This window comes from Astatotilapia calliptera, chromosome 6, assembly GCF_900246225.1.
Source record: "Astatotilapia calliptera chromosome 6, fAstCal1.2, whole genome shotgun sequence".
Classification (NCBI taxonomy): domain Eukaryota; kingdom Metazoa; phylum Chordata; class Actinopteri; order Cichliformes; family Cichlidae; genus Astatotilapia; species Astatotilapia calliptera.
The window spans coordinates 24,081,079-24,202,974 of NC_039307.1; the positions used below are offsets into that span (position 1 = coordinate 24,081,079).

Here is a 121,896-nt window from a genome sequence, read left to right on the forward strand (position 1 = left end):
GAAACGAGAGCTCACTCCACCAACAGCGGTTGGTCCAGAGTGACCGATTTCGAACTTGATGTACCGTATTACACAAATAAAGCAAATCTTGTTTACATGCCGGCGGGTGTATTGGAATTTGAGTTTGACCAAAGTTAAGATTGAACTTTTCTGTTTTGATCTGCATGAGGAGTATTCAAACCACTGTAAGTGGGGGGAAAAGAGAAGAAGAAAAAACACATATTTTACTTTGAATCGCAGTGAAGTCAGATGTAATATATGTCTTTGCATGAGGAGTTGTCAGACATCAAATAAATGTAGCAACTGGTAAAAAAAAAGACTTTGTTTTCAAATCAGCTTCAGTAGAGCGTTTTAATGTGAACCCCACAGGAGAGGTGGCTGCTTCGGAGAATGAATTGCTCCGACTGTTAAAGAATATTTAATTTCTTGACCAAAATGTGAAATGTGCACGCGCGGAAATCTCTGAGATGTTTGGCGAGATCAGATTTCTGTGCACAAGGAAAGCCAATTACACAGCACCAGTTAAACAGACCACATTTCTTATGGCTGCGTTCTTTCCAAACTCTGATTTGTCAACACACCCAAACTAACACTTGACAGACTGCCTGCATACATGTCTCATGTTTTTCTTCGTCGTGCCCAAGAAGCATTGATTTTATCGATCACAGCAAACTTCTTTCTTTTCTTTTTTTATGGCATTTTTTCCTCTGTGTAACCCAGATTATGCTATATTACAGGACAGAGCGATGCATCTACTTCCACTACTACTCTCCCTGCAACATTAAGGTCTGGCAGATTCCCATCAAATGCAAACACGGATGAAAGACGGAGGTGAAACACCTCGAACACAGGTCCTGTATTTGCCATTACATGCAGCAGAGTTCATTAAGCTGAGTATGTGAGGAGAGATAAAGGCTCCTGCATTGGGGGATTTCCCCAAGCTCGCATACTGTCTGAACATGACTTCCAGGGTCTTTGAATGCTGTACAAATGCATGGCTGAGGGCGTACTCTCATCAGGCCTTAGATCCCAGATCCTGTCGTCTTTCCACACACAGATGGAAGTTAGTTCTCTTTTCTGTCTAGCTTTTTTTTTTACTAGCATGCTAGTTAAATAGTACATACAGAGATTGAAATATGCCTTTGATAGGGATGAAAAATTGATTTATGGCCATACTTTTATCACCGCTCACTCATAGCCGACTGCCCCGAGCACTCTATCCTGTGGAGAGGTTTTTGGGGAGGAAACCACCTGCTTTGATTTATAACCCCCATGGATTGAAAGTTGTAGTCTGGAGTGAAGTGTGTGAAATCCCTGACATCTCTTCTAGGTTCAGTCACACTGCTGGACTCTGAGCAGTGCAGACCTGATGGTCTAAATTAGAGGTTATACTTGAGTATGGACTTGAATATGGAAAAATAATCTACAGCAGAGACACCTGGCAAGAGTTAAATGCAATATGCATGATCGACAGTAACATGGGGAAGATTGGGACCAGTGACATGCAACCAATACCCACAACCTGCATGACAAATTACCTTAAAGTCTACCGAATCACTGCTTTCATGTTTACGCCTGACTGTTGTTGCACTTTCCCCCACCCTGTTCACAAATATAATATGGCAGCAGAAATACAATGGCTCCATGCTTTATGCTTTATTAAGTCAACAGTTTGTAACAGAGAGCTGCACACTTCCTCCAGTTAAGCGCGCTGGCAATATCCCGACTGGCACTTCCGATACTCTGAGATCTGCATTGGAAATGCAGCTCGTCTCCTAGGGCCAGAGGCCCTCCTCCATTGTTTCACGGCTATCTTGACACCCACTCACCAGTATGGAGGCATGCCGCAATGAACCCTGGGATCTGTGATCCTGCCACCGATAGGCACAGCAGTGCCACAGATTCCATTAAGCTCCAAATTAAAGCAGGCACATCAAAGGGCCTGTGAGGAGGCAGCATGGAGATGTGACAGGGAGAGGGGGAACAAAAATGAGTGAGGGGAGAAAAAAGAAAAAGAAGAAGAAGAAGAAGAAGAAGCCTCATTTACGCAATCCCCGAACGTGACAGAGCCTAATCCAAATCAATATCTGTGAGTGGTGGAGTGTTGTTACAATGCTAGTGTGGAACATATTAGCGGAAGATGAAAGCATCGAAGTGGTTAGCTAGATAAAATTATGTCTTTTATATCATGAGAAATAATTGGAAAAATCTGGGAGAGCTGGCATACTTTTTTTTTCTTGCTAACATGCAAATGTTCTTATATGGGGAAGTAGAAGTAGTATCTTTCTTTGTCCCGGGAGTCATTTAACCTGACTGACAGCTATAAGAAGACTGTTTTCCCACTGCGTCCATCAAAATAAATCAACAGCATGTCAAACAGCATCAGTGGAAATCACTTGACTTGGAGACACACCCACGCTGTTTTTGACGGCTGGCAGAAACATTTATGCAACATTTCAAAGCTTTGTTGAGGACCTATAATGTAAATGTGACAGCTTTACTGTACATGTTTCCCATATCAGAAGCCTTTTCTTATTTTTATTCCCAGTCTATATCTGAGAGGCTTTATCTGTGTCCTCATGCAGATGGCAGCATAAGGAAGACCACTGGGATCACACTGTCTCTACAGATAATCTCTATTTATTTTTCTGTCCAGGGTGGAAAATTTGCTACAAATCCCTCGGGTTTCTGTAAGTGTTTTATCACTGAGAGATTCTCCAGGAGATGGTACTGATGATTGGGAAGCGGTAAAAACTCTATGTGATGCCTTCCGCATAATTCCCAAGGCTTCTCCTGAGCCTCGACTGCTCAAACAAGGAGCCTCAGAGCTTGCTGTGAGCATCCCTCTGTAAGGTTCGAAAAGCAGAGGGGTGAAGAGGGGTTTTGGACAGCGGCGGTGGGGGTGGTGTTTGCGGCCCTACAGCAGTCTGCCTGATTACATCGCCACACAAGCGTGCCTTCAAAGCCTTCCCCTCCCCACCGCCCAGTTTGACCAGATAAGGGCCCCCTCACGCTGTGGTTCGGATAGGGGACAGGAAGACACACGAAGGGGTCAACAGTAGTGCCATCTGCTCCTCGTGTGCAGCAAATACTACACATCGACATCTGCACACCGCTGTACTGTCCAGACACGTACCCCACCCCACGATATGGCCTGACTCCTCAGAGTATAGCCTCGGTCACTAAATAGGCTTTATATTGAGGCCTGTACTGAGTAATACAAGTTTCACGAGGACACTGATTGAGACGGCATGTTGCTTCCATCATTTTATGCCTCACTCAAAAAGCAGAAGGCTGGGAGGCCCCGGCAGCAGCCTGGCGCATGCAGTGTTAATGATCTGTGTTAACGGTATGCTGATATGGGTCAGCTCCCATTCCTGTGTCACTAACAACAAGTGCCATGACAGTCACTGACAGCGGGCGCGGCACGCTGAGACGTCTCGTTGGGGTGCAATTTAATCTGCAAGCAACAATCCTAAAAATGGAGGATGGTGTATCATTTGCCTTGTGGCATTCTGGGAGAAGCATGCCAACCGCGACCCCACACAAAAACCGAGCACGCTGCCAGCCATAGCTCCCGACTGGTTCCACAACCTCTGTCTACACATCAAGCAGCATCAGCAGCTGTCACGGAGACCATATCGGGTTGCATGCAGGCAGCCAAGCCACTGCCTCCAGGTCTACTACTCTTTAAGGTGCCTTTTATAACAGCTTTTCATCTTTTTTTGTGTGCGTTTGTGTGTCTTTTCCTTCTATTCACTCTAGCATTCCTTTGTGTCATGAACAGGACGCTCACTCCCGGTGCTAACACATTATCAAGCCAATCAGGAGATAATGACTATCATCTGGATCTATGTTTAATTAAGCACTTTCCAGTGTGTTCTAACAGAAGCCTCCTATTTCTCCTACCCTCATCTTGCCACCACAAAAAAAAAGCAACTGTCTAATGACTTCACCTGAAAAGGTGTTTTCCACTGTTTGGTAGGTAAGACCTGAGGGAGTTAACAGCCAGGGCCCCCCACAATCAGAGATCGTTCTAAAAACTTCAATTACATCTGTGGCTCGAGCCATTTGACAAATGAACGGTTTACTTGCCAAGACAACAAAGGAGGGAGCGCTGGATACAGTCACCACGCTGGGTAATAAAACCGGGGAATATCAAAGTCTTTAGTCAGTTTAAAGACGAGCACGAATCTCTGCAGTGAGTGAAACTGCCATGTAGGGACTTGAAAGGGAGCCAATGAAAACAGAATCAGCTTTGCATAAAGAGAAAAGTTACACAATGGAGCCCGTAATACCTGGTCAAACAATCCTGTGACTGATGCTCTCGAGACAATGGAATAGTTCAAGAGAGAACCATGAGAAACATGGGACTCTGACCGAGCAGTCTATAGATGGAAGAGGGCTGCAGGCAGCGAGTGATTCACTCACTGGTAACCATGTTTTATTTGGAGAAAGGCTGGTTTATATTACAACTAATAGGAAACAAATTGCTTGAACATATAGTTCCCTAAAACTCTGGTATTCCCTACTCAAATACCCTTAGAGCGCATAACCTTTTCTGTTTGTTTTGGCAGGGAGAGATAATGACAAGCAAGATCGAGGGTTACTGGGCCCGTCTTCTCCTGACGTGGGCATGGGAACCTCCCCCCCCCACCACCACCACCACCAAAATAATGAAGAAGTGACATAATAATCCACGAAACCACAAGGACATGAAGATGAAGAAGCACTAAACAGGGCCAGGCATACGGCTGCAAGAGAGAAGCGAGGGGACTGGAGGAGGAAAATCTTAGAGAAAAGACTGAGAGACTACAAACAGGCAGAGCAGAACAATGAGGCTCTTTCACTCTGCCTTAATGACGAAGGGAAGATGAGAGGGAAGAGGACAGATGAGGGTGAAGTGTCAACGTAGCTTCCACGGGCTCAAATTGTGGCGAGATGACTGAATCACAGTCAGACGTACATTTGTACAGGTTGTGTTGCATATCTTTGGATGTGGCTGCACCATGTAATGTGGCCGTGGACTAAAACGTAAGGCTCGACGACAAAGTTATAAGTGTGTATAAACGTACACACATGAGTACGTATGTCTGCGAGGGAGCATGTGTGTGCGTGCATATGGTGTAAGGGTGGGGCATTGAACAGAGGCCCCTCTAGTCCAGACTTGAAAAGGCATTCTTTCATCATTGCTAATCTCCCAAACATAAACATGAGAGCATCCACACAGTCTCTCTCTCAGGGCCAAAAGGGGTGACCCTCCCATGACTGGAGATGAGGGACTGCACGAGCGCAGGGCTGTGCGTGCTTCTGTCTGCCGGACTGTTTGTTTTAGGGGGAGATGCAGCCACTGTATCAATCAACATATCAGATTCATAACGGTTGTTTGTGAGCAGATTCTAAGAGCGTTTCTGCGTACGTGTGCGCTCCTGGGCGAATCAGACTCCAAACCACATGAGACAGTTTCATCAACAAAACCATGTAGAACATAATTGCATGTGATTTCAACAGGAAAATTATGTCCAAAAGCATGTAATTCTCAGATATGGGGACACACAAAAAAAGGGAGAGATCTGATATCAGTGCCCGGCAATCCAGAAACCATATTCCAAGAAGCAGATTTGCCACTGAGCACGGACCAAAGAGGAAGAATCGGAAACTGTGTCATCTGGGAATAGCTGCCAGCCTTTCGATGGCACAGGGTCTCTCTCTATAGGGACACTCACTTTTACAGGCCCTGCACTGCTGGCATGAAATAAGCTCACGCGCATACATCCGAGCTTGCGTGCCGCACCGTTCCCCGTGCACATGCCAAATCTGTTTTTGCCGAGCATTTAAGAGATAAGGCCAGTGAGTTAATGCAGACATACTGCCATAATCCAGTTTGCCCCCCCACTTCTCACTCTCATCCACCCCCCATTCCTTCTCTTCTTTTGCAGCTTCTTTGCACTTCAGCTGCATATCTGTGACAGATTAGGGCAGATCACTGAGGATTACCTCCACCAGACGCAGCCTTCTACACGCTGACCATAGATGCCCCCACAACTGCCCCCCACAGGGAGAGGGTAAGAGTCAGGGAGCCAGAATAAGCTTCAGTGGCAAACGGCTTAATTTATTGATTACATGTTGGTATTTGTAACAAAGAGAGAGTGAGATCTGGTGAACGTTATATTTATTTGAGTCTCACATCCTGTGTGGAGTTAATATATCTGCTAGGAGGGTGCACGATGCCCCGGTACCTGTCATTCCTGTGGGATTCTGCTGTAGAGTGAATATAGGTCAGGCCTCATTTTCTGCTGTTATTTGCCTTTGATTGGTGGATTTTAAAAAAAAAAGGTGTCTGCAGTCCCGTTACTTGCTAATGATCTGCTTTTACTAAAAACACGAGGAGCGCTTAGTACCCAAAGCCAAATATCTGACAGAGGATTCATTACTTTTATTTTCTTTGTTCCATACTCAACAACTTCATTTTTGTGCACCGTATGTCTCAGCAACATCAGGTGGTTCATTTGGGTACTGCACGCTGGGGAGAGGGGGGGGGGGGGGGTGAAGCGGTTTATCGCATGGATTTGATGTGAGCATGAGATAAAATGAAGCTGATATCATAACACTATAAAATGTTGTTTTGGGGGCAATCTTTTTTTAAAACGATCAACTTTTTAAATATGAAAGGCATTTAAAATGAGGGGGGTGGGGGGGGGGGGGGGGGGACTTTCTGCACAACTTTTGCAGTTGATCACTGTTCCAGTCAAGAGAGAATATTTTACCCACTTCCGTTAGAAGAGAGCCTGAGTAAATTAGTATCAGCTTTATCTTTCTCTGCCCGACTACAGCACTTCATGAGATCATCAATCTTGTTTATGATCAATAATATATGGATCTAATCAATATGTATATACATAATTTGTGTATATTATATTAGCTCAGCTTTTTATAATCAGGATTTTAATCATGTTCTTTGTAAAAAAAAAATCTATATTCTCAAAATAACTTCTACTAAATTGGACGAAACAGATCAAAGGGAATATTTCAGTGTTTTAACATTATAGAGGGATAAATTATTTTATGGGTAAAGTCAGATTTGGATTACAAGCACACTCCTCATCAGAGAATGATATTCAATTAGGGAAAAAAAAGAGCTTAAAATGCAAAATAATGAATAAAAAAAACAGTCAATCTCTATTTGCATGCATGAAAAACAAAAAGGTGTGTGTGTGTGTGTGTGTGTGTGTGTGTGTGTGTGTGTGTGTGTGTGTGTGTGTGTGTGTGTGTGTGTGTGTGTGTGTGTTTGGATGATGGAGCAGGTGTGTGCGAGATAGGCAGATAGGGGGGAGGGAGACTATGGTCGGGGTGGGGTGGGGTCGAGGGGGGTACTGAGACTCCACCTGGACTCAGAACAAGCGGGGGACCAACTGGGGACGCGGACACTACACAACACACACACACTACAAAGGGCTGGCGGGGCGAGGTGCACGAACGCCATAACACAGCCAAAGTCCCATTGTTCTATCCCCGTTTCATCTCTCCTCCTTCTCTCCAAATATTTGGAGGAACGCTCTGAATAACATACTGGTGCTGAGAATATTGCACTCTGTATATTGTTGAAAGGAACTCGGGCATTTGGAGTTTTTCGCTCTTCAAAGACGTTTGCTTTGTTTTGTTTGGGTTTTGTTTGCTCCTGTACTTGAATTGTGTACGGCGATTTCGTGGATATCTCATTGTTTCAGGATTTGAGATTGTTGGACAGAGAAGCGCCCACTGGCTCATTTATTTTTATTGCATGATGTGACTCATTGTAATTGCAAGACACTGGGAAGAAGAAGAAGAAGAAGAAGAAAAAAAAGAAGAAGAAAAAAAAGAAAAAGCAGGCAGGAATGATGCAAAAAATAACAACTGGCTCCAGTTTCCCACTGCCACTACTGAGAAGCTGTTTGTGAGAGAAGTTTCATTCTCCTTCATCATTAGAGTTTCAATAAGACCGTTCCTATATAGACTTCCAGGGTGCTCATTTCCATACCCGAGCCAATGGGAAGTCGGTGATTAAAAATACAAGACCGCAGCTTTTGCGTCGAGTTCAAAAACACAGAGTTGAAAAAGTGTGGAGCTGAGCTATTAATCATGTGATCGGCGGGGGATGAGCGCCAATCTTGATGATGCAGGGTTACGGTGCACCGTCTTGTAGGGTTGTTTGATGGCCCTTTCTCGGGGAACCCAACACTGATTGGGCCCTGAGGGTGCCCTATGGCGCTGCCCTGTCGCTGGGGCATGACTGACAGCTCTAATGAAGCCTGCCATCGACGGGCAAGGGACCACTCAAGAGAAGGCTCCGAACTTCAATGGGCCCGTGTGACATCCAAAGAGTTTTGATTTCTCAGCAGTGGTGAGGGGGGTGAAAAAAAGAAGACCCCTTTGGGAGACAGCCAGCCTTGTCCTGCCTTTGAATACTCGTCCGTTTACCGTGTGTCAGTTCTCGGTGCTGGAGACACACAGAAGAGACATGAGGAGTGGGGGGTGGCTGTGGTGAATTTTTCATAAGCAAAGAGAGAGAAAAAATGGAGAAGGGGGCCCACAGTCCCATGAGATCAGATGCTGGATGCTGTCATGTAAATGTCTCTGTGCCAGTTTACAATTACAGAACAAAGTTTTGGTGATGTACTTAAAAAAAGAGAGTCATGTCAGATAGGATAGGAGTTTTTTTACACTTTAGTGAGGACGGATGGAGAAGTTTCGACTATCCGTGCTTCTCCCTCGCACGCAAACACATCCCTACACCCTGGCGATGGAGGGATGAGGAAGAGAAGTGGAACCTCAGAAGACTCATCCTCACTTTGTTCTATTATTCACCATCTCTGGCTTCAGAACTCTCTAGGATCTCCATGGGGTTACACTCTCTATCCTGATGGAAAGACTCCTGTACCGCTGAGAGGCTGTTTACTCTCCGGCCCCCAGCACCACTGCGTGCCGCTGGAGTATACAACCCGGTCCCTTCTCTACCAAGCTCACATCAGAGCCATCAAAAATAAATCAAAAACGGAGTGGCGCGAGCCATTTGTTAATGCGATGTTCGTTGGCGCTTTCTGAAACCACTTGCTGAATCAAGAAGCTTCATTTTAAAGAGTGGCAGCCCACTTTTAATCTCAGAGAGACGATGGCGATGGTGGCGATGATGATGATGATGATGATGATGATGACATCCTGGCAGTCATCGCCGAGACAATTTGCTGTGCTGCACGCTTCCTTTTGTTCCCTTCAATCAGCAGGAATCTTTACATCTTCACTCGCTGTGATACAATGAGATCTCAGAATGCTCATTTGTACCAGCATAAATAGTTATTTGAGAGATAAAAGCAAACATGTTTGTTTTTTTGTTTGTGTTTTCTTTTTTCCCCTCTTTTCAACTCCCCAAAGGCATTTATGAGCACTTTGGTAATAAGGACCAAAGAAGGATTTAGCTGAAGAAGAGGAGCAGAGGATGCTTTGATGTACTCTTAGATTAAGTGAAGTCTACAGCAATGTCTACAGAAATACACGCAGTGTATACACTGTGCTCAGCTAGACAGATTCCTCTCTGCTGGCCCTTCCTCTTTGGTCCCAAACCACCACAGCATGAAAGACAGTCTGTATGCTCAGTGGTAGCGGGAGACTTGTATGGACCTTGTCGACAGCTTCAGATGAACCATTCCCCTAAGAAATGCAAACTGGGGAGATTTTTTTTCTTCCCCCAACAACAACAAAAAAAAAAAACTTTTAAAAGCCTGGGTTCACAGTTGCTTTGATTTTTGATGTATTGCTCAGCTTAAAAGAGATTTAGCAACTAGGCAATGCTCAGAAGGCGAGCAAGCAACTTGACACAGCGCCAGTGTTTGAGTCAGAGGAAGAACGAGAGAGAATGATTTTGTAACCTGTTATGAAACAGTCAGCATCTTCAATTTTAGATACCATCTGCTAATTTAAACATTGGATTCAGTGTGATGAGATAGTCAGCCAGAGGGGCCAAACAGTCCAAATTCTAACCTTTTCATATTTTATATATTCTAATCACTCGCAAACTAGTTAGTAAGCAGAAAGCAAAAAGAACCGGCTGTTGGGGTTTTGGCCAGAGTGTGTGATTCGCAGTAATAATACACAGTAAGCTGGTTTACAAATCAGCAAGCAGACACTTTCTTAAGAAAACATTCCTTGGCACAGTGTGACTGCTATGATTCCCTCTACTGTATGCTGTGCAATTTGTATTTGCTTAGGGTGTTAATGAAAGCTTGCATGAATAATTTAACATAAACAAAGCATGTGATCTCAAATTAACTGCAGCTCTGCAAACAGGAGAAGCAGCAAAGCTGCATGTGGTAATGCTATGGTGATCAGAGGCTGACCTCTACTGGTCGTTTTTGCTGATGAATGCAAGATTATTCAGACAGAGTCAAAAGTAATGTGATGAAGACTGGAATAATGGATGCTGAAGAAAAGTCACACACTGTAAAATTTCGATTGACCGCCTTCGGTTGCAAGCATCATTTTGATAAGTTATGCAACGTCACAACCTGTGTGTAAAATCTTTTGCAGCTCTTCCCAAAGACTCTCAATGGGTTTAAGGTCTGGGTTCTGTGGTGGCCAATCCATAATGTCTCATTGTTCCTGAACCACTGTCACAGTTTGATCTCTGGCATAGTCATCTTACATCCATGCTAAAGGAGAAAAATCCACTGATGGAAAAACGTTATTATTCAGTGTTTTCAGGTAGTCAGCTGACCTCATTTTTTTGGCCATATAATTTTGTTGAACCAACTGACGAAAACCCAGATCACAGCAGTAGCCACTGTAGGCATGATGGACTGATGAAAGCCCTATGACCTGCTCCAGAGTCTAATCTTTAGACTCCTTAGTAAACCAAAGCCCTTTATTCCGTTTAGCCTCCATGAAAGCGCTCTTTTTAAGGCTACGCAGATGTTCCCTTTGTACTATACATGTGGAAAGGTATTTAAATTTACTATTAATGACCCTTCTAAAATGGAGTAATCTATTTTCTGCAACCACGGCATACATCTTCTAGTATAGTTGTTGCTGCTGGTTGTATCCATCCAGCCATCCAGCCATGTTCTTCCTCTTATCCAAGCTGGGATAGCTAGAGCGAGCTAGAGCCAACAGGATCAGAGGCCGGCTACACCCTGAACATGTCCTCACTGCATCAGTTAGTCTTAAATGACCTGTTGTCCGCCCAAACATAGTAATCACTGCAATAATGATCTAGTTAAGCGCTCTTACGTATTTGCTTAGGTGGTGACTTTTTCTTGGTGAGACTACATATATATAAAAACAATAAGTAATGAATGACTGCTGGTTTGAAAGACTGGTAACTTAAATGATTTTGCAGATTATGTTTCAATATATGTGAGACTAAGGTTTTCCAACTTGATAGTGTGTTTATTTTCTGAGCAGGTCAGCTATAAACTCATTGTAATCACTTTTGCTTCGTGTTTTTCTTTTAGTCCACTGATTAACTATGTTTTTAACAATAACATTTTGCATGCAATCTCCATGCATATCTACCATCTCCTTTACTTTCAAACCCCTATGACAGTATTTAAGACTGAAAGGGTATTGTGCCCATTTTTAGTTATGTATTTTAATTTTTAAAATTTCCTAGAACTGACTTACAGGATCCACTGTACAAAATAATCCTTGTTTATCTTATACGGGCATCGTCTGAAACAAGAGATGATGCATATTAAGGATACCTGCTGTTGTTGACGTTTCTGCAGCAGTGCATTTAGATAAGTTTGAAGCCAAAGCTTCTGCCTCATATGATTTATGTGTACATATACTGAACTATTTATTTAAAACTTTAAACTTCAAGTCTTCATGCACAATATTACAGTTAGACTTTATGCTGTTTGTGGTATACCAAAAATTCCCAGCATTTTTTATTTTAAGTAGAATACATGTGCTACTCCCTGGTAGATCATCTATCTGCAGTTCTACATTACTTGTTTCGAAGCAATATATCAATGCAAGTCTGTCAGTAAAAACACTTAGAATCTGCTTCTCACAAATTCTGAGGGCTGTTTAGCTAACAAATTCCTCAGTTTACAACAAAGAGTAATACATGCCTAAAAATGTTTATTTCCTTCCTATTATTTGCAAAGTATGCAAAAGTTGAGAACATTTGCAGCCATCCCTTTTGACAACAAAAAACAAACCTTTTTCCTTTTTTGTTGCCCTACAACTTCAGGAAAACCCGCTTCCCATTGCCTCCCTCCACTGTCACCACGCAGACATTTACACACCCGCCAGCACTGCCACCCCACCCCGCTCAATTAACACTGCGGCTCCAAGGGTGTGAATTATTTAGCGATGAATTATTAATAAATAATAACAAAAGGGCCCGGGGGAGACGCAGCCCAGTCAATTAGGGGAGAAGGGAAAAGTGAAGGCAGGCAGCGGGGGGTTGGAAGCAGGGGATCTGCAGCTGATCTGATCTGCACCTCATCATTATCGCCGCCCGTCAGACGCAATTACCTCACTTCCATGCTCCCCGGCACTTCAAACAACAGCCCGTCCGTCTGACTCTGACAGCCCACCACTTTCTACCGCCTCTGTTCAGCCAACACACACACACACACGCAGATACACACACACAGAGTCCCGAAATGCATCACAAAGTTGAGTATTAGTTATAAGCTGTAACATGGCCACAAAAATGCATGAAAAGCTATAGCTCAACTTTTTAGATCAGTGAGTGTGTAAGGTGAACATTAAACTCACCTAACCCGACTATATTCATTTTTTTTTTGGACACTTTATTTTAACAAGTACAGTTAAACATTTACAGTTAATGAGGTGCACTTGGACTTTATCCTGTATGACAACAATTAATTCCCAACACTATAAGGACTCTGACTAGGAGTTTGGTCCATACATTTTTGGATAGGTTAGGTTTTTTTGTTTGTAATTTTCCTCCGTACAACCCCACAGTAGACTGCAGACTTCCAGCTTTAATTCATAGGGGTTTAAAAAAAGTATTGCATTAGCTGTTTTGGAATTGCAGACATTTTTAGATGCTAACTGAGGTCTAGAATCCACGGACATCACCAAATTCTGTGTTTCTTTCCTTGGGTTAGAGCAGACTGCTGCATTATTGCTGTTTGTAGGTCTCTCTCTGTCTTCAGAAACTGAAAAGCATCCTCTGTTGGGCTGAGATCAAGTGACTGATTTAGCCACTGAACAATTTCTTTGCCTTGAGAAACTCTTGGGACACTTTTGCAGGATGCTCTGAGTCATTATTCATTTTACTGTGAAGCACTGTCCAATCAGGTTTGCAGCATTGTGCTGAATCTGAACAGCATAGCTACAGAATTCACCCGGCTGCTTTTAGGAGCAGTCATATTGTCAATAAACACTAGTGATCCCACTGTGTTTGATGTGGTTAACATTCCTTTCTTTCACCATACTTTTCTCTTCCCAAGGTTCTGGTACAAGTTAATCTTGTTTTTATCTGACCAAAGATTATTTCTTGCAACTGATCGTCCTCTTTTAGATGCTTTCTGGCAAAGTCTAAGCTGACTTTCCTGCCCTTGAGTGTAACTTTGCACCATGTTTTAAACCCTCTATATTTCTATTCATGATTCTTGATTGTTGACTTTGACAATGATATGCCTGTCTGCTCAAAAGTGTTCTTGACTTGGTTAGATGTTTTAAAGTGGTTTTTCAAAACCAAGGAAAGAATTTTTCAATTAGTTGTCTTCAGTGGTCTTTGAGGCCTTTTGTTGTTGCAGAGCTTAAAAAGGTACCAGACTATTAAGCTCCTAATTTCTCTCTGATAGGTTTATTGGGAGTTTCCAGCCTCATTATGGCATCCTTCATTTGCATTGACATATCTTTGGACCTCATATTGAGAGTTCCAGTGAAAAACTACCAAGTTCAACACTTTGAGTCAACTCAAGATCTTTTATCTGCTTAATTTGTCAAGGAATAATTAAAGAACACGCCTCACCTGGACACGAACCCACTGAAAATGAGGGACTGTGCATAAAAATCTCTGTAGTTCCTAGACTGTTCATGCAAAAGCAAAAAAACTGTACACTAATGTGAAGGTTACTTTCTTGTCTCCCATAGCAGTTCCCCTCCACATGTATATATAGTGTGTGCTTACCTGTGCTCGTCGTCAGTCCATCTGTGTTACCTCCCTACGTCACCCTGTGCTTCCTTCGTGTTTTCCTGTGTATTCCAGTTTCAGTTCTGTGCTGTTAGTTTTCCCAGTTTAGGTTTTTGCTTGGTTCCCATCCTCGCCAACTCCGTTGCTGTTTGTTTCACCAACCTTAAATAAAGCTCACTTGCACCTCAGCCGTGCCTGCACCTTGGGTCCTAATTTCCACACACCACACGGCTTGCCCCAGCAAACTGTGACACAGACAATACCAAACTTTACAATAGAAAATAGCAAATTTGTGTGTGGTCTGCGTATGAAGATGATTTATTTGCAGCTGTTGAAGTTATATAACAAGAATTAGTAGTTCTTGCTGTGTTTCCTATTTACATTGGAGATGGAAATGTATACTGATGTGTGATTTCATTTTTCTGCCAGTTTTATTAGTCGTGGTTGTGGGTCTTTGTCCCAGAGGTTTGGGTTTAGAATTTCAGTTTCTATTATTATGTCATTTTTTCTTTGACTCATAGTTTGTTATTGTTTATACACTTTAGTTTTCCTGGTTGGTTTGCTTATGTCTACATTCTCAGGCCTTTTTACTTTAGTTTAGTTATCTGGGTTCTGTTCCTGGTTATAGTTTCCAGCCTCCACTGTTTTCCTTTTTTCTCATTGTTAAGTCTCCGTCTCTGTGTTTGGAGTTTTCATATTTTGGTAGACTTTGGTGTCTTGTGCTTTGTATTTAATTGTACTTCTCTTGTTTCGCCTACCTCAGGTGTATTTAGTTCTCCAGCTGTGTCTCATTTGCATTCTCCCTCAACGTGTGTGAGTGTGTGTATTTAAAACCAACGGCCAGTGCATGTCTTTACCCATCCCAGAGTGTTTCCTGTTTCCGTTCTCCTGTCTTCCCTGGACTTTGTTACCATTTAGGACTTGTTATTTGGACTGTTTCAGCCATTATTCATTAAAGATACTCTTTAAGCTTCAGCTCGCCTGCCGAGGTTTAAGTCTGCGTTTGAGATTTGCATCTATACCTCTAAACAACAACTAAACACTGAACTTAAACAAGCAGGACACATCCACACCAGTAGCTGGTGTTTTGCGCCTTTGGTATTCCTTCCATTTCCTTTCTGTGCCCTACTCATGTATTCAGCCATAGCCCCTTGTCTTGATCAAGTGCTGCTTTCCAGTTGTTAAAACCAGTTAAGGTAAAAACTACATCCCTCCCATTAACAGTGCTGCCATATTTCTGACAGGGGAAACAGAAGCATTAAAATTATCGGGGAACACTCCCTTCAAGGGTAACAAGGAAGTTACCCACTGTTTTGGTTTTGTTCAGGCATGTGCAGAGGGGGGGCTAGAGGGGCTTGAGCACCCGCCCCTTTCCTGATGGGTGCCCAAAGTGCCCTTTTGTTGAGGCAACTTTTTTTTTTAAATTATTATTATTATTTTTAATGTGTGTGTGCGTGCGGAGTCCTGTCTGTGCCCCTCAACAATAATATTTAACTATTAATCACAGTTTTGCTAAATAAAAGGATCTGGCTTGCATCAGTCACATGATCACATTTAACCAATGATCGCCCTTGACGGCAGAACGCGCTGGTTACGAGCAGGGAACGAGCTCACAAAGAGCACGCGCATTTGTTGCGGACCGGAGCTGTAGGAGAAACACAAGTTAACTCAGAGACACAGACTGATGCGACAAAACCAGTAAGTAGGTGTACAGCGTACACTGTAGTGTATATTTGAATCCTGTTTTGTACCTGCAGTTGGTTGTCAGACATTTCTCTTCTTAGAGACTGACTGGAAGTCCTCCTTATTCTATGTGCTAAAATAAATTAATATGTGAGTGAAGAAGAGATTTCAAATGAGAATTTGAAAATGACTGGTCTGTATCAGAGTAGATTGTTGCTCACCTGATCCACCAGCAGACAGTGAGAAGTATTAAAACCAGCAGAGCTGCAGAAACTCCTGCAGCTGCTGGTGTCCATGTTCCTGTGATACTTTGGACAGTGAGAGTCTTTGGAGCAGAGCTGATATCTTTGTTGGTTTTCACAGCACAGGAGTAGCTTCCCGAATTCTCCCTGATAACTCGGTCTAGGATCAGATGTTTGTTCTGGTTCTCTCTCAGGGTCAGAGGTGGACTGTTCAAGTACCAAATGTAGTTTGTGTTGTCAGTCAGAGGACAGCTGGTACTACAATTCAGCGTGACTCTCTGACACTCTGTCACCACTGCAGGACTCATCTTCACTCTCAGCTCTGAAAATTGGTCAAAAAAAATCTTATCTTATGAAAAATCTGCTCTGGCTTGCACATGAAACATGGTTTTTGAAGGAGGATTTAAAACACACTTTAGTCCTCCTGTTCAGTGGGGAAACATATTTACTAAGAACAATTTGTGTAATATTACTCTGCGCTAATGATTACAATAACAATAAAAATATTTTTTCTGTAATTTTAAATATTTCTTACAATTTGAACCAAAAGTGCTGACAATTTTTTTTTCTTTTCCTTTCACTTATTGCAGTAGGAGGACTTTATTCTTAAGTGGTTCGGACCAGCAAAACCCATTCAGTCAGTGTAAAGAAGTTTAACTACACATTTACACTACAATTATGAAATTCAGGTGTTCCAGCAGCAATGTGAAAGGTAGACAGTGCTAAAAATTCACGCTTTAAATCTCATTCTCCCTTGCAGACTCTCTTTCATGCAACCATCTTCTTCTTCATCTCCACCTCATCCAAGTCACCTCGAGTTCCATCTAAGCCTCATCTTCATCATCACCAACATCCAGTGTTGGTCAAGTTACTTGAAAAAAGTAATCAGTAACTAACTACTGATTACTTCCCCAAAAAAGTAATCACGTTACTTTACTGATTACTTATTTTCAAAAGTAATTAATTACTTAGTTACTTAGTTACTTTTTAAAAACACGATTTACAACCTGAAGAGGTGATAAAGCGATAGCTCTTTCAGCCCAATTCTACTTTTTCTACATAATCCATCATACAAAATGTAATCAAATGGAAAAGTCTCTTTTTTTAACTTGTTTTATCAGTTTTAATCTTTTAACTTTATGCATCAAGCAAAAATTTAATTATATGCAACATTCTCTGAGTTGAATAAATGAGTTTAACATTTAAACCTATTTTCTGAACATTCCAGCACATAAAATAAAATATTTTTTTTGTTTACACTCACTCTTTCAAATAGATGCAAGTAAAACACAGCAGAACATAAATAAAGTCAAAGACTCAGCGGTCCTGTTGCTCTATTTTCACCTGTAAAGCAGGACTGCGGTAGGCGGAGGTTTACCCTGGTGCAGGTGTGCAGCGGTCAGTGGAAGGATACGGCAGTGTCTCTGCGAGTTTCCCATTACGTCGTTGCGCTCTCGGTGCTTGCTTGGAAGTTTAGGGGTTTTTTTCGCTGTAAAAAGAAGTTTTCTTCCCACGCACAATGGACGCTAATGTTTTTGTCACTTTTTATGGAATCAAACTCAAAGTAAGGTCAGTACTTCCACGCTGCACGCTCATACTCTCTCCCACAATCGAAATGTGATCCATTGTTGATCTGCACACAGCTGTTGTCACTAACGGCGCACTCGCTTACGTGAGACATTCTCGCAAAAAATCACGGTTTTAGTAACGCAGTAACGCAGCGTTCCTACGGGAAAGTAACGGTAATCTAATTACCGTTTTTGCAATAGTAATCCCTTACGTTACTCGTTACTCGAAAAAAGTAATCAGATTACAAGTAACGCGTTACTGCACATCTCTGCCAACATCTAGACTCTGGGTCCTATCTTAAATCCTGTCACCACTGGCTTTTTGTTCTACCGTGATGGGTCATTGGAGACTAATCGCAGAATAGCTTAATTAATTTCTCAATAAATTATCTTCAGTTCTTCCAAATGATCGCTCCTTATAGAGGATGAATTTGTGGAGTCTGCTATATCTGCAAGACTGAGCTGAATTCTGCTTTGGTGGCAGTTTTCTCATTTGCAGCTTCATTAAAACAGTAAAAATGTTCACAACTCTGTTAGATTATTGATTGTTAATGTGGAATTACACTTGTTAGTTTAAAATGTGCATCTTGGTTTATTACCACCAAATTCTTCAAAAGAACATTTCATTACCAAACACTTAACAGATCTATACTATTTCAATATTCTTTTCTAACAGGATGATCATAGTTTTTTTTTTACTTTAATGAAGTTTAAAACTCTTATCACAACAAAAGAATTGAAAATATACTTTACTAACAGTGCATCTCCTATTAGCGACTTATATAGTAATAACACTAAAGTCGTTGCTTATGAGACAACTATTAGGATAATAAGCATACAATGAAAAGCATTTTCAACAACAAATATTCAATATGGCTTAAAATCACATAATTGAGTTAGATATATTTATTGTGGGGTTTTCGTATGTTGTTAAATAAGGACACAGAAGGTGTGTCCTGCGGTAGAAAAAGAACCTTCAAATGTGTTTTTGTAGTTACACTCACTGCCAGAAGAGAGCTAAAAGTAATAAATGTAGTCTACTTCTACTCTACTAATAAATGTAGACCAGAGAAATAGCAAATAATGTGACAGAGAGAGAGAGTGACACAGTAAGGCTCAGTGAAGCACATGTACACATTCTAACAGCTGTCAACAACTGACCATTTTTCCTCTGATTAGGTTGGTTGAGTTTCTGGTGACCTCTTCAGGTTGTACTCTGCCATGACAACCCTGAACTGGATAAGCAGTTATTGACCATGACACTCTCTCTCAAACGTTCACAGTAGAGTAAGTCTGTAAGTCTGTGTCTGCAGGAGTGACACCAGATGCTCCATCAGAGCTGAATCTGACAGCAGCATAATGAGAACACTCCTGTTGTCTGGGCTGATCTGACTGTACGGTGGAACAAAGATTAACCACATGTTTGTTTCTGAAGTGGACTCTGCTGTAGTGGACTTCATCCTCCTGTTTTGGTTGTGTTGAGACGTTTTCATACACAGGACCAGGACTGAGCTGATAGAGACAAACAGCATTGGATTATCCTGTGTCCAGTCTGCTGCGGGGTGAGAGAAGGAAGACAGGATAGAAGACATGCTGTGGAAGATAGAGATTAATAACAAGTACGATTCTATGCAGAGAGGTCTATTAACACATAGCGAGTGAAAAGGGTGACTGAAAAGGAAAAACTCAATGCATCATGGGACAAACGAGTATGTCTCTGATGAGCTCGTCTTTAAGCTGGCCAAATCCGCAACTGCCTGCCTTATTTTTCACGTCACTCATGTAAGACTATGTTCTTTCATCTGGTCGCTGGTTTCTGGTGTTAAACTTGTGCCTTTCCATAGTTATGTTTGTTTGAGGATTACACAGTTCGTGGAATTTGCGTTTGAGACATTCCGGGTCTTCTCTCAATTTTGCTCGTCATTAATCGTCTGTGTTCCCCTTCCCCCGCGTACACGAAGGCACGCTCCCACTCGATATCTTCAGAGCTGGCCAGATTTACCAGGATGAACGCTCTAGTTCTGGCATCTTTATAGGAATGGGTAGCGGCTGTGAATATGTCGTATTCTTGCTCAAACACACGCCACTTTTCGGCAACTGAACACCAATGGTTCTGGTCTACGGAATCAGTCCGACATGGTCGTTGATGCTTAATAGCTTTCATTAAAAGAATTTCATCAAATTGATCATCGATTTCAGCCCAGAGCTTGTTGGTAAGCCTCGTGTAGATGGCTACAACTTCTTCCTGACTGATGACTGCGACTGATTTTTTTTACCACTCGCTTAACCAGTTCTTCCATACACATTTCCAACAAAAATCTGTAATCTTTTTTCTGTTTTCTTTGTTGTCTATTAGAGTTCCAGGTTCGTCTTTTCGTGTTGTTTTGTGATTTTGTATTAAAATGTTTTTCCTGCCAATACAGCGGTAACAAGTGTGATTATGAATTTCTTCTTCTGTATTCGTCACAGGGCGTCAGGGGCTTTGCATTTTCTTTACGCTGTGAAATAGCAGCTGGCACAGTGATTTGATGCACCCACAAACTGATGCAACTGAATTAAATTCAGCTGTCATTATGATTTTTAAACTTATGGATGTAGGCTGTGTTGGAATTCTGCATGCAGCACAGACTGAGGCAAAACAGTCGGCCTACAGATGAAAAAAACTCACGTATGCAACTTGGTCTCTTGGAGAGAGAAAGAGCACTATATAGTGTATATAGTGTAGTATATAGTGTATATCTGTATAGATTAGCTCACTGTTAGTAAATCACACAAAGAACATCCACGTTTGTTGTTGTTAAAGCAAACGGACCAAAGCACATAGACCCGGGAACATGGTGCGTTGTCTGATGCTTCATCTGTAGTTCTTCAGTTTTAACAGCAGCTGGAGCTGAAAACTCCACTCAGCTGCTGTGTTTAACAAATGGCTCAGTCCTTTTTCCATTTATTCATAGGACTCTTTCCAAAAAATAGTGGAGGCTCAGAGAAGACCCCACTATTTTTATTCAGGAAACCAAACTTTTTATTTTAGGTTTTAAAGGCACAACACATAATGTCACATAATGTGACTACAAACTGCCAGATACTAGTTTAGGCTCTAGTAACTGGAGGGCTAATGTTTGAAACGGTTGTCAAAGGACAACTGTAGCTTATTTTGATAATCTGGTACAAGAGATTGTTGAATATGTTGTTGATATATTACTTTTGAGTCATTATTTTTAATGATCATCAGAACAGATGTTTTATAGTCATATTCACACGACTACCTTGATAATAATAATGATAACATAATTAAGTGTACTACTACTACTAATAATAATGATAATAACATTTTAAGAAAACAGCTTGGAAACATTCACTTCATCTTTTAGAAACAAGCTTTACACCATATCAGTGCTGACTGTGAGGATGGGAAACATACTATTCTTATAGTATGTTATATAATATAGGAGTTACTCTAAGCTAAGAACAATTTCCTTGGTGTTAAATTGCAGCTTCACTAAAGGTTAAGGGGGCAGTGCACAGCACTTTAAAATCCTCGGTGGAAACTTGATCTCAGCAAAGCTGCAAAAAAACTTCAAGAGCGAGAAACACAAAGGAGCACTGACTGTCACACACTTTGCTCCTAAATCATCAGACCACCGCCACACTGTTTATGGGGAGTCACACGTTTCATAAATGTCAAATGTTGCAGGAATTACACGAGTGATGCACACACTTCAGCTAAAGTATAAAAGAGAGGTATGCAAAAGCCTCCCCATCCACATCCTGTACATTTTTTACAGATATTAAAATACTTAAACTGACACAACTGTTTATTTTGGACTCGTTTTGGAGTCATTGTTTAAACTCTGAATCTGTCACAAACTCAGAATGCACACAATGTGTGAAAGTGATGTCAACAGACTATCTTACAGTCACAAAGACAGTCTCATTTTGCAGAAATTATGTTCCTTTTAGCGCCCACAAGATGGTGCCAAGTATCCATAAGATACAAACCTTCTGAGGAGTACACCAGTCCTGATATTCCACCTATCCAGGGCCGTGTTGCGGGGGCACCAGCCCAAGCAGAGAAGCCCAGACCTCCCTCTCCCCAGCCACCCCCTCCAGCTAGTCTGGGGGAACACCAAGGCGTTCCCAGGCCAGCCGAGAGATATAATCTCTCCAGTTTATAGCCTTGCTGTTAAAATATCTTCACTCTTCTTTCATCATTCTTCATAGTGGAAAAATGCTTTAAGGAGACAACAGCTCGTAGTTTAGAAGGGCATTCAAACATTAAATGAAGATAAAATGAAAGTCATAAATTACAATGTGTTAATTCCCGCTCGGTGATCACTTGGACTTTCAACGTTTTGTCATCACAGATATGGAATCACTCCATGCATCACCTCGCTATTAAATAATTAACTACTACATAATTCTCTGTGCAAGCAGATTTTGTTATTAAAGTGAAGCTTCTTTCAACGGCCCGAAGCACATTTGCCAACTCATTAGAAAATGAAACCTGGCTCATTTCCCCTGAATAACTTCATTCAGCGAGAGAGCCCTGCTGCAGTCTTAATCCACCAGCGTGTGGCCAAAACGAGAGCATAAATCTAGCAGCAGGTGACGGGTAACAGATGACCAGAAGACCAACAACAACTAAGCAGAAAACTTCACCGTAAACAGCATTCAATTTCACTGTGTGTGCTAATAAGGCAACAATTCCTTGCAGTTTGTCTGCAAAATCTTGGACAAATGCACATTTAAATCAAAGTAATCTGTCAGTAAAACAGCCTCAGTGGCCACAGGAGCATATCGATTTCATCTAGCCTTTCCGTCATGCATCTTCTCTCTGGGAGTATTGATGCCTCTCACCAGTCTTTAAAGACTCACCACTGTGGACTAAAGCAGATTGCATGAAGAAAGAATCTCTGACAAATGAAGAGTGGCTTTTAGGAATCACCCCCCCTCTTAGTATAGAAGAGGGTCCATTGTGTTACTGTTTGATAAAATGCCACATAAATCTAGTAGAGAAGAAGACGCCACAATGTGCAGAACATAATTTTCAACTGTGCGCTCAAAGAAAGTCACTGTTGTCACGCTTCAAGGCCAGCAGGTTAAAAAGACAGCTTACACTGTGCTGATCAAGTGTTTGCCTTAACTATGGTATACTTAAATATTAATGAACAGGCTAATATAAGTGCATTTTTCCAGACTGGCATTTGGTCCAGTGTGTGGGGTACTTTAGAAAAATGAAATGCATACACAGTGGAGGTAAATATTTTAAACTCAGTGGTGATTAATGACAGTAATGTTCCATTGTTCCATTACCTTCAGCATTTATTACAGCTTTTCCCTAACTTAGTGTATTCCACCCCCGAAAAAAAGTTCAGATTCTTCAAGGCATGGAAAGCGAGACCTACAGGGCTGTGCTGAAGTGTGTAGCACTGGGATGTTGCCAGTTCCTGTGGGCTGCAGTGTGAGGTGTCTGTTGGTGGGGCCTGTTCCAGATCTGAGAGCTCGAAGGCTGTTTCATCCATTGTGTTTCGCCTCAGGGTCTCTGGACCTGTTCTCTAAACAGTCGCGCATTGTGGTGGAATGCTGCAGAATTATCCACCACGAATGCCAGGGCCCAAGGTTTCTCAAAAAAACTTTACATTGCCGCTTCACCTGTCAGTGCTTTTAATATTGTGGCTGACTGGAGTATTATAAATCACCGGATGGGAGTGTTCATGACAGATTTATCTGACCTGTCTGCTTTCAACACCATTTGTCTCGGTTATGCTCGCATTTTCTGTGACACAATACACCAGCCGTAGCACATACTTCGCTCTGGGGATGATACACAGAACGCAGTGTGAACATTTTTCATTGTGTGCACAGCTTCCTACTGCTTGCACTGCAGTAGATTATGGTCTATGAGCCCAACCTCACTGGACAGCAGGATACCTCTCTGCACAACACTCAATCTATTATTTTTATTGATTTATTAACTTTACTGGAGCTTCTTTGCATAAGTTCATATCACATCATACCTAATAGATCCATATCAAACCCTGTCCATATCAGGGATATCTACACTCACAGACACAGACTCAAATTGTTTGCCCAGAGCAATCAATTTGAAGTTATTGTCGCAACATTTTGACTAGTTGATTCTAATTTCTGTACAAGTAAACATTTTGGACTTATTACATGTAAATTAATAAAATAATAAGCATACACTTTGACTTACAGATAGCTTTTCCCCCCACAGTGGCAGAAAGAAGCTCGCATACAGAGCCAAACATTTAAAGAGCTGTCTTTAAATGCTTCAGCAGACTGAGGCCTGAATCTTTGGCTTACATGGATTTTGCACACAAATGCTGACCCCATAGATTGAAACTTCTGACATTATCCATCTTTGTATTTGAAAGAACAAAGAATTGCGCATCATTGACCTTTATGTCAGTGACACATATTTGTAAGTGCTCCCCCTGTTGGCTGACAGCTGAAATGCAGTCCTTGCTCATACGTAACACCGTGATTAGAAAGTTCGCTTTATCTCTAAGGGCCTATTTTAATGTGGGATCAGAGGAAATCGATTTGTGGGTGGAATGCTTAAAGTGGAGCTCTTGGCCTAGTTCACCCTTTGAAGTTATGAAGACTTCAAAGTGTAACGTTACAACGGCTCCAGCCCTAATAAGCCTCATATAAATTTGTTATTTTAGCGATCAGACCAACTCGTGATGATTCGTGAGAGGAGAGGGGGTGATGTTTGGGATGTCGGCTTACAGTCCCGTGAGCCTGGCAGGCGCATATGCTTCCCACTTGCTGTTTCACGCAAAACAGACCCAACAGAAAGAAAGAGGAGGGGTGGGGGACAAAGGAAGCGGAGTCTGGCAGAGAGCGCGCGGGTGTAGTCAGGAGGAAATGGTATGCAGCTCAGCCTGCTCTCTTCCTCCTCCTCCTCCGGGTCCCGTAGCGATCCTCCTGTCTGTTGCTATACGCACAGACAGCAGCCCGTTTTAAAGTGAAACACGGAGCTCTGAGGTACTCGTCCTGGACCTCTCTCCTCCCGGCATGCCCCAGCGAGGCGGCTAAAAACGGTTACCGGCTGACGATGGCTTCGGTGCGGGCGGTGTGCAAAGTTGCGACGGGACTCGTGGGAAGTGTTCAGACCCTACGCTGCGGTCTCAGACCCGCTCGCCCGGTTACATTTCTACACCAGGTAAATAAACGCTGTACTCTGAGTCCCTCGTGGGCGTCACAGTGTAAAGTGTGCCGTGGCTTCCTGTTGAAGCACAAGACGCTGTTTTTGTCTCTATTTTGAGCGCTTCTCAAAAACTTTTTTTCGTTTTCCTGTCGTCTCTATGCCTGCGGAGCCTGTACAGAAGATCTGGGAGGATCGATCCAAATATCGAGGCTATCGATACAAAAGTGTCTGATCGATACTAGTGATAGGATCTATACTGTGCTACTAGCTTCAGATTTATTGATTTATTAAGTGCTTTAAGGAGAGGTAGATTAAAATTTCAGGCTATTAAAAACTGTTTCAAAATATATGAAAAGCTGTTTCGGTATTTATTGTGGAAAGTAAAAATCACATTGATTTAGTGATCATTAAAATGTGTTCATAATTTGCAAATGGACAATGATTCGTCCCACAAGTCACGAGACACTGCTCACCCATACAAAACCTGCCATGATAGAGTAAAAGTATTGGTATCGGTATTGGCAATACTGGCCCTGTATTTACTTGGTATTGGACGTATACTTGGTATTGGACGTATAGCTGCATGCAGTCACCCATCAACAAACGTGTCCAGCCCACAGTCAGGAAATAGTGCAGCAGGGAAATGCTGCAGAAAGTGAAAACCCACGCTCCATCACAGCATCATCTTGAGATTTTATTTATTTATTTATTTATTGTAGTGAAGCTTTTACTCACAGTTTTATTAAGGCACCAGTTCAGCCCACATCTTTTATCGCTCGCTGCATGAAATTGCTTTGGTCAGCTCAGCTGCAGGCAGGCAGATCTCAATTAGGGTGCCTCAAATCTGTGAGTGTGCAGGGAGAACAGTGCACACTGTTTTGTTTTTTTCTGTTTTGCTCGGTGCAATCAGAGCCTCCATAGATGGATGCTGAGATGGAGTTTGTTGGATTGGAAGAAAAAGGAAGCTGTCAGAGGGGCAGGATGCAGTGACTCACTCCTACAAGCCAGAATGACTAAGATGAGTTTTATTTTTAGACTGGACTGTATATAAAAGTGGAGCTTCAGTAAGCGAAATCCTTACAGCAACCCATGTTTCAGCAAAAAGAATACAATTCATATCGGCTGCAAAAAGAACAGAGTTAGTGTGTTTTATAAAGTCGTTTTCAGAATTTCTTTCCACTTTATTTGGCAGTTTAGAAGACAGGAAGTGAAACAATAAAGACTGGGAATGCTCTGCCACAAAGGTTTTGTGGTCTTTAACCTCCTCATTCTGTAGACCGGCCTATATTGAGCGATAGATAGATTTCAGTTAGACTATAAAATGTTCCGTTTCTCTGCTTTTTGTAATTTTCTTTCCCCAGCCAGAAACGTATCAACCTCAGAGGAGAATCTAAATTACATTACCTCCCAAAAACGGGCCATTCAGAGTGAAAGTGTCTTTTGTAAAGGAGCAGCTGGGCCACAGAATGTTTTTAATAGGAATGTAATGCACTTAGAAAAGCAGAGAGCATGGCTGCATGCAAATGTACAGATCTGGCTTTTAGAATCCACACAGCGAGTTGCCAATTTTTAATCAGATTCCTTCCAATGCAGTGTATCAGAGGACTTGATTGAGTGCAGGAGGCAGAGGTCACTCTGAAGATTGTACATGAGACAGCAGAAAGCTAGGTTCACATAAATCCTCAGTTCAAAACCACCGTGTAAGAGTACGTACAGCTACTAAGCACTGTGAGCAGCCTGTGGCCTAAGTTGCTCAGAATTCAGATATGATCTCTTTTGGGTGTCTATAGGGCGATATTCATATTCAGGCCACGTCTTTTATGAATTTGTAACACAAGCCTTTCCCTGTTGAGATTCCACTAGAGACAAAACATTCAATATCACCTTTTTGCAAAAGTTTCACCAGAGACGTGACAGGGAGTTAGGGCTTCTCCGTCACTGCTGTAATGCTATACAGGTAAACATATAACACAAGGATGTTTTAATTCTCAGGAGGCTGAGAGAAACCCGACTGGCCTGCAGGAAACTCAAGTGCTGCTCGCTGTTAGTTGTTTGCAGTTTCACACATTCAGATGAGAGAATCGATATATTAGCGTTGTTTCTGTGCATCCACAAAAGTGCTGAATCAATGGGGCTAAGCAGGATGAAAAAACGCAAAAGCATTAGTTTAGTGTATTGAATATGTGTTGAATGCTAAAATGAGACGTCAGGCTTTTGGGAGCATTTATAATACGGGTCTGTTTGAACAGCCCTTGAGGCGCAATGGCAGGACACATGATAAAGTCATCTGCAAGTGAGTTTGTTTGCAGCCTACTTCTAAAAAATGTTCTCCCGTTCCCGGTGAAATCCGCCGCTGCTCTGGCCGACTAGTTGAACAATCAGCATTTGGCGGATGCACAGTGTCATCCACGCTGAGCATCATGCAGTTGGGAATTTAGTAAAGGACACAACCGGGGTAGGATAAATTAGGCATAACTATTTGCTCATTTTTTTATTGTCTTGGCACTGGGCAGGCAAACACTGTAAAATCTAATTTGAAGAAGCCTGACAACCAAGTGTGGCCATGCCAGGTGCAGATACTTGTATTCATTAGGGCAACAAATAAAGTGACTGTTAATTGTAAGAAGGCTCAGCAGATATCAAGAACTGATCTCGTCATCTGTGGTCCAGCATTGCTTAAAGAGGAAGCCGTTGCTCAATACAATAATGTGTAGAAAGAACAGTACTGTGGTTTGGTGAGAGTGCAGCGAGCTTTAGAACTCGTTTGCATGATGTGATGTCAGACAGCAAGTTTCCTAAGTTTACTTCTTAAGAGGGGGAAAATTACATGTTTATGCAAGGTGTCATCAGAGGTTATGCAACAGCACTTCTTCAGCTTGAAAAGGTGGGGCAGGGTGACCTGAGAGGAGTAAAGAAGTTGAGCTAATAGAAAAGTTTGAATTGGAAAATGATCAGATAATGAATGACAACAGGCCCTAGATAAATGAAGCAACAAAAAAAAAAACGTGTAATTTTCATGTAATTTGTCTTTACGGACATGCCTCTCTTTGCGTAATTCGTGTGTGGAGTGAAACAGTAAACATGTTGTTACCATAAAAGCTTCCTAAACTGTGTTACGTCAAACATGAAAAGAGAGCGTCGTTGTCAGTGTCACTTTGACACTTTGACACTTTTCTGTTAAGTAAAAAAAACTATCACAAATGTACAAAAATAACACATTTGCCATTACACTAATGCCCTTCCTCTGTGTTATGTTGGCTCGCCCATCAGCAACTGGTGGATTGCACATAGAACAACATAGAATTTATTAAGTAGATGAGCCACTGGCATCAATGCAGGCTCTAGTTTTATGGTTGGGGGAATTCTTTGTAACATATTGTACTTTTTGTTGCCTGTAGACCTACATAGTTTTTTATGTTTATATAGTAAACACAGTAAACACATTGACTTTACATATAATCAAATGTTTTAAAGAAATCAAATTGACTGCAGTCATAAAGGTGTGCATATGGTCAGCAACAATACGCAGGAAGGCCGTAGCCTCAAAGTGCGTAAAGAAAATATCACCACACCATAGCACCACCACCTCCATCATCCTGAACCATTGAAAGAGGGCAGGATGGATCCATGCTTTTATCATCTTTATGCCATATTCTGACCCTACCATCCAAATGCTGCAGCAGGCAACGTTATTCCAATCTGCAGCCAGTTTCCTGTTCTTAGCCGGCATGAGTTGCACTCGGCATGGTCTTCTGCTGCAGCAGCTCATCTGCTTCAAGGTTCCACGTTGTATTAATTCAGAGATGCTCTTCTGCATACCATTGTTGTAACGAGGGGTTATTTGAGTTACTGTTGCCTTCCTGTCAGCAATCGGCACTCTGGCCATCAGCAGGGCTTTTTCTCTCAGAGAACTGCAGCTCACTGTATATTTACTCTTTCAGACCATTCTCTGTAAACATTAGAGATGGCTCATCAGCATTTTCAGAACTACTCAGACCAGCCCATCTGGCACCAACAACAATGCCACGTTCAAAGTCACTTAAACCACCTTTCTTCTCTGTTCTGATTCTGGGTTTGAACTTCAGCAGCTCAGCTTGACCACATCTACAGGCGTATCTAAAATTAGATAATAATAGTTCTCAGTTCAATCGATATTTTTACAATAGCATTAATACACATAAAGCTAAAAAAACATATTATTCCTAATCTGTGCCACAACAGTCGCTGATAAACTTAGAACAGATTTAAAGCACATCCAGTCAAAGGAACATTCCAGTAGCTCGCTTAATACCATGGTAATGGTGCCGCTGTCTTTACAGAAGCATGTGCACAGTGGGTGTGACGGTGTTGACCCTGCATTGTTATGGTCTTGTGATAACAGCCCATCAGAGCACTGCACTGTGTGTGATAAGTAGTGAAAGTTGCTCTGGTGTTTATAGTCACAAGTAAACTCCTCTTCAATCCTCGTGTAAATGAGGGCATTTTTCTCACTGAGGGTTTAATAAGTAAACTCATTATAGCTGATACTCATCTATATGGGCTGTTCTTGTCCTGTTGCGACCTTGTGATGAAGCATTGCTAAGCCATGTGTCACTAAAGTGTTAATGTGAATCACTCAGAGGGTTTTTTTGTATCGGCTTTGCGTTTGTTTTTCTGCTCCTTTTTAATCAACTTTTTTAGATCCGTCTGTTCTGGACCTTTGCGAACGCCACATGAATTCCTTAATTTCCTCCTCCTCCATGTTTTTCAGTATTCAGCTCCTTCTCTGTGGCATTCAGGGTTGAAAGTTGTACCACTCTTTGCTGAGATAAGCTTGGGGAATGATGAGTTGCTTATAAATGTGGACGTTTGGACTGAGAGATGACTAACTGTAAGATTAAATGGGCTAAATGTGAGTACGTGCTCCGCCCTTTTTAGTGCAGTTGTACAGTGGTCGCAGATGGGAACCCTCTGCTTGTTGCGCCTTCCTTTTAAAGCTCACTTTGTATTTCCAGAAGCCATTTTTGATTTGGAGAAATTGGTTTTGTGTGTGTGCTGCTATTTGTCTAATAGTGTTACAAAACGTTTTATTCATTGTATTTGCATGAAACACAACCTCAGCCTCGTGTTCGTACAGCACACCAACCCCGCAGTCATCTTCTTCCCGCTTCCCACCTTCTCTTTGTTCTCTTAAGCGATCCGGATCATTAACTGAGTAGGAGAAGATAAATGGTTCAATGCAAATCATTTTCATGCCAGAGTGCTGGCTGTTCTCAATCATAATGGCAACACAGAGTAATTCAATTTCTCCTCCTGGCAGCCGTAGTTTATCACGCTTGCACATTTTTCTTTATGCCTCGGGTCATGCTGGGTAGACACTGTAAGTTATTCTCTTATGATTCCTTATGCGACGGCAAAAATCTCTTTCCCCTTTGCTTGGCAATATCAAATCTGTGGCCAGAGTGGGAGCCGATTCCTTTAGGAGGCCATAGCTCAGTTGTGACAGGATTGATAATGGAGGGAACTGATGGAAGACTGCAGGGAAAATGAGGCTGGCGATAGACGCCGATCATTACTGGAGCAGCAAGCCACAGCCTCTGCGTGAGGAAGGAGAGAGGCTGGCAGATTGTCACCATATTCCCAAGTTTTCACCGCCCGGCTTCTCTCTCCTCCTTCCCTGTTTGCATGACATAAATAAAAAATGCTTAGCTCACGGCGTAAATACACCTTCAGCTGATTGTTCTGTGAAAGAACAGTTGGATGAAACGATTCGGTGATGAGGGGCAGATGTGCAGTGATGTTCCCTGCAGCTCCAGGAATGTGTGAAGGACAATAGACAGACAACGACCACTCTGCGCTCTGAATATTGATGCGCTGCGTATCAGGGAAGTGTGTTTTGTTTTGATAAGAAGACAAATTTAGGCAATGGCAATTTCTGCCAAAGCAGAGAGCCCAATCGTTTCTCCGAGTCAGGCGTGTTTTGTGCCATGAGAGGCATTCGGTTAGCTGTTACTCATGTGTTTGTCATGTGTGGGCTTGTTCAGGCACTACAGTCTTCAACTTGCAGGATGGGATAACCAGTCATGTATGTGTGCTGCATAAGCTATGGGCGGGCCCGGCTGTTTGCACTAGAGTAGCTCAAGTAAAACTTGAGCTCAGTGAAAATGAAGCCAAAGTGGAAGTTTCAATCCTCATATGCCACCATGTTAACATGTCAAACTGTGCAGGAGAAATAAGCATGCTGATTGGGAGGTGGATGCCAGCACAGGCAGCTGTAGCTGATAACTGTTTGCCAATTTTAAACTCCATTAATTTGGGTCAGTGGAACTGAGAAATGTGTATTTGTTGATTGGTTGGCGAGTGTTTGCCGGAATTTGTGAGCAGCCACTGTGAAATTGATCGCTAAAGCCTCAGTCACACAGCCATAGAGACCAGTCACTGATCCCGTGACAGCTACAAATCATCATGGGACCTTCTGCTCAGCCGCTTACAATTTACTTAACAACTTTACGGTCCAGAGATATTTGGATATATATAATAATAATAATATGTTTGAACATAAATGTCTCAAAAACTGTTAAAGATAGCATAAACATGAACCAGGACCTGCAACTGAACACTAATGCAAAATGATATTTTTTTAATTAAATTTTATATACAAAAATAAAGAAAATCTTCATTCAGCTTTCATGCTGGATTGAGCAAATATGTCAAGTTGTTCCACAGAAACAGAATATCAGTAGATAGTCTAACCCAAAGAAAAAAGTTTCCAGATAGAACCGTAATTATAATTAAGAAGTAATTGTATTACACAAGTGCATGTTTTTCATTTCCCAGACAATCTTTGTAGGCATGCACAATGTCCTGGAAGAGCTGGAAAACTCAGGTTAAATTAGAATGACACTAACAGGCACTCTGTCCCAGTTACAGCTCTAATCCATTTTCTTTATGGTAAGAAAGGCCATGTGTTATTTCAGGCTTTTGGTTGTAATAGTTTTTGAGATATTCATGTTCAAACACTGCCTATTTCAAGGTGAAAATTGAAAATGCAAATAAAAACATTTGATTTGGGCCTCAGTTTTCAGTTTCAAACCCTACAATCTACTTTGGAGGTCATCTGTCACACTGTAAATGTTGATCGGTTTGCTAGCATTCCCAAATTGTTCTTTAATGTTTTTTTTTCTTTGTAGCTGCCACAGGAAGGTAAGAGACAAACGAAGGTCAGTATTTATCATGCAGTGTGTTAGAGCCTATAATAACAGAGGGCTGAGAGCATGGCTTTGGAAGTGGACTATTATTCATTACACAGCCCTGAAGCTGTATTATCTGCCATGGTAGCCACATTGTGTTGATTTAAAAATGGGATTGGTAACGTGTGTACACAGAATATAAAATGCCTGTAGGCACTCAGCTGTTGAATTGTCTCCGGTCAGTGATCTCTCACACACACACACACACACACACACACACACACACACACACACACACACCCATTCAGCAAACAGTCTGTCCTCGTCCTTAATGCTTAACTTCAGCTCTGCTGTTTTCACATTAGCAGATCACCGATGCGCAAAGAGTGCAAAAACCTTCGCTGCGCTCACACCGGCCGTTAAACCGCTTCTGGCCTGAACTGTTTGCTAATGCGAGTCTAGTGTTGAATGCATTTTATTTCAAGCACCTATCGTGTGTGTTGGCAGTGAATGCCTGCAACTCTCAGTTTAATGAAGCACAATGACTGTTGGAGCAGAGGTGGCAAGTAAAAGGTTTTCCTAGTCTGTTGTTAAATATGCTGGGAAGGTGTTTGGTGTCAGAGGTTAACTCTGTAGTGACAGAATAACTAGATTATTTCTGGCCACTTTGGATAACGTGGTTATGTTTTCCGGGATTAATGTGACTGGGAGAAAAGTCAAATTTGGCAGCGCCTGAAAACAGCACACAAAGCACTTATCAATATTAAATCTCTCTGGGTGTGTTGGGCCACTTGTTGTCGATCTATTTTCGCTTGTGAGCCCTTAAAACAAAGCTCTGTCCCTCACTGTAGGTTATGGCCTTAATGTGGACATACCCATACAGGCCCAAATGGTTACCTGTGGTTTAATGTGGACTGCCCTACAGCATGCTGTGTGGGTCTACCCGCAGTGTTTTCCGGGCGAGTTGTTAGCAGGGAAGCAAAAGTATGTTTTTAGCCTCTCAAATGTTGTATATTTGAACATTTAAAGGCTAAATAAGTGTGGTATTGTCTGAGGAAAGTCAAGAGTGGCAGAAAGGGTCGTGCGTGACATTTATGAGGACAGTGAGACAGTGCTGAGGTGTGCAGCAGGGGTGGGACTCCTTGTCTGCATTGGTGAAGGACAGGTTTACAGGTAAGGTCAGACAGGAGTCTCTGTGGACTATGATTTTCACAGCCAACATTATGATCTGTAGTGAGAGTAGGGAGCAAGTATACGATGGAGAGAGGAGGAATGAAAGTCAGGTTGTGCAGGGTGGAGACACAGTAAGAGAGGCAAGGATGAGGTGGTTCGGACGTGTGCAGAGGAGGGGTAGTGGATATGTTGTAGATGGTCTCTATAAGGGATGGAGGGGAGGCGCGCTGTAAATGGATATTTAACTTGTTACGGGCAAATTATAGTGAGGGAGTGTCAGGATCTCACGATGTTCCTGTTCATTCTACTAATTCGACGTCTTTTACAGTCCTGATAAGAAAGCTGAGACTTTGACACTACAGCTTATTCAGGTTGCCTTACCCAGTGCACTGCAGCTTTTAGACATTTTTCAGTGTGTGCTATCAGACAGAAGGCACCTTCATATTGGTTTCACCGCAAGTGTGAGCAGCCCTTAATTGCTCTCTATCTCTATCTGGAGCAACTCGAATTTGACTCATGGGACCAATTTGCTTCACTCTTGCTGTCCACATTTTTCTTCATTGTGTGATACATAACCGATACACAAGCCCTTGTATCCTGAGGTTTTAGGTAATTGTCAGTAACTTTTTAAAGCACTTTCACAGTTTGCTTGAACCACTGCGGTACTAAAAGTTTTAGGCTAAGCTTCAGCTTAAAGTGCGTGTTACTTATTGCTCGTTTAAAACGTTTTCCCTCTTAAAGCGCTCACTCCAAAGCTGCGTGAGAAACGGCACATCTGGTCTCTTCGTGTCTATGTTCCTGTGATAGGAGACTTGCCTGCCCCCTTCCTCTCATGAAAACGGACAGCTCCCTTGTTCTTCTTTAATGTAATATTGATTGACCAAACTCCCAGCTTGAAGGCCAAGGGATGGGAGAGTGTCTGCAGCATCACTGGGCATTAGTGGGATGAAGATGTATCCAAGCGGGAACCCTTCTGACTTTCTGAGTGTGCAGATTGTGGTCAGATTTAGTGCGCTTTAGTATTTAGTGTGTTAAATTATGCTTGCAACTTAAATACCTGCACTGTGTAGGCATACAAGCATGCATTAAAAAGACGGCAGAAGGACTACGCCCAGTGAATGCCAAGCGTAGGACAAAGAAGTACTCCTGCTGATTAGAATAATGAACTTCTCAGTGGATGTGTTCTCCATACTCAGGAGTCTGGGAGAAACCTGAGGTCTCACTGTGTGACAGTACGTCTCATATTTACAAATGCACTTGTTTTTCATTTAAGCATTTAATACCATTGTCACAAAAAGAATTAAAGTCATGCATCAGTTTGTTCCTTGTGACATAAAAGCATATTAGGAAGCCACGGTGTAATTAAGCACCACTGTGAACTGGCTTGTGGCAGAAGGTTTCCAAGTGCTTCTTTTTGGTTGTTTGGATGCTTCCTTTTAGTATTCCGTGGATCTGTTTACTCTCCAACATCTGCTGACATGACAGTTTGCCAAGGGCGGGGTTTGTGTGTCTGTGTGTGTGTCTGTGTGTACGTGAGAACACAAAGAAAAAAACTGAGTCATTTCTTTCCTTTCATTCATTCTCCCTTCATATCCTTCTTTACAGGTTCAGCACAGAAGGCCTCCACTTGGAAGTTATCCAGCTCTTTTCTACGCTACAAATGCTCCCTCTAGTGGTAATATGATGTTATTACATCCACACAATATTGAACTTTTATGTCACACGTGTGCACCTGGTTTGTGACTTTACTTGTGGGTGGTTAGACTGGCCTTATCTGTGCACATAATTGGAATAATAAATGCAAAGCTTAACACTTAAACTGTCCATACCCCACCCCCACCCCCTTCACTGTGCAGCAGCTGCATCTTTGAAGTACAAACATGGGCGTTTGGTTCTGGAAGTCCCCTTGCCATCCAGGAATGAGAAGTGTCTGTTTTTTTTAAGGCCCATGTTGATGAGCGTGGGCGACTTGATCGGCGATCTGCAGAAAGAGGACCCAGGAGCTACCGCCTCAGTTCTCTCTAAAGGTAAGACATGCTCAGTATGCAACAGGTGCAGTCGGTCTGGTTCGCCGGGTTGCGCACAAAAAGGATGAACGATAGCCAGTCAAGCAAGATGCCTCCACAATAATCATTTACTCATTTTCACATTTACACTGAGCAGTTATCAGTTAATCACCTTCCACTGCGAGTAACTGTGGCTGTTTGTAGTACAATAGGTCACGGTTCCCTGCCCTTTAAAACAGGGCGGTGTCTGTTTTATGATCTTGTAGCACAGATCATTGCTTTTAAAAGAAATTCATAAACCGTGCGATTTTGGGGAATACTGCAGTGTATTTTACATGCAGATAGTCTTGCAAACCTCTGTGGCTCCTCAGTGAGCAGGAGGGAGTGGCACAAGGTTACACTGGTCTACACGATCTTCACACACCTGTGTCTCTCACCAAAGTTATGTGTTGCCTTGAGCGTGCCATGTTTTGACACAGTGGAGAAAAATAGGGCAATTTTCTGTAACAGTACTCCACGCTTCCTTTTCAAACTTCTAATCATTTTGTAGCCACTCACATCTGAGTTGGTATGGGAACCAGAGCGGTTAGGACGGGTATCTGATGCAGTCCTCCTTAAGTTACCTTAAGGGTAACTTGTGAAAAGTGTATTTTTCCATGAAGGAGACAGGTGAGGCAGGTTGTGGCAAGGATTTTTATCACTTTAGAAGACGGGACATGTTAGACCAGAGCAGCAGAGATTAGCAGATGACCTTTTTTCCCACACAGATCTCGTTCCCATACATGACCTGTAGTTATGCAGTGCTGAACTACATTCTTTAAGGTGTAAATTACTGACTTTGTCCATCACCGTGGGGTTTATTTGATAAACTTTTTGTTTCTTTCATGTTCTATTGAATTTGTTTGGTCCCTCTGCCAGCAAACCTTTTTTTTCACGGTATAAAAGATAAAGTTAATTCAGTTCAGCGCTTGCTTTGACAGATGGGGAGCGCATTGCCAACAGCACGCTGATCGATGCCCTGCTGGACAAGGACTTTCAGCTTGTCATCAACAATGCAGTTTATAATATCTGCGCTCCTGAAAGGGGTACATTTATCTCCATTCATAAATTCTCCATTTGGCAGTTTTCCAATTACACTTGATCCTGGTGATAAAATGTGGTTATTATCTTCCATTCTTCTCATATTTCACTTTTACTTTCTCCTCGTTGTCTGCCCTGTTGCGCCTCCGTTGCAGTGTGTGCATCTGCTGAGCACGCTATGGAGCTGGAGGACATGAAACATGTCGTGCACCTGCTGCACACGGCGCTCCACCAGCCCGAACACCAGCTGCTGAAGGAGAGGGAGCTCCTGGAGAAACTGGACAACCTCAAACAGGAGCTTTCTCCTCTGGAGAAGGTACTCGATGTGTTGCAACAACCACTCACCCATGAAATTACTTTATACCTTGTTATACTTGCTTGAAAGCTTCATTTAAAGGTAATGATGACATGTCAGCCTTAAAGACTTGGTAACCCATTTTTCTCTGCATTTTATTGGTGAAAGATGAAGGCAGACCTGTCCGGTAAAGCAGACTTCCAGACATCCAGGGCTCTGTATGTTGGCCTGGCGCTGCTGTCCGTGCAGGGCGGCGCCCTGGCCTGGCTCACCTGGTGGGTCTATTCGTGGGACGTCATGGAGCCCGTCACGTATTTCATCACCTACTCGACCAGCATGGCAGCTTTCGCCTACTATATCCTCACCAAACAGGTAAGACTCAGAGACACCTGACTGACTTCACCGTTTTCCTCTAGGTGTAGATGACAGGTGCTCCTCAGGCCATTTCACAAGTTGTTCCTTCAGACTTGGGCGTGCGATTTATTGTGGACTGTGAAAACAACATGGAAGCTACAATAAAGATGTCCTGTATTGCTCTGAAGGGGTGAAGGCTGTTTGTAGTGTAAATAAATATGGCTCAACTTGACTTCTTATCAGGGTAACTGACAACTAGCAGTTAGAACCTATTACTCAGCAAGTCACGTACCAGAACTTTCACTGACTTTCAAAATGCTTTTCCTTTTAAATATTCTGATCATTTCAAGATCACATTTTGGGAAATACATCAATTTTCTCTGCCCAGTTAATAGTCTGGAAAAAACCATAAAATCTAGCCTAACTCTCTAGACCCAAGAAATGATAATAACCTCCTTTAGAAGGCTGATCTTACACTTTAGATGTTAAAAAAAAATCTAAAGTGTTACAACAAAACAAATTTTAGTTACACCTAATGCTCATTTGTGTAAAATAGTCATGTGTGCAGATATATTTTTAAATAATTAACCTACTTTGTTCTCTCCTACAGGATTATGTATACCCAGACGCCCAGGACAGGCAGTTCCTGCGTTATTTTTATAAGGGGGCCAGGAAAAAGAGATTCAACGTGGAAAAATACAATGAACTCAAAGACAAGCTGGCCCAGGTTGGCTGACTGTTTTGTTTTACAATAAATGACTAAATAGTCAGAATCTTTGTTACTGAATGTGTTTTTTTTCTTCTTAAACAAATCTACAAGGAACGGTTTTGTTTTTTTTATTATTAAAGGAAATATCAGCCAAAAATAAAAGCTCTGATAAATTGTTTTCAGAGACCTGCAAAAGGTATGAACAACTGCTTTTACAGTCTTTGATTTTCTGTTTTCTGCGTTTCAGGTGGAGGAAGACCTGAGGCGTCTGAGATATCCAACCCAACTCCAGCTACCAATTGAACAAATCCAGCCAAAGCCATAAATGAAGCCAAGCCATGAATGATGGTCCCTCAAACTTTAACAGAGGAAAAACAAAACGAATTTTCCTGCTTTATTTTGATAATAGCATCTTTTTATCTCAAATCCATGAAATTGTTTTCTTTAAGTATTAATAATGATGCCAATTATATATCAAAAGAAAAAAAAATAGAACAAAAATTGACTGCTAATGAAATGAAATGTTTCCCAAACCTCATTTGAATCTGGTGTCTTTCTGGTCTGATTGTGTGATTGTGAAGCGCTTTGATTAAATCTGCATCGTGGCCGTTACAGGATTATTAAATAAAGAATGCAAACGCACTTTCTAACACAAATGCAATGAAGATTTTTATAAAACACCTTTTTATTGAGGGCAAGTAAAGTAACTAAAGTATGACCACAAACATACAGCATTGTTGTTTATTCTGGCGTATTCACCCACCCACGCCACACACACCCACGCCACACACAGTTTTAGGTCCAAAGTACAACTTTAAAGAACACACCCTCCTCCCTGAGGTACTTTTCACACTGGTATTGTCGTCTAGGTGCAAATATGCAGGAGTAAATGTACTATAAATTACTGACACATAAAGAACATGAAATCCCTTTGTAAAGCAGTAAGGCTTAAGGAAACACACTGTTTATGTAGTGCTTGGACAGTTTGTTAAAGTGTTGGCTACTTGAGGCTTATAGTGAGATAATGAAACTGATGAGTAGGAGCATTCCACCGGAAAATTCCAGCTAAGAACTAAGAAATTCCAGTTTTAAGTGGAATGCACTGCATGTCGCCTATTTCTGAAGATGAACTGGAAAATATTTGTCTGGCTGAAAAAAAAAAATCCTCAAAAACCCGTGAAACAGACTCCCTGAGTTTTCAAGCTTCAAGGTGATAAGCTCTGTGTACAAGGCCGCTGTAAACTATGTGCTTTGAACTTGTTATAAAAGAAGGCAAACTGAACGCACTGCCGTGCAGTAAGGCATCGTTCTGTACTACTAAAGTTATTTCAGTAGTTTTACGAAGCAGCCACAAAAGACTGATTCATAACCATCATAATTTGAATACAGATGGGTTGTAATCCACATGGACGGGGATAGAAAAAAATAACAGGAATACCAAATTTAACACAGCTACGCCATCAATGGCAGTATTTAAACGATGACAGTAGTTTTAATGTTGCCTGTTTTGGCAAATTTGTGGCCTTTTACACACCCCTGTCCCCCAGAACAAAACATCTCTGCTAGTTTTCCTCTGGCCTGTAGTGCCTTTTCTTCATTTCCAGCTCCAGGCATGTCTGCCTTCTCTTTTATATCATAAAATTAAATGTCAGTTGTCTCATTATGCTTAAAGGACTAAAACCACAAATCACATTTAAAAACTATTTTCTTTGTATGGAATTAAATCTGATCATCAAAAAAAATGTGTGGCCATCTGTCAGTGAAGCTCAGCCATTAACTTGAACATCCTGGCATTCCCACATGAACTCTTTTTAATACTCAGGAAATAATTCCTGAAAGTGGACATCTGAGAAATATATTTCTGGGTCCTTATGTTTTACGAGATAAGTGCCATTTAGTTGTGTTAAATTCAAGCAGAGTGGTCGTTTCAACAGCTGATATCACCAAACTCTGTAATTAATTCATTACTAACGCAGTCAAGATGGATAGACACAACTACAGGCCTGAGGTATATACAACTGATTTTCAGTTGGATGTTCTCTATAAACTCATTAGATCTTGTTATATTTTGTGTCATAAGCAGCTTAGTCAGACTGGCAACCTGTCCTGGGTGTGCCCTGCCTCTCGACCTATGGCAGCTGGCCCTGACAACCCTGAATTGGATAAACAGGAGAGGATGGATGGATGGATGGATGGATGGATGGATGGATGGATGGATATTCAACTTAGTCAGAAGACAGCCACAGTTGTGCTCGCTAAGTAAAACAGCATCTCTATTTCCAACAACAGTTCAAATATCAGTTACTGTAGGGGTTGTTGGGTTAGACTCCATTATAATCCCAACTATTGGTTTGCATTCAGAGATAACTGGGAAAGTCTGACCAAGATTAAAGAGTTCATTTGTTTGTTTGTTTTAATCTTCTGGAAACCACGTTTTCACTGTTTAGTTATTTAAATTTTTGCCATAAGAACAACACTAATTCTTTGCCAAAGAAACATGTTTTACATATGACCCCCATAGAGCCTAACAGGCGCTGAATGAAGCAATAAACTGCATTAGATGGTCACTTTGCATGTGTTCATATTCAGATGGTGATGCAGAAAATTATATACATTTAGTCATAATCTGGTGCCAAGTGTAAATTCCTGTTTAGAAGCCCTATCTAGTTAAAAAAAAAAAACCCACATAAACCCGCTTATTGAAAGACTGAGGTGTGACAGTGTTACTTTTTTGGTCGGAAGTAAAGTTTCTTGGTGAGCATTGAAGCAAAACAAGGTACTTGCTTCTTCCCGATAGCGTGTAGGTCACGAGCTCTCAGAACACTCCTCATGGACACTTTTCTATTGACCAGCGTGAGTAACTCTGTGAATTCCAGGGTATCACCATGCTTTTGGAGCAATTCACACAGATCTTGGATATACCAGGAGCCATTGATAGTCTCCCGGTGTGAGTAATAACCTAAAAAATATTGAAAAGAAAAGTTAATATGGAAGGTGAAGAAAATGCAAATGGAAGAAGTATGGATTTTTAGAAAGCTATGAAATGTTAAATGCTTTACACCAGGATTTATAGTGGCTCAATTGTACTGTTTTATTAAGAAAAATAAACCTATTTAGGCACTGGTCCAGCTCTTGATCACCGATAAATGAGCTTAGACATATAAATACAAATACACAAACAGTGTATAACACTAGCTGGACAGTTTGTGACACTGTAATCATGTGTCACTGGTAGCCAAGTGGAGACATTTTAGCTTTATATTATTATTAATTATATTAAACAGAAGAAACTATTAGATGTATTTGAGGATACAATTATTCTAACATCACATATCTACCCTATGATTAAAAATACACTCAGTTCAGTGTCTTTGATATTTCCTCTGAGCCCAAATAAAAAGCAAAAGGTTCAGTCAAATCCCAGAAGACTCACCTTCAGCCACAGAATAGCACATGATGAAATCAGCCCCAGCAGGGAGCGTGTGTATGGCACTGGCATCCACAAACACCTCTACTTTGCTATCCACTGCATCAGCAGGGGTAACTGGATCGTCATGTTTTTCTCCTCGACATGCCTGGAGATGGATGGATGGAGCATTAAACTAAGGTGATGCAGCAAGTTAACATGCTCTAGTACAGCGGTCTCCAACCTTTTTTGCGCCATGGACCGGTTTATGCCCGACAATATTTTCACGGACCGGCCTTTAAGGTGTCGCGGATAAATACAACAAAATAAAACTAGTACCGGTACCGAAAAAAAGAAGATTTATTCATAACACACGTGAAAAGACCCAGGAAAACCGAGTTAACGATAAAAACGATAACAAAATAACGCTGAAAACCGATAAAAACCCTGAAAACCATACATTTCACACCTGAGCCTCAACTCTCGCGGCCCTGTACCAAACGACTCACGGACCAGTAACGGTCCGAGGCCCGGGGGTCGGGGACCGCTGCTCTAATAGACTTGACTGATTTCGGCTAGTGTGTACCTGTATTACGAAGATCTTTGGCTTTCCAACAAGGTCCTGGCACTTGTCTCCCTTGAACTTGGACGTGATCTCCTGGATACTGATTTTTCCATCGTAGCAATAAACATGGTTATCCTCTCCGTGGCTCAGGAAGGCGAGGAAAAAGCAATCAGCATCTGAGTGATCTTCCTCCGCAGCTAGTGGGACAAAAAGTACTTGTTATACTTGCAGCTGTATGTTGGATTTGAGACAGATATGTTTGCAGGAGAGCAAAGAGTTATGGGAGAAATCAAACTACGGTGATGATTTTCTTGATGATTTTTATGTCCATCTTGGATGCATGCTGGTCATTTGAGAGTTACAAGTGATTATGTGGGTACCTTTGGCGATTTCATCTAGGACTGCCTCCTGCTTGTAGTTATCATAACACCTCACTTCAAAGTTTAGGTCCTTCAATCTGAACAGAAAGTGAAAATGAGTTGATTATTTTAACAGATCAAGGACCAAAAATAATTTTATTGTTCTTTATTAGCAATATAAATTCCTTAGACAAGGGTTTGTTTGGATCAGGATTGATTGGACCTTTTTCAGAGTCCTATAAATTTCAATGCCTCAATATTTCTGCTTCTGCAGACACTCCAAAGCATCAGCTATTACCACCCCAGGAGAGACGGTCATAGGATTCTTTCTAAAATCCAAAACCATCTCTTCAGTTGTTGATGCAGTGGGAATAACTTGGACCAGTGTGAAATCAACCTCTATAGGGCCACGATCACAGTCTGTAGTGGGGATTGTGATCAGGGTCATCACTATTCAGGAGAGAAACAATCACAGAGTTCTCTGTGAACTTAAAAATATAGCGCACATATTGTCCTTGGCACTCCCTGGTGCACCGCAGTGAAATAACTCAGCCTCAGGGCAATCCAACAGAGAACAGAATAACATTTAATAACCAGGAAAAAAACATTTGAAATTCTTACACGATATTACCACAGAATAGATCTAAACCTGCCATGAAAGCGTGGGCTAATGCAATTTCCTTTTCTTAAGCAGGTAGCTAGAAGTTGTACCTTTTCTCCAAATTGTAACGATCAGCATTGGTTCCATTTCTGTCATTCAAGCCCAGGCGCCAGAAGAAGCGCTCCTGATTAAAGATGAGTGCAAGACCTCGTCGTTTGTTGCCCATCTTGTACTCCTCTGCAGGATCCAGGTAGCTGAATATCGAGTGAAAATTGGGCACATGAATACAGCGCAATAATCTAAGTGAGAATTTCAAGTAACAGCCACAAAACGTGGAAGTAAGAATTTACCTTCTGATGAAGGAGTCGGTCTCTGTTTGGTTTTCCGTGCATACTATTGAAAAGCACATGCATAAATAACCAGTGCAATAACTACAAAATAATAATGCTGTAGCAAGTCTTGCTTTATGCTTATCCAAGTTTTGCAACATGCCAGTGTTAATGATAAACATGATATTGGAAAGAAAGTAGTAACACATGTATGACAATATCCTACATCGTACTGTGCCAGTAACTACCTGCTTAATGCGCCAGTAAGAGTGTTAGAATAAACCGAGCACAGACGACAACCGTGATATTTTAAAATCTCAGTACTGCATCAATAATGCACTTGACAATATCATAGTTGTGTAATTGTTCCTTTTCTTCAGGCTGTCCTCACTAACTCCACACGCAAACGTCTTAAAATAATTAAGATGAATTTGACCATTAACATATTTCTAATATCCTGTTAATACAGGAAATTAGGTTTCTTAATATTGTAATTGAGAAACATTTTGTGTAGTGAAAATCAATTCAAGTCAATTCAATTTATACTTATAAATACTTATAAATATATTTATACATTTATTTATACAGAGCTAAATAACAACAACAGTTGCCTTAATGTGTTTTATACTGTGAGGACCCTACGGTATTCAGGAGAAAGCGTCAACAATCAAATTATCTTTTATGAGGAAGCACTTTTGAGTGGTGGGAAGGAAGAACTCCCTTGTAACAGAAAGAAACCTCCAGCAGAAACAGGCACAGGGAGGAGCCACCCTCAACCTCATCCTCCAACCATGCGGGAAAAGGAAAAAGAAAACACAGCAGAGGACTTATCCATAGCAGGATTTAGCTTTTCAGACTTTTGTTTTTGTTTAAGAGTACAGCTACAAGTGCTGCTAGTGTGGGGGTCAAGCAGCCATTGTTCCATCCGCTCAAAGTCCTGACAGCTGTCAATGGCTGAGTGACGGGTGGAGAAACATAGCAAAGGCTGCTAAAAGAACAAAGCCCAAGAGGAACAGCTCTATTCTCCACCCTACAGATACATAGGGCATAGTATTTGTGCAAATGAGGTAGAATGGGTGTATTTGAAGGTAAAAGGTTATTTGAGGTGACTGTTGTTGGTTCTATGTAAATAAACCTTTGTTAAAGTGAATCCGTGAGGGCGATTTGCTCATTTTTATTTCCATAACCTGGCTCTGAGGCAATCTTTACCATCACTTTAGATGTTTTGCTTTTGTTATTAGTTACTCACATATATAAATAAACTCACAGCTGAATACAAAACAAGCAAGCAACAAAAACTCTGGAAGTGCACCTGGAAGTCCAACACTGATAATTAGGAGAAAAAATGTTGGGTATAAAGCAGCCATAAAGCAGCTTCCTAACCTGGACTGAGGGGTACAGCTATGAAAGCGATAGTAAAAATCTTTGAGCTGATGATTAATCACACGCTGTTTTACATGCCCTGTTTGTTTCACCAGCCACCAAACATTACTTTTATTACATTGTTTGTACAATTTTACAGCTTTTAGTGTTTCACTTTTTGCTTTTGGTATGAGCAAGTACTTTGTCGTTCATGTTTTAAAATTTTTTTTTAGAATTTTTATATACTTCACGGTAGGAAATACTCACCTTGCTTGCTTTCACCTGTTGGTTTGCTGTCTGTGGCAACACTTCCTAAGAAAGTCAGAGAAGGAGGAGCAGTGAAGTCCCGACTTCATTGCTATTACATTAAAAAAAAAACTGATACACTTTGTACTAACGTGGTGACTGACGTAAATAAACGCTTATAGTAAATGTGTGACAGCATTTATAATAGAGCATACCAAACAGTTTAAAATACATTGAGCTCAGGGTAGATCGAAACTTAGTAGCGTTGCACGTATTGTTCGGCTTTCAAATTAACAGGTCACCTGTCTGTTTCTAATTTTTTTTAAAAAATGCAAATTTATTACCTCCGCAGTCGTCTTTTTGCTTGTCAGACATGTTCACGATTCGTCTTTTTTTTCGGACTAACGCCGTGAGAAGAAAACCTCACCGTCGTAGAGCCCACCCTAAAAAGAGTTTAGGGTGTGGTTCCGCCCACCGTAATCTCATTGGCTCGGATTTTCACCTATTGGCTCTCGCATCTGTCATTCAAAGATTTAAAGACTAGTATTTCCGTGTTTGCAACATTGCAACAAGTTCAGGCAACTACCAAATCACGAACAACGACAAGAGCATGAGAAGAAAGTAAAAGATTAAGTGGACTAAAAGCCTAATCCAGATTTATGTTACGAGCCTCATCTCATACATGACTAAAAACATAAAGTACACTTCATTGTTCTTGAGACATTTAAAGGTCCACGTATTTATAAACGAATGACAGGTAACAAATTAAAAAGATGCTTCTACAAGTCACAGCTTTACCATCGCATTCAGTTACATTCAGTTACATTTGGGCGATTGTGGCTCAAGAGTTGGGAGTTCGCCTTGTAATCGGAAGGTTGCCGGTTCGAGCCCCGGCTTGGACAGTCTCGGTCGTTGTGTCCTTGGGCAAGACACTTCACCCGTTGCCTACTGGTGGTGGTCAGAGGGCCCGGTGGCGCCAGTGTCCGGCAGCCTCGCCTCTGTCAGTGCGCCCCAGGGTGGCTGTGGCTACAATGTAGCTTGCTATCGCCAGTGTGTGAATGTGTGTGTGAATGGGTGGATGACTGGATATGTAAAGCGCTTTGGGGTCCTTAGGGACTAGTAAAGCGCTATATAAATACAGGCCATTTACCATTTTACCATTTACATTCTGTGGAAGGGCAGGGGGGGGATGTGCTAACACTGCCAACTCATCATATGTTCCGTTTTTCTCATGGTATAAGGAAGTGGATACTGACCGCCTTATTTTACTGTGTTTTGTAATAATGTCCTGTTTGGCAGTTTTAGGAGATATGGGGAAATTATATTGGAAATATGTTAAATGAAGCTCTGTTTCCCTCTGTTGGAAACGGTATGCATAACAACACATAATCACTTTCACGTCAATACACAAACACACATTATAATTTCCGATATTATCTTTAGACTACAGCAAAGTTATATATCTTTATTCGTACAGTAATCATATGAAGATTGCATCATTTTCTGTGATGTAAGTTTCAGTAACACCTTTAATATTACTAATTACAGTAATTAAAACATTAATTGAAAAAAATATAAACTCAGCTCGAACACTGGGGAAACAAGGAAGAGGAACAATGGGCAAATTACTACACTATGACAAGTACAGGCATTACTAATGGCATGAAATGAATGTTTCCCCAAGTCTGTTTGAATTGGTTGTATTTTGAATGAATTTGTTTGGACAAATAAAGGATGCGCACACACTTTCTGTCACAAAAACAATGGAGATTTTTATTTAAAACAAAATTAACGATGGCAAAGCCATAACTAAAATCTCATTGGTTCACAAAGTATGACCAAAGTCTGTGTGCAATTTGGTGTATTTTCTTTTTTCTTCACAGGGATCATGACTACAAGTGTTTTTGACTAGAGTAGAAAAAACACAGCCTCTTACTTTTCACGCTAGTGTGATCACTAAGGTGCAAATACACATTAGTACATGTACCATAAACTGCTGACAGGTCATTAATTCCATTCCTCAAGTAGTAAGCTTGAGGAAACACTCTGATTGTGAAGTGCTTGGACAAGTTGTAAGTGTTACTGGCACCCTGAGGCTTAGAGTGAGAAAAGTAAGAATGAAACTGATGAGTACAAAAACCAATTTTCTGATTGCTAAGCTATCACGTCATGTGCCTCTCATGATAAGTTGGGAAACAACTGGCTGTTGACACTAAGCAAACCAGATGCTAGTTGATCAGTTTCTCAGACACCATCTGTAGAAATGTGTGCCTCCTCTTTGACATAATGTAACTAAATGCCAGTTTGTGATGCCTAAATAGTAATATGAAGAATTACATTTAAAAACTATTTTAATTCTATGGAATTAAATCGGACAACCAAGAGAAAGATGCAGTTAGTTTCACTACAGCTCAGCTGGCTGGGACACCTTTAACTTGAACATCCCACCATCCTGCCACATGTTGATACATTCTTGCTTCTACAAACAGTTAAAGAGAAAACAGTTCCAAAATTAAACCGTTTCAGTATTTAGAACATCATTTCTGGAAAAAAACATTGCTGCTGGATTTACATTTCATTTAGTTCTGTTAAATTCAAGTAGCGAAACATTTCAACAGCTGATATCACCAAACTGTGTAACTAACAGCAAAGCAATCAAGTGGGGTAAAAAGCAGCCCAAATCTGAATTACATACAACTGTATAAAATCAGTACTTTAAGTGGCTGCTTACTCAGGAGACAGCTATAGTTGTAACCGTTAAGTAAAATAGCATAGATGTACCTCTATAATACATAGATAGTACATCTAGAGGATGTTCCCATGATTTTATAAGAACTCTGTCACTAGAAATATTGAGGATCCTAATTAGCGTTATAAAAGATTTTTGTTTTCTGTGGTGAGATGTTGGTTTTAGTTAAAAAATATAAATCAGCTGATTTAAAGACTGAGGTGAGACATTGTTACTTTTTTGGTCAGAAGTAAAGTTTCTTAGTGAGCATTGAAGCAAAACAAGGCATTTGCTTTTTTTCCCAACAAGCTGTGGGTCACAGGATTTTGGAACGTTCCTCATCGACACTTTTCTGTTGACTAGTGTGAGTAATTCTGTGAATTCAAGGGAGTTGCCATATTTTCGGAGCATCTCACACAGAGCCTGAATGTACCAGGAGCCTTTCTTAGTCTCCCGGAAGGAGTAGTAACCTATCAAATGACAAAAACAGCAAAACATGGCAGGTGGTCTAGTGTGTTTATGATATATCAAATACTTTACACAGGGTTCATAAAGGGTCACTCATATGGTTAAAAAAAATCTGTCCAGCAATTTTTTCACTTCTCCTCTAAGCTGAAGGTTCAGTCTAATCCCAGAAGACTCACCTTCAGCTACAGAAGAGCATATTATAAAATCAGCCCCGGCGGGGAGGGTGCGTATGGCACAGGCATCTGCAAACACCTCCACTATGCCATCCACCGCATCAGCAGGGGTCACTGTAACACCTTCATCAAACAGTTTTCCACGGCATGCCTGGAGATTAAAGATGGACATTGGCATTAACTGGGTGCTGGACTTGATAATAAACATAAGACAGACTGACGACCTCACTTCCTCCGTTACATCCTCACCCATTGTCCTCAACACGGGCTCCCCTCGGGGATGTGTTTTGAGCCTCCTGCTGTACTCTCTACTCCCTTATAACTGCTCAGCCACATTCCCAAGCACCCACGTTGTCAAGTTTGTGGTGGAACTAATTTCCAGCAACTATGAGACAAAGTACAGGTTGCAGGAAGAACATCTGGAGGATTAGTGCCTCTCCATTAATGTTAAGAAAATGAAAGTGGCATTAATGAACTTTTAAAAGAAGCTGCTGAGAGCTCTCTTGCCCCTTATGGCGATCTCCAGCTTCAAGTTCCTGGGTATAAACATCAACAACGGCCTCACCTGAACACCAACTTCAGCAGGCTAATAAAGAAGCCCCACTTGTATCTACTGATGCTCTCCACAGTCCAGTTCAGTGGAGAGCATCCTCACACCTGTGAGTCGTGGAACCTGCTCTGCTGCTGATGGGAAGATTCTACGAGTGTGTGCAGAAACTCAGCAGCACCCTTTCTCTTATCAACTGAAGACATCAACATCAGTTCAGATGTATAAATTCTGCCACACATCAGAGACTTTTCATGTGTGTACCCACACACCACATTACACATTATGGTTTCTATCTTATGTTCATATTTGTACTCACATTTCACTTTCTTGCATTCTTACACTCACTGCTCTTTAAATTGTATTCTTTTTTTCATTGTGTTACTGAGTTTTGCTTGTTTTTGCAGTGCTGTTTCACCAGTACCTCATTACTTAGTGATTCTCATGCATCATCATTTTTTGGGATGACAATAACAGCAGGTTTACATAATCTGATGGACTTGATGACTGTTAACTGCGACCTATTGCATTAACTTTTACTATTCCTTCATTCTTGGTGTTCTCTATCATGCGGCACTGGGTCTGCTATAATCTATGTGCTGCAGTCCATTTTATTGGTGGCTTTCTACTGTGAACATTGTCTGCTGTTCTTATTATATTTGATATTAATGCTCTTAACTGTATTATTTTATTGTTTTTCTGTAAATCACTTTGGTATGCCTAGGCTTTTAATGTGCTCTATAAATAAAGGTTGTTGTTGTTGTTGTTGACTGGGTTGTGTATTTTGCACCTGTATTATAAAGATCTTTGGCTTTCCAACAAGGTCCCGGCAGTTGTCTCCTTTGAACATGGACATCATGTCCTGGATACAAATTTTTCCATCGTAGCAATAAACATGGTTATCCTCTCCGTGACTCAAGAAGGCGAGCAAAAAGCAATCAGCATCTGAGTGATCTTCCTCCGCAGCTGGTGGGACAACAAGTACTTGTTAAACTTGCGGCGAATTGTTGGATTTGACACATATATCTTTGCAGCAGAGCAAAGAGTTATGGGAGAAGTCAAACTTCATGTACATCCTGGATGCATTCCATTTGAGAGTTACAAGTGATTGTGTGGGTACCTTTAGTGATTTCATCTAGGACATCCACCTGCTTGTAGTTATCATAACACCTCACTTCAAACTTTAGATCCTTCAATCTGAACAGAAAGTGAAAATGAGTTGATTAGTTTAACAGATCATCCATCAGTCTATTTAGAATCACCTCTTCACTACAGGACCGACATTATTCTCTACAGTGGGAATTTGTGAAAATATAGCACGTCAAATATTGGTTTTGGCACTAACTGGAGCACAAAGGTGAAATCAGCACCAAGGGGCTTGAGGAGAGACAATAACATTTCATTATCAGGAAAAATCTGTGGAAATTCTCACACATTTTTACCACAGAAAGGAGCTACAGCTGCTAAACAAGTGCTGGCATGTTCTTTAGCACAAAGCTGTGTCAAATACAGTGTTTCCCTTTCTTCAGTAGATAGCTGGGAATTGTACCTTTCCTTCAAGTTGTAACGATCAGCACTGGTTCCAACTCTGTCATTCAAGCCCAGGCGCCCGAAGAACTTCTCCTGATTAAAAATGAGAGCAAGAACTCGTCGTTTGTTACACATCTTGTACTCCTCTGCAGGATCCAAGGAGTTGATTTCAGAAAAAAAAGAGTAATGAATGCAGTGTGTCTGAGTGTTTGGTACCAGATTAAAGCGATAATTTCCAGCTAATAGCCAAAAAAGGTGGAAGTAAGAATTTACCTTCTGATGAAGGAGGTGTTCTCTGTTTGTTTCTCTTTGCATACTATTGAAAAACAAATTCATATTCATAAATAACCAGCGCAATAATTACAAAATAATAATAATACAGAGCCAAGTCCTGCTTTACAACTTATCTAAATATTGATGATTATGATTACCAATGATAACCATTGTATTGAAAAGAACATGGGACGGTATGGACATATTTGTGTATCACCAACCACCTACACACAAACACACACACACATTAAAATAATTGAGCTTGTTGTGACAGTTGTCATTACAGTATTAACAAAAAAAATGGCCAAAAATGCACAGAAATTATTCTACTTCTGTCTCAAATATGGTCATGCAGTTATTGTTCCATCCATTCAGAGTCCTGATAGCTGTTAACAGCTGGGTGATGCATGGTGAAAGATGGCAAAGGCTGCTAAAAGAATAGAGACAGAGAGGGACAGCTTTACTCTACAGATAATATACTGTAGGGTAGACTTAGGGTGGCATGGGTGTATTTGACAGAAGGAATTTCATTTGGTTCAGTTTTTGTTTCTGTTTCTAAAGTTCGTGCCATGGCTGAGCAGCCGGTGTGTTTAAGGAAACGAACCCAAATGCAGACACCGAAGGAGATGGAACTGAGCTGTAAACAAAAAGCGAGCCTTTTATTGTGGCTGATGACATAAATACACAGAATAAGGCAAAAGGCGAATGGGGGCAAAAACTAGACTAAAATCTAAACTGGGCAAACTAAACTGTGATTACTATCATTAAACTATGATAACTACTGACAGGAACATGATCCTGAGCAGGAACATGCAAATAACTATGATGAAAAACCAAGAACATGAACATGACCTGAGCAAACACATGAAAAACGTCTAACCTGATGTGAAGTGAAGGGAAGGAACACAGATGACATTGACTGAATGAAACACAGAGACTAAATACACAACTGGGGAAACAGCTGACACAAATGAACATAACAACATCACAGGGAAAGAGTAAAACTAAACACACTGAACAAAGAAACACAAGAATAAAAAAAATCAGGAAACACGGAGAGACGTAGACATGACAACACAGGCTTGACAACATGAAACACAGACACGAAATACAAGTCATACTGACACAGAAGACAAGAACAGACTCACACAAGGGGACATAGATGAAAACTTAAACTAGAATAACATTCAACTAAATCCTAAATGATAATACTAACACAAGACTTAACATATTTTCAGTATAAGAAATGAAAAATACAAAATGAACATGCTGGGTCACAGGCCCAGCCCCTGACAGCACATTATCATGGTCATAGGCTCTACTTTGAACTGTGTGTTTCATATTTACTCCACACTCATACATATTTTAGTACAAAATGACAGGATGGTGGACAGAATACTGTGGACATCAACATTTGTTGAGATCCACCTTAAAAATCCAGCACAGGTAATTAGATCAATGTCACCCTATTTAATTTGAATTCAGTGTTGACTTTGCCATAATAAAATAATACTTTTTTAAAATTTTGTAACTTTGCACTTTGTTTCACTTGTGCTTTGGTATGAACAAGTATTCTCTCTTCCATATTTCAAAATAAGTTTTCAGTTTATATAAATCACAGTCTGAAATACTCACCTGCCTTATTCTCAGTTTCTACTGTGTCTGTAGCAAAACTTAATGGGAAGGTCATAGAGAACCTGGCACCTGTTGTAGTAACATAGTGATTGCCTTAAGGAAATTAAAAAATTATTAAAGGTGTGACAGCACTTAAACAGGTCAGGTGTCTTTTTTTTAAATAAAGACAAAAATTGTAATTTGTTACCTCCACATTCGTCTTCGTCCCTGTTAGACATGTCCGCAGGTCACCTTGCCTTCGACTGACGCAGAGAGAAAAACACATTTATCTGGTCAAATCATCCTAAAGAGGCATTTTGTAGCCCTGCCCCCAGCTGTCTTTGTTGAATCTGAAGTATTGCCTTCCGTCAAGGATCTGAGTTGTCAGAAATCTCCACCCACGGTCATTCATTCATGTATGCAGATGATGAAAGGTTGCAGTGGTATCACTTTACCACAGATGTCTGTGTTTGGTGATGATTTTGCTACAGAGATGATTGTGAAAGTATAAGTTTATACTGAGCAAACTCAGTTAAGCAGTTTAGTAGCTCAGTGCTTACGATTTCCTACTACTTAAATATTTTTTATTTATTTTCTTCCTATGTTTGATCAACATAGGCTACTGACTGTGAACTACAATAATGGAGAAGTGTTCACAGTTTCAGCTGCTCGAGAGAAGAATGGTGATTGCAGTCCAAAGATTTGTAGATCAACCAGTTGATATACAGAAAGCACAAGATATCGTTGATAACAAATATAGCTGAACGTTAGACCAGCCTTTGTGTGTCCTACAGGAGCTTTCAAGAAATTATTAGGAGTGTAAACCAGACAAGGAGGTGGGAGATGTAGGCTATTTATTTATTTATGATGCTGAGGAGAAGGAAGTAATGTAGATAAGAAAGACTTTTTTGCCACAGTTAAAGATCACCTTTTATCAGTGCATCAGCAACCTTAGACCTGAATAACTAGATCAGGTTGAAAACAACTGTTAAAGTGTAGTGACACAGATTAAATGTAACGTGAATCACATAAGAATGATTATGTTGATTTAATAAACTGCTCTCTCAGTGCCTGCGATCATCCTCTACCAGCAAAGCCTAACTGCTGTTCTTCATCATGGGAGAAATCAAACGTCTGCTTATTGATCAGAAAATAAATATGGTTTTAAATATTAGTTTGATCAAGTTTATTTTGTTATGCATGTTCATGTCATGGATTGTAAACATCTCAGAGAGGAGACGTGCTTGCATCCCAACAAGGATCGCCTAGACAATCTGTAACACTGTGGGTGGACCAGTGTAAATATTAATAGCATCAATACCAACACTGGTACTGGTATGAGATTGATACTAGCACAAAGACTGTTACTTTGATTCTCTCCTCTAAGTTCAGTTTATTGCTCCCGTTCATTTGAAAACAGGTCTGTGCAAACACCCCTCCTCTCACGCTTTGCTCCGCCCCCTCCTCCATGCTCTGCTGTGTTTAGTTGACTGGCAGTCGTGTGACAGTACACAACCCATCTATGGAAAGCAGAATATTTACATCACCCAATGATAGGCAAATTTAGTTCTGTTTCACAGCAGCATTCAGGATGGTAGGTTGTTAGTCTCCCCTGAAAAACTAACCTTTGGAAAAGTCAAGAGGACACTTACCTTTTTACTATCGATCATGAATTCTTACTCAGTGTTTAAATCACAATAAAGACATGAAAAGTGTTTTTGTGGATGATTCAAGTTGTATAGATTTGTGATTAAATCACAAGTTAGATTGTCCGATTATTGTAATCTCAATCTAATGACAGACAGAACGAGCCTGTTGACTTCTTACTCAGTGCAAACACTGGGAAAAGAAGGAAGTAAAACACATAACATACTGGCTACTGGCATTTATCTCATACTGAGTATGACAAGCACGGACTGTTTCCCAGGTCACCTCAGTGGTTTCGACGTGGAAGACACTCATATTTTGAACACTTTGGTGGCATTTTGATTTATTTTGTAGTAATGTCGCCTTCCTGTTTTGCTGTTTGTATTTGATGTGGAGCACCTTGTGATTTTATCTTGCAAGGTGCTGTGAAAAGTAATAAAACTTACTTCTTTGCTGTAAATCAGTTTTGCTTTCATTTAACCTGCTTCTAAACCATTTCAGGACAAATAAGAGAATCCACACACACACACACACACACACACACACACACACACACACAGCAAGAAAACTAATAAAGTAAGAGATTTTATTGAGGGCAAAGCAGTAAGTAAAATCCATAAAATCATTAAAGTAATGCAAAAAAATACACTGTCAATGTGTAAATGCAAATACACATTACAGAACAGAAATTCCCTTTTTTTAAGTACGGTAGTAAGCATCTCCAAATGATGCTGTCCCTCCTCGACTTTTAAAAGAGGTGTTACCTACAGTTGGTCCTTTGGTTCTTGAGCTGGTAAACCATAGTCTGATGTCAGGTGTTGTCCCTAAAGATTTTAAACATGCAGTAGTCAAACCCCTGATTAAAAAACCTGCTCTTAATCCTACGGTTATTGCAAATTACAGGCCTATCTCCAAACTACCTTTTCTTTCCAAAATTCTTGAAAAGGTAGTTTACAGCCAAATAATGGCCTTCCTGGAAAAGCAAAATGTTTTAGAGGTTTTCCAATCTGGTTTTAAACCCTTTCATAGCACTGAATCAGCCCTTTTAAAAGTTTTTAATGACATATTTTTAGCGACTGATGCTGGGGACTGTGTTGTTCTTGTGCTTTTAGATTTGACAGCTGCGTTTGATACCGTGGATCATGCCATTTTATTCTCTCGTTTGGAGCACTGGGTGGGCATTAGGGGCACAGCACTGGAGTGGTTCAGGTCCTACTTGACGGGGCAAACTTTTTGTGTCAGCTTTGGTGACTATGTGTCGTCCTCCGCTCCCCTCTTGTGTGGTGTCCCACAGGGCTCAGTTCTAGGCCCCCTCCTCTTCTCTTTATATCTGCTTCCTCTTGGTTCTGTACTGAGAAAGCACGGCATTGCTTTCCACTTTTATGCTGATGACTGTCAGATCTATGTCCCTCTAAAGAAAAAAGGCAGATATCTTACACAGCCATTACTTCAGTGTCTCGATGACATTAAGGCTTGGATGTCTGTTAACTTTTTAAAATTCAATGATAAAAAGACAGAGGTGATGGTTTTTGGTAGCCCCACTGAGACCCCCAATGTGTATGTAGATTCCCTGGCACAGTATGTTAAGCCAACTGTCACAAACCTGGGGGTCAAAGTGGACTGTGATCTGAAGTTTGATAATCAAATTAAGGCAGTGGTAAAATCTAGCTTCTTTCACCTCAGGCAGCTGGCAAAAATAAAGCCAATTCTTTCACGGCAGCACTTTGAGACAGTGATCCACGCCTTTGTTAGCACTCGGCTGGATTACTGTAATGCACTTTATATTGGGGTCAGCGCATCATATATTAGCCATCTACAGAGGGTGCAAAATGCCGCAGCTCGTCTTTTAACTGGCACTCGAAAGTTTGAGCACATTTCCCCTGTTTTAGTTTCACTTCACTGGCTGCCGATTTCTTTTAGGATTCATTTTAAAATTCTTTTATTTACTTTTAAAGCCCTCCATGGCCTAGCTCCATCTTATCTCTCTGAGCTGCTACAGCCTTATACACCCACTGCTCCTGAAGATACCTAGGACTGGGCGTAAACTTAGAGGAGATCGTGCTTTTGCTGTAGCAGCTCCCAAACTGTGGAACGAGCTTCCTTTAGAGATTAGACAGGCCACTTCTTTATCTGTTTGTAAGTCACTCTTGAAAACCCACCTCTTTACCCTGGCCTTTGACACCACGTGAGATGTTGGTTTTTTATTTTTGTTGTTTTTAGGTGATTCGATGCTGTTTTATCTTGTTTTTGTTTTAACATAGGGCTGTTTTAATTTTATGTTTTATGTGTTTTATTTATTTATTTTGCTGTTTTCTGTTATTCTATTGTTTTAACTTATTTTCTGTACAGCACTTTGTTCCTGTGCTGGGTATTTTAAAGTGCTTTATAAATAAAATTGGACTGGATTGGATAAGCTTGAGGAAACACTGTGATTACGTAATGCTTAGACAGTTTGTTAATGTTACTGGATCCCTGAGGCTTACAGTGAGATATGTATGGATGAAACTAATGTGTACAAAAATCCTGATTTCGTTTCCTGATTGCTAAGCTGTCTCGTCTGAAAAATAACTGGCTCAAAGACAAAGTCGAAACTGACTCAACCGCCAAGACTCCCTGTCTTTTCAGTGGAAGGGTCCACTGTAAACTGTTCTGAACTTGATATAAAATAAGGCAAAATGAATGTATTTCTGTGCACTAAAGCATCATTCTGTTGCTTCTAGAGTCATTTCAGTACAGTAGTTTTACAAAGACTGTGGTTCATAATCAGCATGCAATTTTAAAGCAATTCAAGCACTAAAGCTTAAAAGTAATAAGGACACAGAACAACATAGTTGAACAACAAATATAAACCTGATCATTTTGAGACTGAGGTGTGTCATTGTTACTTTTTTGGTTGGAAGTAAAGTTTCTTGGTGAGCATTGAAGCAAAACAAGGCATTTGCTTCTTCCCGATAAATCTTGGTTGACATGGTGTTGGAATATTCCTCAGTGACACTTTTCTGTTGACCCGTGTGAGTAACTCTGTGAATTCCAGGCTATCACCATACTTTTGAAGCAGCTGACAGAGATCCTGGATATACCACGAACCGTTTTCCCTCTCCCGGAAGGAGTAGTAGCCTAACAAATAATGACAACAGCAAAACGGCAAAAATGAACATGGATGTCGAGGTAAAAGTAAAGAGGACAGATTTTCTGAGGGCTATGAAATATTTTATACCAGGATTTATTTAAGCTGACTCTTATGGTTTCACTTAAGAAATAAAATTCTATTGAAGCATTTGTTCAGTTTTTGCTCACTAATAAATGAGCTTACAAGCACATATAAACAAACAGTGTATAGCAAGAGTTGGATAGTTTGTGACACTGTAATGACGGTGACACACTCAGAGCATTACCAAAGCAGGGAAGATTTGTCAGAAGTCTAGCCTTTAAAATAATACTAACATCACATTTCTACCTTATGGAAAAAAAACACTCTGCTTTGTGTCTTTGATATTTCCTCTCAGTCAAAATAAAAATAAAAAGGTTTAGTCAAATGCCAGAAGACTCACCCTGAGCCACAGAATAGCACATGATGAAATCAGCCCCAGCAGGGAGGGTCTGTATGGTGCTGGCATCCATGAACACCTTTTCTTCAGACTCCATCGTAGAAGCTTCGGTCACTGTAACTGACACATCAAACTCTTTTCCGCGACATGCCTGGAGATGGGGGGTGAACATTGGTTTCCAGTTGAATTAAATCAAATTAACTGGTTGTTGGACTTTCTGACAAACAGAAGACAGACTGACAGACTTCACTTCCTCCTACACCTCCTTCTCCATCATCTTCAACACTGGCTCTCCTCAGGGATGTGTTATAAGCCCCCTGCTGCACACTCTACTCTCTTATAAGTGCTCAGCCACAATGTCAAGTTTGCAGATGACACAGCAGTGGTGGAACTCATTTTTGGCACATATGAGACAGTTTTGTTTACCCAACTCTCATCCCAAAGAATGCAACACAACAAAACATCCAGACTGAGACTCATGACTACGTTATGAGTTGGAATGACTGTAAACCTGTTGAATCTTTAAAAAATGGCTACACCAGGTTAATCTGATGGACTCGTATGGGTTTTTGTGTTTTGTACCTGTATTACGAAGATCTTTGGCTTTCCAACAAGGTCCGGGCACTTGTCCCCTTTGAACTTGGACGTGATCTCCTGGATACTGATTTTTCCATCGTGGCAATAAACGTGGTTATCATCTCCATGACTCAGGAAGGCGAGCAAAAAGCAATCAGCATCTGAGTGATCTTCCTCCGCAGCTGGTGGGACAACAAGTACTTGTTAAACTTGCAGCGAAAGTTGGATTTGACAAAGATATTTTTGCAGCAAAGCAACAAATTGAATTATGTAAGAACTCAAACTATGGTGATGATTTTCTTTGTCCATCTCGATGCATGCTGGTCATTTGAGAGAAACAAATGATTATGTGGGTACCTTTGGCGATTTCATCTAGGACTGCCTCCAGCTTGAGGTTATTGTGACATTTCACTTCAAAGTTTAGATCCTTCAGTCTGAACAGAAAGTGAAAATGAGTTGATTAGTTTAGCAGATCAATGGTCAAAATTTTTTTATTGTTCTTTATTAGCAATATAAATTCCTTAGACAAGGATCTGCTCGGATCAGGATTGATTGGACCTTTTTCAGAGTCCTATAAATTTCAATGCCTCAATATTTCTGCTTCTGCAGACACTCCAAAGCATCAGCTATTACCACCACAGGAGAGACGGTCATAGGATTCTTTCTAAAATCCACAACCATCTCTTCAGTTGTTGATGCAGTGGGAATAACTTGGACCAGTGTGAAATCAACCTCTATAGGGCCACGATCACACTCTGTAGTGGGGATTGTGATCAGGGTCATCACTATTAAGAAGAAAAACAATCACCAAGTTCTCTGTGAACTTAAAAAAATATAGCATATGACATATTGTCTTTGGCACTCCCTGGGGCACAGAGGTAAAAGATTGCAGCCCTGGGGCGATACTAGTAAAGAAGAAAAATATTCAGTTTTACCACAAAAATGATCAACAACTCTAAACACGTGCTGGCATGCTCTTGAGCATGAAGCTGTGCCAAAAACAGGTTTCCTCGTTCTTCAGCAGATAGCTAGAAGGTTGTACCTTTTCTCCAAGTTGTCACGATCAACATTGGTTCCACGCCTCTCAGGCAGTTCCAGGCGCCAGAAGAAGTCTTTCTGGTTAAAAATGAGTGCAAGACCTCGTCGTTTGTTGCCCATCTGGTACTCCTCTGCACCATCCGAGGAGCTGATTTTAGAGTAAACAATTTGCAGTAAATGCAGGCAACATTCTCAGTGTCTGGTACCAGAATAAAGTAAGATTTTCCAGCTAATAGTGTTTACCTTTCAATGGTGACCTCATTCTGTCTTTGGTTCTCTGTGCACATTATCAAAAAGCATATTCGTAAATAACCAGTGCAAGAATTACAAAATAATAATGCAAATCTTGCTTTACAGCTTATTTAAATACTGCAATATTCTTTTTTGTTAAACCATAGAGCTATAAGTGCTGCTAGTGCTGGGGTCAAGTAGCCATTTTTCCATACACTCAGAGTCCTGATAGTTGTCAATAGCTGGGTTACAGGCGGAGGAAGGTGGAGAAAGACTGTTGAAAGACCAGAAGCCGTGTGGAACAGCTCTATTCTCCACACCCATTCTGCAGAATGGGTGTGTCTGGCATTGAGGCAGAAATGTATTATACTAAGGTGTCTTGACATGAATGCTGCTGTCGCTCTATAAACTGTATATCTTCTGCGACACAGCAAAATCCAACCTCAATAACCTTCATGCAGCTATGATTTGTTTATTTTCTTTTTCTTTTTTTTTTAAATCCAGCACAGGTAATTAGGGGGAAACTGTTGGATATCCATTCATGCATATGAAGCACTTTTATAGATTTATGCAGGTCAGTTTCCTCAAGACATCAAGTCACTTTGAATGATATTTACTATAATTATTATCTGCATGACAGTCAAATCAAAAGGAAAGTTAAGTGGATGATTAAAGTCACCCTGTTGGCTTTGTTTTACAGTTTGTTTCACTTTTTCTTTGTAGGAATATTCTCTCTTCCCTATTTCAAAAGAAGCTTGTAGGATTGAAATGCTCACCTGTCATATTGTTAGTTTGTGGTCGTCTGTGTAGGAACACTTCCTGGGAAGGTCATAAAGAAACAAAAGTTTTCACTTTGTAAATGATACAACATGAGGCACCTGATTCAAAAGGTGACTGACCTGATCAAATTTAAGGCAAAGGTGTGACAGCACCTGTATGGGTCACACGTCTATTCTCAATTTAAAACAAAAATCTTAATCTGTTACCTGTACAATAGTCTCCTGCCCTGTTAGACCTTTCTTCCGACTGACACAGCGAGAAAAACATATTTGCCAGATTAAATCATGAATGAAGAACCAGGCTGTAGCCCCGCCCACCGGAATCTCATTGGATTGCAGCACTCTGTTCTGTGCTCCTACAGGGCAGGGGAGGTGTCTCTACTGCCAGCAGCAGATACCGACACAGAGGCTGCAACTCAACTGCCTGCTCAGACCCACAGTCAGTGTGACCTTTGAACAGCCTGTAATGACAAACTTCAGTTGACATTATAACGTTTGGTGCGTACGGGCTGCTCTGACAGCCAAACTTGCACTGCAGTATACATGTTGTACCCAGTTGTACCCAGTTTCTCAAAAGCAAAGATTTCTTCAATCTTTGCTTTTGCTGTTTGGCCTAAAGAGGTTGGGTCATTACCGCCTTGCCTCATCCTGTCACGTGATCACCTGACACAACATGCGTTTCTTTCCGCTGTTGTTCTTGGTGGTTAAAGCCCACAGGAGCACCTGGCTGCAGCCAGACCCTTCTCGGTTAAAGGGAGCAGTTTGCAGCAGGTGTTCGTTTAAGCTGTAGTGCTACCGAGTGACCACAAGGAAGCGCTGTTTTCTTACCTAACTTTAAATATTGATATCAAAAGTGGAAAGTCAAACAGGAACGCTTTGTCAGTGTGTGTCAGGCTAATAGTATGTAAGATTGTTTAATGTGATGAGGTGAAAACTTGACAATCTTATCAGGAACCAATATGACGACAATATTCTCAGGAGTTTCTAGGAAGTCTCCCCTTCTTCACTTCCCCTAATGTAGTTTTTAATAAAATCATAAAGATGTCTTTCCAAATGTGCCCAAAGGAAAACGTTTTTGTTGGAATAACTGAAAAAGTAAAATCCTCTTAATCAAGATATATATGATTTTAGGTTACAGTGTTTAACGTTTTTAGTTAATGAAAAATTGATTAATCTGAAAAATTTTAAATTGAATTTTTGTAATCAACTCATGGTTATTCTGCTTAAATAAAATTTCACTACTGTGAGCAAGGGTTTTTTTTGTACCTTTATTTAAACTGTTTATTTCCCATGTATAAAAATCATGCTACATCTAATTGATTTTCTCTTGTTATGTTTTAGTTAGACCAGAAAACCAGACTAAAAATATTTGAGCAGACAGTCTGGCATTTACCATCATAAAGCATTTACCATCACCATAAAGATGATGCCTTTATGAAAGCTGGAAAGAAACCCTACCCAAAATCAAAACTGAGGATCTAAGTCTTCTCTCTGTGGCCTACGACTGACAGTTACATATCAATCTGAACAAAGGGCTAAGGTTTACACAAGATCATCATCTACTCTGAAGAGACAAAACAGCTGACTATGCCAGAACTTGCAGTGCCCTGGGAAGAGGATATGGAAGAAGCAATTGAGCCAAAACATGCAAAGTACCAAGAGCCCATTGAGAAGAGACTGAAAGGGCCCTCTGTCAGCACAGCTCAAAAAGGCTGGGTATTTTGTATCAGGTTTTTTATTACAGGAGAGGCAAAGAAGATGGCCATTAAAACCATGAGTAAAGCTGGGTTTTGATTAAAAGGGCTGACCTGTGGGTGGTTTCTGCTGGGGCACAAGTCAGGGCTTGATCAACCTCAGCTGGGTCACCTGTGTAGGATGTCTGATGCAGGTTTTGGTCCATTTTGGAGTGTGGTTTGACATTCTGCATTCTTATATGAAATAAAATAATGAAACACACTCTCATCAATCACCGACTTGACAACCTCCAAGTCTGAGTTTTTTTGTCATTTTTTTTTAGGTATGGTGTAAATTAAAGCTCATTTGGGTTGATCTTTGCTATAAAAACTTCTCCAGGAATAGTTCTCCAGGCTTCTTGAAGGACATTTAAAGCTCTTCTTTGAATCTTGGTTGCTTTTTTGTTCTAATCTATGTCAAGATGATCCTACACTGCTTCAATAATATTGAGGTCCGGGCTCTGGGGAGGCCAATCCATGATTGATAGTCTTCCACTGTGTGTTTTTCTATGCAGGTATGCTTTTATTGAACTGGGACTTCTGGGACTCTTTTTGGGATCCTTGTCACGCTGAAAAATATAGCTAATGCCAGTAAGACACTTTCCAGTATTACATGGTAGATCAAAACATAATGGTACTTTTCTGCATTAAAGTATGGCTTCTTGACAGCCACCCTTCCTTCCACTGACACCATTTCTGATGAGGCTTTTGCAAACAGTAGATGGATCTGCTCCTGTGCAAATTCACTGGCCTCATCCAACATATATATAGATATGATTAAAACATGTCACCTTAGACACTTAAAGACTCATTTACTTAAAAACGATGGATAACAAGGTAACAGTTAAAGCACAACTATTTTTATTGCAAATTTAAAAGATGTTTCTACAAGTCACATCTGCACCAGTCAGCACTTCAGATACGGTAGAGATAAACATCAACTTAATCACAAGTTCTTGTTATTGTCACAGAAAAGGGAAATGTGCTGTGCTGTTTTCTTTTACAGTTCACTATTCGCTAATGACATCTTGAAAATTAAGCGATTTCAGGAAATCTAGACGAAGCTCTAGCAGGTTACTCAGGTTGTGATGAGTTTAAAAGAAATCGCTGAACTGATCTCTGGGGGTGGGTGAAACAAATAAAACAAACAAAAAAAAAAACCCCAAAACAGCTCCATCTATTATAATTAAATAAAGTAACCAATAATGGTTTGGTACTGGAAGCGACATTTATATATACTTAATATATTTCTCATTGTCAACAAATGACATGTTTTAGGCAGGGAAAGCTGAACCGTACATTAATTTTAACAACAAAACAAAACTCATTATCCTTTTACAGCTGAGGGGTAAAAACAGTTTTTTTTCCCATTGAATTAAAACAGTTCAGTCAGAAGTGTTCAAACTGAACATGGTCACAGTCTTTTTTTAATGTAAACTTCTGAGGAAGTTATGCAGACTTCACAGAAATATAAAATAAACTGCTGGTTTAAAGGCAAACCACAGAAACCCTGAACAATATATATAAATAATCAATGACATAGGAAAGATATTAATTGTCCACTCTCCATCTAAAAAAGGAGGCAACAGACACAGATTAGTGCAAACCCAGTAGCTCTATCCCTGAGAACATCTAAGAAAGACAGAAAGTTTATTGCTAGCATCCTTCTGTTAGTGTTGAGTTTCTGAAAGGGTCAGCTGACAGTCTCGTGGCTGTGGTGGCGTCACAGCTCAGTCTTTACTTCATACTGGCACACACACGACGCTCTCTGACTGTCCAGGTAAGGCTTACATCCCAAGTGCATAACTGCATCGAAAAGCAAAGTCACTGCTGACTCACATGCTGTAAAACAGGCAACACGAGAAATAATATGAACAGAAAAATCAGCTCACATCAATTCAAGCTCATTTATATAGCACCGAAGCGTAACAGCTGCCTCAAAGTGCTTTAAACTGTGGGGTAACAACTGTACAGCAAACACTTTATGATGGTCGGGAGTAAAAAAAACTCCCTTTTAACAGAAAGAAACAGTGAGGTGCAGCCATCTCGAATGACTGGTTGTGGGTGAGAGGAGAGTGGAAAGAAAAGAGGAAGAAACAGGAGGAGAGAAGGCAAAAATGTAATGACATGCTGCGGTGGCATATAAACCTGTGGGGTTAAATAAAAGGAGATGAGTAGAGAAGAAGTGCTCACAGTGTATCACATTACATCCTGCAGGAGCCTGAACAGCAGCAAGGGATCCTGAAAGGGTGGTTCAGGGTCACCTGACCAAGCTTTACCACAGACTTTATCAAAAAGAAACTCTTTCAATCTAATCTTAAAACTAGAGAACGTGTCTGAGTTCCAAATTCAAACTGGGAGCTCTGCCTCTCATTCAACTTTTAGAAACTCTAGGAAAAACAAGTAAGCCTGCAGTCTGAGATAACACGATAGAACTTAGGGCCAAATATAATGACCTCAGTTTTGTCTTAATTTCTAAGAAAAACACTACAGGACATCCAGGTGTTTAATACATCACTGGAGTTTAACTCATTGAATTTTTTTATCAGGCTTCATTTATAAATAAAGCTGGAGTCTGCACAGCACTGAAACTGTTTTCTAATAATACTGTCTCAGGGAAGCATGCATACTGGTAATATAAACAGAATCAGACTCAATACAGAACCTCGTAGAACTCCATGAATAACTTTTGTGTTCACAGACACAGCAGCGTAGGCTGCGATTAAGTGATTAATTATAGAATTAATCGCTGACTAAGGTCTTTCACCTAGTCCTAAATATAGACAAAAAGACAGCAAAAATGATTTTTAGATCACCCCACTTACAAAACTCTTAATTTCTTCAGTTTATCAATAATAGAAGAATGACTGAACAGTGCCTTTTGCACCATTAACAACAGCTGGGTCTCAGAGGCTTTTCTCCATTTAGACCTTTCCGCTACAGCTATAGTATGCATATTGCTAAAACTTTATTAATACTAAAATGACTGCTTCAAGTCATTCGGAATATTCATCATTCCTGTGCAGTATTATAGCATGTTTTATTACTTCCTGGAATAAAATGGTGAAAAAAGCAGGAAAAAGGCTTGAAAGGAACTTAGGATTGTAAAAGCTGAGTTGCTAACACCATGCCTCTGTTTAAATAAAGTGTCACGGGGTGACAGTGAGTCTGGCTAACTGGCTAATCTAAACAGATTGAAGCAGTGCACTTCCCCCTGTTTAAGATGTGTTTTATCACCTGTGTAACAAGCTGTGGGTGATTCACAGGTTCTTTAAAGTAACCTCCCAATTTTACTAACGTAGCACTCTTACAATCTTACAAGGCTGTAAGAGCGGCATGTTCAATAAAGCCAATCAAATCATAACACAAACAAGTGATTTAGAGAGCAAATATGTATGTTGTAGTTGTAACAGATTTGTATTGTATGACATGCAAAACTACTCTATAATATGGTATGATATATTTGTTTTTTACTTGAGTTTCTATTCATTTCTATAAAGATCTCCAAACGTAGCACCTAAGCAAACTTAGTCCACAAAATCTGTTTGCCTTTTTGCACAACCTCTTAAAATTATTTCCTAAACCACTGCTCTCTTACCTTGGACAGTTTGGGCCAATCCCAGAGTCCTCTGCACATTCCTGCAGATTTTCTCCAGACAGACCTGGAACTCCTTATCACAGTCGTGTTTCTCCCGGCCACAGGTGTCATAGCAGCGGTCATGTTGGTTACAACATTTGGTCATGGACGGGATGCCAACGTCAAACTGGATGAACACATATCAGTTACTCAGCAGCTGTTGGTTATACACACGTTTTGGACTTGACTAGAGAAGGACACTACCAGAATGAGATGCACACTTCTGTAAATGTTATAGTACTGCAGTTCTGTGCTCTGTTGCTGAAGTTAATTCAATTAACTGTATTAATTAAGTTGATTAAACATGTTTCTACAGCCTTGTTCATCATCGACAGACCACTCCAGCAATATTCTGTTAGTTTCTGGTCTGACCCGCTGTGGTCAGAAACTTTTGGATTTCTGGTCAACTCTTTGTCCAGGAACTTTGAATTTTACTGTGAATATTTTCAAAGACTTCCTTGGATTTCAGCGTGTATTATGGCATCTTTTATACACTGGTGTTTGTGTCATATAGATTAAATTTGAAACACGTGTTCTTCTATCTCAAGGATTATTACATGACATTTATTAAGTGCATATTATGGTAACAAAATGCCAATTTTAGCCATTTAAGAATAAATGTACAGAATTGTAACGTGTGCAAAAAGTGAAGTGAATACTTTCTGAAGCAAATGTATCTGGAGCCAACACTGCCAATAATACTGACCTAAGCAGTTTAGCTACATTTTACACAAACTGCAGCTTGTACTATGGACTTGCGTGTCTATTTCTGTGTGTATACTCAATGTATTTAAATAAGACAAATAAAATGATATACAAAATGATGCCCTTCAGCATGCTGGATGCACATGGTAACACGCTTTGAACTACCTGAATTCCAAACAGGGGGGAACCACATCCGTTGGGCGGTGGATTTTTGTACCCGGGACGAGGCACCGGCTTGTACCCTTTGAGACAGGAGCAAAGTTGATAAGATTTCTTACTCTTCAACTACCTGTTATCTTGCAGTCAGAGGTTACATGTTTACAGATAATTAAAAAAGGCTAGCGGTGCCACAGATAGTGCTGTGCAAATGTCTTGAAACACCCCTCATTTCTTTATATTTTAATTTCAATAACCCAGACTTTCTTGTCATTTTTAAAGTGGTCTCGAGCAATAGTTCTCTGGCCTTTCTGAAAGTCTTTCAAAGGTCTTTCTGCTTTTTCATTCATCTTGAATCCAAGCCTTGGACCTGGCCATTTTCACCATTCACGCAAAAAAAAGGGTCTTAACTCAAAAAAAGAGCAAAAAAAAAGAAGCTTAACTTAGCAAAGAAGCACCAAATGAAAATGTATTTTTAGTCTCTTTGTTGCAAAAATACAACAGGCTTCTGTTCCCATTACTATAATTGAATCTGTTAAAATGCTAAAGATAACACAGCTTGACAAGCCTATGATTGTATTTTTATATCCATAAGTTGAATCCCAAAGAGCTATTAGCTAAAAACCAGTATGGCGTTCAGGGAATCCTTAAAAAAAAAAAAAAAAATTGGGGAAACTCAACAAGTGCAGGACAGAAGAAGTAGTGGCACGCATGAAAAAGCCTCTCTACAGCTGATGTACAGTATCTTAAAAGTTTTAGCTATTTTTAAAGGACATAACTAACACAGGACCTGAGAGATACATCTTGCATCAGCTGACCATCTATTGTTTGCTGAAGCCTCATCTAAAACTGTCTCAGCTGAATAATGCCTGTCAAGAAGCCAATCTTAATTAAGGGAAACAGGAAGAAAAGGCTGTGGTATGCCAAGGTACACAAGACCTGGACTGAAAATTAGTGGGAACAGGTCTCGTGGAGTGAAAAATCCAAGTTTAAATGTTTTGGGTGTCAATACATACAGAGGTGGTCAGGAAAGAGGTACATCAGGGAGTGTCTACAACCATCAGTACAACAAACTGGAAGCTCTTTGAGGATGTTTTTCAGCCAGTGGTGTTGGGTCTTTTCGAAACTGATGGAAATATGCAGTAAATTGCCATCACATTTTGACCCACCATGCATTATAATCTGGAAAGCGTCTGATTGGCAATGCAGTACCAATTTAGTAAAGCATACCTGGTTAGAAAAACAAAGTGTAAAAAAATCAGTCATGGATTGACCTCCTCAGATCCCGGATGTCAAAATTATTGAAGCAGTGTGGGATCATCTTGAGAGAGAACAGAAGGAAAGGCCAACATCCAGAAAAGAGCTTTGAATGTCTTTCAAGAAGCCTGGACAAATATTCACAAAGACGACCCAAAGAAATTATAAGAAAACTTATCTAAGAGAGTTCAGGCTGTGTTCAAGAATAATGCAGGTGATACCAAATTATGTTTTTGCGTTGTATACTGCATTTCCATGTATGTTTGCACATGTTTCAATTCATTCATTTCTGCATTCATTTCTCATTCTTTTCATAAGAAAGTATGAAGAGATGAGGGTTGTTTGAGACTTCTACACAGGACTGAAGATGGTCGCGCCAACTATTAAATTAACGCAAACCCTTTTCAAGCTGATCTAAGAGAAAGTTGTGGCATAAATAATTAATTTACAAGCCTGACTAATAACAGGGAAATTCCTAAATTACACACTCTAGATGTCATAAACCCATTCTTAACTTGGAGAAAGAGCTTGAAAGCTGGAGTAATGACCTAGCTTACCATCACTACATCTGTAATGACACAGTCCGTCATCCCCACCAAACAAGTCCAGTGCTGCATTCAAGTACGTGTCAATCTTGTGGATCCCGTTGCGAATGGTTTTTAGAGTCATCCTCCAGTCTGGAGTCTCCGGCTCGTGATTGCTAGCAGACACTCGTGAAAAATATCCGCAACAGCAGAAACCCAACAGAAAGACACAGATGTAGCTGGGGTACTTCATGGTCTACTTATCGTCAGGGCCAAAAAGCAGCGTTTTCTTGCACATTGGTTTTGATTAATTCCTAAATACGTTGTCTTGATAGCATTTTAACTGTCACACTAGCTTGTTTTCATTCCGAAAACACATAGGTGGCATGAGCTATGATGTCGTTTCCGGGTTTGGTGGTGTCACGTGACCGCTGGTAAACAAATTATGGTGACGTTAAAAGAAAAAGTGCGCTGTCTATATTAGAAATGGGATTTACTCTTATTTGCCCTGTATGTCTACTGTACAAACTGAACTGGAATGACTGGCTGTTCGCTTTATAATTTCAAATAAAGTTTGAAAAAAAAATTAGTAATGGGATTTCCGGCTCTTTCGGCTGGACTCACTAAAAAGATCCGAATCTTCAGGTTGTTTTAATTAACAATATAAAATTATGCAGAAAAGGAATTACTAATGTAAAAAAAAAAAAAAGTGGTTTTATTTATATATGTTTATATATAAATATATACGGTGGCCGCTAGAGACAAAGCGCGTACAAACTCCAAAGCACATATGATATATTCAAATAATTAAAAAAAAAAAAGTTCATTTACCTGTTACTACCACACACCAAATCCGGTCGTTGGTACTTCGTGGCTTGTGTAGCCACTAGGTAACAAAAGCTCAACACTGCCCCTAGCATCCTGGGGCACTTCTGTTGTGTTTTGTGCATGCTTCGGAGTTTTTATGTGCTGCCTCTCTAGGGGCCATCATAAATATACTTTTATTTATTTACTCCACATAAAATGTAGTAAATAAAGCATATAATACAAAAAAAACCTATTTAAATTTCAAATTTTAACTATTAAAATTTTCAGCTTTTTCCTTTGAAACAAATTTAAAGTGGAACAACATAAAACACTGCAAACCACAACACAATTAAATATAAATATGAAAACAAAAGATGCAGCACATTCTCTGTCATATGGGCCTGCATGAATAAACTTTCTGAATCCTTTATCATCCGCAACCGAAAATAGTTGTGGATGATTACTATACCTTTCTAATGTGATGTTGTTGTCCCTGGCTCTCTTTCCCTCCTGCTCTGTTCCTACGATACTGCCCCTCCCCCCTCTTCCCAGTGCAAAGCACAAGGCTCGCTTGCGGAGCGAAGCGGAAAAAATTGGGAAAGAGAGGGTGAGAGAAAAAACAAAAAGAAAAAAAAAAACCCCCATGGCTCCCAATAAAAAGCCAGCTCGCGTCGTTCACTTCAAAGAGTCGGCTCTAAGATCCGTTTCGTTCGCGACCGACACATCACTAGTCTGTATCGCCGTCTCTACTTCGGTCCAGAATCAACGTTCGAATTTATGTAATTTAAATGTTATAGAAATGTTAAAAATAATATTTTTTTTAACTATGTTTCGTAACGTACCTTCGCCTTACATCATCCATGGGTCACAGCAGACTGTAGTACCAACTACTGGTAGAAACTCTGCTATTACACATACTTCTGAAATAAAGTAAAATAAAATGCACTCAAGGGCTTAATATAATTAACTTTAAAAAAATCTTTTACATAATTATATGTGAAAAGTATACAAGAGCTCAGTGTGTTCTGCACAACACCTCAAACTTTTATGCAAGTAGTCTACACAGCAGAAGACCACACCAGGTGCCATTCCTGTCACATAAACACAGGAAACTGTGCCAACAATTTTCACAGGGTCACCAAAATAGGAAAAACATTGCCCGGTCTGATCAATCCAAATTTCTGCAGCAGCAGCATTTGGATGGTAGGGTCAAGAATTTAGCGTAAACAAAAGCATATATTATTACTATATTTTCTTTGCACTCCCTTAGTGCCAACTAAACACCACAGTTCAACTACCACAGCCTACCTGATTACCTGTTACAGACTGTGAAAATATTGGGAGCAACCAGATTGTAGCTAGTCTACATCTTTCACAGAACTAGGCCCAGTGCAAATCTGAGGTACCGGTCAAACGCCTGACTGGTTAAGCTTACTCTCAGTTGTAAAATACATATGTACAAAATTAACATTAACCATTAAATTATGTTAGGAAAAAAGTAGATCCATTAAAAGCACACACCACTTGATATATGAGAGGAGGTTTTTGTGTAATTTAAACCAACTTAATGGATACTTTATTGATCCCCATGGGGAAATTACTTGTTTTTCTCTGCATTTGACCCATTCACTCAGTGAAGCAGTGGGCGGCCCACTAAGCAGGCGCCCGGGGAGCAGTGTGTAGGGACGGTACCTTGCTCAGGGGTACCTCAGGGTAGCCGTTAAGTGGATTCGAACCGCCGAACTCTTCATCATAATTCAAAGACAGTTTCCTTCAGGATATGTTAATAATTTGATTTTATTTAAATGATCAGGCGAGCATTGAAGAAAAATCCTTTTCCTTCTATAGTTACTTAAATAACTGCATAAACTTTAAACATTCAAAAATGAAAATGTACAACCAGTTATGAGTAACAGTTTCACTGTCCGTTCATCTTTAGTTCCAACCAAAGTCACATATTAGACTGGACGATATAAAATGTTCTCTAGTAGCAAAGTCAGTGATGACTCTTCATGATCCAGGGATCTTCATCCACAGGTGGAGGTGAGTAAGGAGCCAAGACAAGCATTCGCTCTCTCTCTCTCTTTTTTTTCTTAAATGTGATTCTTGAAGAAACTGATTTGTGTGTGGGGACAACACCTCCAGGTGAACTTATTGTTTCCCATTTGATGTTTATGACAAGCAGATGATGCCAGAAGCAGCTTGTTGGTCTAACATTAATTTGCTTGTGCAGAATGCCTCTCAGGTTGTCACTACTCAAAGCGCACATGCCTTTTACAATCAAGTGTCCTTTTCTTTCCCATTTTAAGGAAAACACACTTAAATAAGAGTTGTTTTTTTTCTTTGTTTGGTTTTTTTTTTTAAAGAAAAACATCTGAGACGTTCTATATTGTGTGTAGATTGGTCATTTACAACATAACAAGGCGATTCCAAGGGCCAAAGTGGAATGTGGAATGAGGAAGAAGAAAAGTTAGGAGGAGGATGAGAGTAGGAGGGGGGAAAAGCACAACAATAGAGCTAAATTATATCTTCAAGTGCCCTAAAGTTTGAAGACTCTTCATAAAAAAAAAAAAAAAAAAGAAAAAAAAAATGAACATACATATCTATTCATATAGATTTACAAGACCTAAAAGCATCCATTTCATCCACCTCTGAAGAGGTTATTTAGTCTGTCCAACTCCCTGCAGTTATCCATGGTCATGAGTTCTGCCTTCTTGCGCATTCGCTCATCCCGGTATACCTTAGCGGCGTAAAGCAGGTCTGTTTCTGGATGAGACGGGGGAAGAAACTGTGTCACATTTTTTCAAGAGCACAAACTATTCTGAGTGTGAATTTATAACTGTGGTTACTTACTCGTCTGTCTCTCCTTCCAACAATTATTTCTGACATTTGATACATAGTCCTCCTCTACATTTTTCTCAATTTGCTGCAGTGCTGAGCCCTTAAACTCTGACTTGAAATCTCTGGTGACGTAGTAGTCAACATGCAGGTTTTCTGTTTGCCTCTTTATGGTCTGACCTGTTGACCTGGAGGAGATGGGAGGCACAAGCTTAGGTAAAAAATTCTTAACAGCAGCAATTTCCACATATGGTGACACATTTTGTTTCAAAACTCTAAGAAGACCACAATGCAATATGAAAAAAATATGAAAACAAAAAGATGCACATTCTCTGTCATATGGGCCTGCATGAATAAACTTTCTGAATCCTTTATCATCCGCAACTGAAAATAGTTGTCCCTGGCTCTCTTTCCCTCCTGCTCTGTTCCTGCGCTACTGCGAGTGTCTCTACCGCCCCCCCCCCTTCCCAGTGCAAAGCACAAGGCTCGGAAAAGTGAAGCGGAAAAGTGCGAAAGAGAGGGTGAGAGAAAGAAAAAAAAACAAAAAACAACAACCATATGGGCCCAGCTGTGCAAATTGCACAGTTGAACTAAATTTTCAAGAAAGCCTTCAAAAAGCTCAGATGAGCACAGAACATGTCTTACAAGACTACTCTTTGTGCTAAATTTTCCAAGTAATGCATGAAATTACACCTTATCATGTATAAAGGTGTCAGTAATGACAGAGTGTGTACACGTACGGTCTAGAATAGAGACTGTAGGGTGGAGGAGACACCATCATCTGGCTCAGCAATGACACCAAAATCAGGACCACGATGGGCATCAGCTGAATAAACATTGAAAAACCACCCTAGAGGCAAACAGAGTATGTTAAAATTAGTACAGAGCTTATAGAGCCATCAAGTGTCAACAAAAATTGTGATAACAGAAAAGTGTTAAAAAAGAATTCTAGAAATTTAAGACAGAAATTGTGAGCAGTCTACGTACATCTCCTCGTTCTTCTGTCCTCTCTTGCCTGTAATCCGTTTGATGGCTGTAACTTGTCCTGCCGTTGGTGAAAGTGTGTGCATTGGCTGCAGAATATTAAAATATCACAGCTGAGGTCAGACACAAGGGTATGACCTTTGTCACCAGGTACCCAAACAACCAGTCGGATTTTTAATATTTTGAACATTTTATGCAATTTTTTTACAAAATGACATTTCTCATGTCTCCCTTAACAGAAATCCATACCAATTAAAAAATATATTTTAAAAAAACAAAAAATTTTTTAGAACAAGTAATTCTTTCTGCATTTGTGTCCTTATGTGCTGATGCGCACACTTACAGGATGGGAAGCCGCCTCCAAAGAACATGTTAAAGAGGTCCTCAGGAGTGATGTCAGCCTCGAAGCCCCTGTGGAAGTCGAAGCCTGCGCCATGTGAGTGACTTGGGCTGCTCGGCTCCTCTCCTCCTGTCAGGTCATACTGCCGTCGTTTGTCTGCGTTGCTGAGTACTGCATATGCATTGCCAATCTCTAGAAAAGAGAGCAGAGTTAGTAGAATGGAGTTAGAAAATCTCTTCTTTTCCTTTTCTTCCTCAAAAATTTTTATATTTATTTAATTAATTTATTTTTTTTAAATATAGCACCAAATCACAGAAGCAGTTGCCTCAAGGCGCTTTATATTTTTGGTAAAGGAAAAAAAAATTAATGCAGAATATATTAGAGCAGCGGTCCCCAACCTTTTTTGCGCCACGGACCGGTTTATGCCCGACAATATTTTCACGGATCGGCCTTTAAGGTGTCGGGGATAAATACAACAAAATAAAACTAGTACCGGTACCGAAAAAAAGAAAATTTATTCATAACACACGTGAAAAGACCAAGGAAAACAGAGTAAATGATAAAAACGATAACAAAATAACGCTGACAACTGATAAAAACCCTGAAAACTATACATTTCACACCTGAGCCTCAACTCTCGCGGCCCAGTACCAAACAACTCACGACCGGTACCGGTCCGAGGCCCGGGGACCGCTGTATTAGAGTGCTTCATCATTTTTAAATATCACCTCAACATTTTAATCTCCCTGCTTATGCCCACTAGTTGAACTATGGTTTTGCAGTCTTTTTAGGAAATCTGCAGGAAATTCAGCTATCCTCTGCCACTTGTGTCCAGTGGGCAAAAGCAGGGAGGCTACAAAACTCCTAGCAAGCAAGTCATTCCTGTGAACCAGAGGTCAGCTCTACACAACAAACAGTCCCCATCACACAATCAAAGTCACAATTCAAAGCAAAATATAACAAAGTTACTTTTAAAGGCCTCTGTTGCACCAGGTGCATGGTTTTTGTCTGGATGAAATTTGAGCGCTAGTTTCCTGTAGGCTTTTTTAAGCTCATCATCACCGGCTTCTTTGTTGACACCAAGCACTTCGTAGTAGTCTTTACACCGCTTTATTCTGAAAGACAGAAACAGAATGTGTGAATGGAATAAAAAGCTTTCAGATTCACATTCTTTTCCTGTCACCTTCTGGCTGAAGCAAGAACATTTTGTCACTAAAATATTAATGGTCCTGGCCCCAATCGATCAGATGTGTGATATTTAACCACAACTGAACACCTGAGAGCACGAATAACCTTTTGATGCCACAGAAGTTAAGTTTCCATCCTTTGTAGATTCTACACACATCACTGATAAGGGCCTGGTGAGAATTCATCATTTACACTGTAAATATCTCAGCACTCAAAGCTTTTCATAAGCAGTCAGTGCAAGATGAGGAATCCATCTTTTATACTTTGCATGTGTAATTGTGGGTACCATAATCAAAGACGACAAGCTAAACTGTTCTCAGTTTTGAAAAGATGCATTTTTGTGTTTCATATTCAGAAAACACATTTCTCTCCATCTGTGGCAGGAGCAGAGGTGGTGCTCTTTAACATGTTGCAGCACTGTGCTTCACACACAGGCAGAGAAATGCACAACTTTGAGTTCATCTCTTATTTTCTGAGTCTGTTATGCATGTCAGCAGCCTAGCTGCCACACATCAGGTAAACCAAGTCATTCAAATGTAGGTTTGTGGCTAAATGTTTTGTGTGACTTTTTAACTGCAGGTGTGATGATAAAATTCATCTAAAATTGTGAGCAACTGAATTATTGTTACGCAGAAATTAAAATTTCCAGAATGCCTAAACTGGAAGGAGTGGGGTGGTAGTACCAGGACTGTTCAATTGTGGCAAAACACAATTTTGTGAAGTGGAAGAAAAACATTTTCTTTCTAATTATTTGGATCAGGACTTCATTCAATTAACTTTTCAAATTCAGGTGAATAAACTACACAAACAAACGTTAAGTGAACTAAAACTTATAAAGACAGTCAAGGAGAAAATTGGGCCCAACTGATGTAGAATGTTTGACCAATACCAGCGCTGATATTTAGCCATTTAAAAAGTGAAAATTGTGATATATCAGACAACAGTTTTTTTCTTTCAAACGCAAGAAACATGAACTGATTTCCCTAACATTTGTTATGTGTTCCTTATTCATTTACAGTCTGCCTGACACCTCAGACTAAAACATTAGCTGGCTGTTCGGTTTGTGAAAACAAACATGTGTTGCCGGCAGGGAAGTTGCAGAGTGTCCTCTGGGTGACAAACTATGCAATGTGATCAGTCAGAATATGACCAAGAGGCCTGCTCATTTTTATTTTTATGTATTTGCTGTTTTTAAATGCCAATACAATAGCAAATATCTACTATAAGCTGATAATATCAGGCAAATATTATATCGGTCTTGCTCTTGTTTTAGCAGATGTGCTAACAGGCAAAATGAGAACATATAAATGATTTTATTCACATTTTTTTGTTTTAATTTACATAATAACACAAAAATAGTGCCCGACACCTAAATTCAATTTTATGCACAATTATTTGGAAAGTTACTTTATTTAAAATGTAGAAATATACGGTTGCATTTTGCTACTTTAGAATATTGATGGTGGCTGTGGCTAAATGGTAGAGCAGGTCACCTATGAGAAGGTTGGTGGTTCGATCCTGGTCTGCTCCAGTCTGCTTGCCAAATACTGGGCAAGCCTCCAATGCATTTATTAGAATATGAATGAGTGAGAATTTCATCCAGTCATCCAAGCAATTCATACTTGGATGACTGCTTAGAGTAGAAAAGCACTACGTAAGAACCAGAACAAAAAGAAAAGAGTAAAAGTAAATAAATTAACTGGATTTTAATAAAGTATATGATGAAATTCTCAAACCATGTTATAATTCAGGGGTCAACCTTCAGGATCAATAAAGTTTTATTGAATTGAATTACCAAGCTTACAAAACAGTGGAGTGGAACTACGGATGAACTACACAAATAAGACACCTTTAATATACACTAAGTGTACAACCCTTGTTTCTTTTTCCTAGAAACTATGATGCAATATTTAAACTCACAGAAGTCTCCCAATGGATTTAACAGAAAAACACAAGGGAAAGAGTGGCTAAGTTTAACTGTAATACAAGCAGCATGTTTATCCTGGAAATAAACTCAACTTGCCATAAACATCTTTTGAGGATATGGGTAAATGTGCTATGCTTGCCTTTCTCTTTGTTTAGTTCTAATGTTCTAAAATTACCACATGTAAAGTTACCCAGTATCTAGTCCACACTGCTAAATACCGGCCTATTCCAATGGGAAACCTATCAAGATGTAGAAGTTCCCATAGCAATAGCCATGTGTGCACAACACTGCTGAGACTAGAGTGTCCTATCTGTTCTCCTCCATTTAACCAAGAAACACTGGTGCTGTCACAAAGCCAACTGCAGCAAAGCTGAAGAGCACAAAAATAGCCGACTGAAGTGGGACAGATTTTAGTGGAAAACGAAGCACAGCGAGTCTCACCTTTGCACGCCTTCAACCTGCTCTTTCGTGAAGCTTTTAGGCGGGTCACCTACTCCAGATCCTGGGTTCTCTCGTTCTGACTGAGTACCATTGGTTTCTGAGTTTTCCGCTGCTCTCCTGCGATATGTGCCATTACCTGCTGAGCTCCCATTCTTCATTAAAGCATCCAACAAAGCTGAAAGAAGAGGGAACAAAGACACGTTAAAAGACAGTAATGCTGTCTGGTGTATTACATTTCCACACTTTTAACAGACTTCCTATAGCTGAAATAATGCAAAGATAAAATATGAATGAAAGCCTTAATGCTGATTCTCAGCGCTATTAAATGGCAAATGGCCTGTATTTGTATAGCACTTTACTAGTCCCTAAGGACCCCAAAGCGCTTTACACAACCAGTCATCCACCCATTCACACACTGGTGATGGCAAGCTACATTGTAGCCACAGCCACCCTGGGGCGCACCGACAGAGGCGAGGCGCCACCGGGCCCTCTGACCACCACCAGTAGGCAACGGGTGAAGTGTCTTGCCCAAGGACACAACGACCGAGACTGTCCAAGCCGGGGCTCGAACCGGCAACCTTCCAATTACAAGGCGAACTCCCAACTCTTGAGCCACTATTAATTCATGTAAATCAAATTTTATTTAAATGCATGTTATGTTTTTGCAAATCATGCATAATCCTCAACAGGACATGAACGCCAGACCTGGTGAGTGAAGTGCAAAGACGTGCAAACAAAGTAACACAGCAATATAGCACATCAATTATCTCCGACTCGGCAGCAGCATAAAAGTTTTCAATTGTTTATTAATGCATTATTCATTAACATTACTCAGGAAATGTAAGTGCAACTGTCCTCTAAATGGTGCAACATTCCCCATATTCGCCAAATTCCCACAGCCCTCTCGGCTACCAAATATGATGAAAACAGTGGATTCTTTAGTGTAATCTTTTGTTGAGCCAATACTTTAGTAATGTGCTTATATTTTGCAGCTCTGGAAATTCACAAATCTAATTTTACAGCTGCCAAAATTTAATCTGCCTACAGTGGTCATGGCTGAATATTAATAATACTGCATTTATATGCATTTTTAAAAGCAATATCCTCTCTAATGTGAATAGATGCACTACAGACAGGGTTGTAGCCATAACCCACACGAGATTAGTTCATGCTAAACAGCCACAAGCAAAGCTGCAGTAGCAATATCAGGGGACCTGACACATTGCTTTACCACATTAAGGTTAAACCTATCTACAAACTACATTTGCAGTGCTCATGAGACTGTAAACCCTCTACATGCAGCTCCGTCAGGCCTTCATTGTGAATGCAAAAACATTTCACCAGCACAAATAATCCACGAATAATAATAATAATAATAATAATAATAATAATAATAATAATAATAATAATAAGTCCACCTTTTTAATAGAAATTCCTTGCATACTTAGGATTACTTCAGCCAGCAATTTTTAATCTTTATCAGTAATAACATCAGTGCGTGAGCAAGATAACAGCCAGGGACTTGAGTTCTAGACTCTGTCGACTCACCCTCAAACACAAAATCCACATTTTCCTAAACAGTATGGCTTTTATTCTTTAGCTGCACAGTTTAGAACTTCTAATTCATATTTTTCTTCATTATGCAATTTTATAATGTGTATTAAGTGTTAGCTACACATCTTTGTGATGATCTTCGCATTTTAGTGCACATCTTGTGCACCAACCAATTACTTTCATTACCGTTTTAAAGTTGTAATTTATTGTAACTTATATTTATTTCTCTAATGTGTTGCTTTGTCAATAAAGTCACAAAGTTAGATTTTTTTTTTTTATTCCCAAAAGCTGATGTCATCTGTTTTCAGAGGTTGTTTTAAACATCCAAAGATAAAGAAACTTTCAGCTGCTCCCTTATATTTTTAGCCTTTTTTTTATGCTGGATGTCTCCTTGTGGAATTGTGCCATGAGTGGGGGCTTTTTAATGTTAGACTACATGGCTAACAAGTAAAAGGCAGCAAGTTATCCAAGCTTCTTGTGGGCATCTTGAAAACTGCAGTGGTTAACACACACACACACACACACACACACACACACACACACTGCTAATGCTGACAGTGTAGGAACACAGCTAGACACATTTCAACCAACGAGTTACAGTTTAAAAGCGGAGGAGTTACTAATTATCAGTGAGCAAGTTCCTCTATGTTGTTATGTAAGCACTCACAATGCTATATAATTAAGACTTTTTCTAAACTATAATCCAAAGCGGTCTCAATCTCATCCTTATTACTGGTTTACTGTCATCCCACAGACGGTCGTGTGTCCTAGATTAGCCTTCACTTCAAGCCTTTCCCTGGTCAATCACTCAATTAAAGGATTGACCGGGTGGCTGTGTGGCCTGGACAGCATATACACATCGTCCTACATTTCCAGCTTCGCTCTTGCCCCTAAATCCCCAGATACTTTAAAAATGTGTGCCGAAATGAAGTGAAAGTGAAATAACAGCTTAACAAATAAACGAAAACCAGCTTACTACTGAGATAAAACGTCACTAGTAGCGATAACTAGCCTGGGTCAAATTGAATGAATGGCTTGTTGGTGAATTGACGTTTCGTCATTTAGCTAAGACCTTTCATCAGTTAGAAGGCGTTATTTAAAAAACACGACGATATAATAGTTAGTTATTAACTTAACGTGAACTATAAATTCCATTTTTTAACTGATAAGCCCAAAGGAAAGCGCAAGCTAGGTTAGCTGTCAGGCCACATCTTGGCTAATTTAAACGTGTGTTTCTAATGTTGCTGTGTATAAAACATAGCGCAGTTTTGAAAAACGTTAAGTAATCTGACAAACGTTTGACACTGTTACATACTATTCAACAGATGGCCTGTGACGAACCGATGTAACCAGATGTTAGCTACATGCTAACACTTACACAATATCAGCGGATGAGGAGCAGGTTGTTCCTTCGCTTGGTTAGCTAAACGTACAAGTCAGCCACAAACAGCCTTACCTTTGGCTTTGATAGTCGGATACAGCTTCTCTGCTTTGTTGAGAAACTTTAACGCTTTCTCCTTATCACCGGCTTCGAGAGCTTTTGTTGCTATATTTATACATTTTTCTGCTTCGTCTCTGTTCCCTTCCATCTTCTTTCCTCTTCCTCCCCCGGCAGTCAGCTGAGCACCTCATACCACGTGGTCAACGGCACTGACAGCAGCGCCAGTCAGAGGGTTACTGAGGCGTAAACCTCACAGAATATCAGAGTATTTTTTTATTAGCATAACATGAATATTTTTGGATATCAATATTATATATACACAATTAACCACATTAAGGTTAATTAAAACAACATTAAAACTTTGTTGTTATAGGCTACACAGTTGGTAGGGTCAGAATTTGACAACATGAAAACAAGTATCCATGCTGCCCTGTATCAAGTTTTCAGGCTGCGGCTGGTGGTGTGAAGGTATTAGCTATATTTTTTTGTTATGCTTTAGGCAGCTTAGTACCACCTGAGTATAATGTAAAAGCCACAGCCTGCCAGCAAACAGATGATCATGTTCATCCTTTTATGACCACAGTGTACACGTCTTCTGATGGCTGCTTCCAGCAGGATAACAAACCATGTGAGTTCAAATAGTCTCAAACTGCATTTTTGAATATGACATTGAATACACCTTAGTCAAACGGCTCCCACAGTCACCATCTAAATTTAAAGGGATTTAAATCTGGTGAATGTGAAAGCTGTAACCAGCTGTGTTAATGAGATTTAAATTAGTGCCGAAAAATGTGAGAAGACTTTAAACTTTCAGTCCTCATTTTTTATTATTTTTATTTTTACACATGTAAACATACATTTTAAAAGAAGCATGCTCGGGTCACGTTAATATATATGGATCTATATGTATCTCTTTCCCCTCTTTCCTTCTTGTCCCTTTAGGGGTCGCCACAGCAAATCATTTCCCCCAACATCCTCTTCTGTCACGCCCACCCCCTGGCTGTCCTTCACTAGATCTAAGAATATTCTCTGTGGTCTTACCCTTTCTCTCCTGCCTGGCACCTCTATCATCAACACCCTTTAGCCAGCATATTTGTCCAAACAATCTCAGCCTTGCCTTACTTCATCAACCTCACCTGTACTTTTGTATAGATTATGCATGTGGGAATCGTGTATTTGATCAAAGGCCATTTCACCTTCAGTAATCAAATGCACAAACACAATGCTATTTTTCCACAGAAATCTTCACTTAACTCAATCTTACTGAGATTAAATTCTCTTTTTAAGAGGCCCGAGAAGAAACATTCACACAAGCAGCAGACAGGATTGTGAACATTATATTTATTCTGAAAATGCCAATCCCAGTACTTTGTTTCATCTGGCACTCAGCTGTACAGAAGGACCTTAGAGCATGGCTAAGCTGCAATCTGTGATACAGGCATGCTGTTTAAAATACCAGATAAGCTGCAATCATAAAGGCAGGCTGGAGCCTTTGCTTGCTTGTTTCTCATTTAATTATAGACTAAATAGGTTATATTTTCATAAATATAATGACAACAAAAAATAAATAATTTGCAGATTTAGCATTACGACCAGGCAGGGAGTGAACCCTTAATTTATTTGCAAAGTAAACCACAGCATGCTTTGGAAAAAACCACCAAGAGCAGAAGACCAAGGACCTTCAGAGTTGAAGGCAACAGACAATGAAACAGTAAACAATGTCAGGTTTAAAGCCCTTTTTCTGTCAAGTTTCATGTAATAGGATCTCTTAAGCTGCCGTGCGTGATGGTGGAAGTTTGGCTGCAAAGGAGCCCATGGTGTTGAGTGCTGCATGGATGCGGAAATGCAGCCTTGACTCCATGTTGTAGTCCTTGTAGTTCGTCCTGCAAAAAAATAAAAAGAGTCAGTAATATGTAACATGGCAGCAGGTTCTAGATGTTGCTAGAACAAACAGGTAGCCGTTGTGTTGCGTGTGTGGGTTTGTTTGGTTGACCGAAATTCAAAGTGTAATTACTTAAGCGACTGGTGAGTTAATATAGCAGACTTCCAGTCTAACTGGGCACTCAAAGTGCTTTAGATAACACGTCAAACTTAAAACATCTTTTTGAAATTTTGTCCATTGTTTTTAAGGTAACTTCAAAGTTTATTTGTATTCAAATTAAAAGACTGTTTGAAAAGACTTACATGACATTTTCCATTACAGCAATGGCCTTGTTGATTTCACCTTTCTGCTTGTGCAATAGGCCAAGCTCATACATGGTAAAGGGCACCAGATAGCTATCATGCTTGATGCCACCATCACTGAAAGAAAAAACAAAACGAAACAAAAAAAAAGTCATTTCAGTCTGTCTGTTAAGAAGCATTATAAAAAGCAACAGCAGCAGCAAGATTTATTTTTAACACCACAGGGAGGTAAAATTGTCCAGATAAGATATTTATGCATCAATAATCAGTAATCAAGCAGAGAAATCTGCTTTATCATCAATTATTAAAACATTTGATTAAAATGTATTGCGCAATACATGTTATGCCAGTTGTGTTCGTCCTTTTTAAGAGTCAGGGAAGACCGGAAACATTTAAATGTTGTTAAAAGGTCAATGAGGAGTTAAAAAATGTAAATAATATGCCTGTTATTTATGCATTAACGCATCAGCACATCTACCATTCTGCCATTGATTTACTGTCATCCTTATTAACCTGCTCTCCCCTCCGATTCATCCCCAGTGCTGATTGGTTGCAGAAGACCCTAAGTGGGACATTAAACAGATCAGCTCTTGGAAAAGTAGTCTATTGAAGGGATTGTTGAAGTAAAAGTTTCTGCTGAGGACTTTCAGTAGACTCCCACTCGAATGCTTCTGGTGTATTGCAGTGACATCAAGACAAGCTCACCTGGAGATGACATGATTGAAGCAGATCTCAGCCTGGACCAGCCGTCCCAGACTTCTTAAGCACAGACCCTTCAGCAGCTGGACAACGCACTCATCGCCTGTGTGGTACTCTGATGGGTCTGCACATCACACAGTAAACTGTAAGCCTTGTGTCAGTATTAAAAAACACCCACTGATTAGAAAATTTTCCTCACTTGGATCATTTCTGAGCTGCTCTTCTGCTTTCTCTAAAGTTGACAGGATTCCTTCAGTCAGCTCGGGTTTTTTGCCTACTATTGTGAAGCCATTCCACACATACATCATTTCCTGCGGTAACAGATGATTGTTGCTTACAAATGCAAAAAAAAAAAAAACAAACACATCAGTTCACTGAGAGAACGTGTCCTCACCAAAGCAGGAACGACAAGTTTCACGGGGGTGGAAGAGGAGTATCTCTGGGCCTTCTTCGCTGCAAACTTCTCCGTTGGAATCGACTTCCCAGCAAATCTCAGCCTGAGGCCCTCCACCTGCCTTCAAACCACATTTCAGTGACTTTATTTATTGATACAAACTAAATAGTACTGTTAGTATACATCAGAAAGGCCAGCTCTGTTCTGGGATGCACCCTGGACCTAGTGCAGGTGGTGGGAGACAGAAGGACTCTGGCCAAAATAACTTCTGATGGACAGAGTCTCCCACCCCATGCATGTAAATGTTGCTGAGCTGCAGAGCTCCTTCAGTGACAGACTGCTGCATCCTAGATGCATGAAGGAGCGTTAGTGTATATGTAGTGTATATTGCACACCTGAATAATTCCACCACATTTTCATTGAACTTGTTCACTTCTTCCTCTGGCATCATGCTCAAGATGGCAGCTTTCTGAAATACATAGACTGCCTAGAAATGGGGAAAAGAAAGCAACAGAAAGGTTTCAATAGAGAAAAGAATCAGTAATGTGATTACAGGGTTAAAGAGATTTTGTCACATTAGATACCTGGGACCACTTGTTCTCCTTGCTGAGCAAGTTGGCGTATCGATAGGCCTCAAACCAGTTTTGTTCAAAGGAGTAGACCCACATCAGCTCCCAGTAGCACAGGTGGTGAATCTGACGCCACTCTTCCTGCGATGCAATACATGCCAAGAACTTCTCTTGGGCCTACACAGAGCAATAACTACATGAGAGAAAGTTCTATAAATACATACATTAGACATCATGAGTACTTACAAATGTGAAGTTTCCTTTGAGCACAGCAATCCTTGCACTGAAGAAATGCATTAAAGCCCCCTATAAAGGAAAAATGTCAGAGTTCTTACACTAAAAGGCATTAAAAGATTAATATTTGCACAAGTAGTAAGGTACACCCACAACTTACATTAGGAAACTTTTCACAGTAGGGTTTCAGCAGAGCCTCACATTCACTTAGGTTTACATCAGCAGTCCCTTAAAGAATCATTTTCACATTAATTAAAGTCAAATGAATGATAACTTTGGTATTATTTAAGATTAGACACGATTTTTGAATTTAGGAGAAGCAACAGCCCCAGCCTACAGTGTGCTCACCAAGTATCACTGTGATGTAGAGCTGAAACATCAGCAGAGTGAGGGTGCTGAGGATGGAGCGCAGGTTGTTGGTAGTTGCTCCCTCTCTCAACTCTGACAAACCCACTTCCTGTGAGACAGTTCAGTTCTTTTAACTGACAAAATATTAAGGACAGGACAACTTCTTTGGGGCGCTCCCATTTGGACTTGTCAACACAGATCACTGGCCTCCGTCTCACCCCATCCCCAGCTTCTTCTGTCACACCAACCCTCTGCATGTCCTCCTTCACTACATCCATTAAACTCGTCTACCTTCACTACAGCTTCACCTTTCCGCCTGCCTCCCTCTCTTTCACACATGTATTCTGTCTCTACCAACTTTCATTCCTCTTTTCTCTATGGCATAACTCCACTTCTCCAGACCCACTTCCACTTGCTGTCCACACTTGAGTTCTGTTGGTATGTATGTGGTCTCACCTACCCTGTCTCCAGAGAAGCCCAAAAACTCCATCAGTCTAAGGACTCTGGATGGAAGCAGAGACAGCATCTGGTAACAAAATATAAACCAAAAATAATATAACATTGTTACTAAATATATTAAATAAAACTTTTTGTAATATTTTGGAACAAATCTTATTTTTTCACCAGATTGAATGATCCAATTCCCATGCTGACCCCACCCCTAAAATGAATGTGTGTGCTTCTCTGTTTTTCCTCATCCTTTGTGACTTTTTCCATGGCCTGGCAATCCCTGGTTTGGAAAAACATTTACATTAATTCAAATAATAAAATATCTCTTTTTTTAAAAAAATTATAAAAATGTTTTTGGTGGCCATTTCTATTATAAACACCGCCTCCAAACCTCTTACTTGTAAAGCTGATAACTGTGTCGAATTTTCATCCCTCCTTTGATGAAGCCTATTATGCTTTCATCCAAGAACGTGAGGGCAGCTTTCTGCAGCAGGACTTCAGCATAGCACAGCTCTGCATGCATCTCTTCTGATAATGAGAAATGCAACATGTTGTGTGGAAAAAAAAAATTACAAATGTCTTGTTTTGTTTGTGTGTTTAATAAATGGCAGATAAGGTGACACAGCCATTAAAATGTCATGTTTCACCATGTTGATCAAATTCATTAATTCCCCAAGCTGTAAAGTCAGCAGATACAGTAATTCACTCGCCTTCTGTCAGATTGTCAGCTGGTTGTCTGTACCAAAGGTTAGCCAAGCTTTCCATTAGTCCCGTTTTCTTCCGAAATCTAAAGTTGTTAAGAAACTGATTTTTAACAACCCAAAGAGATCCTAAAACTTTACACCTTATCAAATGGTCATTCTAATTATTGGGATACCTCTGGCAGACCTGCAAGGCTTCTCTCAGTGATGTCATGGCAGCATCCATGTCCTTTGCATCAAAAGTCACAGCGGCCTGCATCACCAGAATGCTACTGTAGCCCATCGCATGGTACATGCTTTCACTCTTCCTAGAGGATAGGAAGGCAGCAAAATATGGGGATTTTTTTGCAAATCCACAGTAAAAATACAACCTGTATCCAAATACTGTCATAAAGTTCCAATACATGAACAAATTAAAGGGGACATAGTCAGGTTGTTAGAGCAACAGTGACTTACCAGGGTTTTAAAAGAGCCAGTGCATCGGCAAACCTGTTGTTCAGGAAGAAATTGAGGGCAGTGAAGCATTCTTTCAATGCTGTCTCCAAAGCCATTTTAGGCAATTCTTCAGGCAATCTGAATAATAATAATAATAATTTTTTTTTTTTCAAAGAGTCATAAATGAATATTCAAAATCAAAATAACAAAAACCAAATGATGGAGCCAGTCTAAAGAATTTTGTTCCATAACTCTGAAATATGAAGGATAAATGCATTAGAACTCTTACAATAAGCATATTCATCGCATGGTGTCACTTACATTGCATCCTCATTGGGCTGCTTCAAACCCACCTGAAAACAAGCAGAGACACTTGAAATCAAAGCTGCCAAAATGTGTAAGTTAGCTTTTTTTTTTTTTTTAATTCATTTCAGTTCAGTTCTCACTGAGCTGATATTCAGTGTGTTGATTAACCTGCACAGTAAAGCCCTTTGCCACAGCATCTTAAACAAATGAAACTATCCAGAGTTTTCTTCAAGGCTTTTTGGTACTGGGTTTACTGGGTGTTATTATTTTGAAATCATGTAACTTTAATATTTCAAAGTAACATGCAAAATAAAACTTATAATAAAAGCACTTAAGCCAGAAACAACCATTGAAATTCACTCACCTTTAAAAGCTCGCCTCTTTCATTACATTACTTTAGAGAAACTGAGGGAACCTACCTGTTGTAGTGAATTGTCTTCACCCTCCATTTGATGCTTGAGTTAAATAAAAAGCAGTTAAACCAAGTCACTGAAAAATAAAAGGTCTGATATTTTTCCCTGTAGCAACAAGTCAACAAGTCTTGACACTGACTCCAAGCGCAGACTAACGGTAGTTTGCCATTTATAAGGTAAGAAGTTGGGTGTGGCCTGGATTTTTAGGACCAGCCCACAAATTTGCCTCAAAGCATTGCAATGCCGAGATCTTTAATTTTTCTCCTTAAAAGCACTTCTCTTCCTACACTGAAAGGCGTGACATTAGACATTTTACATTAAATGTACTGCTATATTTTCCTGGACATTCAGCGAATGAATGTCTCAACTTTTGCCCTGACAATCAGCCCCAGTTTGACTTTGTTATATAACAATAGATGAGCGATAATAGATAAATGAATCTGAGCGAAAATGGTAACCCAAAGAAAAGATGAAAAGGAGATAGTCAAGTACAACTTATCTCAAAACTGTACCAAGTGCATGGGAATGGGAGGCGGAGAACCCGAGGAAAACATTTTCCCATACAAAAGACTATGTCATCGAGGGGTACATCCCTCCAGCTGTTCCCCATGCAGCTGATGTGGCGTAAATGCGCTGTGGCGGTACGCAGGGTGTTTTACTTGGAACGGGTTACAATTTCTGATTATCTGCATACATGTGACGTCCCTGCATAACTAAATCACTTCCTTTTTTCCTCCTAATTTCTCATGCTGCGCTACACTGTGACAAAGTGAGTGAGCTGTCAGGAGACTTTTCTACTCACCACTTGTCTAATAAGTGTCAACATTTTATACCAAAGCACATTCTCTACATGTACATTTGCTATGCTTAGCTATGGCCAAAGTAACATTGCTTTACTTACTATACCGTTTTTGTTCCCCCCCCCCCCCAAGCATTACGTTGCAGTCAGAATCAAACAGTCAGCAGATTAAAACAAATATTCAATAATATATTGCTTTATATTTTATTATGTAGCAGATTTAACCCATTTGTTCATACTTACCATTCTTTCTTTGTTTTGCGTTACCAGAAGGTCTTACAGGTGTGGGGAAAGGGGTCTGCCTAGCAGTCCCTGACTTTTAAAGTGCTGATGATGTCACGTGTCACACCCCCAGGCTAAACCAAGAGGAGGGTTTTTTTTTTCCATAGCAATGTTTTCTTTTGCTTGTCTCTTGGATTATGGAGTGATTTGTCGAGAATATTTTCTTATATAGAGCCATTTAACTGTTTAAATGGGTTAATCAGGAGAGCAGTGAGCCTTTTGTGATTCTCTGCTATTTGTGTTGTGTTTTAGATTCAGCAGCTTAAGCTAGTGGTACAGGCTAGACAAATTGAAGGTGAATTGACAGTCCTATATATAGTCAGTCTCATGGTGGTTCAGATAAGGGAGGAAAGGTGAGCGCTGTTGCGCAGTTTGTGGCATTTTTTGGTTTTTAGTTATCGTGAGTTAGTTTGGGATGGTTTGGTTTAAGTTCCACGTTATGGAGGTAACTGTAAATAAACTGCTTATCTTTGGGAACTTAAAATGTTTGCTGAGTCTGCTTACCAACCAGCTTCCTTGACTCTTAAGCCAGACTACTTCACACACATTCATTCAAGCTTCAGCGAATCAATCTAATGAGGTATTACAGCATACTAGAAGAGCAGTTCATGGATGATTTAGTAAGAAAGAAAGAAAGGAGGCCTAAATAGCCTCATTCACTATTGTCATTTAACATAAATAGTCTGTTTTAATACAAATTTAGCTTTAGCCTTTCCTCAATTTTTTGTTGTACTGACATTCTTGTCCACAACAGGACTGTAATACCATGTAAAAAAAAAAAAAAAAAATTTAAAAAAAAATACATTAGAGGGGGGGAAAAAGCAAGTACAATAGATGTAGATACAGAAGGGTGCAGAAGTCTTGAGCTACCCCTTGAGGCTTTATATTGTGATGTAGGACAGAGGTGCAGCAATTTGCTGAAACATGCACAAACACATGGAAATACAGTATATGAGACAAAAATTGAACCAAAAATGTAGTATTTAGAGCCTTTACCACCAGTGTCCAAACCCTGGAGGACTAATGCTGAAGATCACTTTTAATAATTACAACAAAGTCCGGCTCCTCGGACGCAACACACAAATTAATGAGGGGTGGCTCAAGGATTTTGCACAGTACTATATAATATATGAAACAGATGTTTGGAAAGCTGTTTGTTGGTTTTCTTTTGTCCAATATTTTTCCCGTTTGCCTAATCATACAAGGTCTAAACGGCACTGTAGCGCTGAAACTACATATCCCAAGATTCTCAGCGCACTTTTGGGTTCTGGGAAACATGGCGGCGTCCGAGCAGACGATAGATGCAAACGTGAACATCCCGGAGTACGAATATCCCGATGTTAATACAAAACCATTTCATATAGGCTCTTTTAAAAAGGAGTGGCTGAGCAGACTGAAGCCAAGCGACTACTCGTATGAGGAGGCGGATGAGGACGCATTTCTTGCTAACTTTGCCGAAGAGATGGGGGTCGGTGCGGAAACCATGGCTGAACTTAAGACTGTGTGCAGGTAGTCGAGATCAACATTTGATAAACATTTAGACCAGGCATGTGCACCATAATAATATGTTAATGGTAATTAAGTTCAGTTGCAGTAATTGTAATGGTAAACTGATATTAAGAATACTAGTTAAATTACATAATGAGGTGTAATAGCTGATAGCTGAATCTAGTTTGTCCCAAAACTGGTAGTAAACACACCAAACGTGGAAGAGGTCTGTAACACTTACTTGTATAACTATGAATTAAGAGTTACAGAGTGTCCCAATGTGCGGCAGAAACATAAACTACCGTAAAATACAACAAAAACCACCATGTGGTCAAACATAGAGGGAAAACAACTGCAAAGGTTGGCGTAAAGACACTGAAATATAGAACAACGTACATGTTACGTTCAAGTAAGTCGTGTAAAAATGTCAATTAAAACTGAAGCTTTTTAGGTTATGGGGTTAAGTCAGTTGTAATTATAAATAGATCCATGTTTCCCTGATTAGTTGTATAGTTTGTAAAATCTTTATTATAATTTCCATAAAAACTAAATGATGTTTTATTTTTTGTTTTTTATCCAGTTAACAAAACGTTATTAGTTCTTCTTTAAAGAAATGAATGCCAGCTTTAACAGTGTGAAAATATAAACTCCTTCCACAGTCTGTAAACTAAACAGAGATGGGCCGATTTATCGGCTGTTATCCTTTTTTTGGTGACTAAAATGACATTTATTAATGACAGTGGGTGATGTTTATTTTTTGTGTCTCATGACGTTTGTGGTCACTGGAAGGTTGCTTTTAAAATAAATGATTATTTCAAACGTTGATTTCAGTCCAGGAGTTTCACAGTAGGCTCGTTAATTAGTGCAAACTCCGGAACAAGAATTGAGCTGCAAGTAAAACGATGGCCGTTATGAAACAAAACGTCAAAGAAAAAAAGTCCTGTCGATTCTGATACTCGCATGACTCTCACCTGATAACTCTGTGAAGATGATCTGTTCTTTTTACCAAAGACAGTCAAATGACTTTGTTTTTTTTCTTTCTTTTGAAGTGTTGATTCGCTTCGATGTCATCCTGAAGATCAGCAGCCTGACACAGAAGTTGTACCTCCAGATCCCACATTAAGAACACTAGTGTATGACCTTACTTCAGTTCATACAAATGAAAAATGCGATTGATCAGTATCGTAATGCAATTTTAAATGTGACTTGCTTCTTTTCTTTTTAATACAGGCAAAGAAAGAAGAGGCAAGACCACAGAGCTTCTCTTAAAAAGATGAAAAAGAACAGACATGACCTCTATGCAGATGAACTGGTGGGTGAATTTAGTTAGGGACTGAGATTACATAATTAACCTTTGCATTTACTGTTCGCTCTAAAGTAGGTGTTTATTATTATCCCCTGGGGCTTCTTGACAGGTTCCCAGACATTTTTAGTTTTCTCTTTCATCTTGTATCTAAACGTGAGGCTTGGTTCTCTCTCTTATTTTTCAGGAGCGCCTAACCATTGGCAGGAAACCAGAAACGGTGACTGACATGGTTCCCGAAGGAGAGATCATTCTAACCATCAATGTCTACTACCCAGCTGTGTTCGACAAAGTAAGGGTTACATTTTTTGTTTTTGTTTCTTTTGTCATAAAACTGTTTTTTGTTTTTTTTAAAAGCCACTGTGTTGTGTGTTGTAGTTGAATACTATATTTAATGGCGCATTTCCTGCAGTTTAACTACATCAGACCCCACATGACTCTCCTGATGACGGGTTCCCACAGCTTGGCAGAGCTCAGGGATGCTGTTTGCTGCGTCAGTGACTTGCAAGTGTGTGGAGAGTTCAGCAACACGCCTGACGTAGCTCCAGAATTCATCAGCAAGGTAAATACAGGACCCGAACAGAATAATATTGCTGTGCTCCGTATCTAAATGTAACTGTTTCTGTACATTTAGTGTGACTGGACTCTCATACATGTATGTATATATTTAAAAATGCATCTGTTGTAAGCTAGAGAAAAATATTTTATGTGCTCTTTTTCAGGATCATTACAAGTCAGCTTTCTTCTTCTTTGAAGGAGTTTTCTACAATGACATGCGGTTTCCCGAGTGCCAGGACATCAGCTCGTAAGTACCTCCTTCTTTAGGAAGCTTTAAAGATTATGCATTTCTTAACCAGGACCTTTACAACAGTTGAAGGCAGCAGGCCTAAATCTGTAGAAGGCTGGTATTTTATTTATTCGGGCGATCGTAGCTCAAGAGTTGGGAGGCCGCCTGGTAATCGGAAGGTTGCCGGTTCAAGCCGCGGTTCCGACAGTCTCGGTCGTTGTGTCCTTGGGCAAGAAGCTTCACCCGTTGCCTACTGGTGGTGGTCAGAGGGTCCGGTGGCGCCAGTGTCCGGCAGCCTCGCCTCTGTCAGTGCGCCCCAGGGTGGCTGTGGCTACAATGTAGCTTGCCATCACCAGTGGGTGAATGTGTGTGTGAATGGGTGGATGACTGGTTGTGTAAAGCGCTTTGGGGTCCTTAGGGACTAGTGAAGCGCTATACAAATACAGGCCATTTGCCATTTTACCATATTTATTTATTTGACCAAAGAAAGTGGTCAAGTAATTGTAAACAAGACTAACTCTGACATTTTCATTTGTTCATGTTGCTTTGACTTTTGTCTTGGGTTGATTGTGACAAAGCAAGCAATGACTCACTCAATAGGCAGTTTAAAGAGAGATCATTGAGTTTATTATTTATTGCAATCTGCTCTTATTTGGAGAGTAGAACATCTTTTTATTTCACCTGCACAGGGCTGCCAATCAAAACAGTTATCAACTGCACTCATGTGTCTCCTCTGAAAATGAAATGCAACACGAGTGAATGAATTGCAAACGTAATAAAGCTGACCTAGGAAAAAATGTATCATAGTTTAACACGCAAGCTTCCCTGACATGGCCCCCTCAAGGTGCTTAACTTGAACAAATTTAGCGCAATCGTTTCATATTAACAGTCCTGACTCCACAGTGGCTGAAAACCCTTAACTTCTTAACAAGGCTTTCATTTCAAAACACTTGCAGGCATATATGCAAGCAATCGCTAGATTGGATTGTTTTTTTCAATTATTCATTCGTCTGTATGTCCAGTCAACCATTTTCTTGTCCAAATCGAGGTTGCGGGAGGTTGGCAGCCTGTCATAGGGTGAGAGGACAGGGTTGACAGTCTGTCACTAAGACAGAGACACAAACGACCGCTGACACTTAACCAGAATAGCCATTTTAACCTAACATGCCTCTATTTGGACTGTGGGAGGAAGACAAAGAACCTGCACAGGCAGAAGTAAAACCTCCACACACACGGTGGGAATCAATGCTAACTTCTTCTGTGCCACCTTAAATTTGTTCTCAGTTTTTATTTGAGTAAATTGTAAAAGCGGTTAAAGTCTTAAAGTACAGTTTTAGGTCCAAAATTCAAAATTACTCTTGAGCCTTTGAAAATGGGAGACTTTGTATAAAAATTACTGTAATTCCTAAATAGTTAATAGAATATATTTATTCAGCTCCTTGAGTTAAAGCTGAAAGTCTGCACTTCGTTCACATCTGCATTGTGCATTGGTGCAGAGGCAAAAATACCAAAAATTAGGTTACTGCCCAAAACCTTATGGACCTACATGTCTGGAAAGAATTCCAAACAATAAAGTTATTAGATCTGTTTAAGTAATGTTTAATAACTCTACAGTGCTCAGCAGTTTGCAAACTGTGTCTAAGGAGTGACCTGGGCTTGGAGCTGAGAGCCGTAGAAAGGTTAGTAAAATGAAATGGAATAAAATATCTAAATGTTGGCTTTGTGCAGGATTTCTATGAATACCAGGTCTATTCAAGAGTTCTATTTAATGATTTGTTAAATAACTTGAAACGCTCAAATAATTACTGTGATATCTGCAGCTTATGAAAGCAGATAAAGATAGAAGCTTGAAGAGTGTACTTAGTCTGACCGTTGCAAACTGTTCACATTTATAAAACGTAGACCTGTCACAGTAAATAAAGACAACAGTTTTAGCAGATTTGATATTTTTTGTGTCTTTATTCATTAGATTGCAACCTACAGTCGTATCGATACAGTCATCTGTTTCCTAGAGACATAAATCCAGTTGAAGTAATCGATGAGGACGTAATCTCCAGAAATGCTCAGCCCTTTAAAGTGCATGTTGGTCTGTTGTGTAGCATTCTCATGAAGCTTGTTAAAGAGCAGAAGCTAACTTTAGATCTACTTTAGTTTAAGGTCACAAAGCGTTGTGATCTACACCTCAGCACACACTAAGCACTTTATCGCATTGCCCAACAGCAACTTCCCAGCTGATCATCTCAGATCTGACAGAGGATAGTTCTACTTAATAGGTCCTTCTTGATTTGTGCCTCCTCCCAAGATCCAATCAGGAACATTTTTTTCTGGTATAATTTTTAAATTAGAAAACTTTTTAAGCTCGGTCCTTCAGTTTTGTTTGTTGGCTCTGTGAATATTTACTCAGGAGTGTAGTTCAAGTTAACATCGAATATAGATATTTGAATGTCGGCTTGCTGACAGCAGATTTGGGGGCCTGTAAAAAGCACAGTTTTACAGTTAGAATAGAATTAGACTGAGATTTTCCAAATGTTTTTTGTTTTATGTTAGAAATCCATTAAAAATCCACAAAGTTTTGCATAATTTATATTAAGAAGTGTATCTTTCCCCTGGTATTTCTTTTTCAGGCTAATCTGTTGTGGTGAGGTACTGAAAGGACTCGTCATCTGATATTTGCTGTGCTTTTAATAAATCCATCACTGACATAAGCGCTCTTTTAACTATTTAATTTGTAAAAATGTGTGTACACACACACACACACACACACACACACACACACACGTAGGAAAATATTTAGTATACACATCCAGAAATGCATACACTATTATATATTGTACATATATTTATTAGTTTCAGGTTGGCCATTCTTGTATTTTGCTCGTTTGTGTTGTTGTGTTTGCACATCTCTGTTGCTTGTTTGGGCTCGCACACAAGAATTTCACTCGCATGTGCTGTGCCAGTGTGCCTGCACATGTGATGTGACAATAAAAGTGATTTGATTTGATTTGTGCAAAATTATGTATCATTCTGTGAAATAACCATGGAACTCATGTAAAAAATATACGTCAAATATTATATTTTAATTTTTAACTCGGCTCACTTTTTAAAATCTTTCTATTATTATCATTATTATCATTATTATCATTATTTTCTATTTCACTTATTTTACTTTATTATATTTACTCTGATTTCAGCTTTATTTCTACCCTAATACAATTGTTTTGTTGTGTTTTCTTTTTTAAGCTACAAACTATTCTTTGCTTTCATAGATACTGTTTGTTAAACATTTGCTGTGTTTAACTTAATCTTTAACTATTATAAAAAGGGGATTTGCCAACTTCTGGATGAATAACAGACATCTTTTCTCATCTTATCTCCTCTTGCTTTATGATGCAGGACTACAATTGAATGGGCTAAGTCCCATAACTTCCCATCCTACAGCCAGGCCAAGATGGAGGATACACTTTTGGAGGATCTGAAAGTCAAAGTGGGATTCCCGTATCTCTACTGTCACCAGGGCGACTGCGAACATCTGGTCATCATCACAGATGTTAGGTTAGTGCTACTCATTGTCTAGTTCTGTGATTCAACTTCTTTACAGAGCCCACTCCAACTCTTGCTCAGTTTTGGTTATTACTATATATCACTATAACTATTACAACCTCAAATAACATTTATGTCATATTCTGTGTGTTGCTGTCAATTCAAACAAATTACAGAGAGACTGCATTATACACCTGCACCTCTGTTCAGCAACAGTTGAATAACAGCTGTCTTTAAGATGAATTAGTACAGTAATAATGAAACTAGGCCCCCTGAAGTTTAAATAACTGATTAACTGGTTTAATTTCATGCTTCTAGCAGTACTGTTGGCTCTACCAGGACGGAGGCTTAGGAAGCTTACTGAACCACTACATAAAATCAAGAAGGATTTAGCCCACTGTGTCCTGTGAACATTAAATGGATAGATATCAGCTGAATAGCTCAAGGTGAAAGAGTTTGATTATTAACATTTACCTGGTTCTTTTCTAACGTCTCGCTCTGTAACAAGGGATAACAGGAATTAGTAATATTTATTGGCTATTAGCAAAAATTTCAACCAACAGGAGACCCTACATATAAAAAAGGCTACAGTTCCTAAACAGTGCAAGATTTTTGTTGAACCCCATGCATTAAAGCTGAAAGTGTGAATGGCAATCACAGGCAGATGCAGAGAGGCAGATAACTGTTGACACCTTCAGCCAATTTAGAATAAACAGTTCACCTAACAATACACACCTTGGTGCACACCATGATTCCAGGTTCAACCAGGAACTATTCTTTACTTGCTTTAATGGATGCTCTTTCATTACAACAAAGTCATTTTTATTTCTTTTTATTGCTGTTGTGCAAACATGAAACACACACGTGCAATAAACTCGAGTTTTCTATTTGTGTCCAGTGAGCAACTTAAAACCTGAACATTTCAGCTGTCGATAATACGGCCAAGTCAAAGTTGAAAAGTTCGAGCTAAAATCATCGAAATGTTTATCTTCTGTTAGTCCGGTAATGCATTAATAGTTTCCGGCTCTTGTTTGGTGGAGTTCACAGTAAAGTACATCCAGATAATCACACAACCAAATAAGCATGCAGCCAAACAGGGTCATTTTAGCTTATCTCTGCTCCTCATGAATAAGATGCTTGGTATGAATAAGAAATACTCATGCCTATCTGGTTTGAGTTAACATCAAACCCTGTGCTTAATAAACCGTAAAGTAATAAACTGATTACTACTGCAGTACAGGAGGTGGATTTGTCAGCTGCAGCAATCCCATCTGACAATGAGATGCATTGTCAGACGAGATTTAACATTTCTCACAAGACTAACGGATGCGTAGTTATCTTCGAGCTTATGTAGCGTTGGCGTAAGCAGGCCGACCGCACATGAAAGCAGCTCCTGATATCATGAATGTGAGACAAATCTGTGTTCCTACCGCTCAGAGCCTGTGAGAATGTCGTCTTCTTCCCTGCTCTTTACCCATTACAGACTGGCCCACAAGAACGACTGTCTAGACAAGAATCTGTACCCACTGCTCACGCACAAGCACAGAGTCCTCACCCAGAAGTGTGCTGTCTGCCATGTTTTCATCGGAAGGTGAGGAGACATCAGGGCGCTGCATAAACAACGGAAGCTTTGTGTTATTATTTTTATTTTTTATTTTTTTAAAGGCTGATCACGTATCTCGTCTTTCTAGATGGTATACCACCAACGACCAGTTTGCTCCGAGTGACCCATGTCTCTTCTGTGACAAATGCTTTCGTATGATGCACTACGACGCTCAAGGCAATAAACTGGGAGAATTCTTGGCCTATCCCTATGTGGACCGGGGTGCCTTTAATTAATGGTTCTCATGACTTATTGCTGTATAATACAGTTACATGGTTTATATTTCAGAAGGAAATGGTCTGATACTTGCAACGTCATCAAAACTGTTTGTTTTTTTTTTTTTAGGGTTTGATTTTCCTCTTTGAGCTAAACAGTAACATTTACTGATAAACAGTTCAGTTGACAGCAGCACGGTCAGTTTAATGTTTAGCATACTTGTGTGTGGGTTTGTCTTTTTTTTTTTTTTTGTGTGTAAAGTTATTGATTTTTAAATGCACAAAACAGCTTTTTGATTGAATTCATTAAAAGTAACCGAGTTGTTATGTTTGATTGGTGGACATTTATACAGCTTGTTTAACTCATTTTGATGTACTTCAAATCAATGAGGGTGACACGGAACAGAAACTCGACCTTAGTGAGATGACAATTTTAAAAGGCTGTCTATTTGTCACCTTTATACTGTACTGTGCAAAAGTCTTGAGCCGCCCCCCTTTTCTTTCTCATTTCCATTTGGTATTTTGTTTCCAGTTAGTCAAACTTTTTTTATTTTTCAAGTGGTCTTGAGCAAAGCTTTGTCCAGGCTTTGTGAAAGTGATTCAGTGTTCTCTGGGCTAGTCGTTGTACAGACTAGACCCCCGCCCCCACCTGAGTAGTCTGCATGAAGGATTTGCACCTTTTCACAATGGGTTTTTTTTTGCGTAAGTCCTAGTAAATCATTTTTGAGTATGTGTATGTGTATTATGTGTGATGCAATACGGCAGCGCTACTAAAGCAGTTAGTTATGGCATGGTAATTTATGGAATATGCTGTGAACTACATAACTAGCCAATTAAAGGCTAAAAGCAAAGTTGTCACCAAGTAATTAGAATACTGGTCATATTTTTGTGTATTGCTGCAGCTTTTCAAGTATTAACTTGGTGCGTTTGGCAACACCTGGGGGGGAAAAAATGGTAATATTAAGGCTGCCTGTTTATTTAAGGGAGAGGAAGAATACATTATAATTGTACATAATAATATCATAGATGATTAAATAGATTTTAGGTAGATGCTTGTGCATTCTTAAAGTCTTGAATTTTACTGAATATGACATCTCTAACAAGTTAATTTGTTCACATTTCCACATCTTAATTTTTAAGTGAAATGTTTTGGGTTTTTTTGTTTATACACTATATGCATATAAGGTAACCTCCTTTTGCATTATTTTTGTGTGCTGCATTTTTCTTTGTTTTAGCAAAAAGAGGAACAACGGTACCGGTATTTAAATCAACCTAGGATGATTTGTTTTAATTTTCACATGGCGTTACTGAGGTGATGCAAAGTGAAACATGCATTCTTTTTTTGCTAATGTGCTGGAAAAGCTTGAAAATGGACATTGAAAGTGCTTAAAAAGTGCTTGAATTTGATGCTGAAAAAGGTGTCGTAAGTCCTTAGAAAACAGACAAAAACTCCAGCACATACCTGATACAGAACCCGAGTGATGCATCTGGATTAAGGCTAATCTATTGTTCACTGAAACCATCAGAAATGGCCTCAGTGGAAAAGCAGCTGTCAAGAAGGCATCCTTAAGAGAAAAAGGTAGAGGTATGCTAAACTGCACAATAACTGGACTGAAATTCAGTGTCATGTACGTATCATGTACGGAGGTACATTGACGGAGGTAAGTCTTTCAGTAGGACAACCTGGACTGAAAAACAATGGAAAACTATCGGTCATGGATTGGCCTCCCCAGAGCCCAGACCTCAGAACTATTCCTGAAGACTACTTAAAGAAATTAGATAAATGCTTGCCTAAGAGAGTTCAGGCTTTGTTGAAGAATAAAGGTAACTAAACCTAAACTACTGACTTTAGGGTTGTTGGAATTTTAAGAACTTTTTGCCTTATATCCTCCTGAGAACTGAGGAAAAAACAATCTTCCCATTGAACTTTTTGTGATTTCCCTTCTCTGGAGCTAAAGGAGTCCACCCAAACACATGAGATATCAATGGAACACCCTGTATGTCCTCCATTTAGTACATCAGGACTTAGTAGGGTTGCTCAAATAAGTCAACAATGGGCTGGGAGGTCAGTTCCTTGATCCTTAATATACAAATTCTCATGACCATTGATTAAAGCCCAGATGAACAGAATCAATGTTTGGGGATTCTCAGGAGGATATACTATTCCTTCATGTATTTTTGTACACATGTGAATAAATCACTGCAGTTTTGTCCCATTTTTCTAGCAAAAATATTAAGAAATGAAGGATGGCTCAAGACTTTTACACAGTACTTCTAAGCTTTTGATGAAGCCTTTCGGCTTTGAGTGACTCTTACAAACACAAACACAGTCAAACACAATCAGCTAACACATCCATTGGTTTACCAAGAAAAAAAGCGCACAATCCAAGTTCAACATGTTTATTTGATTTTTCTTTTTTTAAATGGCAGCAACAGAACAACAATAACCGCTATGGTTAAACAGGCAAAAAGAAAAAATCTAAGAAAAATCCAGATGACAGAAAGTGGACTAATCTTTGTTTAATATTATCACACAATATCTGTGCTATCAGCTTTAAAAACTACAGTTGTACTACAGCTACCACTTTGTTATTGGATGCTGAAACAGGTCATCAGACAGGCACAAAAATACTCTTATTTACATCTATGTAAAAAACAAAAAAAGAAAAACCTAAAACAGGCGCTGACTAGAAATTAAAGCATTTTCTTGGCTAGAAACTTTGGCAATCTCCACAATTATGTTTTCGTGCATCTGAAGTGGACATGTATGAAACACGCTTTACAGAGTTAACACATCTACTGCTATTAGACATTTTCAAGGTGCTTCTACCTACAGATAATCGTCTGTATTTCCCATAACTGAGGCTAAGATCCACCTGTCGAATCAGTAAATGCTCCAACAATCAAAACCATCTCCACCAGCTGAACCCCCCACCCCCACCAGATGGTTCCCGCACTAACTCTCTCCCATCCTCGTTAAAGTTTGACAAACTCAAGGTTGCAGATTTACAAGTCGTGTCACTACTCAAACAGATGCATCTAAGCAGAAGGTGTCTAGAAGTTAAAGATTACAGACAGCATAAAAATAAAATATATGCACTCAGTCGCGATCCTGGAGTTGGGCTGATGAAAGCTTTCAGCAGCAGCAATGCAGAAAAACAACAACAAATCAATTAAACTGGTAACCAGTGGTTGTCATCAGTCACAAACTGGGCACGAGATCTCACGTGATCAGCCCAGTTTTACAGCAGCAAATCTCCCTTCTTCAGGCCTGCAAGACACTCAAGTGGACTCCTCCTGAGTTTTCGGGGCACTACAGTCCAAAATAAAGAATAAAGGGATAAAGGTTAAAACAGTTCATTAAAAAATAGTGAGGATAAAGTCTTGATATTTTATATTTACTCATTTATTTTTAGTAAAAATCCTTGGAAGACCAAACGTTATCCTTCTAACATGTATGGCTCATGTAGCACTTGTGCACAATCAATGGAAACTAAAATCATCAACCCTTGTGAAGGCTAGATTCAAAATCATACATGTGCCTGGGGATGCTGTTTGTTGTTTCTTCTCTCAAACACCATCATAAAGTTCGCGGATGACACCACAGTGGTTGGACTCATCTCAAGGGGGGATGAGTCGGACTACAGAGATGAGGTCAACAGACTGACTGAGTGGTGTTCAGTTAACAACCTCCAACTGAACACCACGAAAACTAAAGAACTTATCTTGGACTTCAGGAAGGGCAGAGCAGACCCGGCCCCACTTTACATTCACGGGAACTGTGCGGAGAGGGTACACTCCATGAGGTTTCTGGGCGTGCAGATCTCTGATGACCTCTCCTGGACTGCAAATACTACGGCGGTGGTTAAAAAGGCCCAGCAGCGTCTCCACTTTCTGAGAGTGCTCAGGAGGAACAACCTGGAGGAGAGGCTGCTGGTGACATTTTACAGAGCCACCATAGAGAGCATCCTAACGTACGGCATAACAACATGGTATGCAGGGTGCTCAGCTGCGAACAGGAAAGTACTGCAGAGGGTCATCAACACAGCCCAGAAGATCACTGGCTGCTCTCTGCCCAGCCTGGAGGTCACTGCAAACTCTCGGTACCTCAGCAGAGCTGGCAATATCATCAAGGACCACTCTCACCCCAGCAACCAACTGTTTGAACTATTACCGTCAGGCCGACGGTACAGGTCACATAAAACCAGGACAAACAGATTCAGGGATAGCTTCTTTCCCAGAGCTACCACCGTAGTAAATAAGCACAAAAACAATTGAACCTATTCCATACCGTCACTGTCATTATATTATGCTGCTATTCATACTGTCATTATATTAATGCTGCTATCCTGTATATATTGTACATACTATTGTCTGAGTACTTACGATTGTTTTTTTGTACTTTTTATATTTTACATTTATATTTATTATTGAAACTTGCACCAAGGGAGTGGCACTCCAATTTCGTTGTACTCTGTACAATGACAATAAAGGCTATTCTATTCTATTTTCCAGTGCACCTGTATTTAATTTGCACCAAAGCAGATGAAATCACAGTGCTTGATCCTTCCTAACTGGACAGACTGAAATCCCTGCAGTTTAACTGACTCTGTGTTAGACTGTGATGATCAAGAGCTACAGTGTATTTGAGAAACTGAATTTCAATGTTATATTTTACTAATGCTCTTTATTTAAAAAAACAAAAACAAAACAGAAACATAGGAACAGAAGTTCCAGTCCCCTTTAACATCAAATCTCTTAAATATTTGAATGCATTTTCAAATGCCTACTTTAAGTCATGAGCAGGAGGCAAGGGCCTTGATTCTGTTAATGGAAGTAAGAAAACTTTATCAAATCAGCACATAACAAAATAAGCTCTAAAGGCTTTATTTCCTTCATTGATTTTGTGACTTGTATGAACCTCAAAGATGAGGTGGGAGTGGGCAGGTATCACACAGCACCTTCCAGGATGACCTTTTGTATAATAGACCAAGAGGGGGAAAAAGTTAACAACCCACATGTGTGGCACTGCCCTGAAAACTATGTATACATTATGAATTGGAGTTATATAACCAGCACTAATGGGTTCAACTGATTTACACTGACAGTTTCTGTTGAGGCCATCAAGCATGCAGGAGGATCACAATCAAGCTTGTGTTCTCAAAGCTACCTTTGATTCTCTCCTGCTGAAGCATCTTCGGGAAGCCTCTCTCTCTCCATCTCCTGCTTCTTCTCGTCGGGGCCGACATCACCATTTGTCACTTTGTCTGTTCGGCAGAGACGCACAGGCTGAGTCAAACAGAGTCATCGCTGCACAACCTGAGCCATGACAGGAGCATGTGATGGCACATGACCGGTCAGGATCTTACAAAAATAAATACGATTTTCTATCCATTTGACATGCTATGCACTTTAAAAAAAAGACCTTTCATAAAAGGCACACATTTTGATAGTAGTACTGTATTTTCAAGCAAGGATGCGGTAATTAAGGTTAGTTTTTCTGGAAAGGATGCAAACCACACTGATCCTGTGATGTCCCCCTGGGAAGGGGAGAAGAAGCTGATAGCAGAGGATCACTGTTTCTGTTTACTGGTATTTATAAGTGTGTTAGAAGTTCAAAATGAATTTAAAATAATGAGCAGAAAGTCCTAGATGCAACTTTATCCCATTTCTGTTACTGTATTCCCTTGCAGTCATCAAAATAGCTTATAGGTATCTTATTTCCATATACCAGTTACCATCATCACTAGCTTGTGCCCAGGGCTCAGTCACGCTCTTAAAGGCTGAATATGTAGTAAGCGCAAACCTTCTGCTTAACGTAATGGAAAGAGATCTGTGTTGCCTTAACTGACAGAAAACTGACATTTTCTGTTATTTCTGCCATTTCCACACAATTTGATAAAAACTTTCTCCTACTCACCGTTATAAGAATAAAATCCATCAGACAACATACTGTATATAAAGGATGGATGCAGCTACCATGACTACACCTACTGGTTAGTGACATTGTCTTGAGAAACCCTGATCTGAGTTCTTTAGCCTTTGCCATCTTAGTGTTTTAAAAGCATATGTCACAAGTATCTGAGGGACACTGCACACTCTCCAACTAGCAATCTTGTTTCATTCTTGTTCTAAAGTTCAGTGGGGGACCATAATTTCCTAAATGACTGTCACATTGTAATAAACAAGATTCCAAACCAGGGACTAAAATCATCTCATCGGGGCAGTCATTAGTCATTGAGAATGGGAGGCGAGGGTTGTTTTCCTTGAAGCCAGAGGACTCGGCTCCTGGTGGCCAGCAAATGCAGGTTTAAGGCACCTGCACAGAGACTTCACTTTTCAGACCTAGAAGTTATGCAGACCTTTTACATACCATCTGTATCAACCCATAATAAATGTGCATTACTTTCTGTAGAAACATGCTTTTTAGCATCTGTGCCTGTTTGCCAGTCTGGCATATTTTGGTAAATGAAAACAGGTCAAAATATCTTCATATCACTCTGTAACTTTATCATTGTATGCACTGCACCTCTGTTTAGGAATCAGTGATGTTCTTGATTTATTGTGAAATGTTCCATCCAGGAGCTGTGTGTGGTGCTCCGCAGCAGGGAAACAGATCTGCATCATCAGTCCTAAAGAATCATTACAATCCTGCAAATCACTGGATGGAGAGCAGCCATCATATTGGGCTATTTGGCTCGACTTGACTCGGTTTTGGTCGTTTTTCATGACAACCGAGCACCACCTAATATCCGTGGGGTTGTTATATCAGCTGACAGTCCCGTGATGTCATTTGCAAGAACGCCAAAACAAAGGGGGACGTCAAGGCGATGGTATACCGGCTGCTCAGTTTATGGCTTTTTGTCAGACTCGAGGACCACAGTGGTGTTTTTTTATGACACCATTTCCCCTCATGTTGATTTTCATGTGGGAGAAACTCTTGTGATTTATTGAGTAATTTATTGAGTTGACTAGCCAATCAGTGGTGTGCAGTCTGTTGACATCACATTTTCAGATCACTGTGAACTCTGGCTGAGTAGGTAGTAAAAAAGTGCCTGGTAGCAGGTACTATCACCTACTGGAAAACGCCCCGAAAAACCAAGTCGAGGCGTGCATGGATAAGACCTCCAATTAAGGTAAACTTTTATTGGCACCAGTCAAGTGGAAAACCTCTCTCACTGAGCTCACATGCTGCAGTTATACCAGCTTTAATACCAATGTCTGCATTGACAGTTAATGTGGTGAGGAGCTGTTAAACCACAGTGAGTCGTTGACTCTTTGACTCACTCATAAACCTTTGATCGGCTCCCCTGAACTACAAAGACAGAACCCTAAATAACTGACACCTCAGGCAGATTTTCTAATACAATGTCAGTGGCATAATACAGGAAAAAATATACAAGCTCCAAGGACCATATATAAAGCTTCCAAGTACAAGGAGCTGCTGGTGTCAAAGTTCTTAGAATTATATTTCAACAGAATCCCTCAAGATTAAGATTATAATCTGATAAAGATCAAAGTTATTCACAAAACACATACCCCTTATGAAAGCTCTTAGATAAAATGGTAGTTCTTAAACAGAGCACAAAAGTAAGAGAAATATGCTCCAAGGGAAGACAGTTAGTGAAATGTTAGATCATGTATTGATAATGTTTGTGGTCTATCTTAAAAAGCTGTGCTCATCTCCCACCCAGCACAACAAGGCTAAAATACAAAAATGAAACACACACAACCATGGTAGCATTCACAAAGTCCAGGAATGGCTGCAATCACAACATAATAAGATTGTCTCTGCTTTGATGCAACATTTTTGCAAAATACATTTTGCAAGTGTCCAAAATATATAGGCCCATGCATGCTAAACAGCTACTGTAAAGGTAGAAAGAAAGAATGTGATGATCTGTACCCGAATTATTTTCTTTGGCTTGTTCAACCCTCTTCAGCGCTCCTTTCTTTGCTTCTTCGTGCTGCCGTTGTTCAGCTAAAGATTTGTTCAGCACCTGGCTGAGCACACAGTCACCCTCTCCAACCAGAAACATGCTCTTAAACTTATTGTACAACATGGTGGCCTTGTCCATGATATCCTGGCTTGCTTTGAATCTGCGAATCTAGGACATGAACAAATAAGGAAGGCATTACCACTCATGAAATAACGCTGATGCAGAATGCATCCAAAATAAGACTCCTTCATGCTGTTACCTTTTTGAGCGTGGCGATGAGTTCGCTGTGTTTCTGCAGATGCTGGGTTGTGACCTGAAGGGCACCAATCTCATCTAATGCATCCAGACACTTCTTCACATCCTAGTGACAAGAGACAGGGAAAAATACAGATCACATGGAAAAAATACAGATTTTTAGAAGATACACCTATGGTATCAATTTGAGGTGATGCCAATACCACATCAGCATTATAATGAGGGGTAAAAATAGGAGGAAAAATGCCAGTTATGTTTTCCCACAGCCCAGTTAAAACTGAGTGAACTAAAGTAAAAGCTCATGTGCAGATCTGAGCCCCGACGGACTGAATAATGCAAGGAGCGCATTAACAAGGATGGAGTAGCAGGCTTATTCTTAACCTTAAGGTACCCACATAAGAGTCCAAGCATTCTGGCATAATTTAAACAGGGCAATAAAACCACAATGAGAAAAGTATGCGTCTATGGGTAAATACTATTTTAGTCTTTGATGGATCCTTTAGATGAAGCATTGACGGGTTTAACACCTTTTGTCTTCATCAGCTCAGTGCAGGAGAACACTGATTCATAAAGTTGTCAGAAGAGAAATGTGGACTGAGTAACATGTAAGATTTGAGTGATGTGAACTTACAGGGTTGTCAATTTTCAGTGAAATTTTGATTTCACTGTGCAGTCTCTGCAGTTTCAAGTCAGTTGACATTTCTAAGTGAAGAAAGAAAAGGGAAGAAAACATGATTATTCTTAAATAACTACTTTTAAAAAACTTTACTGAAATATAAATAAAAAATATTTTGATTGGTCACTAAAATCTTTTTGCACCTACAATTGACTTTTAGCTTGCCACAAAAATATGAATATATATGTTTTTTGTTTTGACCGCCAAAATTACCTTTTTTCTTGGCTCCTGTCCTCTCTTCATTTTTCTTCTCTTCATCTCTACCTGGTCTACGAGATAGCAATAAATGCAACATGTCATAACTCTATCCAGGATTACATTTTATCATTTGCTCTGAGCTTCTGATGACTACTGTGTATAAACGTACTCTCTCAATTCATCAGCTTTCCGCCGCCGCACATCTTTGTCCACATCTGCATTTTGCTGTTTCTTTCTGCCTTTATTTTTCTGAGATTAAGAGAGATTAAGGTACTCAAAAGCATGTTTTTATGACACCTCTTTCAGAAACAATGATGGCAGTGGGAGAGTCTAATTGCATAGATACTTGCCTCTTCATCGTCAGAGCCAGAGGAACTGTCATCCTTGGACTTCTTCTTCTTAGCTTCAGGCTCCTTTACTTCTGTGTCCTTTCCTTCCTTCTTCCTCCTCTTCTCTTCCTCTCCACTTTGGGTCTTGTCCTCTGTTGTCCTCTTTCGCTTTTTGTCTGACTCTCCAATCTCCCTAAATAAAAAAGAAAGAGAAAAATGCCGTTTTTATACTGCTGGGCCGATTTGGCTTTTAACATTCCAGTGAAATCGGGGTTTCAGGATCTGGCCCTTATGCAGGCTGAAGAGCATCAAAGAGCCACTGCAGAAACTGTGCAAAGAAAGCATGAAGCTTCTGTGTCTGCGTGAATTTTGTACGGTGTCTGTTGATAATCATGTAGTTACATTTCACTGCCGGAGCCTTGCTGTTCCTGCTGCTGAAGCAAAAGCAACTTCTCACTCTTGGGCTTCCTGCCTCTTCGCTTAGGGCCTTCTCCACCTAATCACATGAATGGAGACACACAGACGCACGATTCATTTTGATCATATGCAGAAGTTATGAAGGACAGCTGTCCAGTCCTATAATAATGCATTGTTAACAGTTGCCAGTAACTTTAATGTATATATCATACAGGCTACAAGCTGTAATGGGTATATTCCCACCTCGTTCCTGTGTATTAGATGTATTGTCATGAATATGAGCTTCTGATTTATTAACTTCTCATTGCTCCTACGTGATTATCATACCAGCACCACAAAACAAACAGCCTACCGGTGGGACTAACAGGACTTGCTGGTACATCATCTTTGTCATTCTCCTGGTCAGCATCACTCTGAAATTCAGGAAGAAATAAAATAATTTAAAAACAAAGTACTAAAGACCAATTAATAAACAAAAACAAAAAAAACTATAATTTATTGTTATTATACTTTTTCTTTTAAACTAAACAAATTAATAGCCAGTGCCAACCTTTTTCTTTCTTCCTCGCTTGGGTTTAGGTACATCTGGTGATTCTTTCTGAGCAGAGTCCTAAAATTATTGACACATCCAGTTATTTTAATCAGAACGCACATCAAATTTGAGCTTTCTTTGTTATCTCATTAACATAAGAAGGAAAGCTGTAGCAGTAAGAGAATGAGCAGGTAAATGTCCTCCCCGATTTAAAAAAAAAAGAAAGCATCAATCTGTCTTTGACTTTGGTGGTGGTTGTGATGGTAGTGGGGGAGGGGGTGTCAGTGGCACCATCTAGGGTATACCTGAAATACTACACTCTGTTGGGGTATGAAAACTTCAGTATGAATCAGTATTTATTAAAGAAATAGGACAACTTGTGAGCAGTCACAGCAGGAAGAATGTCATAGTAAAATAATGTATTTTAATTTAATTTAATTATGAGTCCTGACTTACCTTTCTCCAAGGTACACAGAAAGCCATGCAAAATAAAATACCATTAACTGATTGAAAACAGTACTTGTGCATTATATGGATAGGAAAAAGCAGGAAATGCAAAGCGCTGCAGCAGGACGTCAGAGGTGGAAAGAGACGAAGAAGAAATTACACTTTTGTGTTTTCTTTATAGCCGCACACAGAACTGGGTCTTGAATGAAGACAGATTAGATCTACAGCCATTTCCACTGGTAGCTTTGACCTTACCTGAGCTTATTATTATTATTATTTCATCTAGTGAAAACAAACAGACTGCTTTCTTAGAAACCTATCAGTTTCTAAATCAGCGATCACCTCAAAATCATTAAAAACAGCAAAACCCACACCAGGCTCTCCAATCGAAACGTCCAGCACCGGGGAAGTTTTGTGGCCAACGACAAGAATTTTGAGTCAAACAGGAAAACAAACAAACAAACCAAAAACTCGACCAATTAAATAAAAGCACCAGGTGTCACATGCTTTTCCCAAGGAGAACAGAATAACCTGCACCGCTTTAGGGCGTCACAACATGCAAAGTACGTACATCCTGGTCCTGATGACCCTGCTCAGAGATCAGAGACCCTTCCTCCTCCTCCTCCTCCTCCTCCTCATTCTCATTCTCCTGCTCAGCCTCACTTCCTGGAACCTGAATGCACCCAAGACACAGCATAGGACGCAGCGTGGTGGGGTGAACGAGTCTTAAAAGGGAGAAAAGTTAGCGAGTATTCTTCTGCTGCACACACACACAACTGTTGGCATAAAAGCCTCTGAAGCAGTTATCAAAGAATAGCAAATAATCTGTGAAGCTTTGGCTGCAGTCATATGGTTTTCATCATAAAGAAGGCAAGAGGAAGACTTGAGGGCTAGCAAAAAAACAAATAAATAAACAAAAGGATAGAAGCTGGTGACACAGGGACAAACGAGCAGAAGGTGAGTGCAGTGAAGTGAAATACAGTCTGCAGAGGGGGATCTGAAGAGAAAAACTTACTTTGGCTTTGATCACCTTGTCATCTGCATCCTCTTCTCCTTCTGGACTGCTGTCTGAATCCTTCTCACCAAAAGACTGAGGGGGAACCGGCTTCAAATACAAACAAAAAGGAATTTGGTTAAATTAAACTGGGCAAAAGAAACACAAGACGAACAGGGCTCAGAAGTAGCTGTGCACATTCAGTAATGTCAGATGATCCGAACAGGGCGGCAGGAAACAGGTAATTTCTTTGAAGTTAAACAAATATGACCCAAACTATTCCTGTAAACAAACCATACTTGAGTTTTTAGGTAGCTAAAGGCTAAATGCTCTGAATGCAAACTGGTGCCCACTTATGTTTGTCAGCAAAACAGAAAGCCGGGCAACAAGTTTTATAATGTATATTCAATCCCAATGCCCTGATGTCTGCAGGACAAATACTGGGACAGGTTTTGGAGAAGACAAAAAAGAAAAGAAAAGAGGAGGATATACCTTGGGTGCAGTAAGCTCCACTTTTGGGTTGTTCTCAATCTCCCACAATCCTTCATTGAATCCTTTTCTCTTGTTAGGCTTGGCATACTTCTCTTTGTTAGGGAGGTATGGAAAAATGTCTTTGGGGCCAAGAAATGCACTGCAGAAAAAGATGTTTGTATATTTAATACTTTTTTTGCTGTGTAGTATAAAGTCCGGTAAGTACATGCACTGCTAGGACTGACAGGTCTCTAAAAATTTTTTAAAAAAATAACAAAATGTACTTCCATAACCACTGAAGTCACCTTCCGGTCATTCCAATGACTCATAAATACAATGAAAATGTCACATGTATCCTTCTACAGTTTTGAGTCAGCCTCATGTGAAACCTCTGTAAAGATCTTCAACAAGTTTACCCAGTTGAATCTCTTCAGATCACTCAGACCAAATGAAACATGCAGAACACCGTAAGTACATCAAACTGAAGGAGGTGTCAAGCTGCCTGTTACTAACGTTTCATGGGTGCCAAAGAAGAAAATAGGAAACTTGACGTTGGATGGCTTCACTGCACCATCGGGTACTTCATCGATCTGGCAAAGACATAAGAAAAAGCAGGTGTTTGCTTACAGCTGTAAATGGTAGTGGCTTATTTGCCTGGGTGCTTGTTTGCACACGATCTGCCTTATTTGTATGTCTTTCCACAATATAAGCATCGCACTTACTCTTGCAGGCCAGTGTGGATAACCCTTCATCTTGGCAAAAATCAGATCGCCAGGTTTCCAATCTCGAGTCATGTTGGACGTATCACCAAGCTGGAAAAATCAGTAAATTTAATCTTGCATCAATATAATGTACCACATTGTGATGCGTCTTCTCACCAATGGGAAACCCTCATTCAATGCCCCTCCCCTAACCACAACCAACATCCTCTGGAGTCCGGAGTTCATTCAAATATGACAGTCACGTTTGCTGTGATAAAACAGCCGTATATTATATGGATTTGTTTGATGTGTTCATGCTAATCTTATCACTGGCTAAAACAAGTGAAAGCCCGGTGTATTAACACGCGCGAGCGATGCAAGCAAAGCGAAACGCTTCGTCAACAAACACACACGCTAGCTAGCGTTTAGCCATTAATTGCTAACAAAACAGCTTCTTCCACTGACCTCTAGCGTTTAGAGACTTCCGCGGGGAAGCAGGCTATTTGCTGCGGTTCGAAAAATCGATAGTATATCAGAATTGTTAATAAGAAAACAACCTGCTCTTTTCCTTTTCCGCACACTCGGATGCACGTTTTCCGCTCCCGCGCAGGACGTCAATAGACTGTACCAATACAGTGCAGTTCGGGGGGAGTCGATTTTAATTAAAAGCCACTACCTGGGTTTTTCTCTGTGTATCAAATGGAGCTCAACCCATTACAATAATTAAATAAACGCCAAATGCTTGTGATGATTACCTGGAGTCTTGTGCAGCATGTATTTGAGGGGTAATAACGCTAGTACCCAGTTGGGATGGATGCAGCTTTAGTAGGCGTTAACGTCTGCGCATGCGCTTTTATATAAAAGCTTAAACCGATAAGCGCTGACGCTCAAAGTTGTAACTATGGAAACTTATAAGGGTCGGACTAAGGAAAGATACAAGAATTCTAAACATTTACATTCAGTGTTAATTCTGATCCAACAGTCTGATCGCTCAGTACATGTTCCTGGGACATGAGAGTCAGAGTGGGAGGTCGGCAGCTGGTCCTGATGCTGCGGATGCCATCTATCTCTCATACAGGATGGCATATTTTAATCTTATTTTTAATGCAATATTACCTGAGAGACAAAAAAGGCCTTTAATTTTCTCATTTTATTGTAAACCAGCATCACGAGGTGCAAAAGCCTGTGCTTGATGTGGTAATCACTTGGAATATGATGGCTGACGTCCCGACTCAATTTGGTTTGTATTTAGTGACATCTAGTGGACAAATCTAGGTATAACACATTGACTGAACGCAGTCCTGAGTTTGTAATTATTACAGTAAAATACTTATGTGTGGTCTTCATTTTATTACACTCCCATGAAAAAAATTTCGGTTCCTGGTATTATGAGGAGTTCAATACTACAGTGCATATTGCAAACTACCAATGGACACTGGAATCTCTTTTTTAGAGTTTCAAGCTCATCTGTTTTACTAACTAATCTTAGAGTTATAACTGCTATTTTCTTATCAGTTGATGCCCAGATTGTTCTCTTAATTGATTAGTTAGCTGCTTAAATCTCCTTATTAATTTCGTGGCTCTTAATGCAAGTCTTCAGATGTGCTCTGTCTGACCAAAAGCTTCTGAAATTAGTTTTTGGACCTCACTATTATACAAAGGCAGTTTAATTAAGAGTGATAAAACACTGGAGAGTAGCATATTTACCTATTTCTAAAGTTGGCTACAGGCAATATTCACAGACACAGACATATATAAAACACACTCATATGACTATATAAATGTAGCCTATTATTGCATCAGCTTTTCTCACAAATGTAAATATTCTCTTCTTTGTTCCTCCATGTTTTATATACAGGCTGAAATGTACTGTAGGAAAAGTTATCAAACTAATAAAAATATCTTTCCATAAGTCATCCACAAGGCTCTGAAGCACTTTATACTACTATAAGACCTCAAATGTTGTAGGTAAATGAAGGTGACCTTAGCACTTGTGGCCATACAGATACACAAGTGTACATAAATCTAAGTGTGTGTGCTTGTGTGTATTATCAAGACAATAGAAGATGCTGATAGTTGAAGGACAGATGCACCAGCCACTTAGTCCCAGAGAGGGGGATAAGTGAGAAGAGGAGGCCAGTGTGGGCCAGAGGAGGGTGGATGAGAAAAAAGGAGAAGAGAATGAGGTGGAACCCAGGTCCATGCCCAGGAATAACTCACAGGAGCTACCAGGCCCCCTGCCCAGCCTGTGAGGTGAGAGACCTTAGAGTTGGATCCCAGCCAGCTTAGTGGGGTTCCTGCTTAGACACACGGCTATGGCAGAGGCCCGGGGATGAAGGTATAGAGAGATGACAAGATGTGTGCATGTGCATGGACGTGAATGTGTATCCTTCACCCTGCCAGACGAGGAGTTGGCAGAACATCCCAACCCACTTTGTCTCTGAGGGCCACAAAGTCCTGCAATCCTTCCTCACTCATTTGTTAACCTGCCTCTCTTCTTCGCGGCGTCCTCGCTCATGCTGAGGGAAGCTACTTTATATATGACCACTGCCATTCAAAATCACCTCCCTACATTAGTGCCGTCCTCTGGACCGCCATGACAATGAGACAGCCTAGAAAGGAGACAGCTGGACTTCATGGAAGCTGTGCAGCATTTAGAGCCACAGAGCTGCCACAGACAAATGGAGCTGCTTAACTAGCACACACAGACACCAAAAAGGTAAAAGTCTGACTCTCAGGTGAGCTCTGATGTTAGGGCACTTTATGTTAGTTTTCCAAATAAAGGAAGCAGGTGTTCAGAAAGGTTCCCTGCAAAGAAAAACAAAGTCCATGAAGCCTTACCTTATATTAAACAGTGCAATCGCAACCATGGAAAAAAGAACACTTTGTTCTATTATGAGTTAACTGTGTTTCCAACTGTGTTGGAAAAAACATAATGCAAAACCCATGGAAGGCAAAAATAATAAAATCACAAATGCCATAAAAATGTATGCTGGCAATAAGGTTTTGTATTTGAAAAAAATGTTTTGAATTTCATGGATTAATATTTTATACATAAAATGTCATTTTAAAAACATGAAGCCAGCAGCGTATGAAACAGCTGACGTAGCTCAGACAGGATTCCTGCCCCTGTCCCTGCCTCCAACTCCCCCCACCAGGTTCATGCCCCCCTCCAACACTTTCTAGACCTGTTTTTTTTAGCCAGCCACTAGATGGCCTCAGACTTTTCCACTACTTTCAGTCACACTTGCCAATACACCTGTTCTCTTCACCCCATTAGCCACACCACTACTTAACCAGTCCAGCTTTTATCGTCTTAGTGCTGTCTCTCACAGGTGTGTGCATGCTCTGTAACTGCACTATATCTCGTATTTATCTGAGCACATTTTGCAAAAAAATTAAATCAGCTTTTACTTGAGTTCCATTTTCCGAGGAGGACTTTTACTTCTAATGAAGTGATTTCATACTGTGGTGTTTCCACTTTTACTCAATTAAAAGATCTGAATAATTGTTCAGTGGCTGTGTAGCTGAAATCAGAGGACAAAAGTGGGAGCAGAGCCACAAAATCCTCTTATGGGGGTTTTAAAAAAATAGCTTTAAGCAAACAACGTGTTCCAGTAGAGTATCATAAAACATCGGAATAGTTTGCATTTAGATTTAAAATTACATTAATTAAAAAAGTTTAAATCTACACAATAAAACTTCTGTTCTGTGCAAGTTGGTTAAGCTCGTGCATATTTCATGTGCAATCAAGCTTTTTGTGCTTGTATCTGAAGGCGTGTGCACATTGGTTGTTTGACTAAACCTATCCCTAATATATAGATAAGCTGCTAAGACAAAAATTAGAGTCCACGTCTGTCAGGTTTGTAGCTCCAGATTGCCAAATCTGTACAAGCTGCATTTCCCCCCCTTCTTAAAGCCTTTGTAACAAAAACAAATACCCCCAAAATCCATAGTGTGGAGTGAAATGAGCAGAATTTAATGCCAAGCAAGACTATCTTCTGTCTTTCAGTGTAAGTACGAGTAATGTTGAAAATGTACAAAGGTTTTTCCCAGTCAAACTTTGATGAAATCATCGATTTGGGTTTTTGCACACTCCTCTGTGGCATCATCTGAAGGGCACCTTCTCCTGACTTGAATGAATGATGGTGTCCTTGAGCTTGTGCTTTCTTTTTATGTGCGTGTGCGTGTGTGTCTATGTGTATGTATGTGTGTCATACACATGGATTGGCATCTTTCCCCTTACTGCTGGCAACCCTTCAGCATGTTAGGGGAACGGCCGGGGTGCCACTGGAGAATGATAAAGTAGTCACAAGACAGGTCAGTACATTCATTAACACCGTGGCAATATTTGTTAATAAATATGGCTTAATTTGGCACTGACTTGGCAAAGAAAGCCTATGATGATTAGAGATGAAGAAGTACAGTGGAAAGCAGTCACCAGACGAAAGAAAAGTTCCCAGCACAGGTGCCATATTTAATGCAGTCTGGACCCGCACTTGAAGCTCTAATTCATTAAAAGTGAGAATGAGTGGGTGTTCAGAGTATGGGACTTCTAAAGGAGACGCCCAAGAGCTCCACACAATCACCAAAACATTCAAAAAGGCAGGAAGGTGGCGAGGAAGTGGGAGGAAACAAAGGAGGAAGATGGAAAGAGTGAGGGACTAGGACAGCAGGTGGATGTGTGAAGGCAGGGGATGACAGATGCTTCTGTCAGCGTTCCAACAGTCGCCGCTTTGTGGGAGCAGCGCAGATGCCTTCTTCCCCCCTCCCTCCACGACTGCCCTCCTTCTCATCCCTCCATCCCTCCCTTCCTCTCGACAGGCTCTGATGCGGGGATAACAAGACAGGAGCAGTCCTCTCAGCAGTAAAGTGACCACACTGGCACAGTGCTACATGTGGACAGGGGAGGGGCGAGGTGATGGAGAGGTCCAGGCCTGCGCCCAAGGCTTAAGGAGGTCTCAGTGGCGGTGGGGGTGTGGTTATAAATGTGGGGGTCAGTGCGCGAGGACAGGGGAAGGGCTCTCTCGCTGGGCTGTGGGAACCAGCTGAGACGTGGGGTCCGTGGCGGTCCTGCCTGTGAGGAAAGCAGATGTTTTCGCTCGGGGGTGTGCCAAGTTTGCAGAGCAACCTTCAGCTGCTTGGAGGTCAGGTCTTTAATAAGGGGGCTGGGCGCAGGACATTTTGGAGGCAAATGCTTCAACTTTGATACAACAACATATTAATTATAATGGTAGACCATAGGGCAGAGGGTTGTAGTGGTACATCCCACCCCACTGGTTTGGAGCCTCCATCAGGCTGACATTAGCCAAGACTAGCTGGCAGAATTTCTGCTGTCCCAGCACTAGCCCCTCTTTTTCAACCAAACCGCACGGATGCAGAGGCAGCAGTTTGGATTGGTGTAACCACGGCTGCTTGTGTCTGAGCTGAGGTGTTATCCAAACATGTTAGTGTTGCTCTGTAACAGAAACGGGCACACTGATGTGCAAGATCGCCTAACTGATTGAAAATTGCATCACCTCTCAATAAAGGCATGGTTTTGACAAGAAATACTTTGAAGGTATGTTTTTGGAAAATACAGCCACAAAGTAGAAACTTTAAGCAAAAGTGAATTTACCTGTGGTTACCGACACAAGATTTAAAAAAAAATTGTGGTTAATCGCGCCCGTGATTTCCAGTAAGTTGATTTTACAGGAACATGACTGAAATGACCAGTTATGGACCAGTTTCTATGTACTGACGCGGAACATGGCTCCACGTTGAAAATAAGACTGCTAGAAGAACAGAAAAAAGTCTGATTGTCTGTCTTTCCTAGAAACGTGGCTTCAGCAGTGATGAGTATAATTTTGTTGAGTTTAGTCACTTCCTGTTTCTCCTGATTATCTTGAACGTCACTACGGTCTTCTTCTAGCCTTCATTCTGTTTGTCGCCCTTCTTGTGCCACAGCTGTGTTCATTCACTCATTCAGTCTCCTTTTGCATTTGACACACTTACATGCTTTAGGTCATCAAACAAATTTTAAAGATAAACAAAGATAACCAGAGTGAAGACATAATGCAGTTTTTAAGTGATTATTTCTTTTATTAAGGGAAATAAGTTGTCCAAACCTGCTTCACTCTCAATTCACTACCCGTTTTGCACTAGTCCAGCTTTCTGCACATTTTCTTGTGTACCTTGTTTTCTAGTGTTGCCAATTTGTGGTTTGTTTTATTCCTCATTTTTAATTTTCGTGTACGACCTTCTGGGGTGCCTGCCCCACACTTGCATCATTCACTGCCAGCATTTCTGCATTTGACTCAGATTAAAGATCCATTTTTGGGCTTTCATTCTGTCTCCATGTGTTGTGCATATGGACCCTCCAGCCAGGCAGTATAAAATGAGAATGACCTACAGTGTAAATGCAAATGGACCGACACTTTCCTTTCTGCCTTTCTAGTCCTATTGACCAGCCAAAGCATGTTAAACTATAAGCCACGTTTAACATTTAGCCATGCATTCCTAAAGCCTTTTTTTCAAAACACTTTAAGCACGTTATAAAATACCAAATAGTCAAAAAGCCGAACATGCATGTCTGTGGACTGTGAGAGGAAGGTACAATATACAGATTCACAGGGAGAACATGTTAACGTCACTGCACAACTGTGGCATTAAATTCAGGGGTTATCAGAGGAAAACATCTATGGCCTGCATTTGTATAGCGCTTTTCTAGTCCTTAAGGACCCCAAAGCGCTTCACACTACATTCAGTCATTCACCCATTCACACACACGCGATAGCAAGCTACATTGTAGCCCTGGGGCGCATTGACAGAGGCGAGGCTGCCGGACACAGGCGCCACCGGCCCCTCCGACCACCACCAGTAGGCAAACACGGGGTTAGTATCTTGCCCAAGGATATTTGGCATGCAGCCAGGAAGCAGCCTGGGATCAAACCACCGACCTTCTGATTAGTGGCTGACCTGCTCTGCCACCTGAGCTACAGCCTCCTATAGAAAATAAAACACTGTTTTTTATTACCACAATATTACAAGAGTAGCCATTCTAGAAGAGCGTGAAAGAAACACACTCTTCGTGTGGTCATATGGGTCCAGAATGCTTTGCATAAACCTGTCTAATACAATAAATGCATAACAGTTAAGCACAGAGTTAGGAGATAGCATTTATAGTTGGCAATATAAATCATGTGGATAAATAAAAATAGGGACTGAAAAGACAACCCCCCGAATGGTGAAGCTCAGCAAAAGCGAAATATTCAAGCCTGGTAGCTATCCAAATCATACTGGCAAAAACAAGAGACTTTCTAAAGATGATAAAAGAAAAATAAATATGACCTGGACAAGACCTGAATCCAATAAAACACATTTGGAGTATTTGAAAGATAAGGATGGAGCAACACAACCCCTCCAGCAAAGAGCAGCTATAAAACAGACTCCAAAGAACGGCAGAACATCTCTCAACAATTTGTGTAACAGCACAATCCTCATTGGAAAATAAAGGCTGACACACAAAGCAACGAAAGACAGAAAGATATTAATGTCAGTATGGAAAGATGTACTAACACTTGTTGCATTAAGTTTCTAACATACTCTCTGTATTATCAATATAATTAATGTAAACTGCTGGATTTGAACTTTTTTAAGACAAAATCTATTTGGTAGTAAACAGCTTGATTAGTAACAGTAAAAATATTGGCAGGTGACACTGTACAGATCATTTGTGTTAATAATAAATCAAACAGAATGCTAAAATTATTATTTATACTAAGCAATCCAAAGGGAATGACTGTGGATTTTCCCTCAGCTTGATAGGTTATCAGTGCCCTTAACCATAAATTAGCCATATGCCTTTACTTGTTTGGTTCACTTTTGCAGTCCTCATCATCACGTGCAGCAGGCAGTTAATTTCAGAGGGGCTTTGATGAACCCATTGACGGTGCCAGTCAACACCAAATGACGGATGGGCAAGGTTGGAGGTAAAAGAAGAGTAAAATCTGCACTGGGATTCAGAAGCAGGGCTGCACACTCAGAACACGGTGACTTATATAGGTGATAATATGTCAGTGCCAGGGTTAAACATTATCTGAACGTTAATTATTCAAATGTCTCAGTTAAAATACAGGACAGCCATTCAACAGGGAGGCTCACGCTTTAATGTTTTTCCTTTGCTAAGTTAAGCGATTCTTTTCTGTCACATCAGTCGTTAGCACTTTGCTGTTCAAAGTTTGCTTCGGAGTCCTGTGCTCGCAAACGAATAAACTTAGTTCGACTCCGACTTAATCTACGACTAACGCCAGCGTCTTCAGCTGCTCTGTTTTTTTAAGCGTGGCAATAAAGGACAATCGCAAGGCTGCAAATCTGAGGAGTGCACGAAATAGGACAATTAGTTTCATCATGGAGGCACGACGATTACAAAAAAAAGTGATCATAAGAGTCTTCCCAGCACGCTGAGTTAAAGAAGGGAGATTCACCTCATCTCAACCTTTGCATTGATTTTCGAGAGAGTGGGAGATCTGGGGATTACTTTGGAGAGCAACAATGAAGACCTAGCTTATTGGGTCTTTTTTGTATTTGGCAAATGGGCTTGACAAAGATGGAGGAGACAAAATCTAGGGCTTACAGCTGCGGCACCCAATCGGGGGAACTTGAAAGCAGCGCAGGGATGGGAAGCTTGGGAGAAAGGGTGCCTCATTTAGCAATAGTGAATTTGGACAGGGGGCATAGGGAAATGCTTAAAGTAAACCACAGAGGCCCCAACAATCGTCAGGAATTGAGACGTTTTAAACCTTTAACGGGGGACTGTGATCAAAGCGGTAGCGGATCCTCGCTTGAGTGTGAAAGAGGAAACGGAGGGAACAGAGGGGATTGGGGGGGATCATGGCAGGTTGAAAACGTAAAATCAGCACATTAGCTTCATAAGGGCATCAGAATATAGATGATCTGGGGATCATTGGACCCATGGGGAACTAAAGAGAATCCAGTATGTAGCATGCAGAGCTGAGGAAAAAACGAGGCCACTGCTGACAAAAAAAGCCTCACTTATCAAAGACGCAGTTAGAGTGGGAATAATGTTGCTCAATTCCCATAGAAAATAACTTCATACACAAGTTTTACCTGAAAACTGTAGCATCGCCCTTATTAATACGCTGTCACTCACAGATCAGTGGGGTAAGATTCACATCACAATTTAGCAGTGCTCGGGATGCTAAACTTTTCTGCAAGTCTCACTCTCTCAGGGAGTGAGAGGCCTACATAGCAGTTCATCCTTAAACCCCTCTATGGTGTATCTTACGATGCGATGTCCAGGTATGGACCTCACGTCTTCTTCTTTTTTCAAACCCAGCTCAACAGAACACAAATTAGTGAGGTTCTTCCTCACTCCTCGCTGCTACGTCTCCCAGTCGCAGGGCTAATTCAGAGGAGCACTAGCCCTGGGTAGCAGGGGTTCTTGCTATGCTGAATTATAAATCAAAGAGCACTCTTATAAAACCACTTGCTAATTACACGTTCACCCCTCTCCTCTTTCAGCTCACCATGTCACTTCATACTGCCTATGATCACTGGGAGGTAGGGGAAGGTATAAAATGCTCTAACTGGAGTTGAGAAAAGTGACCAAGAGAAGATGACAACAGTTATTTTCCTTGTGAAGTTTTTTTTAATGCGCCACACTGATATTAATGCCCACCACTTGGGTTCTGACCTTGATGTGTGCTTCCCAGCATGATGAGCGCTGCCCAGAGCAGACCTGCTTTGCTAAAAAAGCAGCTCTTCCATGTCTTTCCTTCTGTACCTTCAACCTAAGATATTTTTATCTGCACAGTCCCTCCTCTCCTGCACTGTATTTGTGACTTCCTCATCCTTTTCATGTCCTCTGAGTGTCATTCGCCAACCCCCCCCTTCACACCTCGCCTGTGAGGCAAACCAATTTATCACCGGCCGAAGGAGGGCCTTCACTTTGTCTGTTTCAGAGACTTTCCCTCTATAAGCTGTTCTCCTAATGAAAGGGGGTGCCGCGTCCCAGCCAGTCCTCGGAGACTCAAGGGGGCAAAGAGTCCAGTTCCAAGCCCAGTGCGGGGAAGTAATTACCCCTCTCGTGGGCCGCTGAGAGGAGCCCTGCCATCCAAACAGAGCAACTCGCACAGTGGACTTTCACATATAGGACCGTGGCCTGGCCATCATCACAAGAAAGGTCCCTGAACCTCGATGTCATATGACCCAGACAGGAGTTGGTGATTCAGTGGACCTTGGCCTGGGTAGCCGGTATTGGCGAAAGGATTGGAGGACTGATGCCAAACTCAGCAGAGGAGAGAAGAAAATGGGGAGATGGAAGAGGAGGGGCTTTGACAGGAAGAGGAATGAACTGCCAGGGAGAGATAAATAATGAGGGGAAAGCGGGCAGCAGGTGACCCACGGCAGGGCTGCCTCGTAGGGACAGTGACCGGCTGACCTCTGGGCTGGATCTCACGGGGCCCACCCACTGGTCACCTACATCTACACTGTCACATTACACAGCGAATAGTATTCATGGTGGACTACAGGGAGGCAGATCAAGATCATCAGCAGACTGTTCTAAAAAAGAAATGCATTATCAGTGAGCTCTGACCAGAGGAGGAGCTTTGGGTCAAGGAACTGGAGCACAGATAGACTTACTCTGGAGTTGAAAAATGTGGCCCTCAAGGTGGTTTGACAGACTTGATGATATTAAATTATTAACTTATTGAAGCACATGTACATAACTACAATTCTGACATACTATTATTTTTTATTTTTTTAACCTTAACCTTAGACAACAAGATTTTGTAAAGAAATCATAAGAAGAGCCCAAGAAATATTTTTTCCCCCCAGATATTAAAATTATACACAAAACCTCAACAAACAAACAAAACCTCAACAAAACAAATACTGAAGTAAATAATTTGGATAATGCACATCATTTTTCCTACCTTCCTATAATCTCAAAGAAAAAGTTATCAAATATTGTTTTACATATTTAATCATGTGCTGTGTTTTAGCGACTTTTGAGTCAAATTATAATTGTCACAACTTGTCACAACCAAAGGAACCTTACCGTTTAAAATTCCTTGACTGAAAAACTACACATCGTTTATATAAAAAACAAAAAACCCAAACAATAATTTCATATATCCAAATTTGAGGGTTCATAAATGTAAGATTTGACTCATCTTGGGGGGGAAAAGGCTCCCTTTGGCTGTTTTTATCCCTCCTCTCTACTGTTTTCATCATGAATCAATGTCTAACTTTCTAATGTAATTTACTTCCCTGAGTATCCTGGGATGCCCATCATTCTCTCGATCTCTTTCTGGTGATATCGATCCTCCTCTCTGACCAATTTGAGATCTGCCTCCACGGGAGCTGTTGCATCCATATCTGCACCACTGGACCAAACCCAGTGCTCATCCAGTGACAACAGCGCTTATCAGATGAAGTGAATTTTGGATTTCCACTCTCTAAACTAGACTACATTTCAAAATTCAATGAAAATCAAGGTTGCTCAAAAAGGTGGGAGATGGTGTACAGTGCAAATATAAACAGAATTAATTAATCAACTGATTTATCTACAGCATATCAAAAGTCTAAATATTCCTTTGTTTTTTGTCCACCTGTTGTAATATGATTTAGATTGAATGCCAGCATTACATTTGAACTTTCAGAAAGCTTAAGAAAATCAGGTTTAATCACTTGCACCTACAGATATGGGTGAAAGAACTCATGAGAGTTTATGTTTTGCAGAAAAACCTTTTTAGCATTTTTATTTTTATTTTTTGTTGTAAGATTTTACTAATCTATATATGTAGCGTTTAAATCCAAGTGACCAAAGAAACTAAAGTTAATTTAAATAATGTTTGAAATAGCTGCCTACAGAATCACCCAGAGGTTTTTCAGCATGGTTCCTGAGTGGTAAGTCTTGCTTTAAGGACTTCAAGGAAAAAGAGCATCTCGGGAAAGGAGAGACGCATGGTACTTGCCTTGAAGCAGGATGGTTGTGAGTTTGAATCTGTCTCAGGGCTTTCTGCAGGTAACAGGGTGCAAAGGCATGCGTGCTAACTTATTTGATGATTCTAAGCTGGCCATAGATATGAATGTTAGCATGAATGGTTCACCTTTTCTCTTTGTAAGCACTATGATGTACTGTCCAGGGTGTAACCTGCCTCTCACCCAGTCAGCTGGAACTGGGTCCAGCACTCACTGGATGGATGGACGGATGAATGGTTGGAAATCAGATAGGCCTTCAAAAGCAAAGATTCACCACTTTGGAAAAATGGAGTGTATTCACGCACATTGCACAAGTAACATGTGCCTCTGTGAAGGCCCCATGGGTGTTGCTAAATTTTTTTACAACAGATGATGTCGAGTTCACTAAAATACACTATGGAAGTGTTTTCCATGTTTCTATTTTTTAATAATTTTTAAAATAAGATATTTTTGTGACTCTTTCTTTAGAGAACAGGAACGGCAGCCCAGAGGGATTTTAGAGATTTGATTTGTTATACATACATTTTAACATTACTGACATGCTTAAAAAATAATTTCAGTTAAATCGGCTTGAGAGAAATAACACAATATTAGCTTTTATTGTGAAAATATATTGAATTGAATAAATATATTATCCATGCTTTCCGTGATTCATTATCACATATGTTTGCTTTTATCACTTCCGAACTATGTCAAATCTGTGGTTTTGTCTTCATGGCATGTATTTATCAACAGTAGCAAGTTTTCCTTGGCAATAATGTTTTGAAACTGTTCAAATAATTGAAGCCAATATAAATGACCTCCTACTGAAAAATGAAGTGCCGCTTTTAAAGTGTAGATTTATTATTTGCCTATTCTTAAAGCAGCAATCATGTGATACATTATATCTGATACAATTCTGTAACCATTGTTCCTCATTATATTAAACATCAAAAATTCCATCCCTGAAGTGCCAAGTGTTAGGACTAATGGTCTTGATGGTCAGTGAAAACAGGAAAGAAGGAATAAAAAACAAAAAGCAAAATAGCAAGCAGAAAGCAC

General features: G+C 40.3%; 8 protein-coding genes and 1 pseudogene across 20 annotated transcripts; 2 read left to right on the plus strand and 7 right to left on the minus strand.

The window, feature by feature from the left end:
• The first annotated feature begins 24,484 nt into the window (after positions 1-24,484).
• LOC113024302 (mitochondrial calcium uniporter dominant negative subunit beta) lies at positions 24,485-38,255 on the plus strand. 2 transcript variants are annotated; one of them, XM_026171238.1, is made up of 8 exons: positions 24,485-24,834; positions 34,767-34,836; positions 35,021-35,188; positions 36,148-36,252; positions 36,403-36,563; positions 36,711-36,914; positions 37,507-37,623; positions 37,853-38,255. In XM_026171238.1, exons 1-8 carry the CDS (start codon positions 24,727-24,729, stop codon positions 37,928-37,930), a joined length of 1,011 nt encoding a protein of 336 aa, XP_026027023.1. In that variant the 5' UTR covers positions 24,485-24,726; the 3' UTR covers positions 37,931-38,255. The 2 variants fall into 2 exon arrangements, with proteins under 2 accessions (XP_026027023.1, XP_026027021.1); XM_026171236.1 differs by having other exon boundaries at positions 24,486-24,834; positions 35,018-35,188.
• A 16-nt stretch (positions 38,256-38,271) lies between these two features.
• Positions 38,272-44,920, minus strand: LOC113024303 (caspase-6-like). Its single transcript, XM_026171239.1, has 8 exons — positions 44,818-44,920; positions 44,495-44,539; positions 42,887-42,929; positions 42,647-42,790; positions 41,957-42,033; positions 41,598-41,773; positions 41,039-41,180; positions 38,272-40,564 (listed from the first exon to the last, which is right to left on the minus strand). Exons 1-8 carry the CDS (start codon positions 44,846-44,848, stop codon positions 40,329-40,331), a joined length of 894 nt encoding a protein of 297 aa, XP_026027024.1. The 5' UTR covers positions 44,849-44,920; the 3' UTR covers positions 38,272-40,328.
• A 2,513-nt stretch (positions 44,921-47,433) lies between these two features.
• Positions 47,434-52,045, minus strand: LOC113023307 (caspase-6-like; annotated as a pseudogene).
• Positions 52,046-55,802: 3,757 nt separating this feature from the next.
• On the minus strand, positions 55,803-60,781 carry LOC113024304 (caspase-6-like). Of its 2 annotated transcripts, none has more exons than XM_026171240.1 (8): positions 59,833-60,781; positions 59,623-59,665; positions 58,859-58,892; positions 58,620-58,763; positions 57,935-58,011; positions 57,584-57,759; positions 57,005-57,152; positions 55,803-56,570 (listed from the first exon to the last, which is right to left on the minus strand). In XM_026171240.1, the coding sequence occupies exons 2-8, from the start codon at positions 59,627-59,629 to the stop codon at positions 56,335-56,337; spliced, it is 822 nt and encodes a 273-aa protein (XP_026027025.1). In that variant the 5' UTR covers positions 59,630-59,665; positions 59,833-60,781; the 3' UTR covers positions 55,803-56,334. The 2 variants fall into 2 exon arrangements, with proteins under 2 accessions (XP_026027025.1, XP_026027026.1); XM_026171241.1 differs by lacking the exon at positions 59,833-60,781 and adding an exon at positions 59,746-59,823.
• Positions 60,782-62,196: 1,415 nt separating this feature from the next.
• pla2g12a (phospholipase A2, group XIIA) lies at positions 62,197-68,196 on the minus strand. Its single transcript, XM_026171242.1, has 4 exons — positions 67,671-68,196; positions 65,866-65,942; positions 64,957-65,122; positions 62,197-63,200 (listed from the first exon to the last, which is right to left on the minus strand). Exons 1-4 carry the CDS (start codon positions 67,888-67,890, stop codon positions 63,082-63,084), a joined length of 582 nt encoding a protein of 193 aa, XP_026027027.1. The 5' UTR covers positions 67,891-68,196; the 3' UTR covers positions 62,197-63,081.
• A 2,027-nt stretch (positions 68,197-70,223) lies between these two features.
• On the minus strand, positions 70,224-79,416 carry dnajb14 (DnaJ heat shock protein family (Hsp40) member B14). The gene is made up of 8 exons (XM_026171248.1): positions 79,173-79,416; positions 76,163-76,337; positions 73,576-73,721; positions 72,610-72,798; positions 72,270-72,355; positions 72,023-72,132; positions 71,298-71,470; positions 70,224-71,210 (listed from the first exon to the last, which is right to left on the minus strand). Exons 1-8 carry the CDS (start codon positions 79,303-79,305, stop codon positions 71,086-71,088), a joined length of 1,137 nt encoding a protein of 378 aa, XP_026027033.1. The 5' UTR covers positions 79,306-79,416; the 3' UTR covers positions 70,224-71,085.
• Positions 79,417-80,483: 1,067 nt separating this feature from the next.
• Positions 80,484-87,004, minus strand: LOC113024306 (tetratricopeptide repeat protein 39B-like). Of its 4 annotated transcripts, none has more exons than XM_026171244.1 (19): positions 86,933-87,004; positions 85,897-85,966; positions 85,493-85,524; positions 85,193-85,309; positions 84,913-85,044; positions 84,746-84,822; positions 84,434-84,563; positions 84,210-84,315; positions 84,046-84,111; positions 83,586-83,694; positions 83,398-83,465; positions 83,250-83,309; positions 83,019-83,180; positions 82,830-82,921; positions 82,435-82,555; positions 82,240-82,351; positions 82,047-82,164; positions 81,342-81,458; positions 80,484-81,040 (listed from the first exon to the last, which is right to left on the minus strand). In XM_026171244.1, the coding sequence occupies exons 2-19, from the start codon at positions 85,924-85,926 to the stop codon at positions 80,926-80,928; spliced, it is 1,764 nt and encodes a 587-aa protein (XP_026027029.1). In that variant the 5' UTR covers positions 85,927-85,966; positions 86,933-87,004; the 3' UTR covers positions 80,484-80,925. The 4 variants fall into 4 exon arrangements, with proteins under 4 accessions (XP_026027029.1, XP_026027030.1, XP_026027028.1 ...); XM_026171245.1 differs by having other exon boundaries at positions 85,193-85,225; positions 85,897-85,932; positions 86,933-86,991; XM_026171243.1 differs by having other exon boundaries at positions 85,897-85,932; positions 86,933-86,991.
• A 317-nt stretch (positions 87,005-87,321) lies between these two features.
• On the plus strand, positions 87,322-96,234 carry snapc3 (small nuclear RNA activating complex, polypeptide 3). Of its 4 annotated transcripts, none has more exons than XM_026171251.1 (10): positions 87,322-87,416; positions 88,336-88,480; positions 89,509-89,592; positions 89,690-89,771; positions 89,950-90,054; positions 90,175-90,324; positions 90,485-90,567; positions 93,943-94,101; positions 95,573-95,680; positions 95,781-96,234. In XM_026171251.1, the coding sequence occupies exons 2-10, from the start codon at positions 88,434-88,436 to the stop codon at positions 95,926-95,928; spliced, it is 966 nt and encodes a 321-aa protein (XP_026027036.1). In that variant the 5' UTR covers positions 87,322-87,416; positions 88,336-88,433; the 3' UTR covers positions 95,929-96,234. The 4 variants fall into 4 exon arrangements, with proteins under 4 accessions (XP_026027036.1, XP_026027035.1, XP_026027037.1 ...); XM_026171250.1 differs by lacking the exon at positions 87,322-87,416 and adding an exon at positions 87,424-87,551; XM_026171252.1 differs by lacking the exons at positions 87,322-87,416; positions 88,336-88,480 and adding an exon at positions 87,424-87,551.
• Positions 96,235-98,291: 2,057 nt separating this feature from the next.
• psip1a (PC4 and SFRS1 interacting protein 1a) lies at positions 98,292-109,691 on the minus strand. 5 transcript variants are annotated; one of them, XM_026171256.1, is made up of 17 exons: positions 109,333-109,496; positions 108,889-108,978; positions 108,680-108,756; positions 108,188-108,326; positions 107,717-107,806; positions 107,273-107,374; positions 106,273-106,332; positions 106,075-106,135; positions 105,708-105,801; positions 105,327-105,498; positions 105,146-105,225; positions 104,992-105,047; positions 104,734-104,804; positions 104,107-104,208; positions 103,814-104,015; positions 101,078-101,174; positions 98,292-99,220 (listed from the first exon to the last, which is right to left on the minus strand). In XM_026171256.1, exons 2-17 carry the CDS (start codon positions 108,958-108,960, stop codon positions 99,190-99,192), a joined length of 1,506 nt encoding a protein of 501 aa, XP_026027041.1. In that variant the 5' UTR covers positions 108,961-108,978; positions 109,333-109,496; the 3' UTR covers positions 98,292-99,189. The 5 variants fall into 5 exon arrangements, with proteins under 5 accessions (XP_026027041.1, XP_026027040.1, XP_026027039.1 ...); XM_026171255.1 differs by lacking the exons at positions 98,292-99,220; positions 109,333-109,496 and adding exons at positions 100,779-100,881; positions 109,623-109,691; XM_026171254.1 differs by lacking the exon at positions 98,292-99,220 and adding an exon at positions 100,779-100,881 and having other exon boundaries at positions 109,425-109,503.
• Between the last annotated feature and the right edge of the window lie 12,205 nt (positions 109,692-121,896).

Bases quoted from the DNA above. Each gene is read 5' to 3' on its own strand.
- pla2g12a (XM_026171242.1), bottom strand. From the start codon at position 67,890: ATGAAGTACCCCAGCTACATCTGTGTCTTTCTGTTGGGTTTCTGCTGT. The intron at 65,943-67,670 runs GTAAGCTAGGTC...CCTGTCTCAAAG, and splicing joins TCATTACAGATGTAGTGATG to GGTACAAGCCGGTGCCTCGT. The intron at 63,201-64,956 runs GTAAGAGAGCAG...CCTGTTTTACAG, and splicing joins ATTGGCCCAAACTGTCCAAG to CATGTGAGTCAGCAGTGACT.
- snapc3 (XM_026171249.1), top strand. From the start codon at position 88,248: ATGGCGGCGTCCGAGCAGACGATAGATGCAAACGTGAACATCCCGGAG. The intron at 88,481-89,508 runs GTAGTCGAGATC...TTTCTTTTGAAG, and splicing joins GAACTTAAGACTGTGTGCAG to TGTTGATTCGCTTCGATGTC. The intron at 94,102-95,572 runs GTTAGTGCTACT...TACCCATTACAG, and splicing joins GTCATCATCACAGATGTTAG to ACTGGCCCACAAGAACGACT.
- LOC113024306 (XM_026171243.1), bottom strand. The intron at 83,695-84,045 runs GTAGGTGAGACC...ACTGTCTCACAG, and splicing joins TGGGCTTCTCTGGAGACAGG to GAAGTGGGTTTGTCAGAGTT. The intron at 82,556-82,829 runs GTGTGCAATATA...TGTGGTTTGAAG, and splicing joins AATGTGGTGGAATTATTCAG to GCAGGTGGAGGGCCTCAGGC.
- psip1a (XM_026171255.1), bottom strand. From the start codon at position 108,960: ATGACTCGAGATTGGAAACCTGGCGATCTGATTTTTGCCAAGATGAAG. The intron at 107,807-108,187 runs GTATATCCTCCT...TTGTATTTGAAG, and splicing joins TGGAGCTTACTGCACCCAAG to CCGGTTCCCCCTCAGTCTTT. The intron at 105,802-106,074 runs GTAGGCTGTTTG...TCATGTGATTAG, and splicing joins AAGTCCTGTTAGTCCCACCG to GTGGAGAAGGCCCTAAGCGA.
- LOC113024303 (XM_026171239.1), bottom strand. From the start codon at position 44,848: ATGTCTGACAAGCAAAAAGACGACTGCGGAG. The intron at 44,540-44,817 runs GTAATAAATTTG...TGACTTTCTTAG, and splicing joins GCAAAAAGACGACTGCGGAG to GAAGTGTTGCCACAGACAGC. The intron at 42,930-44,494 runs GTGAGTATTTCC...GCTTTTCAATAG, and splicing joins AACAGGTGAAAGCAAGCAAG to TATGCACGGAAAACCAAACA.
- dnajb14 (XM_026171248.1), bottom strand. From the start codon at position 79,305: ATGGAAGGGAACAGAGACGAAGCAGAAAAATGTATAAATATAGCAACA. The intron at 72,799-73,575 runs GTAACTTTGTTA...TCTCTTTTCTAG, and splicing joins TGCAACAGAGGCCTTTAAAA to AGATTGGCAATGCATATGCA. The intron at 71,211-71,297 runs GTAAGTAACCAC...CGTCTCATCCAG, and splicing joins TTGGAAGGAGAGACAGACGA to AAACAGACCTGCTTTACGCC.
- LOC113024302 (XM_026171236.1), top strand. From the start codon at position 24,727: ATGGCTTCGGTGCGGGCGGTGTGCAAAGTTGCGACGGGACTCGTGGGA. The intron at 35,189-36,147 runs GTAAGACATGCT...TTGCTTTGACAG, and splicing joins CGCCTCAGTTCTCTCTAAAG to ATGGGGAGCGCATTGCCAAC. The intron at 36,253-36,402 runs GTACATTTATCT...CCTCCGTTGCAG, and splicing joins TATCTGCGCTCCTGAAAGGG to TGTGTGCATCTGCTGAGCAC.
- LOC113024304 (XM_026171240.1), bottom strand. The intron at 58,012-58,619 runs GTACAACCTTCT...CTTTCTGTTCAG, and splicing joins CGTGACAACTTGGAGAAAAG to ACTGAAGGATCTAAACTTTG. The intron at 57,153-57,583 runs GTACAAAACACA...CCCCATCTCCAG, and splicing joins CAAAGATCTTCGTAATACAG to GCATGTCGCGGAAAAGAGTT.